General features: G+C 51.8%; 2 protein-coding genes across 2 annotated transcripts; both read left to right on the forward strand.

The window, feature by feature from the left end:
* Positions 1–25,520: 25,520 nt before the first annotated feature.
* On the forward strand, positions 25,521–72,588 carry LOC121836298. The gene is made up of 3 exons (XM_042291160.1): positions 25,521–26,177; positions 26,219–27,358; positions 72,100–72,588. The coding sequence occupies exons 1-3, from the start codon at positions 25,521–25,523 to the stop codon at positions 72,586–72,588; spliced, it is 2,286 nt and encodes a 761-aa protein (XP_042147094.1).
* Positions 72,589–72,639: 51 nt separating this feature from the next.
* LOC120841259 (piggyBac transposable element-derived protein 2-like) lies at positions 72,640–73,882 on the forward strand. The gene is made up of 2 exons (XM_040212112.1): positions 72,640–73,316; positions 73,465–73,882. The coding sequence occupies exons 1-2, from the start codon at positions 72,640–72,642 to the stop codon at positions 73,880–73,882; spliced, it is 1,095 nt and encodes a 364-aa protein (XP_040068046.1).
* Positions 73,883–144,179: the final 70,297 nt, after the last annotated feature.

Below are 144,179 nucleotides of genomic sequence, written 5' to 3' on the forward strand. Positions count from 1 at the left end.
GTTCCTTTTGCATTTTCCGGTGGCCAATTCACCTGGCCAAAAAAGAAAGCGTTCCACTTTCTTCCCGCCGCTAAAGAAAGAAGCCTCTACTCTCTGCGCAGATACATCACCAGCCGTGTTGGGTTCTTTATTGACGGGTGTCCTGCTCGCGTCATGCATAGCATCATCGTCATTGGACCGTTCGTAATCCAGTGCTATCAGGTCTTCTCAAAAAGATCGTCTGAGCTGTTAAACTCATCAGACAAAAACAAACATGTAAGTGACACAAACAAGTTTTAAAAATATGCATGAATACCGTCACCTTCACTGCACTCAACTCAGCGTTAAAAGAGGACGTTTTAAGTGAGAGTGCGTGTCAATTTGCAGGCGGAAGATTCATCTGGTCGAATAAGTATGCGCTCAAGAACCGAAACTGCCGCTGTACCTATTAACACGGCTCCTACTTTGTCGAGTCTATTGGTGGCGTCGGTGGCATCTACCTTGTTTCCTAGCTCATTCACCCTGAGCCAAATTGCGGCAAGCGACTCCTCGTGCGTGCCCTCCGTCTGAGCCCCACCGCCATTTTCATTTTTGTCAACTAATCTGTCATTTACCTACAAGAGATCTGCCCCTTCTACCAGACTGAACGTGGCGAGTCAAGAAAGTGAGTGAATAGACCATTTGCATAAGTACTATTGATGTAGGGAATTCGCTGGCGAAGGCATACAAGATACCTTTACGCTTTTCGAGAGAGTGGAGAAGCACTGGCAAGCGCCAAACGGCTATTTTACCCCTCGTCGCAGCGTAAGAGATGAGAAAATGTCGAGAATCAGTTGTCAAAGAACAACACTTGTCAAAAAATCAATAGCTGTTTGTATCTAACGTAAAGATATGACTTTACTGCAAGTCGCAGAGTATCAGCACAACATTCCTCTGAATAATATCGTTAGAACACCTCTCACTTCTTTTGCGGAAGCGCTCGGGACAGATGGGACTCAAGAGCTGAATAACAACAACAAATACCACCGGGACGCAGTCGAAGCTGGAAAGGTATTCCTCGCATGCTACCACTCTCCACCAAAAGCAGTTGCTCATCCACTGGAGACTGAAAGGCTGCAGGAGATTGCTTAACGTCGTGGACGAACAGACCGTAATATTGAATGAATCGTCATCGTTTGCAGACAAAACATACCAATGCGTGGACACAGAGACTATTTTAGGGTGATTTCAGATAAGATCGACCAAAGGGTGGCTGGTCGACATTTTTAAATCAACTGATGTTTTTATATGACATTGTCTAGTGTCTGGTATAAACGAATCCACACTTAGTTTTGACCAGAAAAGAAATTTGGAGACAAGAAAAATCGTAAGGCAGGGAGAGGTGGACAGTTGCAATAACGCGCACTGATGGACGGGCAAGTTTGAAAGTGAATAATTAAAACAATAAAATTAGGAGAATTTTAAAACTTTTTACAAACAAACTATGGGTACAACTTGCTTGTAATATAAAGTAATAATATTTATTAAAAATTTATTTAGTTTTCTAAAAATTGCCAAACATGCCTGCTCGAACGACAAATGGCAAATTTTGGAAATCTGTATCTCATGAAATAATTTAATAATTATTACATAACTTGCAGACATTATTTTACTAATATATGGCTATTATTGAAAAAATAAATAAGGTATCTGAGTGACACAATAGTTACAATATATTTAGGCAAACATTGGAAAAAAATCAAACAAAGAAAAATTCCAATGCGAAAAAAAAAACACCACTTCGATTTTTTTTTAATTTGGGTACCCTGTTATACTCTATTTCGGCATTCATTTCTATTAAAAACATGTTGCATCATTGCACTGTGAAAGAAGAAACAACTCCATAAAAGTAGGGTCCTTTTTCAAAGCCTACAGTTAGCAGTGTCCTATACAAGAAGTGACTCTGAGTTCCAGTTTCATGAAACTTGCGCAAATATTTTATATACATTTATTCAGATGATGTCATTGATAGAAAGAGCGATCGGTCACACAGTAAAAGGGAGGAGAAACTATATACAGCATTTTACATAAGCGTAGAAAGTGGTATCATATTAGAGACTAATGATTTGAGAAAAGATGATGCAGTGTGAAGATGTACCTTCCGGTATATTTTACATCTAGAGTGAAATAAATAACTTTACTTCCACACACAAAAACAAAGATATAATAGTAAGATATTTAGGTTGGCTGTGTATTTACGATTACAAACAATTTCAGGTGACGGATGCCATAGTGCCTAACTGGAGCAGCTTCGATGCTCTCGGTGTATGAATGAATCGTGGCAAGCCGATATATTTTATCCTGCTCGAGGATAACATTTTGGGATTTTTTTATAGTGATCAGATAAAAATTATTAGTAACCACCAACAAAAACAGTAGGTTAAATACCCCGTGAGGAAAAATGTGATAAATAATATGTCCCTGCATTCAAAATGAGCAGTCCTTGGGAAATCAAATTCGGCACTTTAAGCTAAGGTTTTCCTCGCTGTACCAATTCAATAAAGTTCCTTCCAAGCAGATCCGACTGTCCGTGCTACATATACGTCACAGGTCCCTTCTGTTGATGACATGCTGAGCCGCCACGCGTGCCAAGACTGAATGCCAGGGAAGGCGCGCACCGTCAGCCACTCTTCTTTTTTTTCTTCACGATACCGAACGACCTCATTTTCGTCCAGATATACAAGATGCACGCCTTTCAGTTTCTTTGATAGAACGCTCACCATTGTCCTGGCCGTCTGAATTGCGCTTACTGAACTTTCTCTCAGGTTGTTCAGCGTGGCCTGGTGCTTCACGAGTCCGCCAACTCCGTCACATGCATTTTCCCCATGTCCAGATGCAGAAAATAACCACTGGGCTTGTGGGCAATCGTCCTTTGCAAATTGGTGAAGCTGGTAGCGATTCTTGAAATGACTGGCGGCGCCGTCACTTACGTACGTCACGTACGAGTATACCGCAACGTTGTCTTCAACCCACTCCTTCACTTTTTCTAGAGCCAAGCAAGCGTGAGCGGCGTCGTGACACAGGTCCTCACTGATGATGGCAAAGCTGTTTGTAGATTTTCTTGTCGTCACTACACATGTAAATATCGAAACTTGTTTTTTTTTCCAGTGATATGCTTGCACTTCGTCAGGAAGCACGATGGTCCAGTTTTCAGCAAAGTCAAAATGAAAGACAATGCTCCCGCGTTGCATGCACTGTTTTTCATCGTAGATCGCTTTACCTTGCGTTTGCCGGATATGGTTGTGAAGTACCCAACTTCCAACCGTCACTTAGATGACTTTTAGGAAAGTCTCAGGTTCCAAAGTTTTTTTCACAAGGTCGCCGGACTCCCATGTTGCAAGCACAATCTCTTCATCCTCGGGATATCAAGTTCCTGGAGTGTAAGAAACTGGCCTTTTGGGTAGTGATCACAGTCTCCTTGAAGGCACAGTTCTGTTGCTGGGTCGCACAGAAATGCCGAGTTCATTTCACCAGTGTTGAATGTTGAGCCTGTAACGTTCTCTAGAGCGGCAATACAAAGATAATAATTGGCGCAGCGCACACAAACGCACACTTCCTGGTGTGGAATACATTGGACCCATCTAGGGCGCAACAAATAAAATTTCGTTAGCCCAACGCCGGAATCGGGATGCTTGTCTTTGTATATACGGAAGGCCTCTCGTATTGAGCGTGTCATGAAGCGCTTTGCCACGAACGTTTTCTCTCCGTTGAGCATGACAGAGATGACGTCCTTCTGGTTGGGACTTTGGCGCGATCATTGTAGCTCGTCTTTCGTGAAGTACTCTAGGGCAGCAGACTGGTTCTCAGGGCTCACCTTGCACCTCGTGTAAGGATCCGACTCATACCACACGCCATGCTTTTCCTTGAGTTTTCGGGATTTACTGATGAGGTACATTGAGGCCTGTGGAATCATCTTTTGAACCTCATTCTTCGTCAGTGTTGACGGCAGGAGTGTAAGCAGTTGACAACGTTCCCGGAGAGAGGTGGCGGTTTCAAAGGCCTGCCGAAAGTTGTCCACCCACTCAGTGCAAGTGGAACATGTTGGTTCGGACGACCCCGATGGTGCGTCCCTGTCGTACGCAATACGTAGCCTTAAGCGTATATTCTTGACAGCAACCTGCACCAGTTCTGTCTGCTTTCTCTTGACATAGGCAGGCCTGTCCCGACTTCTTACGACGCTTGGTTGTCTCAGCGGCGACACATCTGTAGGTAGTATGCTGCGATTTAGATCTTCAATTGCTTCTTCAGCTGGCACAAATATGTGAGGGCACTGCTCTGAGCTTCGCATCAAGATCTCCTTAGTGATGTGCATGAAGCAATGGTAGCACATGTAGTCCGTCGCACTCACTTTGGTGGAACAGTCAGGCGGAAGAATTTGCTTCAACAAGTTTAGGTCCAACTCGCCAACATTTCGAAAATTCCGCTGCTTTGGTATAGTCTTTTTGTGTTTGCAAAAGTAATCTGCACAAAACACTCGTTCGGAGCTCCAGGACGTCTTCATAATGTATACATAAATAATAGAAATTCAACCCCAACTGATGGCATATAATTGCCAAGTGAAAGAACTACTGGGTTCACAAGTGACAAGTCCGAGGCTGAGGAGCTCACTCACTGCAAACGTACATTTGAAAAGAGAGGTCACAACTGAGGCTGTCGGCAAAGCTTGATCCACGTCAAAGGAAGAAAGAGGGAAAGTCTCCAGACAAAAAATTGTGGTCAGCGGCCTTCGAAAAAGACTTTCCGGAATCGCACTGTCGTCCCTCCACGCGCTGTTATGAAAGCACCCGAGCTTCTACCACGTGGTTCATGACACAGCCTGAGCCATGTCGGCGACCGGTTCGCGAGGGGTTGGCGGTGGGGTTACGTTGATGGTCACTCGGATTAGCCCTTGCTGTACTGAGCTACCGCCTGCAGTGCCTTATCGCCGGCTGGTGTCAACAACGAGAACACACACACCCTGTCTACACCAAAACTACAAGCGTTCACCGCACACGCGTCGCCGCCGCTTTTAAGCTTTTGTGAAAATGCTTTCTTTTGCCGCGGAGAACCGCCTTATCTCAACTACGCTCCTGAAATCCTTCCAGGCGGGCGTACACAATATCAAGCGTTTCGAGAAATGCCGGTGGAGTAGAACTATGGGAAAATTCAGAGCCCGCGATGTCGATATCGTCGCCGTTTTGTTAGTACGCCGTCGCGTACTGCAGTCCCCCGTTGGGGGACGGGGTGGGGCGGTCTTACTACGATAACATGGCGACAGCGTTTACACTCTATGTATTTACGCGAGGCTCGAGTATTTGGGGATAATGCTGCCGGTTGGTGTGCCCCTTTGTGCCTGATATCGCCCGTGACGCCAGCGAGTGAGATGGCGACAGGCATGACTGCTCAGTAAACACGCGTCGGCGGCCATGTTTTGCTGGTTGAAGCGAACCCCCTTGTCCTTGACAGCGAGCGGGGAAATGCGAAAAAAAGATTGTATCGGCCGTTTTGCCAGAACTAGCGACGAGTGTCGTCTGCGGTTTCCGGCAACTACTTTGCCATAATCGTGAGCTTAGCGAGGAAATGATTTTTGCTAGCCACAGAACACTACCACGCACAAAGGGAATGCTTGAACATATTTTTGTTCTGAATATATATCAGGTATATATATGAGAGAGAGAGAGAGAGATGAAGGTAGAGCGGAAGAGGGAATAGCATATAGTGTCGCAGGAGAATAAAGTAAACAAAGTTCCTAGTGGCCGATGGCTGCATGATCTTTTCTCGGATCACTAGTCCGTAATATGATACCTCTTTGTACACAGTAGTTTCTCCTTAATTTAAGTGTGTGAACGATTTATTTAGTTATCATTGTCCTCATCTGAATAAAAATATATAAAAGATGTGTGTTGGTTTCATGAAACTGGAACTCAGAGTCAGTTCTTGTATAAAACACTGCTAAGTGTAGGCTTTGAAAAAGGACCCTACTTTGGGGAGTTGTATCTTCTTTCTCAATAAAATGATGCAACATGTTTTTAATGGAAATGAATGCCGAGATAGAGTATAACAGGTTACCTAAATTTAAAAAAAAATCGAAGGTGGTGTTTTTTTTTTTATTTGATTCGGAATTTTTCTTTGTTTGATTTTTTTTCCATGTTTGACTAAATATATCCTAACTATTGTATCACACAGATACCTTAGTTATTTTTTTAAATATTAGCTATATATTAGTAGAATAATATCAGCAAATTATATCATAATGATTAAATTATTTCATGAGATACAGACCTCCAAAGTTTGCCATTTGTCGTTCGAGCAGGCATGTTTGTCAATTTTTAGAAAAATAAATAAATTTTAAATAAAATATGATTACTTTATATTACAAGCAAGCTATACCCATAGTTTGCGCCTAAAACGTATTAGAGTTCTCCTAATGTTATCGCTTTAGTTATTCACTCTCAAACGGGCCCCCTCCATCAGTGCGCGTTAATGCAACTGTCCACCACCTCATGCCTTACGATTTTTCCTGTCCCCAAGTATTTTTTTCTAGTCAAAACTAAGTTTGGATTCGTTCATACCAGATACTAGACAATAACATATAAAAACATCAGTTGATTTGAAAATGTCGACTAGCCATCCTTTGGTCGATCTTATCTGAAATCACCCTTTAGTATTTAAGAGCACCCTGTGTCGGGTGTCGGCTGGTCAGGCCTAGTGGTCAGATCGCACGAGTTGCGGCTGGCAAAGAAGTGCTCATGCTTGCACGGCGCCATATATCTATCAAATGCTAGTGAAACTGGAACGATGCCAGGACCGCTATACGTATGTAAATGGGAGCGATGACATAAAACACGATACCAGAAATAGAGGAACCCGCGCGCGCTACCACAAAGAAATATAAGCAATGACTGAAGCCAGTTTTTGACCTTCCGTTTCAATGGCATCATTTACGATTCAGCTGCCGGAACCCTTTTGCTTTATGTCTCCAAATGAGAAACCCAATTAGAAGAAATGCTTCGAGCGTTTACGAACAGCATTGAGACACTGCGCGAAGGCTGAGGAGAGCAAAATCGACGCCCTCCCCTACAAAATGGGGATAAACGGAGGCCGTTTTTAGCACTTTCCTGCTGTCCGCAGCGGATTCCAAGACGTTTAACGTCATACTACGAAGGTCTTATAGCTACTTCATCCCAAAGTGATACTCCATTTTTGAGCGGGCTCATTTCAATATGAGATGTCAGCAGGACGGAAAGTCAGTCGATAAGTTTGCAACAACATTTCATGGTCTGTCAATATATTGTGACTATGGTAACCTGCGAGATCAAGTGTTATGAAACCGCTTCGTCGTCGGCAATCAAGACTCGAAACTCACAGCAAAGCTGCAGCTTAACGCCAGTCGAACGCTTCATACAGCACTGGAAACAGCTTGACAGGTAGACAACGTACGTAAACGGGAGGAATTAAGTTGGTTGGTTGGTTGGTTGGTTGAAGTTTTATGGCGCAAAAGCATCTAAGGCTATGATGCGCCAGGTACATGCACTATTGCAGATAGGCTTTCGAAGAGAATAGAACTTTAGTAGTTGATGATAGGTTAAACGTATGTGCAGGACTTGTATGCAGCTATGGGCATGAAGTTGGGTGGGTAAAATCATAGTCGGTGTAAAAGGCCGATAGCTTTCAAGAAGCTAAAAACGCAGTGATGCGGAACTAATGATTCGTTGCCAAGCAAAAGAGGGAGGTTTAAAGGCGTATGCTCTCAATATAGCTGAGAAACATGTTTCCGTCGGTCTAGGTAATTATAGTAATATGTGTCCGACAGTTAAAGGATTATTGCAGTGCTCGCACTCTGGGGCTTCTTCCTGGCGCAGAAGGTGGCCATGGATGAGGTGCGTATGCCCTATCCTTAGCCGACACAGAAAAACCTCATAAAAGCGTTCAGGGTGTCTTGCACTCTCCCACTCACTAAGCAGTGGCTTTACAGTATGCAGCTTGTTATTTCCTTCTTCCTCCCATTCTTGCTGCCACTTCTCTCTTATACGATGCCTTAAAGGCCTCCAATAGTCTTTATATGGAATGTCATGCAGGTCGACTTCTTTGTCACCAGCAGAACTGGCTGCAAGGTCTGCTTCCTCATTACCGGGCATACCAACATGGCTAAGAACCCAGCAAAATACTATTTTAATGTTCCTTTTGGAAGCATCGAGGATTTTAATCTACAACTCTATGATTATTGGGTGTTTAGAGGTATTTAGTGATGAGAGCGCTCTCAGTGAACTAAGTGAATCAGTATACACAATTGACTTCATGCTCTTCGTTTCTGTAATATGATTAACTGCCAGGCGGATACCACATAGTTCAGCTGTTAAAATAGTGGCTGTATATGCAATTCGTTGAACATAGCGAACAGAGGGACCAACCACAGCACATCCAACGAACGTTTCTGTCTTGGTGCCATCTGTGTAATAGAAGCTGTGTCCAATGTATCTACTTTGGATTTCATAAAATTCCTGTTTGATGCATTTTGGTGGGGTGTCTTTCTTTTTGTACTTAGTGAGTGAGAAGTCACTCAAAATAAGGCTATATTCCCACGGAGCTATTGCATGAGGTACGGGGGTCACGGGCATTGTAGTGCTCAGTCCAACCGAAAGTGCTGCAACTGCATTTCTTATACTAAAAGGCGGGATTACAGGGGGCTTGTTGTCAAAGGTGCGCTTATATCTTGTTTCTTCTACAAACTCGTGTGCAGGATGCGGGGTGAATGAACGTATTCTAAGAAAATACATAATCCCCAAAGCAAACCTTCGCTTCTCCAGAGACCATTCATTTGTCTCTGCATAAAGGCTGGGAATAGGCGACGTGCGAAATGCACCTGTAGACAGTCGCAATCCCTGGTGATGAATGGGGTCAAGCATTCGAAGAGCTGAGGGCCTTGCCGATCTATATACACAGCTAGTCGAGGAATGAGCATAGTCGAGGCATGAGCGAACCACCAAACTGTACATTCGAAGAAGGCCGAGACGATCAGAGCCCCATGAGGTATGAGAAAGGACTTTAAGAATGTTTAGTGCTTTCCGGCATTTTACCTTAAGATACCTTATATGAAAAAGAAAGGACAGTTTACAATCAAAAATAAGCCCTAGGAACCTCTGTTCCGGTTTTGTTGGAATTGGAGTGGAGTGCATGGACACCGATGGATCTACGGTAGCTCCCCGTAAGCGATAAAAGCAAACAGAAACTGTTTTTTCTGGTGAAAACCTAAAGCCGTTTTGATCAGCCCACTTGAGCAGATCGTTTACTGCTAATTGGATCCTACGTTCACAGAAAGCAACGTTACAGAATGAGACGGATATGCGGATATCTGAAGATCATCAAGATAAAGTGAATACTGTATGGATGATGGGATGGCCCGGGCTATCGAGTTTATTTTTATTATAAAAAAGGTGACACTCAATACGCCTCCCTGGGGAGCACCGTTTTCCTGGCAGAACTCTCAAGAGTAGGTAGTGCCTAATTGGACACGAAAGGTACGTATCGCCAAATTGCTCTTTACGAATTCTAGCATCCTGCCTTGAATGCCATAGCTATACATATCTTGTAGTATGCCATGCCGCCAGGCAGTGTCGTAAGCCATTTCTAAATGGAAAAAAAAACAACAGAGAGGCAGTACTGTTTATTTACGAAGGCCTCACGTATGGTAGACTCCAAGCGGACAAGATGGTCTAATGTAGATCGTGACGAACGGAAGCCACACTGATAGTTATCAAGAATATTTTCTTTTTCTAAAAAGTACATAAGTCGCTTGTTAAGCATTCTCTCCAGAGTTTCGCTAAGACAGCTTGTTAGCGCTATTGGGCGGTAACTGGATGCACACGACGCATCCTTTCCAGGCCTTAGGAAAGTAATGACGGTTGCCACTCTCCAAGATGATGGAAATGTACTCTCCTGCCAAATGCGATTAAAAAAATACAAAATTATGTCGAGTGTGGAAGGGTGAAGGTGAGTAAGCATATGGTAGTGAATTCTATATGGTCCAGCAGACGTAGATTTAGTTTCATGAAGTACCCGTTCCAGTTCATTCAGTGTGAGAGGTAAGTTGTATGCTTCTCGAGCACCGCCGGATGTCCGCACGGATTGGAGTTCTGCTTGTCTCTTGTGTTTCAGAATATCAGATGAACAATCCTGAGAGCTACAAACACGTTCAAAGTGTTTTCCTAGAAGATCTGCCAGTTCTTCTAGGCTCTCAGGGCACAGTCCGTTTTCGGAAAGAAGCGGTACTGAGTAAGGCCGGTAATGCCCATTGACTTTATGTACCCTATCCCATACTTCCTTGGTGGTGGCGGTGGTGTTAATGGAGGAAGCATAACTTTAGAAACTTTGACGCTGTGAGACGCGGCGGATGTATCTCGCATGAGCCTTCATCCGCTTGAAACTGATGAGATTAGTCACTGTTGGGTCACGTCTAAATATGCCCCAAGCTCTGTTCTGCTTTTTTCTTGATTTTTCACAGTCGGCATTCCACCATGGTTTAGGGCGGCGGGGTAAGCGAGATGAAGTCACAGGGATAGCTAAAATTAAACCATTGAGGATGTGGGAGCTAAGCAAATTGGTGACTTCATCGATAGACAGTTTGTTAAGCGATGTACAAGCGAGCTGGGTTGCCTGTATGAAGACAGACCAGTTTGCTTTTTCACACTTCCAGTGGGGAGTTTGTGTAGGCACTGTAACAGGTGGATTTAGTCGGTTCAGAATGATAGGAAAGTGATCGCTCCCATAGGGGTTAGGATCGACAGCCCAGGAAAACAAAGGAAATAATGTTGAATCGCAAAGACAGATCAATAGATGTAAAAGAATGAGTTGGGGCACTGAAATACGTAGACTCTGCTTTGTTCAGCAAGCATATAGCTGTCGAGGAAAGAAAACGCTCCATCATCGAGCCACGTGTACCGTCTTCTACTACCCCAAAGAAGAGTATGAGCGTTGAAGTCACCGAGAATCAGGGCAGGTTGGGGTAACGGGTCGTAAAGTGATTCAAGCTCTTCGCGGAATACAGGATAGCTTGGGGGAATGTAAAGCGAACAGACGGTTACTAAACGGTTCAACAGAACACGAACTGCCACGGCTTCCAGGGTGGTATTCAGAGGAACCTCAACAGATGGGGTAGACGGCTGGACAACTATAGCTACTCCAGCAGAACTATGCGACAGAAGAGGTCTGTCCCTGCGAAAAACCTGAAAGCGCCTTAGTATATTAGAGTGACTATTGTTTAAGTGCGTTTCCTGAAGACAAAATGCTATAGGGTAATGCTGGTCTAACAGAGAGTGCACGTCGACGTAGTTTCACAGCAACCCTCGACAGTTCCACTGCAGAAATGCTGCATTATGCATGAATTAGAAGAAAGACCATTCATCTAGACCTAAAAATGAATTTTGATGCGGGGCTGCATTTTTCTTTTTAAATGTGTTCTTCGGCCTATTTGTGTTATTACAGGAGGTCGAAGGTAAGGATTCCGAGCTCGAGTAGGGCCTGTCGTCCTTGGACTTGGGCCCGATCTCGTTTATCGGCTCACCGGGGCCCACCTCTGGCTGACCCCTAAGGGCCTGTGACCCCGGCGGCTCACCAGCTTTACGGGCGCCTTCAGAGGGACGAGAAGGAAGTCCCCGACCTCGAGGCACCCGGGTTTTGGTTGGCGCAGGGCTTGAAAAACCCTGCGCTTGAATGGACCCCGAAGCGATAGGATCTACATTTAGTTTTGGGGTTGAAGTGGTTTGTGCCACTCCAGATGAGGTCGAGGGGGCTGAGGGAGGGGGGGGGGGACGCAGGTCTTCCGTTGACGTCTGCGTTCCCGTTGACGCCGACGACCGCGCCGGTCCCCTGCGCGTGGCCTCGGCATAAGAGCCTTGAGAAATAAAAGAATATCTTTTCCGTGCCTCTGGGTAAGAAATATTTTCTATGGCCTTTTGTGAGAGAATTTCCTTCTCTCTCTTCCACAGGGGACGGCTGCAAGAATATGCTTCGTGTGTTCCTCGGCAGTTGGCGCAAAAATGGGTATTGTTGCCACAGTTGTCGGAAGGGTGGTCAATGCTCGCACATTTTGCACACCTGGCTTTTCCTCTGCAGGTTAGTGGCCCATGTCCAAAGCGCTGGCAGCGGAAGCAACGCCTTGGATTGGGGACGTAGTGGCGTACTTTGCAGTTGAAATACCCGGCTTTAACTGTGGAGGGGAGCGTTGTCGAGTTGAACGTTAGCGCAATGTGTTTTCTGTCCCGTTCTTCACCGTCACGACAGATAGTGATACGTCGCACAGCGACCACCTCTTGATCTTGAAGTCCCTCGAGTGTCTCGTCGGTAGATATTCCAAGGAGATCATCTTCAGAGGTGACACCCTGCGTGCTGTTCAGTGAGTCATGTGAAGTCACTGACACTATGTAATCTCTTACTTGGTTGAGTGCAGGACGTACTTTGCTTTGCTCAGCATTTGTGACCTCCACAAGCAGGTCACCAGGTGGAAGTTTTTTGGCTTTTAAAGATTTTCCTATCAGAGTTTCTAGGGTATTTGCGACCAAGAACGGGGAAAGCTTTGCAAGTGGTTGATCTTCGTTTTCCGAGTGCATTACTATAAATTTAGGAAAATAATGACTGGCAAGGTAGGGTTTGTTGATGCTGTCTCTTCGGTCCGGACCCTTTTCGGGGCCCGATGAAGGATCGATTTAGTCCTGGTATCCATATGAATGGGAAAAGGATTTCGGCACCTGCGGTGTGCCGCCCACCATCGAGCCCAACTTAGGGAGTAGTGAGCAGCCCCTAACGAAATGGGGTTTGCTGGAACCGCTGATCTACTAGCACGTGCCCAGGTGCTATACCCAAGTGTGGTTAGGATAAGGGTATGTGCCACCACACAAGGTTGGCCCTTGTCACCAAATAAGGTGAAAGTAAGGGAGCGGGAAGGGAAGAGCAGAGAAAGAGGGGATAGTAGAAGAAATGGCGACTAGGCTGAATCATACTGGCCGGGCCTTACCAGGACTCCCGTCTACGAGAAGCGGGGGCCGAAATGTTGTATTGTCTCACCCGGGGGGCCACGAAGGGTCCAAACCTACCCTGGGCTCGGCTTAACCACCAGGATGACCTTTTTCCCGGACACGGGCTCGCGACGAACAGTCAGACGTGGGTGGGTCATCGCCACTTTTTACTCAGGGTCTGTGGCGTCGCCAATGTGGCTGGGGTCCGTGGTGACGTTACTCCCCAAGCACCTAGCACCTAAGGTGCAGGCGCCCCCTGCAGAACTCGGGGTCCGTGAAGACGCCACTCTCCAAACACCTGCGTTCACAGGTGCCCCCTGCTGGGAGGAGGAATTAAGCCAGGATCAAAATTCCAACGTCCACAAGATTTCGTCATTGGTCAAAGCAAGATATTCAACTCTAAGCCTCCGTACAGGAAGACACGATGGTCCAGAAAATGGAAGATACAAGGTGAGACAGCGGCGGGAGTGCGAAGCTCGGCGCAGTGCCGGGAGCGTGAAGCTCGAAGGGCCGCTTGCTGAAATCACGTGCGCTCATCATCATCATCGCCCAAGCTGCGGGTACCGTTGACGACGCTCAACCTCAAAGTGTAACGTTAGGCTTGACGTTAGGCCAAACCTCATTGAGCGAGTACACCCGTCCCCCCTCACGTCAAGCAGCTGCGCTTATAGGTTGGCGACATAAGACCTTAAAGCGTACCGATAGGCCTAACTAGGGTGCCTTCATGTGCGCTTCGCATAGGGTGATGCCAACTGCCTGTTTCCCTTTCATGCACCCTCGTCCACCGCCATTTTGTTTCTCTCATTGTTTCCCCGTGCGCCGGTAAGTGGCCTTTGTGTCCATCGGTAATCCCATCCGAGGGGGAAAATGCTAATCCTCCCTCCGTGGGTTCCACAACGCTGCTCCAAACTTCTGAGATAAGGCGCTTGTTTCCGGGAGGGTTATAAGCTCCACGGATTATCGCCGAGGAACAAAACGGCTGCTGGTTTGTCGGCGAGTGGTATTACAAAGGATGGCATCACCCTAGCAAGGCGCACATGAAGGTTCCCTCTGCCTAACGTAAAGCCAGCGCATATCGGCGTGCCCCCTCCCGCTGCACCATCAGCAGTTCGGCTGGCTCCTTACCAACGATGACACCGCTACTATGGAGCCGCATGACGCGTCACAGCCAATGGGAATTTGGGTGCCGTTTTTCGCAGCTACAGACAACGATGCAGCGCCGGGAGTGCGAAGCTCGGCGCAGCGTTGCGACTGCGAAGTACTCCCGGCGCTAGCGTATCCATGGGCTTTGCTCCGTTGGACAGTAAATGCTCTCGCATTGAATGAAAAGGAATATTACATGCCTTGGGAGGGGGGGCGGGGGGGGGAGCGGCGATGCCTTGAACAAATCCCAACAAAATTTTATCTATTTCACATTCTCACTACAAGCGCGCAGCACAGCGAAAGCTCCACGTGGGCGAGCAAGTGCCAACATGTTCAAGAGGGACAAAAGGACGAAAGCGAGAGAATGGCTCAGACTCCTCCTTTCCTCCTTTCCCCCTCTTGAAGAGCTGGGGATACAATCTCGCCCCTGCAGCTTTGGCTGTACGGCATGATTTTAGTAAGAAGGAATATGCACGTCTCCGCAGCCGATAACGAGGCACCGCTTAGTGCGGCTGGATCATCAACTGTCCGTGCGGCACCAGTGACGATGACCTCCTAAATATTTAATAATAATAATAACAATAACTTTACTCACCATATCACATATGGTGGGAGCTGGAGAAAAAAATGGTGTCCTCAGTGACGTCGTATGCGTGTATCTCCTTGTTAACGCGCAATTTTTATATTTAACTAAAAACGCCGCATTTTTAAGTTTTCCGATATCGATTACTTTAGGCATAGCCTGGCGTGTTTCCAGTGAAAAGAGTCATTAACTGACAAACCCGCCATTTTGATCCGTCAGCGTTTAGAAGATTGTGCGGCAGAAAAACCGATGTCGGTAGCGTTGGGACGGGAAAACCCTAATTGCTCAATAGGGGCATGACGTCACAGCCACCTCTCTTGACGCGAAAATCTCAAGTGATTTGACTTTTAAAAAAAAAGTTATTATCTTAAAATAAAAACATTAAACACTTTACAAATATCCGTAATGCGAAATGAGAGCGCAGCTATTGAGGAGGTGGAGGGGAGGGTACCGAGGGGATGGTATACCGCTCCACTCTTTTCATTATCCCCTCCTTTCTCCTCCTCCCCCACTTCTTCATTATCCCCTCCTTTCCTCCTCCCCCACTTCTTCAGCCTCTCATCTCATCCTCTTCCATTTCCGTACCCTCCCCTCCTCCTCCTGCGTACCCTTCCGTCAATCTCCTCCGTACCCTGCCCTCCTCCTCCTCCTCCATAATCTCCCCTCCTCCTACAGTTTCCCCGCTGAAATTCGCCGGAAAATTGACGCCACGTGAACTCAACTGCAATTCAGTTTTCCCGCCAAATTTAGCGGGAAAAATGACGTCACATGACTTCGTGTCATGCCACCCGTGGACACATTCAGTTTTCCCGCTAGATTCAGCAGAAAAATTGGCGTCGCGTGATCTAAACACCAATTAAATTTCCCGATGAATCTAGTGGGGTGGTTACACCGACGGCGACGGCCACGCCGCGAAACGCGGAAACGAGAGCCTAAAGCGCGAAACACATGTACGACGAAACCGTCCGATCCGACGTGCGAACTGCCGGCATGACCTTAGGGGACGACGGTTTTCGTGGCACCGGAGAGCGTTGAAAACCCTCGCCTCCAACAGTCGCATTGCCTGATCGGACGTCAGATCGGACTGTTTCGTTGTACATGTGTTTCGCGTTTAAGAGCTGCGCTCGAAAAACTAAAAGAATTTTACGCAGAGGCGGCATTCAAAACTATGAACCTTCTGTTGCGCCCAGACACGATGGCGACTAGGCCACGCATACAAGTGTGCACACCTTGGGAACGAGCGGGGATTACATGTTGAGCTACCGCGTTGCAGTTTTAATGGCGAAACATAAGCGTCCTCCTATAACTTTTTATACCAGCTCTTGACTGAAAAACGCTAGTTTTTTTAATGAAATGAATTTGAAGATAATAGGTCGACATTTATCTTTACAAAACGAAACTAATCTATGGGCATGGGAAATGCGTTCACAAAGAATTCCTAGACCGGAAAGAATATCTACAATTTTAATTTCAATCTGCCACCAAGTTTCCGGGAGAATCTTTTCAATGCTCTGAAATATTAAATTCACATAGCGTGATCGGTCTCCAATTTCATCAAGGCGAGAGAGTGAAACAACTGCCTCATCCTGGAGGTGGTTGCTGTTCTAGCGCGTGGCGCTTAGCTTCGTTGAACTTATGGGCAACCTGGGGGTTCCAAGCGGTTGGCCGAGGTTGCCCCTCCAACAATCATGAGTGGTCATTCTTGACAACGAGGGGGCCATTGGCGACTGGCCACGCGAGCGGCGCTCCGCCACTGATAAAGGGCCGTCGCAGCGTATGCGCGGGGGCCTGTTGGAATCGCACCGCAGGCGATAGCGGTCATTAAATGTTTACATGTTTTTGCACCGGTGTGCTGTGTCGTTCCTCGAGACGGGTAGCAGCAAGAGAAATCCCACACTGCACCCAAACGTGGTGTGCTGCTCGTCTGGAGGATGGCCGCAAACTGCGTTCGTTCTTACGTTTTATATAGTCAATTTTGCGTTCCTGAGTTTGCCCACATTTGAGGGGGCGTTTTTTCGCAAGCCTAAGTTCATTGAACTTAGGCTGCGGAAGCCTCCACTACAACACGATGCAGTCTACAGAGGACGCCGACAGAAACGTGAGTGAGGACGAGCTTTTGACGCTCGATGCTCTCGCGAAAAACGCCGTCTCAGTCCCGGCAGGCGCAGCATCAGAGGGTGGTCTAGCAGAACTAAGAGTGGCCATGACCATGCCTCTTCAGATACAACGAGAGCAGATGAAGCGCTCAAGCCCCACTTCTCCTGGAAGCACGCCCCCAAGGGAATACCAAGGCTCTCGTTTAGCGTTCCGGTTTTTTCGGGGTACGCAGACAGAAAGTCAGTCGCGATGTTCGCCTCAGAACTGCGGGACTACCAACTGCGTCGGGAATTGACGACGAAACCATCTTCACCCGCCTTTTGCCGGTTGCACTGACAGACTGTGCAGCACTCTGGAGTCGAAGACAAACTAAATTCACAAGTATGTCATATTTCGGGGCGCGATTTAGGACGGAGTTCCTGCCTCCGGATTACAGTATGCTGATTAGGGACAAGCTGCGCGCGCGCACACAGCACCCCGAAGAGTCACTCATCGAGTTTGTAAGGGCTCTCCAGGGCTTGTACGATATCGCCGACGCCGCGGCACCAGGCGGGGAGAAAGTACAACGCGCCATCCGCCGAAGCCACCCCCATTTCCATCCCCATCTCAGGCGACGCACCTTTAAGAATTTAGACGAGATTGCACGGGAGGCGATCCCGATCCAGGCCGGCATCCTCGCGGTACTAAGATACCGCCCCCATCCATCGCAGAACATGACTATGGAACCATCATTTGCGTGGTCTGAAAACGCACGTTTGCGAGTCGAGAGAGAACAAGAAAATTCCAGTCAGGCGTCTGCCCCTGAGCCCTAGATCCTTGTGCATACGAATCACGGAGGTGCAGCGATTATGAAAGCATACATTCACAACGCTACAGCCCCTCCATTGGTCAAGATGAGTTCTTGGCCCCGGGACCGGTAACGCGGAGCTTGGCAGAGGCCAGAAAGAACGGGACACCGCACGAAGCCGACGGGCGGGCCACGCCCCGTTGTTTTCGAAGCGGCCAGCCAGGACGCATACACCGGGGCTGGAGCGAACGGTAGCGGCCGCTCAGACACAGGGAAACGGCTACGGCCGGCGGTGGTAGGAAATCTCTACTCTCCGCCAGTCGCGCAGAAAACACAATCCGCAAGGTCGAGCCGCCGCAACCGCCTCCGGGCCTCCCGGAGGCTCGCACAGGCTCCGGGGACTGATGCTTTTCTATCGACCCTCAGTGGCCCTCCATCACCTTTTCTTCCTCATAACACTCTCCGTTGTGAGACTCCCGGCGTGTCCGATTTTGCATGGACACCCGGGCGCCCAGCTCACACCATCCGCGGTGTTGAGACTCCCGGCGTGTCTGCTCGTGCATCGAAAACCGGGCGGCCAGCTCACACTTTCCGTCATGAGACTCCCGGCGTGTCGGCTTTCTCGTCGACACCCGGGAGCCCAGCTCACACCGTTCGCGGTCTTTAGACTCCTGGCGTGTCTGCTGTCGCATCGACAACCGGGCGGCCAGCTCATAACACTTTCACTCTTTGTTGTGAGACTCCCGGCGTGTCGATTTTGCATAGACAACCGGGCGCCCAGCTCACACCGTTCGCTGTCTTGAGACTCCCGGCGTGTCTGCTCTCGCATCGACAAGTGGGCGGCCAGCTCATAACACTTTCACTCTTCGTTGTGAGACTCCCGGCGTGTCGGCTTTCACACCGCCACCCGGGCGCCCAGCTCACACCGTTCGCGGTCTTCAGACTACCGGCGTGTCTGCTCTCGCATCGACAACTGGGCGGCCAGCTCATAACACTTTCACTCTTTGTTGTGAGATTCCCGGCGTATCGATTTTGCATAGACACCCGGGAGCCCAGCTCACACCGTTCGCTGTCTTGAGACTCCCGGCGTGTCTGCTCTCGCATCGACTAGTGGGCGGCCAGCTCATAACACTTTCACTCTTCGTTGTGAGACTCCCAGCGTGTCGGCTTTCGCACCGACACCCGGGCGCCCAGCTCACACCGTTCGCGGTCTTCAGACTACCGGCGTGTCTGCTCTCGCATCGACAACTGGGCGGCCAGCTCCATAACACTTCCACTCTTCGTTGTGAGACTCCCGGCGTGTCGGCTTTCACACCGCCACCCGGGCGCCCAGCTCACACCGTTCACGTTCTGGAGACTTCCGGCGTGTCTGCTTTTGCCCAGACACCCGGGCGACTAGATGATAGCACTCGTCGTGGTGAGACTCCCGGCGTGTCGGCTTTCACACCGAGACCCCGGGCGCGCAACTCACACCGTCCGCGGTCTTGAGACTCCCGGCGTGCCTGCTGTTGCTGTGACACCCGACGGCCAGCTCAAAACATTCTCGGTCATGATACTCTCGGCGCGTCTGCCTTTGCACTGATCCTCTGGCGAACAGCTTCCACTGTTCCCGGTCGTAAGCTACCCGAAGCAACTGCCTTTGAGTTGGACCCTAATGCTATTCCCTTTAAGCCAAAGGTCAGCCCGATCCCCAGCGTCAGAGCCCCTGTGAAGTTCTCAGCACTAAGGATGGTCGCTCTGGATGGCCGGTCGCTAATGGACTCGCACCAGCCGACGGGGGTAGGAACAACCTAACTAAACGAGAAACCGACAGAGCTCATCCCAGCTGCGAGTAGAATCAAAGCTACACCTAAGTCTCTTGAACATTGTATGACTGTGAATGTACTAGGTACACCAGTGGCCGCTCTTTTAGATACTGGTGCAAACATGTCGCATATTGGGGATGCTGTATTTGCGGAATGTAACAAGAAAAAGATGCATCTCCGGTCAGCAAACGTGAAATTTCAAGTAGCATCGGGGTTATACTACCTGCTGCCGGTGCAGTCAGTTTAAGAATTTCCTTTCATGGCAGTAAACGAAGACAACGGTTCGTATACCTCCCGGAACTGCCAGTGCCCATGGTCCTTGTAAGACATTTTATTGCAGCGGAGCGGGTTTTGCTAGACTTTGACCAAGCTGGATATTGGTTGGGAGGTTAAACGAAATTAACGCCGTTTACCAGACGCAGGACTGTATTCGTGGCCAGGCGTTCCCGGTAAACTTTGCCGGAAGATGTCTTTACTTTCAGACAGCGTGCTCAAAGCCGTGCAAAAGTGTTCCGGTGAAGACAACCAGAAGCAGCTCCATCAACTGCTGGAACCCTTCTCGCCGATGTTCACGGAAAGACATCGGAAACCGATCTGCTACGGCACCGCATCGAAACCATGGATGCACACCGGCGGAGGTGTTATCCGAGAGCCATAAGTGCTCACAAGCGCGAGCTTCTTGATGGGGCGCTATCGGAAATGATCGACACAGGCGCAGTACGTCAGTGAAAACACCCATGGGCTTCCCCGGTGGTCCTTGCTCCAAAGAAGGACGGCACAGCAAAGTTTTGTGTTGATTACAGGCGCCTAAATGAAGTGTCACTCAGAGACAGTTACCCGTTTCCTAGTATTTCCTCAGAAATGTATGCCATTGGAAACGCAACTGTTTTCAAAACCCTCGATTGCTGACGCGGATTTCTTCAAATCGAAATTCATCCGGCTTATGTAAAGAAGACCGCATTCATTTCACACAGGTGGTTGTTCGAATTCACTCGCCTTCCCTTTGGTTTGTCCAACTCTCCCGCCAGCTTTCAACGCCTAATGGATGTTGTCCTCGGTGACGCGAAGTACGAGTTTGCGATAGCGTACATGAATGACGTATGTTGTTTTCACGAACATTAGAGGAGCATCTCGTTCACCTTCGCATCGTACTCAAACGAATGCGTCAGGCCGGCCTTACGATTCATCCAGATAAAGTCCAGTTTGCAGCGTCTGTAATAAACCTTCTCGAATTTGTTGTAGATAACGGAACGCTGCGCCCGAATGAAGATAAGCTGCGCGCAATAACTGAGTACCAACCCCCTCATGACGTCAAAAGCCTACAGAGACATCGCGGGATGATTGCGTTTTATATAGATTTTATTCCGCAATGAGGGCTAGGATAACTGAAGCTCTAAACCGATTGCTCCGCAAAAAAAAAAAAAAAAAAATAGTGCTGGGGGCACGAGCAGCAAACCGCATTCGCGTGTCTTTCAAAGGCTGTGACTGAAAACGCGTGTTTAAATCTGCACGACTTGAATCGTCCGTTCATCTTGCAAACCGACCCAAGCGATTACGGACTTGGAGTAGTTCTTCTGCAGGAACATGATAGCGGTCTTCGTCCCGTAGCTTTCGTCAGTCATATATATACGTTAACCGGAGCGCAGCGAAACTACTCCACAACTGGAAAAGAGTGCCTGGCAATTATTTTTGCGCTTAAGAAGTTTGACATGTATCTTGACGGCGCTTCGTTTAGCATTCAAACTGACCGAGTGGCTCTCTCGTTTCTCAAAGGGCTTCAAAACACTGCACGACGACTCGCTCGATGGGCCCTTTCACTCCAGCGCTACGAATACAGAATCGAGTACAAGCGTGGAGTGGCTAACCATGTTGCAGATGCGTTATCCCGTGCTCCACTTTTCGGGCGGGAAATGCAGGTGGATCCCGACTTGGTGGCACTGACCAATGCGGCGCCCATCACACCAGATTCGAGTTGGGGAACCCTGGTGAGCAGAGAGGAGCTCCGAGTGGCCCAGCTGTCTGATGGACTTTGTCAGAAGGTGACGCACCAGCTGGCAGAAGAAAACTCAGCCGACGCTGGGAATACCAGAGACTTGGACTCATACCTGCTCAGCAGCGACGGCATCCTGCTGCAATACATCCTCTAGGCGTGCGATGCATCCAGCGGCTCGCCATTTCGGACTGTAATACAACGCATACTGCGTAAGTCATTTATAAGATATATGCATGATTCCGCCTTGGCAGGCCACGGCAGTGGGAGCAAAACTTACGAAAAATTGTCCCAAATTGCAACGTGGCCAGGTAGGAGGCAGGATGGGATGAGATACACACGTAGCTGCCCGGTTTGTCAGAACGCGAAACCCCGAGGTGGCCAACCACCACGTTTAATGTAGTCGGCCGAAAGCAAGTACCCCTCGGGGTGTGTTGCCTGCGACGTTGTCGGTCCTTTTCCCCGTACTCAACGGAGCAATCAGTATTTGCTAGTAGTGACCGACCATTTCACTAAGTGGATCGAAATGTTTCCTTTACGCAAACTAGACTCTACGAAAATCTGGGACTGTCTTCTCGAGACGTTCGCGCGCCTTGGCTTTGCCGCAATGCTTATTACAGACAACGCTTCTTATTTTGTTAGCAAAGTGTTTGTGGATGCGTGTAAAGCGCAGGCCGCATGGCGCGTTTTTGCTCGCGATTCAGACGCGTCGGTGTCAAACTGACGTATTTCCCGCGCGGGCGCGCCTTTTCGCGGGAGCGTTGGTTTCTAGCTGATCCAGAACAAGACGCGCGCCGAGGCGTCGAAGCGGCTCTCGCCCAATGAGGGTCGGTCGAACTATCACATGGTCCTGCACAGTGCGCTATTTCGTATTCAGCACATTTCAAAGTGTTCAAAAGCATTTTTATTTCCCATATAAAAATTGAAAAGATGTTTCTTTGGACACACAAACCCGATTTATTTACATATTTGTTCATTTAATTCTCATTTTGTAGTATTTGCGTCAAAATTTAAATCGCGTGATGAGAATTCTGTAATTTGGCAACATTGATAACGCGCGGCCGGCGGTGCTTGGCTTTGTCTGCATGCGGGTGCCCACGCGTCAGCTTCTGCGCGAGTGTTCATAGCGCGTCGCGTTTTCGCGTGTAGAAAAACGCGCCATGCGTTCTCCGCTTAAGGCGCTAGGCATACGACACAAACGGACTTCGCCATACCATCCACAGGCGAATATCTCAAACAGAGTGAACCGTAACCTGAAGCAGATGCTTGTAGCGCATACAGATCGACACAAAGACAGGGACACGAAATTGGCGGAAATGGCATTCGCTGCCCGCACAACAATCAACTGGTCCGCGGGTTTCACTCCGGCTCAACTTAACTTTGGGAAAGAGCTCATGTTTCCCCTGGGAAACGGCCTTGTTTGAACAAACCCTGCAAGCATGCAGCGCACTATTAGGCAGTTCGCAGAAAATCTCCGGAAGCGTTTCACGGAGAACCTGCGTGAAGCTCGAGAGAGCCTCGACGTCTCAAGACCTGCAGCAGGCAAACCAGTACAACAAGGGGAGGTAAAATCTGCAGTTCAAGGTAAGAGATCTGGTACTGAGACGAACTCATCCGCTGAGTGATGCTGCTAGAGGATTCATGGCCTCTTTAGCAAAGAGGTGGGATGGCCCCTATCGTGTTATTAGGAAGCTCTCCAACCTGTCTTATGAGCTAGTGCATTTCGAATCTGGTGAAGTGTGCGGGTCTATTTATGTCGCCGACCTAAAAGCGTTCTATGAACCCGAGGAGGTAGATGTGTCGCAGGTTCCAGATGGCGACCATCCGGACAACCTCTCGAAAAATTCCACACCGTCTCTGCCGCGGTACAACTTGTGACGGCGGTGAAAACGACCGGGAGTAGCACGAGCTCTGAGTGCATTCTGTTCATGCCCTTTTCGGTGTTTTGGGGGGAGAAGAGAAAGCACCCGCGCTCCCGTATGCACAGTGGGGCAGACATCTTTCGTGTGCGCGGCCACTTCTTCCTACCGCGCCATGGCCTCATGTTGTTTGTAATTTCTAGTTCCTCGTTCCTGACATGCTAGAAACAGTAATGCTTGTGGGCATGTGAACAAAATAAGGAAAACGTCGTCTCACTTATTTGAATGCAAGGAAAGAAGTGAAGCAACCTGCTCGACCAAGAACAGAGGGGTGTTACTCAATCCGCACGGTGCAGCTGTTCCCATGCCCCCTAAAAAGGACAGCGCTCTTCCAAGAGCTTTTTTCATAGATCGGAGCCGCTTTAGATGTGGATGCCTTGACGATGCGATGCAAACTGAAGCAGCCAAAAGTGCTGCCAGATATTTTGTTGAAATTCTTGAGCGTTATCACGAGCAACGTGGAAATCATGGTTGCTGTCGCCCAAGTAGCACAACTCGCTGGTTTGGAAATGGGGCGGTACTGGCCTGCTGGCAAGATCATACTGGGCCGACGCTGGAAACGCCCCGTGGGGCGACAACGGGCCAGTGAGATTGCCAGTCACTGGCTAGCGATCGGGACTGACTAGGACGCCCGGCACTGGGCGTTTCAGCTAGTTCCCAGGATGCTGCCAACACAAAGCCTTAGCCTAGTACCAGTAATACGGTAAGATACCAGCAAGATCCCAGGCTAACGGCCTCAAGCCACACAGTTCCCGGTCTTTTGTCCCAGCGAGTTCACAGGCTGCCGCCAGCGCAAATCCCAGGCATAGTACAAGCAGTACCGCAAGATAATAATAATAATAATAATAATAATAATAATAATAATAATAATAATAATAATAATAATAATAATGTTTATTTTTCCGTCAAAACACAAATGACGGAGGGAGACCGAGGAAAAAAAGCTGCATCATGCAGCTCGACGGGCCCTCGGCCCCCTCCTTACACATGGCAGCAGTGGCACAAATAATCCAAAAAGAAAACCAAGAGAAAAGATAACAATTTTAGGGATAAGAACAGGACAATATCACAAAAAAGGTGCGACTATATAAGAGGCAAACAAAATCAAAGCACATGCAAGCAAAGCATTATACAATTCAGCAAACATTTAGGTTATCAAACATGACAAGTAAGCAATCACATTTGGAAAAGAAAAAAATGCTCGGAGATTTTTTACAGATCTTGTCGGAAGGTCAATGTTGTGAGTAGCAAGAAAATTAAGCAGTCGAGGAAGTGCATACTTAACATTTGTTCACCGTAGTTAGTTTTGCAAATGGGAAGCGTCCAAATTTGCGTGTTTCGAGTAGGATATGTTGCTACGCTCAGCGAGAGAAACGCCAATTCACTAAGGGCATGAATATTTGTTTGTACTTCTGATTTATAGGTAATGCATAAACGATATTTATATAATCTATTTACAGGCATCAAATTTAAACGTTTAAAGAGAGGTTCGCTAGGGTGATCGTATGACACGTTACAAATACTTCGCAATATTTTCTTTTGTATCACAAGTATTTTGTTTAAATTTGTATTAGTAGTAGTACCCCAGACTAAGAAGGAGTAATGGATTTGGGAGAGAAATAATGCATTATGAAGAAACTCAATTTTCGTTTTCTTGTATAGCCATCGCACATGACGCAATCCCAATAAACATCGTCATCTTCTGTTTTAATTTTGTCAAAACATGGCGTACGGCTCGTTCCTCGCGGCGGAGTTCTAACATTTTGGTGCCGAAGCCCGGGATGACAACGATATAGTCACGACGGAATGACGACGGGGCATCCACCCGCAACGAAACGAGCCAAGGGACGCCACAAGAGAGCGAGCTCCAACGACGCTACCGACGTTATAAATCAACGAGGCCTAGTGACGTCGCAACGAAACGCGCCAAAAAAACGCGCCAAGGGACGCCGCAAGAGAAGAGCTCCAACGACGCTACCGACGTTATCACTCAACGAGTCAAGGGACGCCGCAAGAGAGCCAGCTCCAGCGACGCTGCTGACATTACTCAACGAGGCCTAGTGACGCCGCAACGAAACGAGCCAAGGGACGCCGCAAGAGAGTGAACCCCAACGACGCTACCGAAGTACTCGCCCAACGAGGCCTAGTGACGCCGCAACGCCAGCAACGCCGCGAGACCCAGAGACGCCATGGAACGACTAAAGCAGAAGCGGACGGCTCTGAGGTCTCAAGTAACGAGGCTGATCTCCGACATCGACGCAGCTTTCGCAAGCCACTCTGACGAGCGAAGCCTCAACGTATTATCGGTGGGGCTCAGTGAGTTGCGAATACAGCTGAGCAACGTGAACGCATCCATCGAACCACTGGTACCTGACGGAGACGTTGAGCAAAACTACGCCCGCACGATTGAATATGACGACAAGATCGTCGCGTACATCGCCACCATCGCACAGGAGGTAGAGGAACTCCGACGAGCGAGGCCCCAAACCGGTACAACGCGGATTCACAACGACGGCGACGGACACGTTGCAACCTCTAAGGTGAAGCTGCCGAAACTGGAGCTTCAACGGTTTGGCGGTGCAGCTACCGATTGGCAACCCTTCTGGGAACAGTACAAGCAAGCCATACATGACAACGACAGCCTCTTTAACGCTGAGAAGTTCTTGTACCTGCGGTTGGCGCTTACGGGAAAGGCAGCATCGGCGATAGCCGGCATTCAAGCAACGGGAGAAAACTACGATACCGTCGTTGAGCTTCTCAGGGAGCGCTTCGGTCGGACTGACGTTCTCATTCAAGAACACCTCTCCCAACTACTTGATTTGCCAGCAGTACGACACTCGAGCGAGGTGAGCGGATTGCGACGTCTCTATGACCACTTGCAACGCTCGGGGTGAAGAGCGACACTTACGGAGCTAAGCTCTGCTCTGCACTACTAAGAATGCTGCCGGGAGAGTTAGTCATTGATTACCACAAGTGTCGACGTCCTACAGACAAGGAAAACGACTGTATCAAAATAGAGAGCCTACAACGCTTCCTTAAGCTCGAAGTGGAGAGCCGTGAAGAGGCTCAACAAGTTCGTCAGCGAGAAGCCAAGGGTATGAGCCATACCAAAATAACAGAAGGTGGAAAGGCTTCTCTGAAGGAATCAGCCGCTGCTCTTTCCTCAACTAGTCGCTCCAAGCAGACTGAACCGTGCGCATTCTGTGCCACGAAGAACCACGCTATACGAAATTGTCAGACATCAATTTCTCTGGAGGAGAAGAAGCAAAGATTTCGAGAAGCAGGACGATGTTTCCGGTGTTCGATCAAGGGACACACCTCCAAAGAATGTCGCAAGAAAAGAATCATGTGTGAAACATGCGGGCGAAGGCACATAACTCAAATGTGTGACCCATCCTGGAAGAAAAGTAAGAACACCGCAGCAGAGTTACACTCTTCAACTGGCAGGAAGAGCGATAAAACATCTGCTGTACTACTTCAAACAGCTCAGGTCTGGGCGGAAGGGAAACAGCAAAGAGCTCTCACACGCATCCTTTTTGATGGAGGAAGCCAACGAACCTTTGTGATGGAAGAACTTTCACGTAAGCTGCAGCTCGAGGTTGTTGGTGAAGAAGACATTACTATCTACCCTTTTGGAGGAGCAGGAAACATCATCAAGGAAAAACGCAGAAGGGTACGAATCTGGCTAAGGAGCCAGTACAGCCAAAAGAAGCACTGCCTAGAAGCTCTGGAGATACCAGAGATTTGCTCCGATCATCTTCTTCTACCTGAGAGTGTAGTGCAAGGAGTCCAAGTACAGATAGCTGAGCTGGCAGACGTCACCTTGCCACCAGCCCAGTTAACAAGACATGGTATTGACATTCTTATTGGTGCTGACTACTATTGGGCTCTTGTCTCTGGTGAGGTCCAAAAAGTGCAAGGCGCTCTAGTCGCTGTCAAAACAGACTTTGGATGGACACTTCAAGGACCGATTCCCCACAGCGGTTTGACTGCCTCCTGTTCTACTGCGGCAGTTCTGAAGGCCAATGTGGGTGGAAGCACATGCTCATTGTCTACCGAGCTCCGGTCATTTTGGGAGCTGGAAAGCATGGGCATCACCGATCCTAACCTCCCACAAAAAGGAGAGGAGATACAAGCCTACTTCGCTGATCGGCAGATACAGTGGAAGTTTATAATCGAGAGAGCTGCCTGGTGGGGTGGGTTCTGGGAAAGGATGGTCCGGTCGGTGAAATCCTCGCTCAAGAAAGTTTTGGGTAACAGCTACTGCAACTTCGAAGAGCTGACGACCATCTTAACTGAAATTGAGGCTGTTATTAACTCAAGACCTCTGACATACGTCTACACCGAAGCCACCAAAAAGGAACCACTCACGCCTTCCCATTTTCTGGTGGGAAAGCGTTTAACTGCACTTTCGACCAGCTCCAGCGTGGAGCCTGTGGCTCCCCTTAAAGGACAATACAACAGGCGGTGGCGTTACCGTCAAAGGATGGCAGATCAATTTTGGCGTAGATGGAAGAGGGAATACTTGACCAGTCTGCGATCTGCTCATTTCACGGTGCCGACTTCCTCCAGTGCCCTGAAGAAAGGAACTCTAGTGTTGGTTCACCAACATCTCCAACCTCGACAACTCTGGAAGACGGGAGAAGTCGTAGAAGCATTGACTGGACGAGACGGGCACATACGAGCTGCTATGGTGCGTCTTCCCTAATGGTACCATTGTTAGGAGACCCGTACAACTTTTATACCCCATGGAATCTATTTATTAATGACTTGACGTCATTGTGGGGGAGTGTGAAGAAACTCAATTTTCGTTTTCTTGTATAGCCATCGCACATGACGCAATCCCGATAAACATCGTAATCTTCTGTTTTCGTTTTGTCAAAACATGGCGTACGGCTCGTTCCTCGCGGCGGAGTTCTAACACATTATAAATAATTAATTTTACATTTGTGGGCAGAATATGGCGATGACGATACATTAAGCCTGCGACTCGTGTCAATTTTACCGAAATATAATTTACGTGTTCATCCCAACTCATTCGATCCGTGAATATAACGCCAAATGTTTTAAAACTAGATAGAATCTCTATTTTGGTTCCATTTAAACCAGCAAGAACCCAGGCTATCGGGCTAAAACCGTACAGCTCACGGCCTTGTTTTACAGGCTAACATTTGGTTTTGTGTGCAATTTACACCTGAATAGGAATGATGTAGTTCATAACAAGGCTAATTTTAACAAGTAATGTGTGTAAACAATTATTTCGGACTGTGCCTGAAAGTAACTTTCTGGCACAGGTATACACCTTTTTAGTAAAGCAGCTGTGACATCTATCTGACAGTTTTTGCGGACTCTAACCAAAGTTTTATTTAAAAAACACATAAACCCGACGTTTCGGGACCCGCTCGGTCCCTTGGTCACGGGTGACTGTAGGTGGGGGCGCGGTGGGGAAGGTTGCCCAGGTGGTTGGCCTTGCTGAGGCTTAACCCAGAGGGCGCGGGGGAGGGGGCGCGGTGTGAAAGGTTGCCCGGGCGTTTGACCTTGCTAAGGTTTACCCCAGAGGGCGCGAAGTCCAGACACGTACGCGCTCGGGAGAGTGCCCTTGGACCGGTTCACGTTCTTACTCGTTGTTTGGATAAACCAGGACTCTAGATGAAGGCGTTTCCTCCAATGTCCCTCGGTGGCCACGATCTGAGTCTCGTCGAGGGAGAAAGAGTGCCCGGTTTTTTGCTCGTGCTCTGCCAGGGCGCTGGCCTCAATATCTTTCTTCCTCACGTCGTATTTGTGTCGTCGAATACGATCCGGGAAGTTTTTCGTTTCCCCCACATAAGCGACCGGGCAATCCGCGCACGGCACGCGGTACACGAGGCCTTGAGCCCTTTCCCTTCCTGGTCTGTCTTTGGGGAGAGGAAGCCGCCGACGGATGGTAGACACGGGCTTGTGGGAGACGGCGATGCCGTGTTTCCGAAGGACGCGTCCGACGGTCTCACTCACATTTTTCACATAGGGGAGACAGATCCGATTAGACGGTCTCGAGGTCGGAGTCACAGGGGGGCGGCGTAGGCGTTTGTAGATGTCGTTAATGAACCGCTTTGGGTAACCATTGTTAACTAGATCAGCTTTGATCTTCTTAACTTCTTCTCGTAGGGCCTCCTCCGTAGAGCACACGGACAGCGCCCGTCGGAAAAGGGCGCTGACCACTGATGCCTTGTGCGATGTGGGGTGATACGACTCGAAGTCCAGGTATCTACCGGTGTGCGTAGGTTTTCGGTATACCGCGAAGCTGAGCGCGTCAGAAGCTCTCCTGACGCTCACATCCAGAAACGGGAGCACGCCATCCGTCTCTCGCTCCACCGTGAACTGAATCGACGGTTCAACGGAGTTCAAACACTGGCACAGGCGCTCAACCTCACTGGCTTCGACGATGCAGAAACAATCATCCACATACCGGAGGAAGGTCTTGGGCTTTGGATTAAAGCAAGAAAGAGCTTTTTGTTCGATGTACTCCATCGTGAGGTTGGCCATGGTAACGGAGATCGCAGCTCCCATGGCAGTTCCACTCGTTTGCTTGTAGAAGCGTCCATTGAACGAGAAGTATGTGCTCGAGAGACACAGCTCCAGAAGGCGGCAGATTTCGTCCACGGACAGACAGGTTCGTTCTGCTAACCCGGAATCGGCGGAAAGGGCCGTCCTGGCCACAGAAAGTGCCAGGGGCACCGGCACACTCGTGAAGAGTGACACGACGTCAAAGGAAACCAGAGATTCGTCGGCGTTCACCTTTAGTCCTTTGACGAGATCGATGAAGTGACTCGAATCTCGCAGGTATGTGTCCGTGGTGCCAGTAAGGGGGGAGATGAGCTGGTGCAGGTACGCCGAAACTGCACGTAGTGGGGAAGTAGTGAAGTCCACAATGGGGCGGAGGGGGACCTCGGGCTTGTGGATTTTTGGTAGACCGTACAAAGCGGGAGCGGACCCGTTGCGACAAATTAACCTAAGATAAAGGCTGCGTGAATCCGGGTGCTCTTTGAAAATGATAGACAGCCTCACGATGGAGTACATCGAACAAAAAAGCTCTTTCTTGCTTTAATCCAAAGCCCAAGACCTTCCTCCGGTATGTGGATGATTGTTTCTGCATCGTCGAAGCCAGTGAGGTTGAGCGCCTGTGCCAGTGTTTGAACTCCGTTGAACCGTCGATTCAGTTCACGGTGGAGCGAGAGACAGACGGTGTGCTCCCGTTTCTGGATGTGAGCGTCAGGAGAGCTTCTGACGCGCTCAGCTTCGCGGTATACCGAAAACCTACGCACACCGGTAGATACCTGGACTTCGAGTCGTATCACCCCACATCGCACAAGGCATCAGTGGTCAGCGCCCTTTTCCGACGGGCGCTGTCCGTGTGTTCTACGGAGGAGGCCCTACGAGAAGAAGTTAAGAAGATCAAAGCTGATCTAGTTAACAATGGTTACCCAAAGCGGTTCATTAACGACATCTACAAACGCCTACGCCGCCCCCCTGTGACTCCGACCTCGAGACCGTCTAATCGGATCTGTCTCCCCTATGTGAAAAATGTGAGTGAGACCGTCGGACGCGTCCTTCGGAAACACGGCATCGCCGTCTCCCACAAGCCCGTGTCTACCATCCGTCGGCGGCTTCCTCTCCCCAAAGACAGACCAGGAAGGGAAAGGGCTCAAGGCCTCGTGTACCGCGTGCCGTGCGCGGATTGCCCGGTCGCTTATGTGGGGGAAACGAAAAACTTCCCGGATCGTATTCGACGACACAAATACGACGTGAGGAAGAAAGATATTGAGGCCAGCGCCCTGGCAGAGCACGAGCAAAAAACGGGGCACTCTTTCTCCCTCGACGAGACTCAGATCGTGGCCACCGAGGGACATTGGAGGAAACGCCTTCATCTAGAGTCCTGGTTTATCCAAACAACGAGTAAGAACGTGAACCGGTCCAAGGGCACTCTCCCGAGCGCGTACGTGTCTGGACTTCGCGCCCTCTGGGGTAAACCTTAGCAAGGTCAAACGCCCGGGCAACCTTTCACACCGCGCCCCCTCCCCCGCGCCCTCTGGGTTAAGCCTCAGCAAGGCCAACCACCTGGGCAACCTTCCCCACCGCGCCCCCACCTACAGTCACCCGTGACCAAGGGACCGAGCGGGTCCCGAAACGTCGGGTTTATGTGTTTTTTAAATAAAACTTTGGTTAGAGTCCGCAAAAACTGTCAATTTCTTCCTAACCAGACAGACCTCTGTCAAAAATGTTTACTTTTAAATGACATCTATCTGTCACTCATACATGGGTAGTAAATGAAACATACAAAATTGTTACCGTAATTGTTTATTGTCAGTTGCAGTGAAGCTACAGTTCGACTGGTAATCATGGGCTTGTCGCCAGAGGAGTGCGCTGGATGAAAGGGGTTGCATGTCACGGGCCCTAGCAAATTTCCTTCACACTTCTCATGCAGCTTGTGATGCAAGTCGACCATGTACCCAGGAAGGCAAGTCCTTCATTACAGCACCTCTAAAGAGAATCGACACCACAGTAGAATGACAGGGTAAATCAATACCAGCTGCATGTGATAATCCAGAAATTTTAAACTGAGGTGAGGGGAATGGGACAAGCAGTTCATGTAAAAGGAAATTTTTTGTAGCTAATGCACTAATTGTCTTTATTTTATTTTCAGTCTGGAAACTATATCAAAACAAAAATACTTCGACTTCCCTAACGGACACACCTGTAACAACACACTGGATGACCAAAGGGCAAAAATGGTCCAGTTATCTTATAATCAAGGTCAGCTATTTGTATGAAACGGCCCACTTCAGAGAAAGGCTTGTGGAAATCCCATATTTTAATTCAAAAGGGCATGTCGAGAGACGGGCGAGCTTGGTGGAGTAGTTGGCCTGCAGCTTAACATTGACGTTACGATAGGTGCGCAGTCCCTAATATCCACATTCAGCATTTTTAGGTAAACGTAGCGATTCATTAGCCTTGCTGAGACAATGAAAAATCATATCCCTGACATATACTACCCACTGCTGTACACATACTAATGATATTGGGTAGACACACGTAGACATGTAATGCGTTGCAGAGTATGACCCCCCGTGTTCCCACAAAATGGAAACTTGACGACTAAAAGTCATCTGCAGACTTCCTAAAAAAAATAGCGACTTACACCCAAACCATTATATATTATCAGCGTCCACCATCAAATTTACATTAGGTGTTTACCATCGGCATGCCCCATAGGCCTAGAAAATACCCGCAAGCCTCACTTACTTTAAGCATATGACATCACATGACAGGAAACATTCCCTCGTGATCATCATTAAGATGTCTAAAAGTGCGAACAGTTCAGGCAAATCAATTGAAAATACCAAATCAGTAGTGAGGCGGTGTACAGTGGTCGGTACATGCAGGTTAATATGTATCGGTGTCACGTGTGAGAACCGGAGAAGAGAAAGAAGAGGATATCTGCAATTTTTGTGACAAGGAAGAGGAAGGAACAAGAAAGGGGAGGACAACTACCCGACGGAGAACGAGGGCGGACGTGTTTGGAAGAGCTCCGCAAGACCCGGGAAACGATTTCGGCTGAGCTCCGAAAACCGACCCTACCCGTAACCGGCTACGCTCCGAGATTCGGTCGTCGCTACGGACCAGACATCGTCCAGGACAGGACCCATCGTGGCACCGTCCGATCAAAAGGTCGTGAGTGACTTGACAACGGAGACTCGCGATTTTGGAAGAGACCGAAGGTGACACTCGTCCTTGTGTTCCTTTTTCTTTTCTTTTTGAGCTATACCTCGACTATTACCAATTTCTTTTTTTTCTTTCTTTCTCATAAGTTCTGTAAAATACGTATATATATTTTTTTTCTTCTCGTTATCGTCGTCTGGACTCATTATTTCGCGTGCTGTGCCGGGCGTGGACATCTATTTTCTAAGTAATATTGTTTATCTGGTCAATTTTCTTCACAGGCCCATTACATACTGAGACAAAGTTCTCAATACAGTGGAAAACAGGTAGGAGGAGTGAGTTCCAAATTTGGTTTCGCAGAAGCTATGTGGCAACTGACTCCATCCTCTGAGAATTTATTAGAGTGGATATAGGTATAATTATGTCTAGCAAGACAATACTGCCCGGAGCACATGTCTCAAAACCTTCAGAGAGGGGTAGAGGAAGTTTGAATCATAATTTTTGTATTGCGATGAGAGCTGCTCGTACTAAGAATCAATGTGAGCAATATCGGCCATCCCTCAGCCTCAAATATTTATGCGTCAGCCACCCCTATCAGAAAAAGTTTTAGCTAAGCGCTTTTTTACGGCCGGCTCCGCTCACCGACTGAGCGGGAAAGTAACCAGGCATGCACATAACGATAAGTCGGCAGTGGCCATGGGGGTGAAGGAATTGTCTGCTCCATCGGCATCTGCGCTCCGATTGGTCGTTGCTGACTGAGCGTTGTGCGCATGCAGGTGCTTTCCTGTGTAGTGGAGCGGGTCGTAACAATGCTCAGATAAAACTATCTAATGTCTATACCGCAGCCTCAACAGCCAAACGTACAGTCTCCTTTTCCTCGCTTGCACAATAGACCAAAATTACACTGCATGCTCCTTTGGAGGCTTGCTGGAGTGTTTCACATTCACGCTCTGCAATCAGCTAGGATTGTCGGTAAGCGAGGAAAAAAAAGTCTGAACACATATCATGCACGCAAAAATAATTCATCAATGGCACTCCACAAGCGAGCATTAAAGTTGCCGATTGGGCGCGTTTTATACCGCACAGCCACTGTGTGTACACAAGTCAGCTAGCTATACACATACCTCAAAGCACACCACAGCTAGGCTGAACCACATAAGTGTCACACTTGCTGAGCTTGAAGTACGGTCGTGATCTCTACGAGTGTGAACAAGCGATTGTCGACTGCTCAGTACTGGGAGCATTATGAAGCAGCTGTCCTGCATTGCTTTTAAAATGCCTTGCAAACCAAGTGCGGTAAGTCGTCTCACAAGGAGAGAACGTCACCACGGACAGCACTGAGCAGTGGATAATCACCTGCTTACCTTCATATGGATCAAGTCTCTACCTGGCCGAAGTAGGCATTGCGTGTGCAGCAGAATCGGCTGCACTGAAATCTCAAGAGGATGAAAGATCAGAACAGGCTTGGTAAGGTTTCACGTTGCAAGTATGCCCATGAAAATTTCACTTTCTAGAACATAAAAACGCATGTCCAATTGTCATCCAACACAAGCTGCTATAACACAGCTGTATATATAAAGCAGCTTACCATCAACAACCTTTGCAGACTGCCATGAACTTGATCCTCGGCTCGGCTGGTGATGCAGGAACGAATCGGCCTAGTCGATGCTAGCTTCCGTTCTGTGAGGGCTGCACTGACTATAAAGATGAAAGGAGTGTTGTAGATTATGTGAAACAAGGAAAGAAACAAAAGCAATCCTAGCATCCACAATACGTTAGAGGCGCTGAAAACAAAAATCAGAGGTTGGGTCAATTATGTTAATGCAATATACTTCGGACACATATCATGACTGCAGGTAATATATTTGCTGCCTTCAATCTAGATATGCTTGAAAATTTACAAGCCAAATAACAAATATTTTATAAACTGAAAGACATTTTAATGGAACTGCAAAGTCTGAAGAATATCTCTGCAAATATGGTGCTATGTAGTACACCAGAGATGAGTAGAATCGGATTACAGAGTCCCCCTTACAAAGATCGAAGCTAAACATGTATAGAGTCTGCCGTGCCACTACAACAGAAACGATGCTACTGTTATCTCGCGGAGATCAGAACAGGTGTGAAGGGTTTGGCACGAGAAAAATGCCAATGTTATTATTCATTTGTGTTATATTTAAATGACTCTGAAAGTGCGACCAGCTACAGGTTGTATTCACTCAAATGTTGAGAGTGTTGAATTGACCTTTTTGAGAGATCGCTGGGCGCATGTGCCAACTCCGAAAGAGGGGAGGAAAGGGAAAGGCGCCATTCTTGGTGGCTCTCCCGTCCGCTCAGTCGTTCAGGCAGTGCTGGTTTGGCTTCACTCTCTCGTTATTCTCGCTGTTTGGCTTCATAGTCGTCTTGCGTCACCACTGCGCAGCTGTTTAGTTGCACAAAAGGCAGCAAAAATGGTTGAAATGCAACATTTTATATAGTTCCAGCAGCCTTTTGCGGGTGGTGCACGAAAGCACCTGATGTACAACACGCTGCCCTTTCTACCTCACTTTCAAAAGACCCCCCCCAACCCCCCTTTTTAAGAAACCTATGACGCATATCCACCATGTCAGGTGGCGAGGGTCTCAAAGTGACGGCGGGAGATTCTGCTTTTAACTAAGATACAGTGAGTGTTCACGATAGGTTGTACAACGTAGCCATAACGCACCCTACACTCGAGTGAAGGAAAAGTGGATAAAGCTTTCCGTTCGTCGGGTGTGCGCTATACCAATTCCCGACATGCCGCGTTAAAATTGAAAAATGAAAAAAAAAAAATCGTTCACTGGCGAAACGTTAATAAAGCGTGCGAAATGGATTCAAGACCTAAGGAGACGGAACCTTGACCGAACGCCTTGGCAACCAACCGCGAACTCCCGTGTTTGCATGGCCCACTTCGTTGGAGCTTCGTAAACGTGCTGAATTCAAAGCGAGATTGTTTTTACCCTACCGTTCCTTACTTTTTGACGGTGGAAGCGAGCCTTCGCAATATCAAGATCGCCCGGATTTCATCCCGTCAGGATTCGTTTACCCGTTCCCGGGTACGGCGATGCCCCGTGCGTTCGCGCGGTACAAAGTACAGCGAAGTGACGGAACGCAATAAGCTTGAATAAGTTAGGCGCTCAATGAGTGCAAAATCAGCTGTCTGTAGTGGCTGCCCTACTGAAAAAAACCATTTGGCGCCCATATGAAAATAAACAGGTCCATACCGGTAACCGTTTAACCATACTGGTCTCCAGTTTGTCAAAGGGGTCGCCCGTATGGCTCAAAGGGGTCCCCCGTATGAGCCATAACGGTCACCTATTTGGCAAACGGGTCGCTCGTCTGGGCAAATGGGCGACTCGTTTGGGCAAAGTTGTCGCACGTTTGCTCAAACCGGCGACCATGTTGCAAACTGCACCGGTTTAATCAAACGGCTCTCCGGAGCCCGTTTGATCTTGAACGTACAGATCGGCGGCGTGGGCACGCCTAGCGTTTCAGCCGTGGCAGCCAATGTTTTCCGGAAGGCTGGGAGCGCCGGTTCATCGATTTCAGATCGTCCGCGTAATGCAAGTAATTATATTTATATTTCAATTGTGCTGATTTTCGATTATACTGCAACTAAAACTAACACCTTTTTTTTTTTTTTTACGTAAACGCGCGACGTTGGTGAGCCGATATTTTTGACAGACCTTTAATACTTTGTCCATCTTTGTTGCCTCAATTTACTTATTCAGCTCGAATCTCTCTCGCAGAAGACGCGACCGCGTGAAAGAATGTACGTCTAGACTCCGTTTCACTTTAATTCAAGACGCAGCGAAGGTAGCACGCGTACACGCGGCTGCAAGAACATCGAGCATTGCGAGAGCACGCCCGCCGTTGCAGCACTCAAACTACGAGCTTGCGCTGAGTTCTTTCTTCGCTCGGGCGCAAGCCGAGCTTCTGGCAGCCCCGCCGCCATTTCCAAAGTTCGAGCGCGCGCGCGCGCGCGTTTGTTCTTCGGGACTACAAAAACGCATCTCCCTGGAATGCCTGGGGAGAGGAAGAGGGGCTGTCCCGGTGGTCCCAGCGCCTTCACTTCGCCCCCTCCCTCCTCTCTTGTCACCCCTGTCACGTGACCCACAGCAGCGCGCGAGCTACACGCTGATAAGCATCGAGATCCGGAAGGGCGCGCCTTGCAGCCGCTTTTTTCGTTGTCTGCTTGTTGTCAGTTGCTGCTCGAAGTTCGCTCGTCCTACCTGCTTCAATCTGTCGCGTAACCCTGCAGTCTTATTGGGATGTCTCTCGACAACGTATTGGATGTGCACCAAAGCTATGAGTGTTCGAAAAGACCCACGTGTATATCGGCAACGAGCGATTCTTCAAAGAAGTCGCAAATTCTCGCGGTTTGGTTGGGTTCGGCAAATGACAGCTTGTGCGCCGCATCGTGTTGAAACTTCCAAGGAGCCGTTCCCTCTCGTTTGTGTTTGTGTGGTTGTCCTGCTTTGACCGTGTCGACAAATATCACGGATTACCTCTTTCAAGTCCCCTATTGTTATGGTAAGTGCACTGCAACCTACGTGTTGGCAACGATTGACCGTTCTTCTACGCGTACTCTTCTAAATTATCTGAAGAATTATGCAGCGCCTATTCGCGCGGCAGCCAGGAGAATAATTTCCCCGAAAGTCTACCTGTATAGTGTTCACAGATCGCTTGCACGTTTGTACTTGTCTACAGAAGAGGTAATAAACTTCGAGGAGAATTGAAAACAATCTTTTGTGTCGGTTTTCCTGTCCACTTACAAGCACCTACGCGAGTGCATTTGTTCTACGTGTTTTCTCCATGTTATAAATACGTTTATGAGATTCGGGACGTCTTAAATATGTTTAAGATAACCAACCTCCCAGACGATACCCATTTAGGGCTAGCGCATAATTTGCCATTTCGAAGGGCACGTTCAAACGTGTGGTCACGTGCCATGTCGAACGGGTACTCGTACCATACGGCACCCGTATCAAACGGGCACCTGTATCAAGCGGGTACCGTTTCGAACGGGTACCGTTTCCAAACGGGTACCCGTATCCCATAATCACGTTTGATCCAAACGGATCGACAGGTTTGATTCAAACGGGCGACCAGTTTGCCACCCGTTTGAATTTCAAATGGTTTTTTTTCAGTAGGGTGGGCATCATAAATGGAGCTCCCAAGCTCCGCACATGGTGGATAATTGAGTCGGGAACGAAACTCCTCATCATCACTTTCCTTACGAAACACACTGCTTTGGAAGCCGACCCCTTTTTCAGTTGCTCGCACGACTCCACCCCGAAGTGATGACTAAGTGACTCCGAGTCCACTGTAGGAACCGAAGCGGCATCGGCGGTCTATCTATTTTTAAAGGTATAAAAACGAACGAGGTCCTCTGTATGGTACACAGCAGCTTTCATTAATCCTCGAGGGTCTTCCTCAGCCATACCGAAGTAAAGATGCACGTGAAGCGACGACTGGCCTGGCGCTAGCGCGGACCACGGAGCGACGGTACCGGAGCCTTCAATAATGTTTCGAGCAATTCCCGCGAGGGCGCGCCACGATCGTGGCCAAACTCTGAAAAAGGTCAATTGTAGGCACAGTGCCCTGGTTGTGTTCATGTGCGATATATAACCAAATACAATCGTGACCAATACTACAAACTTCTCCGAAAACCAATGGGCGCGGTGATGAACGGCGTGATTGGCGCTGTTCACCACTCTTGCCGTTCATTCATGTTTGTGTGTTGCCACTAACAAGTGCACCAATGGGAAGGCTTCAGACATTAGTGGGGACACTAAATAAGCAGATAAAAATACAAACACATCACACACAGCAATACTGGCAGCAAGTCGAGACGCACTTCTGTTGTAAACTCAGCATTTCGCTTCGAATGGAATGCGCAATTTCCCTAACGGATTTCATTCCACCTGAGTGGCGTCGGAATTGCTAAAGGCCAGTCCATAAACACAGTCTGCGTTAAAAATAATCCTATCAGCAATAAGTTGCTATTATATTGCTCAATATATAGAGCACCTTACCATGAACAGCCTCGGCAGTCTTCCATGGAGCCTGGCCTTCAGCAGAGGAAGCTGTCATTCGGTGTCGTCTCAGGACACTCACATCAGGATGGCGAAGGTGAATGCCAACTTCTACTTGGTAAGGGCTGCACTATGTATAAAGACAAAAACACAGATTAGAATATACGACAAGAAATAACATGGACCAACTTGAAAAAAAGTTCACAAAAAGACAAGGACAAAAGAACAGGAACACTAGGACGCAGACTGGTGCACCCTCACAACTTGATCTATTGAACATAAAAGAAAAAAGGAACAGAGAAATCAGAAAGGCTTTGTTCGGAGAACGCGAGCTTCAGAAACCGGGGAGTGAGCCAAAGATGTCAGGTAGATTGTTTTACAGACACTTTGGAAGTAACAACAGCCTTTCCAAGTAATAAGGTGGTGAGTTAATTCTGATTGAACATCTTGAAAAATAACAGGCAAAAGCAAGAAATAAAGGAGAGGAATACATACACTACATACGAGTGCAGACTGCCAACCCACATAAATTGGAGAAGTAAAAAAAATGCGGAAGGAGCTTTACCAAAAGTTCGAACAGGTCCATGTGGAACGTGCTAGTTCACCCATATGCATAAGACTCTAAACACGATTTTCTCGGCAGCTGAGGTAACAGACGGATGTGCGGACACATTGGTGGCCCATACTACGAATAATAAAGGCATTAAATAATCCTTTTGTATGTCTTTCTTACTATCTGCTAATCATTCACGTTTTCTATAAAAGCCTCGTCCCACTAGAGCGACAAATACCGATTTTTGTCCGACGACATCACAAAGTTCCGTGTCGCCGATGCTGTCCGACTGCAACGACCAACGCCCACGACAATCGCCGAAAAACCATCAATGACGGACGAGTTCTTGTCCGAGGTTGGACTTCAAGTGCAGCAAGCAGCCCCACTGAGAAACATCTCTCGGATACAAACTTATCCTCCTCGCCCGCTTGTGCCCTCTGTTGCCTCCCTTTCCACCCTTCTACCCTTTCTCCCGTGGCTTGCTCCGCCGCTCGACATTCAGATAAGCCCTTGGGACCTCTCCTCGTTCCCGCAGTTCCAGTCCCTCGATTGTTCATAGTGGTCGCGGGCGCGGCTTGCTTGCTGGCGCCGGGCAGTCGCGTAGAGAAAGGGTTGTCTGTTGCTGGTTTTGCTCGCAAAAACTTGGTGTGTGATTTGGTGCTTCAAGACGCCGAGGCCTACGCCCCCGCATCAGGATGGGTACACCCATGTTCGAGGACTCACCAAAGTAAGACCGCTCCTTTAATGGAAAAACGTACAAGAAACAAACCTGCTGCTTGTACAGTTCTGGTATGACACCAAAACAATCTCTTGTTATTATGCATGCAGCTAGTTTGGTTTGACGTTCTGCATAACTGGACATACCGGCACTGCTATGGCTCCGGGTCTGTCTATACTGGCAGCCAGTTTGCTTGCCGATATGATTCTGTGTGGCTGGAATGATTTTGCGTCCGATGACGTAGGCCACCGCCATCTTTCCAACAAAACGCTTATACATCAGGACCACCGGTATAACCAAATCATACGTGCAGAAAGACGACCGATCTTCCAACAAAAACGTCCATCATTCACCACCGGTATCGTTACATACACCATACATGTGGAAAAAGAACATAAGCCACGTTTACACGAATGCGACTTAGTCGCCTGGAATCCAGTTGCCGCACTCAATATGCAGTCATGTAAACGGCATAATCCGCAAAGCGCATCGCATTTTGGAACGGGGAGGATTATCGCAAGGCGCTCGCTGCGGGAGCGAGTGAACAACTGAGAACACGGCGGCGGCCAACCTCGTCGGCGGCGCGGAGAGCGGTTCTGCAATTTTTTTTTTTCCCGAGAACAAACGCAAGCTTTTATTGCGATCATAAGTAAGCGGAATACAGCGGAGCTGCTCGGTGAGGGCGGCCCCGTCCAAACCTTTTGCGAAATACGACTTGAGCATCCGAAGGGGTCACAATGGCTTCAGTGCAAGCACGAATGACACCGAGAGCTCCTAGCACTGTAGAGCACTGCAAGGTACGCAGAACGAGCAGTTCCTACCTCGGTGGCGTTCCTGGCTGCGCAAGAGCCTCTCGGACTCGGGGTCCGGTTGGTCCGGTCGCGATCGGCGAGGTCTGGCGCGGCGAAACGCGGAGGCTTCCTGAAAGCGTGCACACACACGTCGCCTCTCGTTTAGAGTGAACCGGCGGCCCGGCCTGCAGTCCTAAACGCCTTGGTTTTGATACTTCTTCCGTCTCCCAACTTCTTCCACAGCGCCGAAGAGAGCGGGCACGATCTTTACGTTCACCGAATGCGTCGAAAGGCCTCCACGTGAGATGCACCGGAAAACGTGGTGCGGCTGGTGCCGGAACGGAACTGCACAAATTCGAGCTTTGAGTAACGTGCACGGCAACAAACCGATCGTGACACCAAGCCCCGGATACCGCATTGCCGGTCGACAGCGGCAAACGGCCCGTTGCTCGTATCGTGGGCCGTGACTCGTACTCGGCCAACTCGGCGTCCTTTCGTGGCCCCTCGCGTTGTTGCAACCAGCCGCAAACCCACCAGCCCGCAGCCGTAGCCGGCGTCGGAGAAAAGCGAAACCAAAACGTAAAGCTCCCGCCTAGTGGCTTCCGCTGCCGCGCCCTTTTCAAACTTCCCCGCTTCACGCTTTCGGTCGTCACGGAGATGGCGACGTAGCGGCTTTGGCTTCGTTGGCTCGTTCTGCGTTTTACGGGACAAGTTTTACGGTCCGTTTCTACTGCGTCTTTGGTTCTCACCTCGACGGCGCCTCTCATAGTTCAACCAAGCATGGTCAAACTGCGTCAGGCCGGCTCGACTCGTCCGATCGCCGGACCGATGGCTACTTCCAAGTTCAGCCGTTACGCCTAGGATCTGAAGGCGTCTGACTACGTGAAGCTGTAAGCGAATCTCGTCCCGTTTTCGTTCTACTTTTAAATTACGTTAGGTTCGCTACAGTGAAAGCATGCGTGCCAAGTGTTCGTGACAATTTTGAACTAGAATAATCGTGCTTCCTTGCGGTTCGTCATTTACCGAAAATGTAAATCGAGCAATGAACGAGGAGCCATAATTGAAAACGATGTATGTACTCAATGTTAACTTCTACCTGCGCAGCTTTAAAAAAAAGTCAAGAATGGTTACGGTTGGTTGCGAGGCAGGTCCCAATGCAATGGTAAGCACTTAGACCGCCTTTGTGAACGGCGTGTAAGCAATATAGCGATCGACCAGACGAGCGACGGCGAGAAGCTACGAGTGCCGGCGCCGAGCGACAAAGATTTCTCACTCTCGCTGCTTGCGCCGCTCGGTTCTCGGGCTTTTAGAAAACGTCGGTCATCGCCTTGGTCGCCCGCACCAATCGCTTTCATAATATGTGTCTCGTCGCGCGGCTGACTATTGTGTTTATTCAAATATAAGTCGACCTTTTTTTTCTTTTTTATTGGAAGTTGTGATTAAAGCACCGAGCCGGCGTTGCCGTAGAGCCGCGCCGCTTCTTGTTTCAAAAAGCTTTTGGTAAATAACCAAAATGGCCCGCCCGTGGTGGCCGGTGCCGCTGTCGCGCGCACCCATCGGGCGTCTGGTTTGGCCATCGCGCCTCTAGCCACTAGCGTTCCCCTTGCTGGGCACAGGGGACGCAGAGGAACGCGATGCGCCATGCACTTTTCCCTCCATCCTCGCAAACGCGCGCAAAAAAAAAAAAAAAAAGAAACGGAGGTTACTTTTGTTTGTTGCTTGAGACGGCTCGGCCAACGCTCGGCACGCGTGTTGCTCATGGCGACCCGGCGGCTTTGCTTGCGTCTTTGTAGTTCGTCTTTCGTCGCTTCGCACCTTTTTTCGTTTCTTCTTGTCGTCATTTTACAACGGTGTCAGTGAAGTATTGTTGCGAATTTGCGAGGATGTCTAATAAGCTGACGAAGCTTCGGACGACGATGTCATGTCCAGAAGTTCTGACCGTGATTAAGTTTTTGGCATCGTTCCCTGATTTAGCTGAGAGTGATGGAAATAAAGGTTTGTTTCTTTTGCCCAAAATTTCTCGTCCTTAAAAATAAAAATAAAAAAGGTCGACCTATATTCGAATTACTTTTTTTTATTTTCGGTGGGTCCAACAAATAGGGTTCGACCTATTTTCGAGTAAATAGGGTAACTTTAATTTTTATTTTGGGTTACGTCGGACGTAACTCGAATGCTTGAGAGTTACGTTGGGCGTAACTAATTTTTATTTCGGGTTCCGTCGGACGTAACGTTAGACACTGCGTTACACATAAGCAAAATAGGGGCTGCTGGTTCATCCTATAAACCAACCATTTGCGTTTAACTAAAACGCAACACTGACCCTAAAAAATACTGCTATCCTATTGGAATGTAGCGCTTCAGATAAATTTGTTCATTTTTACTTTTAGTCCCTGCCCCACCAGATACAACATCTCGCCTTAAGCAGTGTTCCCGATATCCTTCCAAGACCTCAGGCGGGTCGTCATTCAATCCAGGATACAAAACAATACAATACAAAAACCATCTTTATTTACTTTGTTTGAAAATAATACAATATAAAGCCCACATAAGCCAATGATGGCTTGTGTGTGGGACGCGACAGGAGCCTCTGCATTGTTATTGCACACATGACTAAAAATAACAAAACATACCAATATTAGCACCTGTTACTGCAGTTCCACCTCCTTCTACAGCTTATATTAGTTCGCCTACTTTGATGAGCACATGTGTAAACCCATCGAATCATATTGAATTAGAATTTACATACCGTAAAGAAAAATTGAATTCACGACTTACGAGACAATTCTAATAATAGAACACAATAACAACCTTTCATATCCTGCGTTTCGGGGATACTCATCGGTTATACCTATTACCTCTTAAGAATCTTTTTTTCCCTGTTCAATTATCCACTTTTTTGCTATTTCTTATTTTATGGGATTTTATTTCCAGTAGCTCATCGGGTAATGTATTATGAAGCTTAGGTATGTAATATTTCCTTGTGGCCTCCCCATATCTTGTTCTTACAAATGGCTCAACACATTTTTTATTAGGTCTTAATGTCCTTTCTTTTTTATTTCCGCGCCTATATTTATTGGTGAAAAAATGTTTTATAATAATATCATACTTGATTTGATCTCTGAAACGTAATATTCCTAATTCTTTATGCATATATTCTGAGAAATTAGTTTCTTTGCTTCGATACCCAATATTCCTAACTATCCTTTTTTGAATCGATTCTATCTTTACTTGTAAATATTTGGCACAGTGCCCGTAAACTGTTATTCCATACTGAAGTACGGATTTACACAGTGAATTGTATATCATTTTAAGTATGGATCGCGGTACTAGTTCTTGGATGTGGTACATATGGGCCATTAATACCCTTAATTTTTTGCGAACCTGGTCTATGTGAATATCCCATTTAACATATTTGTCTATGTGCATACCGAGGTATTTTACATTATCAGCGTATTTTAGCGGGATGCACGAGCAGTTGTCGCAGTTCTCATCATGCATTTTTATTGGAAATTCATTTACGATTTTTTTTCTTGGATCTCTAAAGCATATTACTTGCGTTTTAGGAACATTTACAATTATTTGGTTTTTACGGTACCATTGAATAATTTTATGTATATCATCTTGTATAGTCATTGCCGCTACTTCGTAATTTCTATGTGCATATACAATTACCGTGTCATCTGAAAATTGAAGGAGCTTACTTTTTAAGCTAACCTGTGCTATCTCGTTAACATATATATTAAAGAGTAGTGGACCGAGGACTGTTCCTTGTGGTACTCCTTGTTTTACCTTAATTTCTTGCTATATTTTGTGCCTAAACGTACTACCTGAAATCGATCAGCGAGATAATTCCGAAATAAATCATATGTTTTCCCTCGAATTCCAAAACTATATAGTTTATCCATTAAGATATCATGATTGATCGTTTCGAAAACCCTCGTAAAATCTATGAATAAGGCTAGAACATAATTACCGGCGTCGATGTTTTCATTTACATAGTCAAAAAAGTCTTCTGGAAGGTCACTGGTTCCTATATGTTCCCTGAATCCATATTGTGTGTTAGTTAGTAGGTTATATTTAGCGACATAGCACCTAAGAACTTTATTAATATATTTTTCCATTGGGCGGCGTCTCATGGTCGTGTTGCTGGTGCTTCTTAGTGGATGGTGCTACCGAGGGAAAAGTGGTCGTCTTTCGGAAAGGCAAGTATGGCCGTCGTAAGTATACATATTGTTTTCACCTTTGCTTGAATTCACTTTTAAGAAATGCACATTTCGCATGTGCGCATCTCTCAATGCTTCTACAGTCGGCTGCTATTATTTAGAGTGCTCCAACTCTGTCAGCGCTAGCTTCTCTAGATCATGCAAATGGGATGCAACAATAAACCACATATACTCTCGCAACAAACAGTACTGTGCTGAAGCAGTGTGGAATCTACTCTAGCTTTATAATGCAGCACAAAATAGTTGACGCCAAGTATAGCTACTTCTGTGACTCCGTTTTACCAAAAGCTCTGCCGAAACAAACTTACCACCTTATAGGTAGTGCAAAAGAACCTCGCGTGCCTAACCTGAAGAAGGGCATTTTTTTCATAGGTCAATTTTTTCTTAAACCAATACCTTCAGCCTCCTTGAAATGTTAACATCATGTGACACACGGAAGAACAGTAAACCCCTTAATGTTGGCGAACCTTTTATTTTCGCAGCCTTTAATTTTGCGGAATTCAGTGGCTGCGATTATGTCCTCTCTGACCGATTCGAGAAGAAATAGGGGCCACGAAGATAATAGGGTTTTACTGTAGATCGGAGAAAACCGGAAATCACGTGTGTTTGTATGCAAGAGTAAAACCAACAACAGCAGTCATGGTGTCGACACTCTATGAGCTTATCTGTGTCTATTGAATGTTATCAATTTTATTTTAGTTCGTTAAACATTGTTGCCTGTACACTGTGGGATGTCGTGTTCAACACGAGCAGTGGTTTTCCTCTGAAGCAGGCTGCATGGACACGTGCCGCAGCACAACATAGTTTATTTGCAGGTGGTAGCGCAGTTTGAAGGATGGTTCGCACAATATGGGGGAATCACAATTCATTGTTCTACCTCGGGCGTAGACAAGATTCGCTCATCCTAAATCATTTTGTCTATAAATCGGGGATTTGTAACGAATTTACCCGCATGGTTCGAAGGGCCAGACAAGCCTTGTGAGCGCTTCGTTTTCTAGCTTCTCAGTCCCGTACCCACTCACGCACCACATGTGTAGATGTTCCGATAGGTGGGAGCGCTTATTTGGAAAATGGTGAATGGAAACTGCTGTTATCTTTAAGGTTGACTGTATATTTGCAATACTTTTTCTCCCTTAAAAATATGTCTTACTGAAAATATGTAGTATGGCCGATGACAAAAAGAGAATGGCTGGGCGTCCTCCAGCACGTGCTTGTGCTTTTCACCCCGCTTTGGACAGATGTGCTCGCTCCAGGCTCATCTGGCGCTGAAACGTCATCGAAGGTAGCAGACGGGCTGGAGGTGAAACAAAGGAGACTTCTTCCTGCCTTTCTCATGGTGTCAGTGAGCGTGTACTTCTATACTCTAACTTAGCTTAACCTGCACAGAGCTGAGTATAATAGGCTTGGCAAGCGCCCTTATTGCATATGCATTTGTACAGCGGAGGCACTTTCTGAATCAAGAACATTGTGTACCTTACCTTCAAAAACACATCATATTGGGGGTGCAAAAGGAAGTCTAAGGCATATTTTTGTTTGCATTGTCCTATTACGCATCGACTCCTTCAACTTAATGCGGGGTCGACCTAGCCTCTTGAAAAATGTAATGCCTGCCAGGTTAATTGTTTTGCATTTATATGATATATCAGTATTCAGTTAGGTATTCCAAGTCATTAGTCGTTGAGGTGGAGTCTCTCTGTAAGTCAGTCATGTTTATCATTCATAAAAATGCTTGTGAAATAATGGCACTGTCGAGGACATGTACTCAGCTCAAACAATCGCTGGGCACAAGCTGGTCGTGTGGTTACAGGCAGCGAACATCCCAGTTGGAACGTCCTATCTCGCAATTTAGCTGCAGACTAGGTGAGGGCCCCACTCACAAACGTCTATACTTTGCGTCTCTTTAAGCTGGACCACTTTTGACACTACAAGCCATTGCAGCAAAAACAGCATTACACAAGATTATAAGCTGGACGTACCATGGCGTCCAACTAGAAGGTCACATGGCTTGCTTTGCACACTGAATTTGCAAGGATGGCTTGAAGCTTCTGTCGTGGTTAACTTTAAGCTGAGATAGTTTGGAATAATGCTCTCGGTTTTTAGTGTTGCCCGGCATGGTTAACAAGTTGGCGATATAGTGCTGCATTGAAAAGTCTGTGGATTCATGACTGTATCATCTTATGAATGCATACAAGCTATTAAACTCTTCGTTCTGCAGAGAAATAAAATGCAGAATAAAATGGAGGCACCCGCAGTCATGACAGTGACACGACAGATCATGACTCCGGGTGCAAACCATTATTTGCTTCGTCTACTGTTCTTGCTAGGCACAAAGATAGGACTGTTAGAGAGATTATGGAGGCTGACGCTATAAATAGTTCCGGCACGTGTTGTGTCAGTGTGGCATCAATTGACTTGGCGGATAAGGAGTTGGCGTGCTTGCGGTCCGTGGCAGGGCCACGGATTGGTTGAGATGTGATGCGATGACGCAGTGTGTTTCTACGCTGAGGTTCTTGAATTAAATCAGTTGAAAGTTAGCACTATGTGGTGTCTGTCCTTCCTATATCCCCGGCTTCAAAAAGCAATTATGTTTTCTAACGTACCATAACAACTTGCCCAACAGTCAGCACATGTTAAAAAGTGCTATTGTGTTTTAAGCAGCTCGCACCAAATATTTTCTTGAAATACAAAGGTTCATGGAAATTATTATGTACATGTTGGGAGACAGTCATGGTGAGGCCAATCTTTAATGGCAAGTTGTTCACTTATTCAGAGTTTGTTGAGTCTGTAAATATGTAGGTCGCAAATTAAATTTTTATGGTACGCAATGGGCACAATCATCCGTGATGACTAGCTCTATCTAGGGGAACTCCATACGTTTACTACGGCAAGATGGTTTCGCAAAACGAAATATTTAGTCTATTCAGCTCCTGCACTAACCTTGGCTTTAGAAACGTTTTAAATTCCTTACGATGGTGAGATAAGATTCTGCAACTAGTTTTTCTAGAACTACTCTAAATATTTCCAGTTCATCATTTTTTTCGCAAAGCATTCGAGAGAGCCAAACGCTGTAATGTACGAAGGGAACTCACAGAATGATTCGACTGACAGTTTGAAACATTCGGCACTGTAACAGTAATAATTTCATGTCACTTATGTAATGCTCCTTGTCGCAGATCAAACTGCTTTTTCCGTCCACAATCATTTTCGGTACACTCATTCAGCGAACTCCCACTTGAGACTGCAGCGCTTGGTTCCGCGAAGTTATTTGAATGAATATAGATGCTACAGGTTCCTTTGAGCGTGCGCCTAACAGATATTCTTCATATTGAATCTGCCAACTGTATTCATGACCATATCCATAATTGTATCCACGTATTACCTAATTTTTATTTTGACATTTGAGTTTTCGACAGAACTTTTTTTCACACCTATGTGCTTGTTCAGCCGTATTTGAGCTCATACATCTTGTCTTTCGCTGTTACATCTATATATAAAACTGTTGATGCCGAGTGAGAATTCAAGGTACCAAACCTGTCGTGCGAGTTAAGTAAGAACCAATAAAAAGCTCTACAAAGGAATTTTTTTTTAAAGGGGGCTGTATGAGCATTAGAATAGCACGTGCCATGCTTTAAAAAAATGCAAATTCTTGTTAGGTATGCAAGGATGAGAATGCTGTACCATTTCTGATGTGTCGCAAAAAAACATCTGCCATACAGTGTTCCTTATGGAAGCTCAAACTGTTGAATTCGAAGGCTAGAAGTTTTATTCAAGAATGTTCCTCACTACAAATGTATTTAGAGATCTGAGCCACCGATTCATACATGACTATGTGGCAAACATTCATTTTCATGTGCATTATAGTTAGGGTTGTTCGCTTTCGGGTAAAACCTGATTTTACCCAATTTTTACACCCCGAACATGTTTCAGGAGAATCGGGTTAAACCCCATTTCTCCCCGAATTCCAAAACCACATAGCCAACCTATTTATTTTTACGCCGCACGGAGTTTGCGGTGCACACACGCTAGCTACCCTACCTCAGGACAATGGTGACCTATAGTTCATTTCGCAAGCTGCGTGCAGCACTGTGGACGCTACACGGCTCTTAACCAACCCCCCCAACGAGCGCGCCTAACCCACCGTGACATTCTATGGAGGCCGGCTGAGGGAAGGAGACAATAGGCGTTGGGGCTTCGGAGGGACATTTCCGTCCCCCCGCTGTGCAGGTGGAACCGCCTCGGCACGCCACGTAGCTTAGGCCCTGCTGCACGCAGCTTGTGAAATGCACTATCAATCCCCCTTCGACCGATGAGGTGTCGACGCCCCACAGAGTCTCTCGGGTAGCATGGCCATCTCGCTGGCGTCCAAACTTTCTCACGAATAACGTCCGAGCCAGTCAGTCACGTAAACAGATCGGGAAAACTTAACAAGTTTATTTCATAGCGAAATATCTGGTCGAAGACAACCGTCCCTAGAACGGTCGGGATTTTTGTTAAAACCTGAGAAAGAGGAGGATTTTGTGGGCGGTACTTCCCTTGAAGCGACCGACAGCAATCGAAGCTGGAAAACCCTGATATTCTTCCCGATTACCAGCTTTAAACACATCCCTAAATTTACCGCGTTAGCATTAAACAGCTCGTAATACCCTACAATAAAAAAAAATGCATTATTGAGTACATTTGTATATTTAACCCGAAAAAACCCGAATTTCGGATTGTTTCCTCAAAAATCCCGATTTCTCCCCGATTATCAGCTTGAAGAATAGCACCCGATTTTTACCCCCCGAATTTAGAAAAATATAAAACCCGAAAACGAACAACCCTAATTATAGTTCACAAGGTCTAGTCTGCATTGATTTATTGCATTCATGCTGAAACTGGGAGGGGTTCCCTGGGTAAGAATAAAGAGATAAACATTTCTTGAAATCAAAACATTTGGGAACGGACAAAAGGAAGTATCTGAGAACGGCATCTTAGATTCTCTTTTCTTTGTCTTATCTCTAATGTTCACTTTATTTCACCTGAGGCATTTAGTTTTTTGAGTGCAGCTCTTAGGCACCTGTTTCCGCATTTCGCGGCGTCGTTGTCGGCGTAACCGCCCCACTAAACTTGGCAGGAATTTGAATTAATGTTGAGGTCATGTGACGTTAATGTTTCCGCTAAGTCTAGCTGAGAAACTGAATTTTTTTATGGATGACGTGACACGGTCATGCGACGTCATTTTCCCCGCTACTTTAGCGGAAAAACTGCATTGGTGTTGAGGTTACTTGATATCAATTTCCGCGCTAAATTTAGTGGGAAACTTAACCCGCTAAATTTATTGGGGAAATTTTCCCGCTAAATGGGAGGGAGCAGAAGAGGAGGTGGAGGGGGCGAGGAGAGGCCATACCCTCCAATCCTCGTTTTCAAGATCTGTGCTCTAATTTCACATTACAGAGAATTGTACACGTCTCATTTTTCATCTCATGTTTATTGAACTTTTATATTGCAGGTGCGCTCGCAGCACAAATCTGGGTTGTGCTGATCCTCTACGCACAAGTTAGGAACTCCTGAGTGGCAAGAGTGGGACTTCGGTCTGACAGCTCAAGGAACACCATTGTTCAGTATTGAATTTATAATTGTCTTCTTTTGAGCAAAGTCTTTGCTGCATGCGATTCTTCTAAAAATAAATACCTGCAACCAAATTTACCAGGTCACTACATTTCGCCTCTGCTTTTAGTGCTCCTGGAGGGCCTCGGATAAGAGCTTAATGGTGTTCAAACATCATGCTTGTTTGAAACCACTCACTGATGTAGAGACTCGCTGACATCCAGCATTCCAATGAAACGCTGGTTGTCCGCAAGTCTTTCTTGGACGATAGAAGCGGGGAAGGAACCATACAATCGTATCGTATTGGGGGACTTTCTACAAGGTGTTTTTTTTGTATGTTTCGCTGATCTTTTTTTAAAAAAGCCGTAAAAGCTACATTTACGCGGTCTGTGCACGTGAGTTATATGGCCAGGGCGGCATAGTATAAAAGACTAATTCGTAATGATCAGTCGACTTATTACAGAGAAGTGCCAGACTTCTTTCAGAAAACTAGATGAAGGTTCATTCTAGCGTTGTTTTATCCCGCGAATTTGAATATCCCGTTCGTTTTCCACAAGGATATAACTAAACATGAGGAAACACAAAAAAACATCCTAGCAATAGTGACATCGTAAGAAGACCTTTCGGCCGCCGAGCGTGTGTCGCTTAAGGGCCGCGCGTCCAATCGGAAGTTTTCTCGATATATTCTCCGGCACTGGCACCAGTCGTGACATATTTTTCTGCCCTTTCAAGGAATAGCATGTGCGTGCATATCTTTGGTAGGCGCTGAAGATGCGTGAGCAAAGATTTCGAGAGCTGGTTTTGTGACGTCGCTCTCCAGGGAAGTGCCTCCAGCAGTACTTTAAAAATGATTCTATGAAGCCTCGATTAACCAAATTGAGAAATAATTTTGATTTTTGATATCCTGGAGGTCAAAAGGAATATTTTAATGTGTATCCTCAAATGAAAAACCGCTTCAGCTTCCCTTTAATTATATGTTTCTTAAAATTTCAATTTGTGAAAATAGATCCATGGTTTCAATTAGAAACTTGCTAAGTATCATCAAAACACACAAAATCAACTTTCTTTGTGAAGATATCAAACAAGACCAGCATTTTACGGCGTTCTAAAAAAATAGTAAATTTGGACGCGTTTCCATACCTCGGTTTCTTACCAGAGCGCATCTTTGCGCCTGCGATCCTGCTGCCCGGTGGCCGCAGTGCAAAGCCACCCCCTCGCCTCCCTCGTGGAATGGAGGGAAGCAAGGTGCACGCGTGTTGCGCAACTAAACTCCTGGCGAACAGGGCCGTCGGCGCACAGATACGCTCCGATAAGAAACCGAAACCTAGAAACGGATCCAAATAAAGACTTTTTACAGAACGCGTGAAATGCTACCCCTGCGTTATATCCTTCTAAAAAGAGTTGATTTAGTGGTTTTCGATGACTCTCGGCAAGTTTCTAATTGAAACCATTTGTTTTTTACAGTAATTAAAAAGTTAATTAACAAATTGAATTTAATTATCCGACTGATCGTTACGGTTAGGTCCCTATACTACGTACCCCTGGCCGTACAACTAGCCTGCACAAACTGCATTAATTTAACTTTCACGACCTTTCTAAACATATATGTAAAGCTTAAAACTAAATCGCCCTGTACAACAGTGAAAAGACGATACCACCATGGTTGAGCCATATGGCTCCACCATGCGGTATCGCCTTTTCGCTCGTGTAGGATGTCCCATATTACGTTATGCATCTATGGCTCCGTCCGTCTACATGGTTCCGACATAATCCACTACGCTGGTATAGGATGTCCCATAATTAGACACGCTTGTATGGTTCCGCCCACCTGTATCGTTCCGCCTTAATCCACCATATTGGAGCCGTCTTTTCGCTTGTATAGGATGTCCCATATTACGGTTACGCTTGTATGAGCCTTTTCCAAAATCTTTCCATCATCGAGATTTTCCAACAGGGTCACCACGATATAGGACACGACGTTCCACGGCAAGCCATTCCGGAAGACGAGAGACTTGTCAGCACGTTCTGTGATAATCGGGATGCGGTACTGTCCACCAAGAAATACCTGCCCTCGATCATTCGGATATGAAGTTTTAAACATCCTTAAATTCGGGGAGAAATTCCGTAGTGCTTACCTAGAATTCCTCGAACGACCCAAAACAAGGAACGATTCGGGTATTCTGGTTCAGAAAAAGTTTGGTGTCGACTGTCACGACTGATCGCGGAAAGTCGCCAACGGCAAATGAAGAGAAGCGCAAGGTTTAATCAAGAAATAAAGTAATCGTCTCCACTTTCACCGTGTTTCCGGCGCGTTTAATGCCCAAAGAGCAAAAAACGAAAACCGCTTCGCCAGACTCCGTTTGTCTGTGTATTTTGAAGTGTTTTGTTGACAACTCCAGCCCCACTACGAAACAAGTTTTCTTGTCCCCGTGTCCTGCGACGTGTCCGCCAGGTGGGACGGCGGACTCCAACAACAGGCTGTCTGTCGGCGTCGTCTGTCGCTCGTCGTGTGTCGCTGTCGTTTGTTGCTGTCTGTCGCTCTAGTGGGACGCGGCTATAAGGCTGACATACACGAGCAGTGTAAACAGTGCATAAGTAGGTGACAATTCATTGTAGATTTTAGAGAGTGGTTAAGCTGTCTTTATGCATTAGCCATCAACCTGTTGCCTTAACTGACAAGGAAATTATGTTTTTAAAATCTGCTCTTCCTAATGGGTGAATCAGCGGATTTCACTTGGGCCTGTGCTTAAGCTCCTTCTTATTCTTTATTTCTTCCTTCTTCTCTGTTTATGCGAGTTGAGAGTCTGCGCTTCCGTGTGGTTTACGCGTTACTCTGCTTGTCTCCTTGACTTTTTGTGGTGAACTCTTTTTTAAGGTGTTCAATTAGCACCAGCTCACCACCTTACTACAATCATGCAACAACTAAAAACAATTACAACCTACACCATTCGCCAAAGGCAGTACCAAACGAAAGAAAACAGGGATTGGGTGAGGTATGTCTCACACTATATACTTACACTGAACGAAATATACCTTGTACACTTCCCCAGAAGCACAGAAGCGGCATCAAAAATTATTTCGCGGGCACAATTTGTTTGCGATCAGGAGCGGTATGCTCTTGAAATCACCATGGGATGAATTCATTGCGACACCAATTTTCGACAACTCTTTTCTGATAACGAATCACGAAAATGAAGTCGTTTGCAGACGACTGGGCGGCGGAAGCTATGGAGTTGCTCGATCAATCAATCTCTGCCTTTTGCCTGGCCCAGCTCTCCGGACGCAAATACGCACACAGAATCCAACCGTAGTTTCTAACCTAGAGCTTAGGCGATGGAGGGGCACCGCGCTCTTCCAGATATTCTAGTTTACCAGCGAACAATACGGTGGAACGAGGCAATCAAACTCCCCTCCCCCTTCCGCCTCCACCCCCGGCCGGCCGGCCGCCCGCCGCCGCAGCCGCTGCCGCCACCACCCCCCTCCTCCCCTCTCCAAAAAGTTCCGCCGCCACTGATGAACCTGCAGCGAGTACGCAGCCTATTTGTGAGCGAAGAAAAACAGTCTCGCATAACACCATTCGCACACATTTAGTAGTACTGGTAAAAGCAAGCGATCTGCATAGACAATAAGCATTTCGAACGGAGGAAAAGAATAATCTAGCCCTAACAAACGAAGATAGCAACTTACTTTAGAACGACCGTGCCATCATCTTGGCTGTTGAGCAGATCTGACGTAGTTCCACGGCTCACAGTCGCTTCTTTCTTCTTTGGACACATTTGAAACTAATGGAAACTCCACGCATCGCGACTAATCATTAAATTGACCTGAAGAGAGAGATATGAAAACCCGCACGGCCATAGAGTTATATTGTAAACGTAAAGAGAGGACACAGAAGCCGATTTGCGGCCAAGATAATTCGTTTAACGCCCTCCGCTACGTGGCGCTTTTCTGTAATTTGGTTAAAATTAGTTAGAACTCTTTTCGTGGGAAGTATTCATTTTTGAAATTGTTATGCATTAGAACTATTGAAAATACTTAAAACGACTAAATAGTTTTAATTTAATACGTCAAAAAATCACGTGAAGAATGGCGCCTGCGCCTGCTACGGCCTGCCGTGTGCCTGCTTGCTTGCACGCCGTCGCCTCAGCATCATTCTGCATGTCCTCTGCTCGACCGTGCGTCGTTCGTCCGTGCCGTGCGTGCCGTCCGTATGTGCTTTCTGCTGAAGCGTGTTCGCAATCGAGGTGCGTGCGAAGGCAACACCAAACGAGGGGAGATAGGCAAGTACTAGGAAGTCTGGGGTTGAGGGAAACATTCTGTCGTCGGTAACATTTCTAGAGCTTTCCCTCCATTGTCCTCCTCTCTCGTCCCACCTTCCTAGCGGGCTTTTTTTCTCTCTTTGCCTAGCGTTGCCTTTGCGTGCACTGCACAGAACCATATTCCGTTCACCGCTATGCTGAGACAGCGGTGGAAGCTATGTGCTCGCTGGACTAGTCCTACGCCTCTCTTTCAACATGTCATCACGCCCTCGCCCAATACCCACGAGCAAAGACCTGGGTCAGGTGATGTGAGGGAGGCGGCTGATTGGTCCGGTTAAGGACCAATCAGCCGCCTCCCTCATATCACCTCACATCAGAGGCCGGTTTAGGAAAATTATTGAAGTCCGGTATACTACAGTAGTTAATTATTTTTGCGTAATTAACTTTTTAATATTGTGTTAAAGGGAAAGGTTTAAATTAGAAAATGGCTCAGCATCACCGAAAGACACTAAATCAACAAATTGCAGAGCGATAGAAGGCACGCGAAGTATTTGACGGCTTTCTAAAAAAACGCACAAATTTGTTCGGTTTTTAAGTTTCGGTTTGCTATCGGAGCACATCTGGGCCCCGGTGGCACCGCGCCCCCATAGAGTAATATAGTAAACGTTAAGAGAGGACGCCGGAGCCGAATCGCGGCCCAGATAGTGCATTTAATACCCTCCGCTACGTGGCGCTTTTCTACAATTTGGTTGAAATGAATTAAAACTCTTTCTGTGAAAAGTATTCATTTTTTAAATGGCAATGTTTAAAATTGTTTAAAGTATTTAAAACGACTAAATATTTTAAGTCAAATACGTCACAAAAACCACGTGATGAATGGCGCCTGCCATGGCCTGCCTGCCTGCACGCCGTCGCCTCTGCATCATTCTGCATGGCCTCTGCTCGTCCCTGCGTCGTTCGTCTGTGGCGTGCGTGCCGTCCATCTGTACTTTCTGCTGCATCATGTTCGGTCGACTTTGCATCAATCAAGGTGCCGCATGACCGCCCGCGTGCTCGCATGCTCGGCGTGAATTCGTGGAGCGGATCGGTTCGAGCTTTTTGCGCTCTTGTTTCTGCCGGGCTGTCTGGCTGCACTTGAACGTGTGTGCATGTTGATTTTCGATGAGATTGTTTAAAAAAAAGAATTTAACTTACGACCCTGCACACGACATTGTCCATGGGTTTACAGATGACGGTGTAGAACGAACCTCTAACATTGCAGATAGAGCCTTGGTTGTTATGCTGTCTGAAATTTCCAGGAGGTGCGTTTAGCCCCTTGCATACAGTGTTGTGCACACTCTAACAACGTCTTCTGTTTAACGCAGTCTCCTCATTTCTCTCATTTGGGAGCTTAGGACTGTTGGCTTCACAGTAAAGGCTGTGCTCTATGGTTAGGGTGGTTAGGGGGCTTCAAATGTAGCTTGGCGTATGTGTTGATAAGCCATTTTTTGAAGTTGACAACGAACACGTTTACTTTGTCTTTGATGTTCCGCACCTTCCCAAAAAAACCAAGAGCAATCTCCAAGCCCACAAACTTTGCATTGGAAATGAGGTCATTGTGTGGTTTTATATTGATGAACTTTATTGTTCTATCCATGAGATGAGCTTGCCATTGGCTCCGAAACTTACGGAGAGACACATTTTTTCAAGAACCTTTCTGTTAGATGGAAGAAAATTGTGCCCCACGGGTACTGAGTGTCTTACTCTTTTTTTGCAATCCTATCCCTTGTTTATGCCACGGAACTTCCTTAGGCAGCCATGGCTAAGCCCATTTCTGTGATAGGATGTGCATACTTTTTGATTGTCTAAATAGCTAAAAAATTCAAGAAGACAGGGCAGAGGTTGCGTCATGCCATTCTGAAGGGAGATTATGAAATACTCGATTTCCTTCATCAGTAACTCGGATGGATTTCAGCATGGCGGTGCCAAAGTAGGAGGCAGCCATAAGCCACCATTGGGTGGCAAGTTACCATAAAAAGTGTCCTCATGCTCTGGGATGAGATTTCAAGTAGCCATGACTTTAACTTCTTACTTACACGACGCCTGCAGCAAGACACACTTGAGAACGTTTTTGGAGCTATATACGACAAACGCTGGGCTGCAACACAAACCCAAATGTGCATCAGTTCACCTCAGGACTAAAACAGCTCTCGATAAAGAAACTGTTCAAACTGACGGACAATGAAAACGTAGAGGATGACAAGGCTGACCACCTAAAGGAGTTGCAAATATCTTCGCACCATGAAAGTTTAATTTCAGACATTGTGGAATGTCTTCCAATTGATAACTTCCCGCCACTAGAGGATATTTCCGAGCTGGCATCAGACTTCCGGTCTAACATAATTGATGACTCGTCCACTTTTTTATTACGTTTAAAGCTATTTGATCAAGCTTTTGTTTGAACAGACAACTTACAGCTGTGGCTGTTTTCAGCTGCTATCGGATGAGTCTAATAACTTTACCAGGCCTCACGAGTACCGTCTTGTTCCTAAAGCACACCACTTGGCTGGAAAATTCTTCGGGAAGTTAGTAGTGCCATCCCAGGCTGCCTTTCATTTCATTCAGCAACTAGAGAATCACTTTCTTCCCATAATAGAGAGTGTGACACATGTTCGAGGAGTGTGTGCCACCTTGTATAGCACACTTTGAGGTCTGAGTGGTTTTAGCCTTTGCCCAGAGGAGTACCACAAAGGATTTTTAAAATTGTTTTGCAGAATACGCTTGTGTTGACACGTTTGATTTCTTAACCGGAATTTAGACAAAGTTTGGTTGCACTCTTCAGGGGCTAGTAAGCAACGAGGCAGGCTTAACTCTTTATAGTGTATTAACAGAGGCGGTTGCCAAACCAAAAACAAAAAGTGCCTATTAAGTGTGTGGTGCTGCTCGCTCTCCAAATATTTTTTTCCTCTTTTTCCAGCGAATGTGTATCACGGCTCCCTAACAAAAAGATTTGTCCACTTTCTACAAAATTTCGATAGAAACTTCTGTATAGAGGCTAAACATATTTTTAAAAAAATGTATCCACTTTTGTATCCACTGTCCATAGTTTTTTAGCCGCTTTTTTCTGAAGCCATATTTTTTTCTGAACAATTTCGGGGAATGTTTAGGGAAGTTGAATCTGGTCAGATTTCTAATAGAGTTCTCATTGTTTGGTGATGGCTCGCCCGCAGTGAGTTTGAGGCTATGCAAATTGGTGTTTTTTTTATATTTGCCGAAAATCGGGAATTTGTACTATCCGGCGTGTGCCTTGCACTCTTATTATTCTCTTATAACTGGTAATGATAGCGATGTCTTATTTATTTTTGCTCTTACTTCCCGTACCCGAGTCGGCGTGAAAGTGAATGTATCACACAGCATGTTCTCCGTGGAAAGGTTTTGTTAACTTGGTTCCGCTAAGAATCTATTACGAAGTGTACGATATGCTGAAGTCCTTCATATTCATTTATTTTTGTGAGTATCGAACTCTTTCGTATGAAACATACAGAGCTTCTGAAGTAAATCATGTATATATGAATGTGGTCCAATAAAATGTGTTTGAACCACTTACTGTTGTTGACCCCAAAATACTCCACCAGTCAGGAGTCGATGCGGCAATTGTGTAACTTCAAAGCTTTACAATAGGAAAAGAACAAGAAATATATATACTTCTGCTTTGTGAAGTAAGTTTAACTGTTGTTTGACACATTTTGCACGGACTCTATCGTAACAAATGAAGTAAAAGTGCGTCAATGTTTAAAAAACAAAACAAAAAAAAAAAACAAAAAAACACAGCGGTTTCTGGAGTCTCGAGAGCCGAGCGAGGCGGGGACGAAAGAGAGAGAGGGGTACCGGACAACCGGAGCAGAAACGCCCAAACCGAAACCGAAACTAACTTGACCGGAAACGGAATCAGATTATGCTTAATACCGCCCGCTAGGACCGCTACCTGTCACTGGTCTATCGGGGCCGCTGGGGCCTATGGTAGTGTCCGCTCTTTACCTTGTGTATATTACTCTATGGCGCTCCTTGGAGAGATAGTGCAACCAGCCTCTGCTGCGCTGTCATCGCGCGACGCAGCACAGTCTGGTTGCGCTATTTCTCCACGGGAAGCAGTGCGGCCGGGGCCCAGATGCGCTCCGATAACAAATTGAAACTTAAAAACCGGTCGAATTTGCGCGGTTTTTCAGAAAGCCGTAAAATGCCTCGCTTGCCTTCTATCGTTCTGCAATATGTTGATTTAGTGTTTTTCGATGATGCTGAGCAATTTTCTAATTTAAACGATGCCCTTCAGCACAATATTAAAAAAATTGATTAAGCAAAAATAATTAACAGCTTAATTATCCTGGACTTTAATAATTTTCCTAAATGGGCCTCTGGCCTAGGACCGAAACTCCACAAACCTTTTTTCGTTGCGAAGAGTAGTTTTCGCAGGAGCGATTTGGCCTGCGTTTTCTGAAACACCCTGTACATATATATATATATATATATATATATATATATATTAGGACACTTTAATGTTGGGGGCTGGGCGAGAAAGAAGGAGGGTACGCGGGTCTTTGATTGGGGTCGGAAGGACGCGTCAAGCATCATTTAGTGAAGCCGAGGCCTGCGACGTCCCATAAGGCAACACCCGCAGAGTTGCAATGCGGAGCGTCATAGATCTGCACAAATTTAGTTTGTCCTGCAAAATTAACGGAAATGCTAACTTGATGTGTAGGTCTGTAACGTACTATCGTGGACTTTGTTAGTAGTAACACTCCGTGCCCGCCGCCCCGTATTCCCAGCGCCGCATAGAAAGCACCGTCCGAAACACCACGAATGAGCGAGTGGCGGCACCGCTCTTCCCGTCCGCGACCCCAACCTTGTTTTGTCGTCTGCTAGGTGCAGAGCGGGCGACGCCAAAGCGCTCGGCTAATGTTCACTGATTACAGCTTCGTGTTCAGCGAACCACCGCGTAAGACGCGCCCGCTGTTTCATGGGCGCCTCTCAACCTGTTGTTGATTCCCGACTCACGAACAAACTTGAGTTAACAATCTTTTTCTTTATCACACCAGCTGTGCTCATACCGATTCGCAAGCGCGTATTGTCGACGAATACACTGTGCGTGCCTGTTTCTAAAAAAAGAAAAATACATCTTAGACAGCGTTTATGCCACAATGACTTGCATTCTGCCCAAATAAAAGCATTTCGGCTACCGTCATAAGGAGCGTAAATCATTCATAGCCCGATAGATTACGCAGTGGGTGATTTCCTGGCTCACGATAGATCGTGAGCCAGGAAATCACCCACTGCGGCAGAGGTGCCCAGGAAAACTGTGTTCAGCGAACATTGGGAAGTGTTGTGGCGCCTCGTGCTTGTCGCCTAGCTGACACAGAAAAGATGAGCTCACAGACGGAAAGAGTGAGTCCGCCACTTGGCATATTCACGGATTTTCGGACGGCGCATGCTATGCAGGAGAGGGCGTGCGGGACGGACCCCGCTTGCGTGTTACCGCTAACACAGTTTGCTATAGCACCATAATGCAACACTGTGCGTGTAGAACACAGACTTGTGCCCGTTACCACAAAAAAGTAATCAATTACAGTTACAATTACTTTGCCTAAAAAGTAATGGATTACCGCTACAAATTACTCCCCGTAAAAAGTTATCGATTAATTACTTCGTTACTTTACTCGATTACTTGTGCGTTACTCCAAAGCAGCACAAAAAAGACACGCTATCTACCGTGTGTTTGAAGGGTAAAAGTTTGGGCCCCATCAAAATTATAACGAAAATAAACATATTCCTTATTTTCCACCGAATATTTAGGTTAATAATTTTAGGAGAACAAATTTATAAAGTTTTAAAGAACTTGAAGAGGTGCTCAAGATAAACGAGCCTTGCGCTGTCCAACCGGTACAGAACTCCCACGAACATGCGACGAATGCGCTTGGGCGGTGGAGGCACACACACCATTCGAATTAATTCGAGTTTGGCGTCGGCGAGCTTCAAAACACAATTTTCCTGAAGGTACGTTGTTTCTATGTTTGCTGCAGGTTGCCTGAATAGAGGCTGGTTTACCTACTAAAACGGACTGGCTGTGAGACCAAGATGCGGTACTTGCGTCTGGGTACATTTCAAGGCCTTCTCCTTGATGAAGATTGTTATCCGACCCAATGGGCAGCACTTGATCTTCTTGTTTGCTCACCAAACTTATCAGAACCAAGATGTCGCATGAAATATTAATGCACAATCTTTCAGCTGAACTGACTTTCCCGTCAAGAAATGATTAAAAAAAACACTATTTTCAGTGAACAGCACGTTTCCATGTCTTTCACGCGTTTACAGGCGGCTTCACAACCCTGCAGTGTCCAAGTGAGTCACCGTTTATTCTCAGAAAACTCGGGCTGTGTTTCCTATCCCTAAAATTTCGGTCTAAGTTCTCGTTTTTAAGAATAAGGGCCCAGCTTGGATGGCCCAAGCTGTTTTGTTGTGCTCCCCGACCGGCAATCCCTGCTGTCGAAAGTTACTGTTTAAACTGACAGCACGGTTGATGCTAGATTTTTCTTTGTTCCAATGAACTGCCGCCATCGCATCCCTCATGTTTTTGCCCTACACATCCGTGTGAAGTAAAGCGACAGTAGCCACATTGCTGGTTGGCCCAGCCAGTATTCAGCTTTCACAGCGCTGTCAAGAATGAGCAGGGTTGAGGTTTCATTAGAGCCGTCTTTCTGTTTGCGGGGTGAGCATGTGTATAGGCGGAAACGTCAACAAGCAAAGCATGGTTTGGTTACAATAACAATTGTTTTTTTGGGAACAAGGCGGGGAGGAGTGGGGAGGGAAGAAAGAAGGTAGAGGGGGGGGGGGCGGAGGAAAGGAGCCGACGTATGCATAACGGTCACTCTGTCCACGGTCCCACTCGAAACGAACCCCTTGCCACGGTTTTATGGCCCCTTCGTTTTCTGCTCTTTTGTACGCTCGAAGCAGTCCGTTCGTTTTCCAAGAAGTTGAAGCCTGTTGCCTCTCTGTAGAGCGTCGAATCTTCCCAGCCTGGCTGACCGTACGAACGAGTCGAGAAACGGGCTCTGGCTGAGTTGTCGTGCTTTCCGTGAATTCCTTTCCCTCGCCAGCACCTCACCAGAGTCTTGTGTTACCATGCTAATAGAGCTAAGGCCGTTGCATCGCCATCCTTCCCCTCAATTTTCCCCTTTGACGGGACGGAAGAATTGTAACGAGTGATTTCAGTAATTCGTTCCTGAAAAAGTAACCTTACATTACAAATTACATTTTCAAAAAAATAACGGATTAATTACTCAATACAAGAAAAGTAATTAATTACAAGTAATCTTGTCACTTTTAACGGATTACTTCCAAGTCTGGTAGAACGTCACAGACCTGCACACCAATTACATTTCTCCACTAAATTTATCGGTGAAATGAACCTTTTGTATAGGTCTGGTAGATCCCTTAATGCAGCGCAAGCTGTATCCCATTATCAGCCCGTTAGGCGGCCGTACCCGTTTATAGTGGTTACGCCTACACCGCTTAATGCGGGAACGGGCACCTGTGAACTGCGTTGTTAAAAAGAAGGGCATGCATCGGGTACGTTATGGATGGGAGGGGACATGTGGTTTTCTTTTTTCGTCTGTTTTTTTGCTTTAACGTTAAAATACTGCGTCTTAGCTGATTTCGCCCTAGATTTCAAGGTAAGTCAAACTTATTCGTCGGCATCCTGAAGGCAAGCATTTCGCTCAGAAATCCTGATTATGAACTATATGTTAAGAGGTTAGTGCATATATCGAGCGGTTTTCATTTGGTTTTAAAAGACGTATTATTGTTTGTTCGCAGCTATAATAAACAAAGTTTCAAGACATTGAGGACAATTGCTTTCAACAAAGCCTCAATCCATTACACAAAAAAGTAGCTGTCTTATTTGCAATCGCCAATGCAGCATACTAAGCAGATAAATAGCGTTGATGATTATGAAATTAATAAACAAATTTGCCTCACTTTAGGCACTAAAGATAAAATTTAAAATAAGAAAATCTCACTTGGTGGTAATAAATACTCCTAATCATGTTCGTCGCTAAACAACCTTACGGCTCGCTGAGATTTTTAACGCGTCACAAAGATGCAACCCTTTCAAAGGAAATATTGAATGGCTGGCAAGCTGCCTAATGATGGATAACCAAGTGTCTGAGATTTAATCTGAACTAAAAGAGGAAAACACTTGCTCGTATTCATGTTAATTAATAAAATCACTCTCGGTTATTCCTCACGAATTCAAATTTAAAGCGTTGCCCTGGTTTCGGTGTCATACTGGCTGCAGAAACAGTTAATAGTAAACAGAGAACTTGAAGGTTTGGTGAAAAGGTGGTACACTTACTTGTAAGTGCATACAGCACCACGAAAATTGCAATTAGCAACGCCGTTACGATCGCCAAGATCAGCAACATCTCCTTTGGTACTATCCTGTAAACGTCATAACAGATTGTCAGGAAGTCATTACGTTGCGTGTACAGTTCTATGATATGTATAACCCTAATGGTGAACTTCGGTGGTAGATCTGGAGCGCGTCCCAAACTCCGAAGGAAGGCAAAATACTTTCTGTGGGACGCGCTCCAAACAGACGAGCGGAAGATGGAATACAACTTTTGAAGCGACACGCCCGAGACAGTCGGCTGTTCAAAACGTCCGCTGCTTCAACTTGACAACCCGGCTGATCTTTCCAAGGACTAGTCACTACTCTCTTTGTCTATCTGAGAAAGTATCTGACGAAGGTTTGGCGCATTCGCAACTTTTACGATGTACAGGGTGATTCAAGGAGAGGCCAAGGTCTTTAAATCGACCTCAAAATTCGGTTTCTTAACCTATCGCGCTACGATTTTCTGCAGCATTGCCCACAGATAGTGCATTCTTTTTGTAAAATTTCCAAAGAGTGAACTTACCTGAGGAAAAAGTAAAGAAAGAGAAAGGCTTAGCTCTTATGGAAACGCAGCGAAGCCACCGGTTTTCAAACGATACGTCGCCTTTTCGCACGGGAGACAAGAGACGGAGCAAGCGGTCGCAACGCCAATAACCACCAACGAAGGAGCATACGGCGCCGAGAACCGGCGTCTTGAGCAGACGATCGTTTCGACTCAAAAGCGGCTCGCGTTCCTCAGGCGGCAAAAGTCACAAAAACAAAAACAACAACTGATATAAAAAAAAAAAAAACTCGCGCGGCTTTTAATTCGAAAAGTTCGTCTGCTAAAGACGCCGGCTCTCGGCGCCGTGTGCTCGTTCGCTGGCGGCGTTCGTTGCGCCATCTCTTGTCTCCCGTGCGACACGGCGCCGTGTTGTTTGAATACCGGTGGCTTCGCTGCGATTCCATAAAAGCAAAGCCTTTTTCTTTCTTTACTTTTTACACAGGTAAGTTCGCTCTTTGCAAATTTTACAAAACAAATGCACCATCTGTGGGCAACGCTTGACAAAGTCGTAGCGCGATAGGTTAAGAAACCAAATTCTACGGTTGATATAAAGAGCCTGGCCTCTCCTTGAATCACCCAGTATAGGAGGCGCACTTGCGCCAATCAAAATGGCTGTTATCTAGATGATCGTCATAAAGCAGCAGTGTGAGGCCAGGCCCGTAACGCCTAAGTAATTATTGTTTTGCTGTACAAGAGCAGTATTGGAACCTCACTTAATTCTTTTTTTACATTAGGAAGGCGTAGACAAGCACCTTTATTGTGGAGTCGATCATTCAAGAGCTAGGGAGCCCGATTCTTCGACTGCCGTACCACCATCGCTGAACGTTGCGCATTGTCCGTACTACGGAGTACATGTTACAAATACCGAGGAAGCTGTCCGCGTTTGTCCCCGTCCCATACCTTTCCGGCACATCGGTTCGGCGAAACGCGTGCCGCGATCGCCATCGGCGCAGCTCAGATATCTGGTAAGATTTCAATAAAGACGAAAAGGTAGCACCCATTCCTTGCGCAGTCGTTGCGTAGTCTGTGCTGGCTTAATTGCACGAAATAACGGCTGCGGTATGCAGTTTTTTTTTTTTAAAGGTAAACAATCAGTTGCGGTGAAATAAGCACGCCTAAGCTAGCCTCTGGTTCCTCGGCTTTTTTTCGATCCCTTTTTTGTTCTTCCTCTCGGGATCATAAAAACCATGGCTTTCCGCTTGACAAGCTTCCATTCCGCCTCTGCACCAATAATTCCCTCAAGATAGGAGAGTTCGAGCAGTCATAATCCCGCGTAAACAACCGACGCGCCCGAACAGGTCCGACTCACGATCCTGTCGGTCTTGGGAACTCGCCGCGGGTGCTCACGACTGACTCAAGAGAACTAACGTTGCGCAATTTTGTCGAATTACGGCAGGCTCCGTAGAATTCTATGGATCTACTTCGCCGGAGTCGGCGTCGTTTCATGGTGTAAGCGCTGAAACAAATCTACGAAAGGAAGGTGACCAACTTGAGCCTAATCTGCCAGCGTAAGATGATCGCTCCAAAAGGGTTAATTCTAGAGCGCTCTGTTATGCTATCTTAGATTTCACTGCGCCTATCGCTTATCGCAGCCTCGTAAGCTGCATAACAGCCTTGTCACTGGGGCATAGCGTCCGATTGGTGCCTATTTAAGCGCTGCGATGACAAGCAAACGGCTCTTTTTTAATCCGGTTGCCAGAGAGTAAACACTGCCAGAGCCAGGCCAGCATGTCAGAGTCTTCGGTTCCTCGCCGGACCGTATCAACTCATGATCTGCAAGCAGAGTTCACTAGAAGTCAGAGCGCAGCCAACGCCCCAACCTGATAGAGCAAATCAAGCAACGTCGAAATTGCATCGTCTCAGCGCTGGTCGGCTTTGCGCGTTTCTCATCGCCGCCTGGATTAATCAGGTGCAGTGAATGCGCCGTCGTGCTGTGTGTTCTTCTTTACACTTTACGAACCCTAGAGTGTGTGCGCTTCCGTAAAGCACTTGAAAAGACCGTCCGCTGCAATCTATGCATGCCACTCGGCGAATGACGGGCTGATAACGGGAAGTACTAATAGAGCGCCTGCTAAAAACTTTGCGTACGCACAGAAGAGCGTATCCGCCGAACACCAAACACGTGTTACCCTTATGAAAGCTCTATAATTGCTTACACAATTTTTCGAGAATTGCTTGATCCGCAAATATTATGAGATATACTGCGCTGCCAAGTTACACAGGACACGTAAACTATTAGACGGTAGGTTACACAGCTTTATACATACGGTACAGAATGTCATATGGCATACATGGTAGAGAATGTCAAAGCAACTAACCCAGGATTCTTAGCATTCTATCAAAACTAGTACTCATTTCTCCAAGAAAGAAATGTTCCCTGGACCCACCCAATGTCACCATCTCTATGGAGGGCCACATCATCGTTCCATCTCGGCATATCAAGATCCTCAGTATGACCTTTCGGGCCGACCGCGCGAGCACCATCCCGATAAATAAGCTCAAACACACGAAAGAACAAGTCACCCACATGATCAGACGTATAGCCACCAACACGAGGGATATGCGAAAGGTCGATACGGTTCGCCTAGTCCAGGCATTCCTAATCTCCCGCATTACGTATGCCATACCTTATGCAGTCCTAACCAAGACAGAACTCTCGAAAGTGGATGTAATGATCAGGAAAGCCTACAAACAGGCCCTCAGACTTCCCGTCAGCTCGGCCACCGACAAATGTTTAAAACTCGGCCTACACAATACAGTTGACGGGCTCATAGAAGCCGATCTTTCCAGCCAAAGAATGAGACTGGGAGCCACGGCCGCAGGAAGACTTCTTCTCTCTCGACTGCGACTCACAACCCCTCTACAGCATCCTCCTTCTGAAACTACGATTCTCTCTCTCTCTCTCACGAGGTCCGGAGACACCTCTCCACCTCGCCGCTCCCCCGCAACATCCACACCGTGCATCATGCGGGACGAAGGGAGACCAGAGCCAAAGCCATTTACAAACGCTATGCCCACGAACCAACCACCGCATACACGAACCCGGCCTCATATCTCGGCATAAGAGCCACGGCAGCCGTCGTCGTCCAACAAAATCACCATGTCAGCAGCATCACATTACCAAGATACGAATCCTTACAAACGAAAGAGGCGGCCATTGCTCTTGCCATCGCGCAAACTACAGCCCAAGTCATCATTCCCGACTCGCAGCACGCGTGTCGTACTTTTCTAGAGAGGAAGAATCCACCGTACAACAGAACAGATAATCTCCCAACAATCGCCGGATGGACTCATCAAAATCATATGGACACCCGCCCACTTCCCTGTACCAGGCAATGCAACCGCCCACGCCTTGGCTCGAGAGTTATCCCGCCGGGCCCCGGGAGACGAGCAGGACCGGCCGGTCCCATTGGTAACATATCAAGTGGTCACGCAGCACTATAGGTTGGAGCGAAGTACCTACCCACCCCCACATAAACAACTTTTAAAAGAGCAGAAACGACCTCACCACTAAAGCAGGAACGACATCCCACTAAATGCCATACAGACTAACACCTTCCCCCATCCCACTAAATGCCATACCTTTTCCCCAACTTCTATTCCCCATTATTCCGCCTTTGCGGAGCTCCTGCGACGCTCTTTCGTATGGTAGGAGGATGCGATCAAAACCCCACCCAATCGTCTAACCTCTTTTTGTCTTTATACGAGCTTTGGGAGAGAGCACTGATCAGCACCAACCTGGATGACCGGCTCAAGCTTATGCTCGCGTCGAGGGCAGTGGAAGCAGGGAAAGCTCAAGGCGTCTTGAACTAAGGACTCCTCCCCATCGCTTTTTCATAATAAATATGTTTATTCTCTCTTTTTCTCCAAAGAACATTCGTGATGCGCGAAAGTTGGCAAAAGCCAAGACGACACACCGTTAGAAAATGGCGGCTCCCAGGATACCGGCCGGCATTACCGCGGCTTTCGCGGCATCCTCATGGCTGTGATCTTCAATGCGGACCTACACTGCACTCCCTTAGTACAAATAAATACGCTTAAAGTATACTTAGAATGGCCAAAAGTGTACTGTTAGTCAAGGAGCCTAAAGGAAGCATATTAACTGCACGAAAGGTGTACTTGTAGACAGTACTACAAGTATAATAGCGAATACAAAACTAGCACACTTACGGGGGCATACCTGACATGTGTTGAGACTGTACTATAAGTGTACTAAAATTATCTTGAACTATTGAAGTGTTCTTATTCTATACATTGGCAAGGTTTTTTTTTATTAACGTTAACCGTGTTATAATTTAATCTAATTTTTTTTTAACTGTGGGAAATATGTTCTAATAAACTCCGGTATGTTACTTGGCAATCATTAAAGGTAAGTGTCGCGACGATACAACACTATGATTCCTGTGTGTTGTTTTGTTTTGTTGTTCGGCAGGAAAAGGGATAGCCCGGTGAGGTGTGAAGCTTCACTAAATATATAGAAACCAATTAACTAATAAGGTGTTTGAACGCTAATTTGCCACATACAATTTCTGATCCAACGTAGATTGACAAGACAGTTTTAATATTTGCTTAAGGCATTTATTAATAGTGATGAAGTACTTGTAGAAGCAGGCCTCGAATTCGAGTTAATTAAACATATTGATTTTAAGTGCTGCCGCATGGGACATGTCTTCCCAGGGAGCAAACAGTGTAACGACAATATTGCCGCGCGCAGGGACGAGAAAGCACGACTCGGTCATGGACTTCTGGAAGCTTCTAATTTTTTCTTGCTCCAGGCGTAACTTCAATCATTTATTCCTGCTTCCTTGTTTTATAAATGGCGCTTTATTCTCGCATCGAGCGCATGACGCTCGAGCCTTCTTTGCCGAATCTTCAGCATAGTGACGAACTCTAGATAAGAGGCCGCCCTCGACCTTGCCGAGTAACTCTCGCTCCGGCGCTCGATCCTGCTGTTTCGACGACATCGACGCCTGCGACGCTAACTAACTTTTGTTTTGTTTTGGGCACAAGTTCGCCCCATTAAACGTTTAATTTATTCAGTTCTTCTTATTCTCATCGTTCGTCACTCGTGGCATTTTGGTGGAGGTGCCGGGTATCGCATTCTATGCCCGCGAAGCGTACCCCTTCGAAGACATCCCGGCCAAGTGAGGTGCTAAGCTCCGCGAGGTTTCCCTTCGCAGATGACACCGACACCCTAGCAAGCCGCCGTACCATGGGGTAACGCCCAAAATTCGAACCCCTGCCGCAGAAGCAGAAGATTCCTACGATGACCACCCCGCCCGTCGTCGTCCTGCCCGTCGCTCCACGCAAACCTACTCCCTTCCTCGACGAGATCTTCGAGGACGTCGAATACTGGATGAATGAGTACGAACCCGCGGCTCGCCACAACAGGTGGAGTGACGAACAGCGCCTGCAGAACCCCTAATTTTCATTTAAAGGAACTGCAAGGCGCTGGTTCGGAAACCACGAAGCTTTATTGATTTTAAGACAGCTTTGCAAGAGCAAGCTGACGGGTACTTTCGCCAGTCAACAACACGGAGAGACGGCCAAAGATATGCTGCAATCGTGGACCCACGGCCACAATGAGAGGGTCACAAGCTTTGAACAAGACTTCCTGCGCCTGAGCTCCCGGGCCGACCCTCAGGCCACCAGGGAAAAGAAGCTGCGTATTCTGATGCGTGGCACGAATGACGACATTTTCGGTGGAGTCGTACGCAACCCACCGACGACCGTTCGAGAATTCGTCGCAGAAGCTACGAACATCGAGCTCCCTTCTTTCCACAGCCAGCCGCTATGAGAAGCTATCCGGCGTTCGTGCGTTTCCGAAGTCCCCTTGCGACCTAGCCTATGGCATTCCGGGCATTCGTGCGCTTATTCGCGACGTCGTCCGGGAGAAGCTTCTGCCGACTGCTGACCGCCCGGCCTCATTCTCCATAGCCAAGGTTGTTTGAGACGAGGTTCAGCAAGCGTTCCTGCCAGATGCCCTCGTCACCATGGCCTCACACAAAGAGCCGACACTGACCTACGCCGCATGGCTCGACGACCACCGCCAGCTGCCCAACATTACCCGGTGGCGCTACAACGGAACTCAACGACGCAGGCGAACCGCCGACGTCTCGACGATCGACTCCATACGTCCGGCGAGAACAACAGGCGCCCAGGAAGATTGACGCGTGGCGAACGCCCGATCAACGCCTGTTGTGCTACCACTGCGGTGAAGCGGACCACATCTACCGACGATGCCCCTACCGCCAGCTGGGACTGCAAGGGTTTGCTCCCAACGACCTCGACCACGTCTTATGGTTAATTCGGGTGTTCACCTCTCTCCTCTTTCCTTGATTCAGCAGAGCGTCCCCTCATCGCCGCCAGAGCGACTCTGGATCCTTTTCAGCTGATCACAACTGCTCGCTTCAGAGCGCTCCGAGATTCTCAGACCAGTAATGGAACTAAAACTTTTTAATTTCAATAGTGCATGAGAAAAAAAAAAGATTTTACAGCGTACGGTGGACGGTTGAGGATTATTTACGCTCGCAAGGTGATGAAATAACGGTTGAGACGTAAATTGTTTTACGCATCGCCATGTAAAAAAAAAGAAAAAAAGTATGCGAATTGATTTTTTCCGTACAGAGCGAAAGCCAATGCTTGGGAAGAGCTGTCAACTCGTCGCGTTTTCGACAGTGAATGCGGTGCGATAGCGGTCATGCACACGGCAGAGCAAGCAAGTACAAGATGGTTAATAAACCGCATTTTTTTCACGGCGAATTATCGTGCAAGCAGTATATAGCACATATCGCCATGTGACATAAATGACTGTGCATTATATTCGGTTTTCCCTTTACTTCACAACACAAACCTTTGAAAGCACTTTTACCAGACCTGAAAACTTCTTGAAGCGACCAGAAAACCCGGTAAAACAGCGGCGATCTCTGCGAGTTGTTTCTTCGTCGGTTAGGCTCAGCGAAATCACCGCCGCGAGAATTAGGATATTGTAAAAGCACTGGGAATACTTCACACCGTTCATGTTTCGGTCACAAACAAATGCCGTCCAGTCCGTTGTAATCATCACACCGTCGAATGCACACGCACATTCTAGATGTTTTGATTTTTTTTTTTACATTTTGATTTGTGTATTGTTTGTGTTTGTATAAAAGTTACTCCCCTACAATAATGCCCCCAAGGTGAAATGTAGGTAAAAAATAAATAAATAAATAAATAAACTCTATTGTGTCAACAGTAACACAAAGTAATCAAGAGTGATCGTAAAATTCGCCTGGAAATAAATCATTTGGGTGTACAAAAAACGTCAAAGTAATAAAAAGAAGCGCTTATGTTAATTAAACTTATATTATATAAAATGGGTCGCTAGTAACCCAAAGTAGTCAAAGTGTCAGTGCTGGTGATATAACCTCAGTTGTGTAACTAATAAATCAGTTAACCCTTTAAGGACGTATGTCGCGAATTCGCGACATACCACTTAGTCCGCTGTATAGAATATTTCCGTCAACTATGAGCCCCGCGCCGACTGTCGCGAAATCGCGACGTACGTACCGAAGCGCCACGGTATGCTTGCGCCATCTGTTGGCGGCCCGGTGTACTTTGCGCCGTAAACAACTTTTGCCCGTGGACAAGATTTCAGAGCACGTGGTTTTCGAATTCCCAGCTGTCCTTCTAGCGTAATCGAGAGGTAAGTTTTCGTTTTAAAATTGTTTCTAGCTTAAATGTGGTCCCAACTAACTGTACAAAGCACACATCCTTTTAATACTGAGGTCTTTCAGAAAATAAGATGTTCTGTTCGCTTTGTCGCGAATTCGCGACACTCTGCATTGAGTGATTTGCAAGTCGCAGTTTGGCTAATCTAAAACAAAAAAATATTTCTGGCTTACCACTTAGTTTCAATGAGCCATACTTTATATATTGTAGGTCATGGAAGCTCGCTTCTTCTATGGGAAGAAGAAAATTCCGTGTAGGACGCGTTTACCACCCGAAGACGGAAGCGACGACAGCTGCCTAAGTGACACTGACAATGAGGATGCGGACTACAACCCTCTCCAACAGTTCAACGCACCCCCCGATAATGACACAAGCGAAGAAAGTGAAGAAGAAGAAGAAGAATCGGTGCCAGCTTCCTCGAAAGGAGTGAATCGGCCAGTGCACTGGTCAAAAACATCTTCATCTCTGAGTAATGACGTTCCTCAGTGGAAAGGCGCAGCGCATGAGAGCGAGGCCGTCAGGTCCCCAATCGAGAACTTCCAGGGATTCTTCGACGACAACGTGTTCAATCTAATTGTGCAGCAGAGCAATATTTATGCAGTACAGCAAAACCCGAATAAGCCTCTAGCCTTGTCCCGGGTGGAACTTGAGCAGTTTCTAGGCTGCACTGTCTACATGTCAATCTTCCAGCTACCATAATCTCGTTTGTACTGGTCAGCTGAGTGCAGACTACCAGTTGTGGCCGATATTATGACGCGCGACAGGTGGGAGGAGATGAAATCCTCGCTACACTTCAACGACAACCTCAGCATGCCACCAGCCGACAGCTCCCCGAAGGATAGACTGTTCAAGATTCGCCCCCTTCTCGAGATGCTCCTCCCGAAATTCGAGGAGATTCCTCAGGAACAATGCCTCTGTGTGGACGAACAGATGGTTCCCTTCAAAGGGCACTGCAGCATCAAGCAATACCTCCCCAAGAAGCCTCGCAAGTGGGGTTACAAAATATTCATGCTTTGTGACTCCAGGGGTGTTGTACATTCTTTTGACGTGTACACTGGCCACATCGATCAAGTGCCGGGTTTTCCTGAGATCGGGGCAAGTGGTAACATCGTCATAAAACTGGCTCAGTGCGTGCAGCCTCAACTGGGCCACCTTCTGTACTTTGACAATTGGTTCACGTCTCTGAAGCTTCTCGTGACTTTGGCACAAAGAGGCACATATGCCCTTGGTACTGTGCGTGCAAATCGACTGCAGGGTTGCAAAATGGCCTCGGACACAGAACTCCGCAAGAGAGGACGAGGAAGTGCAGAAGAGTACGAGGCAGTGGTGGATAACCAGAAGGTGATCGTTGTCAAGTGGTACGACAACCGATCGGTGACCACCGCAAGTACCTTTGCCGGTGCACAACCCGTCTCCACTGTCATGAGGTGGGATAGCCGTGAAAAGAAGTCTGTCCAGGTTGAGTGTCCTAGCGCAGTTGTTACGTACAACAAGTGCATGGGAGGTGTTGATCTCCTTGATGCACTGATAGAATACTATCGGATCCAGTTGAGGTCAAAAAAATTTTACCTCAAGCTTTTTTTTTCACTTTTTGGACATGGTGATCGTTGTGATCTGGCTCCTCTACCGACGAGACTGTCAGTCACTCGGCGTTCCAAAGAATAAGCAGAGAGACCTGCTGAAATTCCGGCTTGGAATTGCGGAAGCCCTCTGCAAACAAGAAAAGGACCTCTCCTCAAAGAAGCAGGGACGACCGTCCGGCTCTCTTCAAGCTCAACTCGAAATGAAGAAGCGACGAGGACCCACGAGCCACATCCCCAACGAGGACGTCCGCACGGACAGCACAGGACATTGGCCGGTTGTCAAAGACACGAGACAGCGGTGCAAGAAACCTGGTTGCAAGGGACATACCAACGAAATGTGCAGCAAATGCAACGCGCATCTTTGCCTCAACAAGAACACCAACTGCTTCTTTGATATCCATCAGCCATAAAGTAGAAGCCAGGTGCTTTCTGCGCTGCTTGTTTGTTATGGGAACGCAATAAGCAAAATATTGTTCCACTCCTTTCGAGACTTTTTGTTTACTACGCTAATATTATTGGTGAAAAAAATAAATTTTATTCAGATGGCGTTGTGAAATTATTGACTTCGTGGCCTGTTGTCGCGAATTCGCGACATACCTCTTTTAGCCAAATAGGGTACCCATCACAACTCACAATGTTTGTATCTTTTTAAAAGCACCTTAAGCACCACATTCCCGCAAAAACATCTTTTTTAGTCGACTGAAAAATAAATTGTGTGTTGTTTATAGGTTAAAATAATTTAAACCTCAAGGCCATAATGAAACAAAACTCAATATCAGCGGTGACAATTTCAGCGTCAAATATCTGAAAAGTAATAATAAATTCCTATTGTGCTTATGTCTCCTTAGCTCTATCAAAAATAAGTCAAAGAAATAATAGAATGCAAAAGCGTTCATTTCGATTTAATGATGTCGAGTGTGCAAGAATAACTCAAGCTTACAACGACATAATCATGTTGAATAAACCTGAGACTGGAGCAGAAATGAACACATGAGTGGAAGGAACATAAAAGGACTGGACGACGTCTACAATTGAGACGTCGTTTTGTCCTTTTTTGTTCCTTCAACTTATGTGTTCGTTTCTGCCCCAGTCCCAGGTTTATTCAACGTGGTTAACATTCACCAGCTTGCCCACACTCTTATACTTTATCTCTTAAAAAGTGCAATAAGCATATCAGTTGAGTCTCGTTAGCCATGCGGCTACTAACTTCAAGTACTCGACATATTGCTCAGAGTATCACTTGTCCCTAACAAAATTTAATTCGATAGAGTTAAACAAAAACCCCAAGTTATCAGAGGTGTAAGCGAAACATGATCACTGAAAACAAATAAGTGCATGTGTATGTTGCGGATTGAAGGGATGCTGAACAGAAATTTCGAGCTCACAAACCAGGGGTGGGGCGATAGGCGGGGCTTCGCAGAACGGAAAAACACCACACATACAGCGATGTCTCTAGCGAATGGCCGTGTCTTTTATTGGAGAAATGTGCCATTGAACACGGCCGAAGAGGCCGACGAGAGATGTTACGTCACGATTTACATTCCTTATACACCTCGCTTCGTCCCGTCGAGCTGGTGAACCGAAGCGAGGAAAAGAGAATTGACGCCGCTTTCCCTTGTTCTCAACAGTTCCAGGAGGATATTGATGTCACAGTCCTCGCTTGGTCGTGCCTTCTTGTCCAAAAATACGGCCACCCGGAAAAAAAAAGTAGGACTAGTTGTTCCTAACTTCTCGCGACTGCAAAATGCATAGTTATACACAATACCGAGAGTTTCAGACGAATTTACTTTTGCAGAGCAAAACGTAAAAATGGTTTGTGAAAGGGCGACGTCTAATAAACACTACGCTCATTCCAAGAAAGCAAAACGTTTCGGCCAAGAGGCGCCGGGATGCTAGAAAGCAGAAAGGCACTAAATAGGGGCCTATACACGAATGTAGATGTTTAAATAATGAACGAAAACTCACCTTGTCTGGTCGTCCATCTCCGTGCTCGGTCTATCCTCATCCTTGTCAGGGTTTCTCATTGTCTGCGAAAATTCCGACGTCGACAGTTTTATTTCTTTTCTAACTAGAGGACCCGCGAACGTATTTTCAACATGAGGTCTCAAAGGCTGGTACGTGCTTTGAAATGTCAAGCATATTACATACAAAAAATTGCGACTTCCGAACTTTTAATTTTGACCGAACGTTCGACAACTTTCACTTTCATCAATATAAAGTTACAAATCCGACTCGTGTGGGAATTTCGAACGTACTAAGTTCAAAATTCCAAACCAATTTGAAGTTCTGAAGAAAAAAAAAAAAAGATGTACCATATTGGAACCAGGTTTACTTCCAAAGGTTTAAAGCAACATATACAAAATATCAATGCAATTTGTGGAGTGGAGTGAAAACGGCACTAAAGTTTTACTTAGCCGATCGTGCCATTAAAGAATCGTTTCCCGAATTTAACCTGTGAAATCATCATGTATTTTTTTGTGTGCAATTTTTTTTCCCGTTTTTAACCTTTTAACTCATCGTGAACCAACTAGCTCAAACCTGTTTATTAATTTTGTTCCAAAAATTGAAGCGATCCCTTTGAGATGTCCTTGGCCTCGTGCCTCATACCTGTTTCATCCGACTTACTCGCGGAGCATCTCCCTACAGAACTCCGTAGATTTCCTCTAGAAAACCGACAGTCCGGAGGGTCCCCGGTCTGCATACTTGACATTCAACCGATGCGCTTTCTTGGGACGTTCGTCATAACCCGTTCTGGGTAAAGTACCGCTTGAATGTACTTGAAGTAAATTACACAGTAAATTATAGGTTATTTTCCTCCAGTAAGGTAGTGAGGACAGCGGCCGCAATGTACCTTTAGAAAAGTCTTATAAATACAGTGTACTTTCAAAGTAAAGTACCGGAACTTAAAAAAGAAAAAAACATTCCGTAACACCTTTTCGTTCCAATGTACAGATTTTTTTTCCTTTCTAAACTAGGATGCAATGCCCCTGGGTGTAATTGGGGGTGCATGAGTTATTTTCTAAAATGACGGCGCATATTGGATATTGTCAAGTGGTCAGAGTGTAGTTACTTTACTGCTGCTGGCAAAATATTAAACAATCAACTTATAAATCGCTTCTCTTGCATCGGTCTTATAGCCGCCGTCAGTTCACTCACTTATCTTTAGATTCGATGCTGCATCGTGCTGAAAGCTTTGCCACCATTTGCCAGGTGGATAGAGCTTGCATATAAAATAGAACTTCTTACTATCATAACGTGCAATTTCAACCATTTCTTCATCAACATTGCCCGGCAATTTCGTTGCTCGTAAAAAAGACATTGCGCGCACTGCACTCCACAGCGCAAGTTTCGTGAACACTGTGAGTCTTCCCCATCATCCCCTTTTCCCTCTGACTGCTGAATTTGGTGCTGCTTGCACTGGCTTGCACACAAGGGCGATAATTGCACGAGGACGGAGCATGACGATAGTCCTGTATCTTCCGCAAGTAACCCTCTTGTGAATTAGTGCCCTCTGTTAATGTTGTTAAGGTCCTTTCCCGCGCTCACCAAGCAGCAAGTAGCCAGAGTTCAAAATGCTGCGGGTAAGCCCCCCACCCCCTTACAAACTGCAATTAGCGTCGTCTACTTGCATTTCTCATGAGTGTGAAGTCTCAGTAATACTTCAGACTGGGCAAAGCCCCCCCCCCCCTTTGTTATAAAAATTTAACAAGATCAGGATAGTGGAATGAACCTTTAAGTCGGAAATTGTACTTTTCGTGGAACGTATCAGAAAAAAATACTTGATGTAAAGTACAAGTATACAGTAAGATGACGTAGTTCAAGTAAAGTACACATTTTTAGGCCAACTTGAGGTGGCACTTTAATTACAATGTATCTAAAGTGCTTCCATACACTAGTCACAACGTAGCTTAGTTGTCTGCGAACGTAAGTCCCTTGATTCCCTCGAGTAAGCCACAAATTGAAGAAAGGCGCGCGCGGAGCGCGACGCCGACGCGCTAGGCCGAGCGCTGAATTGGAACTTATTTCATTATCACTAAGACCGGCTGCATTTTAGTGCGACAAATATCTTCATTAAATGAAGAATAAAAGTTCTATACACCGGCGATACAGAAAGCCCGATGTCTTCCGGCCGTAACCTCATTCGCCGTACTTTCGGGGGTCGGTGAGCCTCATCATTCAGTTTGGTTAAGTACTCCTCAACCTTTGGCTGTGTCGGGTGCTGTGCCTGCGTCCAGTGTTTCCTCTATCCAACGAGTCATTTTATTAAAAATGAACGCCCATATAAACTAAGAACATTCGGGAGCGTCGACGCTTTTATATGCATCCCTTGACTTGTACATTTTGTTATCTCCTGCCAGCATCGCATTTCAGGGACGTAAGATCGGACTGCTACGAATTTGCAAAGATATAGAAAGTACGTTTAGGGCTATTCGATGAACTGTTCAACCAGTTCCAAGCGTGTTTTATAAGTTACGATAAACAACGTGTATCACAGGTAGCGTCATAAGTCCCGGAGTACTTAGAAGAAATAATTAATTCTGGCAAAAATAAATGCGCACTCTCTTCAGTAAAGTGCCTAGCACATTTTCCGACTTTTTATAGTTGAATCCTTGCCAGTGATATTCATACTTACAACATCAATTAGGAACTTTTTGTACGTTTTGAACTTGTACCTCGAAAAAAATTTAAATCTTCTATTTTTCGAACACGTACATGCTTCAATGAAATAATAATAATAAAAAAAAATCGTTGAAATATTGCGAACTTGGGTTGTCGAGACATTTCAAGCCTTCTAAATCTGCGATATTATTTAACTTTGAGAAACGTCGCCATTTCGTCACTTTTTTTTATAATTCGAACCTCAGCGGGGTTCGAAATATGCGAACTTTTCAAATTCGCACCTTCAAGAGATTTGAAAAGTTTGAAACGTTAAACGTCAAACTTCGGAAGGTTCGCGGAGTTTAAATTTCTAGACGTAAAACAGAAATACTCGAAACTTCTACTTTAGCTTTAAGAAAACCATGAAATACATTTTGGGCTCAGAGAACTTGGGATTTTAATATTCGCGTAGCATGTAGCCCGCCAAAATAAATATATAGTACACGAGGGTAGAAAGCCAATTGCATGATTTTGGTATGAAAGATTGACAATAAAGCGGCGTATTTTTTACCTCCTTTTTTGGCGCTCTCCACCTTTTCACAGTGATGCATCTGCTGTGCCCAAGCTCATCAGCTGAGCCGAGCTCCCTCACTGCACACGAGCACTACGTCACTTGGACGTACACGATCTTCAGATGTCAGTCCTTCCACAAATATTTAAATTCGCGTTGTTGGCCAATAAATGCCGTGGGGCAATATTTGTCATTACTTGACATTGACAAGTTATGGTGTGCGTTTACAAGGCACATTTTAAGATAGGAGTCATACCAATCGGTGCCCAAGCAAGCCCCGAAGAAGTGATTAATTTTTCTTTCGCTCTTCAGTGGGGGATTAAAGCTAAGAAGGGAAACGTTGAAAGATCATTTCATGGTTCATTTAGGTAATTTTTTTAGAGACGTATGCACCAGTCACTGTGCCAAGAGTGACATTTATCTTTATACGGCTGGGAATATGTAAAGAGTTAGGCTTCGTTGGCGTTAGAGGGAGAGGGAGAGACTAAATAATGACTCCATACTTCGTTTCCCCTTAAGATAGACCGCAGCAAACGCTAGGTACCATCACAGCGTTTCACGGCGCCACGCCCCTCGACCGTGGCTCCGCCCCTCCCCAAGGTCACGTGACACTCACATGGCCTTGGATTGGTCTCGGTGTCTCGCAGCGTCCACGGCGGTTCATAGCAAGGTGAAGCGAAATGTAGAGACGGCTTAACTATATCTTGCTGTTTTTCTAAATCCACTGAAAGAGCGTTCTACATGTCACTAAACGCGCGTTCTTCACAATTTACGTTCTATACCTGTTCATCATATCTCTTTTTTTTAATTTTGTATCCGCGAACCTCTGGGGATGATGCTGGAATATTTTACATAATTTTTGTGCAATATTGCCGACATTTTACATTATACACGACACATTACATACATATCATAACACTGCTCTTCAGGCCACGCCTGAGAACATTAAAATGCAGTCCATTGCATGAGGGCTATGAGGGGCAAAATTGCTGAATGTGTGCGAAACAATAAGAATTTGCGACGTATACAATTATTGCTGTCCTCACGCACACTGAAACGTACAGAAGGTTTCAGAGGCCTGGATAAGGAGGCTAGCATTCAGCGATGCGTCGGCCTTCCTCAACTCGGAATGTAACTTCAGCAACAGCGCCCTAGATGTTTTGAATTCATTACCGATCTACACACCAACATACATTCACGCATTCAGATTGACACAATTTTTATTGTTTTTTAGGGCGTTTGACCGCGTTTCCACATAAACGTCTACTTAAAATCTTGAGTGTTTCAATATTGATATTTTTTTAATTAGCTGAATTCGGGAATTTTTGATCAACATGACACAGGCAGCTTCTTTTATTGTGATCTTTCTTCTAGTATTGATGTGAAGTCTGGTTTTCCTAATAGGTCTGTTTTGGGCCCCTTGTTGTTCCTTATCTATAATAATAACAATGCCGCTAACCTTTCATTCACAGTCAGTCACTTCGCAGACGACTTCGTTATTTATAGAATTGTCAAAAATTAGACCGACTGTCTCTCACTACATCATGACTAAGACGCCCTCTGTTGGGAGTGCGATCGCTGGCAGATTAAGATGAATGCCTCAAAGTCTATATTGATGAGCTCCTCCACAACAATCCCCTGATAGTTTCAACTACTCAGAAGGTATATTAATCAAGGAAATATATAACTACAAGTATCTAGGCGATATTTTGAGCGAAAACATCCGTATTGAGATATCTCATTTGTAGGAGACATTTTGGGTCCATAAAAACACATATAAATCATACAAGAAATGTAAGAGCATGCAAGAACCATTTAAGAACACTATAACAACTATATATGAACTTTATAAGGTATATAAGAACATATAAGAAACTCGTGAGAAGTTTATCAGAAGTTCCATATATGGTTTTTATGTGTCCCCAGTCCCCAGCGTTCGGCAGCATAATCATCTCGGATTCACTCTGGACAGAGGTCTTACGTGGACGCCTCATGTTTCACGACTCAAGATGAAATTGACGTCCATAATACATCTTATGCGATTCTTCAGTGGTACAACATGGGGCGCCACCGTAGGCTGCCTACAGAGACTGCTCGAGGCCTTCGTTCTTGGGCTTCTGAGATACCACTTGAATATTCTGAACAACACCTGTGCGAGCAGTATACGAGCTATTAGTGCATTGAAGCCCAAGCTCTACGCACCTGCTTAGGGCTGCCACGGTGTGCTTCAACGTCCGGGGCAATTACGGAGGCTCGAAGGCATCTCAATTGAAGCATATATGATACAAGAAACTATCCTACTACATTTAAGACACCTTACAAGACATCCGAACCACCATCTGGCCACGTTACCTTAAGAGAGACCAGAGTCTGCCTTCTCCAAAGCGATAACAAAACACAATATTCTTCCAAGTGACCTATTTCCTGTACAGATGGAAGGAATACCACCATGGACCTTTCTGAAGCCGAGAATAACGTTATACGTAAAAGGTATACATAAGAAGACGTCAATTCCACCTCCGGTTCTCAAACAACTGACATTAGGAGTCATCAGTGAAGCGTACGGCTTGCCGACACATATATACACCGATGGGTCGTCCTCTGAAACACTCTCTGGAATTGGAGTTGTCATACCTGCCCACAATCATACCGTCAAGATGAAGATAAGACTTCGAACGACATCAACGGCTTCCGAATTAGCTGCCATACGAGAAGCAATACTGTACATTATGTCTCGATCACCACAACTATGGACACTCTTCAGTGACTCAAAGTCAGTATTACAAATAATAAAGACTTTCATGAAACGCAATGCGTACGACCAACTGGCATATCAGGTATCCGCTCTCTGCCATCCAGCCCTCGTAAAAGGCCACCAGATTTCTATTCAGTGGATTCCAGGCCACTGTGGCATCCCCGGAAATAATGCAGCAGACAGAGCCGCGAAGTCAACGATCAGTGTCGATTCAATTATGATACGTTACTCCAAAAGTGACAGCAACTCTGAAGTTCAAGCCATGGCAAAGACAATTTTATTAGGAGACTGGATGAACGTAAAAACACACGACCGGAGATTATGCTGTCTAGACCCCCAACGAACCTTTCGCGTTCCATCCGGAGTTTCAAGACAACTGGAAACAACTCTGCACCGACTGCGACTAGGTGTAGCATATACACCGCAGTTCCCTTGTCGAATAGGACAGAACATCTGCGGCGATTGCACCAGCTGTGAGGTGGAAAAGTCAATTGAGCATATCTTATGCCAGTGTGTTGAGTTTGATGAAGAACGCCAAACGCTTCAAGAAACATTACAAAAAATAAATTCACGTCCGTTTAGCGCTTTCAAAGTGCTTGGCAGCTGGCACACTACCCAACAGTTTATGAAGGTCACCGAGGCTCTGATACGATTTCTGAGAAACACAGGACTTTCGGACAGACTCTAAATGACTGAAAACTCTATATTGCCGCGCGCAGGGTCACGGACTTCTAGAACAACATAAGCAGGGATAAACGACGGAAGTTATGTACGGAGCAAGAATAAACAAGAAAGTTCTAGAAGTCCGTGATCCTGCGCGCGGCATTATCCAGCTGGACTAAACAAGAAAGTTCTGGAAGTCCGTGACCCTGCGGGCGGTGACGACTATGCTGGACTCTATGTTGCCGCACGAGTCAGTCGACGACGGGAGCGATGACGCCCAGGTGGTTGCTCAACGGGCAGAAGAGGTCCGCCAGCTAGCCAGACTACGAATTCAAGACCAGCAACGTGTCGACGCCGGCCGCTACAATCTTCGCCGGCGTGACGTCCACTTTCAACCCGGAGACCGGGTGTGGGTCTGGACACCAATACGGCGCCGCGGTCTCAGCGAGAAGCTTCTGAAACGCTATTTCGGACCCTACAAGATCATCCGACGGCTCGGCGATCTGAACCACGAAGTCCTTCCCGACGGAACGCGCCCATCTGCAAGACGTCAGCCGCGACCCGAGGTGGTACACGTCGTCCGGCTGAAGCGGTATTACGAACGATAGAACTTTTTACTCTTGTCGACGAGCGAACTGTGAACTCTGAACTGTGAACTGTGGCTCGCAATTCCGCTGTCGTTTTGTTTTGGATTTTTTTTTTGTTTTTTTTTTGTTTTGTGCTGCATCGGGACGATGCGCTTTTAAAGGGGGGGGGGGGATAATGCCGCGCGCAGGGTCACGGACTTCTAGAACTTTCTTGTTTATTCTTGCTCCGTACATAACTTCCGTCGTTTATCCCTGCTTATGTTGTTCTAGAAAGTGCGTCTTCATTCTCGCCCCGAGCGCGCTACGCTCGAACCTTCTCCGCCGAATCTTCGAGAAAGTGATTCACTCTAGATAAGACGCCGCTCGCGACATTGTCGAGTCAGTTTTCGCCTCAGCGTTCAATCGTGCTGCTTCGCCGCCTTCGACGCTCGCGACGCTCTGTTGTTATCTTTCTTTCTGCTTTTACTTCTTGGGCACAAGTTCGCCCGATTAAACGTTCAGTTTACTCCGTTATTCGCCGCCTCATCACTTGTCCTTCGTGACAATATGAGACTGCTTACATAATTCACTAGATCATAATAATCTTCATTGACAATATTCACCTCATATTCCTACCCCACTGCTATGTCTTTCCTTCCCCCTCTCCCTATCCTCGGTGCAGAGTAGCAAGCTAGAACTGACGTTCGGGTTAAAATCCCTGCCTCTCCTTCATAAAGCACTATTACTACTACTACTTATACAGAGTGTTTGTTTTTAGCTGCACAAAATTAAAAAAAATGGATCGTGAGATAGAGTATTTTAAGCCCTGGGAAAGTGTTAATGACCATGGCGGCCTCTAGAAAAATTGTGAAATTAGGTATTAGTTAGCTAATTAACTAAATTGTTTTAACTAACTTTTTAACATTTAACTTGAGGGCACATAATGTTTTTAGAGAATGGAAGGTCGATCTCAATATGGCCTAACCCTGCCATCAAAGTTTGATTAAAAGATTTGTAGAAGGTGCTACAGGGTCCAGAAATGTCACTTTGTTACACGGCGTAAAATCGAAACTAAGCGACATAGACCGCCGGTAAATTTATCGCTCCGCCCTTCCAGCCCCCGCGGATCGTCGTTATCGCAGCCAGCTTCCCCTAAGCAAGTGGAGCCGGCCACGATAATAACGAATCGCATGCCCGGAAGGGCGGAACGATAACTTTACCGGCGCTCTTTAATGTTTAGTTTCGGTTTGACGTCATTTTCCAAAGTGACATACCTCTGCCCCATAGTGCCTACTAGGAATTCTTTTATCAAAAATTGACGACACGGGTTTACCATATTGTGCTCGGTCTTCAATTCTCTAAATATATTATGTGCCTTCAAGTGAAAAATTAAAAAAAAGTTAGTTAAAACTTTTTAGTTAATTAGCTAACTATTTACCTAATTTCACCTTTTTTCTTGAAGCCGCCATGACCATTAACACTTTCCCATGGCTTAAATTACTCTAACGTTCGCTTTTTTTGAAAATTTGGTGCAGCTAAAAAACACCCTGTATATTTTATGCAGTTCTTATATACTTGTGATATGGTTCTTACATGTTATTAGATATCTTCTACGATTCGTATGTGTTCATTAGACACAAAGAATTTCTCATGCAAATGGCTTTTACCGAGAGTTACATTGCCGAGATCACGTAAATTATGTGGACAGTAACTCAAGTAAATCATTTGGTACATCCGGACGTCCGTTTAGTTGCTTACAAATCACATGTTCCATCTCAATTCAAGTATGCTTCTAACATACGGACTCCTTCTCAAGACTTTCTCATTAAAAAAAACCAGGTCATTTCAAATCAGGACAAGTAGGTTCATTTATAAATATTATTCACGACACAGAAGCGTATCTCAGTAAAAAAAAGCTGACTTGCCACTCCTATCTAACAGAAGAAAACTTCCTAGGCTAATCTTCATCCATAACATGTATTATAATAACCCACTAATCAAGCTTGAAAGTTTAACGCCACCAAACCGTATTTTTTCTAGATTTAATGATCAGCATAAGGTACTATTACAAACATCACATACAAAACTTTTCCAGACATCACCCTTACTGTTGGCAATCGTCGACTGGAACACACTGCGAGCAAACATTGTTTCCTAAGTAAACGTCGACGAATATAAAAGTACATGTGCTATATACTGCGTAGATCGATAGGTATGCTTTCCAGGTGTTTTTATTATATTTCATTTTTGGATGATGTTTGTTCACAGTTTCACTCATCTCTTTTCTTTGCAGACTGTGAAAATTTCCTTATCATTTATGCCCCCTGCGGTGCTCCTAACGTACAAATAAAATAAAATAAAATAAAAGGGTTTAAAATTTTGCGTGTATGAAAAGAAATTTATTGTTTTTAAATCATGGTTATATAGCTTGTGGAACAAACAAAATATGTTCGTATTATCCGGGCTCACGAGTGCTCATGAGAGGCGTTCAAGTGAGAAACTCGTGCAAGCACCTTCAGCGTGCAGGTTTTTTCCGCCTAGGCCCCTCAAACCGCTGTTTTTTTGTAAATAGTTGTGTGTTTATTCGGACAACATTATGCAAGCAGGCCCCAATGGACGTCTCCTGTGTCCTGTCTGCGATGCGGACGAGACAGTTTGAAAGCGTAAGGGTCGTGTAACAAGAGTGAGCAGGAATGTGGCACCTCCGTACTTTACTTCAGCACATGAAACTTCGACAAATGGCGAGATTAAAGCATGATTTTTATGTAAGGCTCGTCGAAATACCAGACACTAGAGAAAATCCTTCATTTGAGTTAAGTTCATAATTCGAGACCTTTGTTCACGTTTCGTCCTTTTAAAAACGCTTCGAGAGATCCTAATTACACACCTGAACTAGCCCCCCCCCCCCCCCCCGCCCTTGCCGCAAAGGGGAAAACTTCAGGATTTTATTTTAGATCATATAAATTAAATTCAATTGGCTTAAACCGGAATTATTTGCATTAAATAAAATTTCAATTGAGACATGATTTATAATAATCATCAGTTTAATTAGTAAACTGTTTGTCGGAAATTAATTATTTCCTGAAAGAATATTGCTTTAAGCGCACCCTGTCACTAAAACACTCTGTAACATCTTTACTGTAAAACTAATCGTGTCGTACACTACAACATAACTGAGAACATGTTAGCCTAACGTAATCTACGGAATCTGCCTTTCTAGAGCAGACCGCTTGACTTTTTCGTTGAATGACCAAACATAGTAGTTCACTAAGATATCAATAAATAAAAAAAACTGTGCCGTTTTTTTTTCTATACTACAGTAAACCCTATGAAAGTAAGTGTTTGAATGTCTTTTGCGTACAGAGAAGAGAACGAACATTAAAAATGAGTGAAGGGCGGATGACATTCTGAACCCAACAAGCAGCTCAAGCCTATCTTATGTCATGGTGCGGCTTTCATTCAAAAACTTGTAATTGAAAACTCGTTTTTCTGCCTTCTTAGTACCCAAGTTGTTTTCGAGTTTGGAATGCCCTAAACAAAACGACGAGAGCATTGTCTTACTAGCATATGTCTATCGCAACGCCTGTAAGAATTTCAGTAACAACTAGGCAAACCGCTGTGGCGGACTCTTCAAGAGGACTGCGGTGAGGCCTCCACCAGTCGATCGGCTTCACTCAGTTAGGGCCTTCTCGCCAAACTGAGTTGAGGTAAATGAAGAGGAGTTGGCTTGGAAGCTAAGTTGTTCGGGCAAAAAAAACCCCGTTTCGTAGCTGGCCTTCTCTACGAACGTCAGCACCTGGCTCTTTTACTTTTTAGTGAGTTGAAAGCGCTCAGCATGAATCGGATCTGCTAAGCAACTCAAAACGTGCACGTTAGCCCTCGCCTGCTTCATCGTTGCTGTAGGAATTCTAAATTTCTTTTACTGAATGACACAAATTGAAATGTATCTCTGAGTTCTCTTTAATCTTCCATAACCTCTAAAATGGGGCTAAATAATGCTGCTCTATGCCTAAGGCAACTGCGATGTTCTTCCGTACACTCCGCATTTCTCCTACATTCAACCTTGTTCAAATGATCACTACTTCTTGCCGAAATTCTGAGTCAATATTATATTTATTTCCTTCACAAACGTTCATTAAGAGTTCCTAGTTGGGCAAATAATGTTCCAAACAATCCACCAACGTGTTCCAGCTGATGTCGCAAGGCAAAGTCAAGGGCTTTTTCGCCCGCCTCCTTGTACTTACTTCCGGCAATCTGTTTGTTCCTCAAGATTTTACTATGTGCACAACCTTTTTTCTTCCAGTTTTAAACTGGTAGCCTTTTGAACAGCAATTAAAAAATGTGCGCGAGGCAGCCTTGCGTGAGCAATCCTGTACAAGTCTGTCCCCGTAAATTTATCGTAATTTATCTTTGTTGGTCGCGTTGTCCGCCCCAAAAGCAATCTCGATGTATTATATCTCATTTTCTCATTTTGCAATTGCATTTTTTGCAACCTCAGCAATGTATTCGAAAGTATGCCAGTAACCGGCGGTGTAAAAAAAACAACAAAAGAAACGTTTCTCAATTTGCACCTCTCACAGTGAACCAGATTTTTTTTTGTAATTTATTGTTCACGTTAGGCCACCCGTTCATGTTAATTGTCTAAGTCTTGCGCTCCAGAACAGAAGCGTTCGATTTTTCTTCGGTGTAAGCTTCCTCTAGCAATGCGCTTCCTACCAAGTGCCGGGAGGAAGGCTTGTACGCGGGACGCAGCATGTTTGTGAGCTTAGAAAACTTCATGCTCTCAACCGCGCAGAAGTATATGTTTGGGCGCGCACAAGTCTAGCAAATTGCTTCTCTAAACTACGTATGAAGCTGGTAGACTTCCGAACAATGAACGAGTCTAAGACTTTCTACCAAGTTCTCTTGGCCGTGTGTGCAGACAGGCGTGAGTCCAGCTTGCTTCCTGTTGCCCTTTCTGACGTACATGGCTGCGAGTACGTCGTTGACAAATACGAAAATGAAAATAAAATAAATATCAAAAGCGGCCTTTTCGGCTCTACAAGTCGATTTTATATCAATTAGATACGATACATAAGAGGTCACCGGCGGCTCTAAAGTCGACTTCAAGTGCAATAAATAAACATCTGCCTAAAAAAAATAAAGAAAAACTGATGCGTTTTATTTATACATGGGTTTTTTCAACCGGTCTACTAGTCGCCTGGTCGAGTTGACCAGGCGACTTTGTAGACTACTAGCAACATTGCGTAAGACATAAGGACAAAATGAGAGGACTTATGCAAAGACAAACAGCGATGACTAAGAACTCGCGTTTCTGCTTCCGCATTTTTTGTATAAAGAATGATAATGAGATAAAAAAATAGCGTGAAAAGTTTTGTTCATTACACTGATTACTTCGACAAGTACATGGTGATTTGGCCGACAGCAAAACGGAAGGGGCGCTGACGAAGTTCTCGTCTATCTTCTCGGCCTAAATGTTATTACTTATTTTTTTGCTTTTTTGCTTTTTATATTAAAGTTTTGCCATATTGCGAAAAACAAAGTGTTGCCTGCGAACTGGAGATAACGAGCACACTATCTTCAGTGAACCTCCAGATGGCCAGAAATAGTCTTTGTTTTGTTATTTTGATATCCTCGAAGCCGATCGCTATGACATCTTCCCATTTGTATGGCTTACTGCTACCCGCATGAGAGTGGTATAGAATATACTCTCCTCTACATTGAACAAAGAGCAATTTGAGTTTTTGTGCATTTTTATGAAGACTTGTCTTAGATCATCTGCGTGGATTATTTTATTATATAAACTACTTAGCTTGTCTGGCGCCGAAAAAAAAAAACCTACGTTAAACCGTTTTGCGACGTATTTTAGAATTATGCGATAGCTGGCGTATATTGTTAGAAAAAAGTGGGCCTTGGGCAACAGTGCAGTGGCAGAACTCGCTCAGTTTTGCATCGAAACGTCACCGTGGAGGCACCATCGTAGTCGAACTGCATTGTATTAAACCCATTCATTTATCCAGAACCTTACTGGTTGGTGGAAGCCAGCGGTTGCTCACTCCTCCCTACCTCTGCCCCCCCCCCCCCCAAAAAAAAAAAATAACCTGGAGCAATGCAGTGGACAGACTACCCAGCGCCCGCCCATGACTGACCAGGAAGGTAACGCAACCCGAAACAGGTCTGCACCCAATGTGACTATGAAACACCGAGAGGAAACCCCTCAGATATCTATGTACTCTTCTAACTCAGACGTGGATGACTTGCATAAACTTTAAAGCCGTTTACAACTACCTGTAACCCCGAATTAAAGCGCACCTCTTGAGGAGTAGGGAAGGGTACTGAGGGGAGGGTATACCACTCCTCCCTCCTCCTCATCCTGCCTGCTACTCCTCCCTCCGAGCGGCGTCGGCGTCCCCGTCGCTGTCGGCGTAACAGGGAGGTCACATGACCCTCGTGAACTCACGGGTGTCACGTGAAGTCACCGGGGGCACGTGACCTTACGGGGGTCATGTGACCTCTCGGGGGTCACGTGAAGTCACGGGGTCACATGACCTCAGCCGGTCGAGTGATCTCAAGGGGGTCCCATGACGTCACCGGGTTCACGTGACCTCAAGGGGGTCACGTGACGTCACCGGGGTAACGTGACCTCACGTGGGCCATATGACCTCATGGTACACCGATGGCGACGCCGACGCCACTGAAGCCGGAAACGGGCGCCTAAGAGCTGCGCTCCAAAACTACATGCGTGCCAGTCAGCACAACGTATGGGACGACTTCTGCAGGCTTGTCAATACTGTCTTTTTTCTTAAGGACAGATTGCTCAGGCGGCTTGACAACCACGAAATAGTGATCGCTTCTTGAGAGGGCTTCAAAATGGCGTTTGCGGACGCGTTTGGTCTACGCGAGCACCGCAAAGAGAAGCATCGAGATCAAATACAACGTCAATACTAGACCACGGCATAATCTTAAACCGCCTGCACTCAAGATGTCCTCCAACAGTGTCGCCAAATCGAACCCCAGATGAGCGAAGACGACAGCGACCGCCACGTATTCAAAGGGCTTTCACAATAACTATTTCCCATCGTAGCCCCAAAGTCTCCACCGACCGTGGCTCAACTAGTCTCTGAATGTCGGAGGTACAAAGAGGTCGACAACGCGCGAATATTCAAGAGGCCAATGAAACAGCTTCCTGAGATGACTCAAGTGGTTCCCACACCGACACAAATCCGCTGAATCTGATACGTGGCCTCATCTGCGAAGAACAAAGATATTGTCTTGGGCACCGGCGTATACCATTGACTGTTCTCCAGCCTTCCGATGAGCTCTACGACATCAAATCTGCTATACGAAATGAACTTTATTCTACTTTGAAGGTGCTGCCACGCGAGACTCCTCCCTATGCCCATGCCGTGCCTCTGCTAGCACCCTTCTACGCATTCAAAAAACTTTCAGCTTTATATGCAATCCGACCACGACGATGTTCTCAAACATGCCGCCAAGCGGATGTCTTGAAAACCCATGACGACCGAGTAGCATGAATTTATTGTCACGCTTCCGGTCATGTCCTCGGCTATTGTCGACGCCGGTTAAATAACACAAGTGCCAACACACATACACACTCATATCGTCCATCCTTCAGACCAAATGAACCACACATTCCAAGACCGCCGCCCTTCATATGATTACCGGCTCACGGATAACTCGTCTTCTGCCGTTTTTCATTAACCTACGCCGACAAAATGAACACCGAACACGTTGCTAACGACTGTACAACGACTCCTGTCGCACAACCTTCACCCCTACGTGAACACCACCCGTCGCACTATATTCCTTGGCACCACTTTATTTTCCCCTTGAAGGATGCCATTCTTTCGACGTATCAGCAGTCAAATGAAAAACCTCACCCTCCGTCGACAATGAAGGTCAGGTTGTACCTGAACAATATTTATAAAAACGTTAGTTTTTGTGACCAACAAATTTGACAGTGAAACAAGACATTAAAACGTTCTTGCATTAATCCACAGAGCCGGAGAAAAGTTGTGTATTCACGACGACGTACGTCGACGTTCTCAAAAAGTCGTCACGCCCCCCTTTTATGGTAGACTGCTCTGTATGGGCCACGGGCGCCGTACCCGGAATCGAGGCTAGGAGGCAGCCGATATCAGGGTGATTCCACGTCAGTTCATGCAATGATGGTCCGGGTCATAATTTAGATATTTTTGTTAAAAATATATATGAAAGCCATGTTCTTGGGAGGAACATTCAGCTAGATATGAACGCCGTAACAATTTTTTTCGCTGAGAAATAAAATGGAGAAGCTTGAGGCGTGGAAATTGAGAAGATTTCACAATGCTACTTTGCACAGTCGTCATTTCCTTATCAAACCTTTCACGGCACCATAACTTTTTTAATAGGTTTCACAAAGGTTATACAACACATACATAAAAAAATTAAAAATATCCATAAAATATTTCAATGCAAACAAAAATATCAAACATGGCACAAAAACGCGTTTTAGAGACATATTCACAATTTTTTTGCAAATAAACAATCTTTCATAATACTTCACAAAACATATCAAAATGCGCGTATTTAAATATTCTTTACGAATTTATAAAGATAATATGCCCACCCTTAAACATATTTTTGTTATCAACGCGGAAATTCGGCTGATTTCTCGAAATGTGGCAAGATTGGGTGTCGATATTTAAAAAAACTCCGTCTTTTATTTTCTTTAAACTCCCCTTGGCACTTTGCAGTGACTTGAACTAACCTGTGATGGCAAAAGATTGAGTAACATATGACCTCCAAGCGGGAAAAGCTACGACAAACCTTCACTCGGAGCGAGCCGACGTCTTCGTCATAGCGGCTTTGCCGCACAGCACCAAACGTTTGGGCGTTAGTTATGGCATGTATTTTATATTATTAAAATTCTTTTTTTATACGCGGTGAGTATTAGTGACGTGAAAAGGAGCTTTGAGCTGGAATGCCATTAATTAGCTTACAATTCACAGGAATAAAACGGCCCCACTCAGCAAATTCGCTACCTATGCATCATACATAAGCTTAAAACTCTCAGTTGCGCGAATGGCCATGTATACATCTTGCCTCTCGGCATATGCTGACTTTCACAGATGAGTTTCCTGGAGAGTTTCCTGGATTCCTTTGACAGGTTTTACGGTGGCCCACTTTGCTTGCTTCACCGCACGAAACTCTCGAACTCGAAGACAGTTGTGAGCACTGCGCAGAGTGGTTTGACGCGTTTTGCGAAGTGCTGAAGGCATGTAGTTCTCACCAGGAACGCAAGCGACTGTACGTGCTTCTGCCATCAATCATCCTGAAGAAAACAATATTGCGTCTGGTGTCGGGTGCGACTGCCTACATGATTGATCAAACATGAAAACTGAAGCGCAAAGGTGGTGTTTGGGCAACCCCTGATCCCTACATGGGGAAAAAGGCGAATGCCGAAGACGGGGGGGTTGCAATTGAGTACTACACACGCGACGACCTTGCATGCTCTGTTCAAAGCCCCGACAAAAAGGACGTCGTCAAAGCCATGATCAAGGACATGTTCAAAGTCGTAAAAAGGTTTATGACCCGCTCTATTAAGGAAGCTTACCAGCTGTTTAGGAAGGATCATCCCCAACCCGAACTAGGCATCTCCAAATTTTATTCCCTACGACCAAAATGGGTAAAAAAAAAAGTCCCGAGCACGAGGTGTGCGCATGCATATATTGCGTCAATTTTCAGTTGCTTTTAACGGCAATAACAAATGCCCCAAAGAAGACATTTACTGAAGACGACCTCAAGCGCATCTACCTCTTCTGCGCTCCTCAGAACGATTGCTTTCTGTGCCGTTGCGAAAAATGCCCAAAAACGCAGAGCATCCCGCTGCAGTCGCTTCATCTCGACGAAGACCAAGAGATCTGTTTCGCGTTATGGGACGCTGGCGAACTCGTCAAAAAGGTTATGGACACTTCTGCCTTCCTGCGGCAATAGGAGAGCGAAAAGTATATGAGGCATTCTTACATCCTTGACCTTGACAAAGCCTGATACATGACACAAGAACCGCCTTACCACCCAAGGCAGTGATGTTCCACTTCGATTTTGCGGAAAAATGGACAGTACTCTTTCCAACGGAAGTGCAGAGTTTTCATTGAAAAAAAAACTCAAGTGTCTCTCTCCACAAGTGTGGTTACGTCCACGCAAGGCATGCAAAGCTTTGCCGTTGTCACCGATGGTACGCGAAACATGACACAGCTCACGCTCTTCTAGCCACATAGGCCATAAAAGAGTATGTTAATGTTCATTTCCCAGTCTTTTTTGAAATAATTTTTGTATCAGACGGAGCGGCGGCGCATTTCAAGAATCGCTTCCAATTCCACGAACTGTCTCGGAAGCCGCACTCTTCGGCAAGATGGATCTTTTCTGCCACTGGACACGGAGAAAGCGCTTGTGATGAAGTAGGTGGAAGAACCAACGCTCACCAAGTTCCTCGCTTGCGTTGAGTTGAGCGAGATCTTCGCTCAACTCAACGATTGCCACCGCTAAAGACTTTGTGGAAGTGCTACGTAAAAAAGTAACGAATGTCTGCATGTTCCACTTGTTTGTGGAACGGGTTCGAGAGTTTCGTGCGGTAAAGAAAGCAGAGTGGACCACCATAAAACCTGTGAGAGGAATCTAGGCTTCTCATCTGTGGAAGTCATCATATGCCGAGAGGCCGGATGTATACATGGCTACTCGCATAACTGAGAGTTTTAAGCTTATCTATGCATAGTTAGCGAATTCGCACAGTGGGGCCGTTTTGTTCCTGTGAATTGAAAGCTAATTAATGGTATTCCAGCTCAAAGTCCATTTTCGCGTCACTAATACTCAGACCTTATGAAAAAAAATTTTTAATTATATAAAATACATGCCATAACTAACGCTCAAAACGTTTGGTGCTGTGCGGCAAAGCCGCTATGACGAAGACGTCGGCTCGCTCCGAGTGAAGGTTTGTCGTAGCTTTTCCCGCTTGGAGGTCATATGTTACTCAATTTTTTGCCATCACAGGTTAGTTCAAGTCACTGCAAAGTGCCAAGGGGAGTTTAAAGAAAATAAAAGATGGAGTTTTTTAAATATCGACGCCCAATCTTGCCACATTTTGAGAAATCAGCCGAATTTCCGCGTTGATAACAAAAATATGTTTAAGGATGGGCATATTATATTTCTATATTCGTAAAGAATATTTAAATACGCGTGTTGATATGTTTTGTGAAGTATTATGAAAGATGTTTTTTTTGCAAAAAAATTGTGAATATGTCTCTAAAACGCGTTTTTGTGCCATGTTTGATATTTTTGTTTGCATTGAAATATTTTATGGATATTTTTAATTTTTTATGTATGTGTTGTATAACCTTTGTAAAACCTATTAAAAAAGTTATGGTGCCGTGAAAGGTTCGATAAGGAAATGACGACTGTGCAAAGTAGCATTGTGAAATCTTCTCAATTTCCACGCCTTAAGCTTCTCTATTTTATATCTCAGCGAAACAAATTGTTACGGCATTCATATCTAGCTGAATGTTCCTCCCAAAAACATGGCTTTCACATATATTTTTAACAAAAATATCTAAAATATGACCCGGACCACCATTGCATGAATTGACGTGGAATCACATTACATTATCATGGTCACTGTGTTCACTACCTGCATCGTTGACTCCGTTGTTGGTTGGCACCTTCATTCGTTAACCACCACCCCATCCACTATGCAAACAGTGAAATAGATCTACATGTTTCAGACGACAACGGCGAACGTATCTGCACGCCTCTTACCATCTTTTTTCGAATAGACCATGACATGACCGGAGGTCCCGCGATGTACACACCAATTAAACGTCCCCGCTAAAATTATCGGGGAAATTGAGGTCACGTAACCTATACGCCAATTCGGCTACCCAAAATTTAGCGAGGAAATCAGCATCAAGTGATCTACACACCGACTCAGTTGCCCCGCTAAATTTAGAGGAGAAATTGACATCGCGTAATCGAATTTAACGTGACATCAGGTCACGTAACATCACATGATATTACACGACGTCATATGACGTCACATTAAATTACATAACGTAAGCTATACACCAAACGAATTTTCCCGAGATTTAGCCAGAAAATGAACGTCACGTTATTTATGTCACGTGGCCTTTATGCCATCCAGAAGTCGCTTATCAGCTCGTCTAACCCGCGGAGCTTGGCGCCCACGTTTAGTTTCACGTATGCATCACAATTGCCTAGTAATTTGCTTTAGAAATATTCTTCCCAACTAAGAGTCGCCAAAATTGCCGTGAAGCAAACTATAGTTACATCAATCAGAGTAGTCATAGTGTGATTCTAAAAACTATTTTTGCAATTATTTGAAAAATGTGTTCTGGCATACTAGACGGAATCGCAAATGGCTGAGTTTTTTTCATTGCGCATATTTTTTTTTTAAACTCTTGAGTCCTGGCCGGTTCCAATGTTTGCGTTCGTGCGTATGGCGCGTAATTTGTTCGCTTCTATAGACGAACGTGCGCGTGCTGCTCTGAGAAGATTGCACGCTGAGCTGAGGACCTGTAATTATTTGAATGATGTATAATCTTTTTTCAAATTTGAAGGGATCCCTATTGAACATTCCGGCAAAAACTTCCAGTGACATTCGGTGGAAACGGGCTAATTTCCACTCATTTTCACCAGAATCCAGCGTAGTTTGCCAGTTTTTTGGTGGAAACGTTACCGCCCGCCACTTCCAGTGACCAGATTTCGCTGGACCTTTTACCGGAGCCACTTACGGTTAAAATCCGGCAAAAACTTCCAGCAACATTTGGCGGGAACGGTTTAATTTCCACTCATTTTCATCAGAAACCAGCGTAGCCACTTTCGCTGGAAACTTACCAGAACCACTTTCGATTACCCGCCGCTGGAATCCTACCGGAAGCCACTCTCGTTTGCCGGACACCGAAATTCACTGGAAGCCGACGCAAGGGGAACCGCTAAAGTGAAGGAGGCCAAGACGAACAAGGGGACAGAGTTTGTAATGGCGGCCGCCAATGCAGCCGCATTCTCGTGAGTGCGTGTTTTAGCTCAAAACGACGTTGCATTTCTGCAAGAAGTGCGTGCAACGAACTGATTTGACGACCCGAAACGGTAGGCAGCGATCACCGGCAACTTGATATTTGCGACAGGCAAAAGTCTGGGCCGGAGCAGGTACGAGACCACTCGAGCGGCATTCTCGTGAGTGCGATTTTTAGCTCGGGACGACGTTGCAATCCTCAAGAAGTACGTGCAGTGAACTGTTTTGACGATCCGAAAAAATGGGCACCTTCACGCGTTTTCATCCGAAACCAATTTACCATGTCTTTGGTAGATTATTTGCCGGCAAACAGCTTTCGCTGGGACGTCCCCGGCAGCCACTTTCATATACCAGACGACCCGGATTTCCTAGAAACTTCCCGTACACACGAAGCTGCGTCGCCTCCGAAATGGAGAGAACGGCGACAGAAGGACCGGCGCGTAGGTGGCCAGAAGGCAGCGGCGGCTGCCTCCTCTCCGTGCTACGTGCACGTGACGTCCGAGACTCCTTGCCTGCGCCGACACGCCGATCAAAAAAAAAAATCTCCGGTGCGCCCACACAATTGGCCCTCTCCTCCCCTCATCCTCCACCCTCCCCTCTTTTAGAACACCTACACACACACACACACACGCACGTCTGTCTCGGCCGTCGCGATTTTTTGTGGTGTTGTTAAGCCTCGGCTAATCTTTTTTTCGCCGGACATTGGTGGTGTGGCGCTGGACCTTAGCTGCGACTTGAAGATGGCGCCTGCCCGCGCCAAATACCGTGCCAAAACACTGCAAGAGTGGCATCCAGCGGGAAGTGGACGCCGGACTCTTGTCTAAGCAAGAAATTGCGAAGAAGCGTGCAATACCGAAAAGCACGCTATGGCGGCAGAAGTTGCCAACGAAAGGAAGAGGATGCGGCCCGCAAGGTATCCCGACCTCGAGAAAGCGCTTCTGCTTTGGATTAGGACATGCGTGCACACGATATTCCACTGAGCGGCCCTGTCATGCTGGCGAGGCAGCGGACTTCGCCCAGCAGCTGGTTTACGACGACTTTGCTGCTTCAGATGGGTGGCGGCACCGATTGCACGAGCGTTACGACTTGGTTTTCCGTGCTGTGTCGGGAGAAGGTGAGGCCGTTACTGCACTTTCGTTTGTTCGAACTCTCGTTAGCTCGAACTGAGGCGCCTTCGCCTTGCGGTTCGCATTAACGAGCTTTTACTGCATGTGGGGGGCCTATATCTTTTAAAGCAGCTGGGTGTGCAGATGGAAAGAATATATTTTTCAGTGACCTGTTTCTTACGCCTCTGTCCGTTCGCCTTCAGAAGCATCCAGCGAGCGAAAAAGACTGCACGAGATTTCTCAACGTCCGCGGAGGTTCGTTTCGCGCATTCGTGATTTTCGCGAAGCGCGCTACTGACGCCTGGTGCACCCGCGGCGACGGCATCAGGGACGACATCGGGAATGTGCCCGGGAGTTCTCTACGGCAACGGATGTTCGTTCCCCGGGGTCGTGGTTTTCGCTAAGCGTGCTACTGGTGCCTGGTGCACCCGCGGCGACGGCATTAGGGACGACATCGTGAGTGTGCCCGGGATTTCTCTACGGCAGCGGATGTTCGCTCCGCGCGGTCGTGGTTTTCGCTAAGCGTGCTACTGGCGCCTGGTGCACCCGCGGCGACGGCATCAGGGACGACATCGTGAATGTGCCCGGGATTTCTCTACGGCAACGGATGTTCGTTCCCCGCGGTCGTGGTTTTCGCTAAGCGTGCTACTGACGCCTGGTGCACCCGCGGCGACGGCATTAGGGACGACATCGTGAGTGTGCCCGGGATTTCTCTAGGGCGGCGGATGTTCGTTCTCCGCGGTCGTGGTTTTCGCTAAGCGTGCTAACGGCGCCTGGTGCACCCGCGGCGACGGCATTAGGGACGACATCGTGAGTGTGCCAGGGATTTCTCTACGGCGGCGGATGTTCGTTCCCCGCGGTCGTGGTTTTCGCTAAGCGTGCTAACGGTGCCTGGTGCACCCGCGGCGACGGCATTAGGGACGACATCGTGAGTGTGCCCGGGATTTCTCTACGGCGGCGGATGTTCGTTCCCCGCGGTCGTGGTTTTCGCTAAGCGTGCTACTGGCGCCTGGTGCACCCGCGGCGACGGCATTAGGGACGACATCGTGAGTGTGCCCGGGATTTCTCTACGGCGGCGGATGTTCGTTCCCCGCGGTCGTGGTTTTCGCTAAGCGTGCTACTGGCGCCTGGTGCACCCGCGGCGACGGCATTAGGGACGACATCGTGAGTGTGCCCGGGATTTCTCTACGGCAGCGGATGTTCGCTCCGCGCGGTCGTGGTTTTCGCTAAGCGTGCTACTGGCGCCTGGTGCACCCGCGGCGACGGCATCAGGGACGACATCGTGAATGTGCCCGGGATTTCTCTACGGCAACGGATGTTCGTTCCCCGCGGTCGTGGTTTTCGCTAAGCGTGCTATTGACGCCTGGTGCACCCGCGGCGACGGCATTAGGGACGACATCGTGAGTGTGCCCGGGATTTCTCTAGGGCGGCGGATGTTCGTTCTCCGCGGTCGTGGTTTTCGCTAAGCGTGCTAACGGCGCCTGGTGCACCCGCGGCGACGGCATTAGGGACGACATCGTGAGTGTGCCCGGGATTTCTCTACGGCGGCGGATGTTCGTTCCCCGCGGTCGTGGTTTTCGCTAAGCGTGCTAACGGTGCCTGGTGCACCCGCGGCGACGGCATTAGGGACGACATCGTGAGTGTGCCCGGGATTTCTCTACGGCGGCGGATGTTCGTTCCCCGCGGTCGTGGTTTTCGCTAAGCGTGCTACTGGCGCCTGGTGCACCCGCGGCGACGGCATTAGGGACGACATCGTGAGTGTGCCCGGGATTTCTCTACGGCGGCGGATGTTCGTTCCCCGCGGTCGTGGTTTTCGCTAAGCGTGCTACTGGCGCCTGGTGCACCCGCGGCGACGGCATCAGGGACGACATCGTGAATGTGCCCGGGATTTCTCTACGGCAGCGGATGTTCGCTCCGCGCGGTCGTGGTTTTCGCTAAGCGTGCGACTGGCGCCTGGTGCACCCGCGGCGACGGCATCAGGGACGACATCGTGAATGTGCCCGGGATTTCTCTACGGCAACGGATGTTCGTTCCCCACGGTCGTGGTTTTCGCTAAGCGTGCTACTGACGCCTGGTGCACCCGCGGCGACGGCATTAGGGACGACATCGTGAGTGTGCCCGGGATTTCTCTACGGCAGCGGATGTTCGCTCCGCGCGGTCGTGGTTTTCGCTAAGCGTGCTACTGGCGCCTGGTGCACCCGCGGCGACGGCATCAGGGACGACATCGTGAATGTGCCCGGGATTTCTCTACGGCAACGGATGTTCGTTCCCCGCGGTCGTGGTTTTCGCTAAGCGTGCTACTGACGCCTGGTGCACCCGCGGCGACGGCATTAGGGACGACATCGTGAGTGTGCCCGGGATTTCTCTAGGGCGGCGGATGTTCGTTCTCCGCGGTCGTGGTTTTCGCTAAGCGTGCTAACGGCGCCTGGTGCACCCGCGGCGACGGCATTAGAAACGACATCGTGAGTGTGCCCGGGATTTCTCTACGGCGGCGGATGTTCGTTCCCCGCGGTCGTGGTTTTCGCTAAGCGTGCTAACGGTGCCTGGTGCACCCGCGGCGACGGCATTAGGGACGACATCGTGAGTGTGCCCGGGATTTCTCTACGGCGGCGGATGTTCGTTCCCCGCGGTCGTGGTTTTCGCTAAGCGTGCTACTGGCGCCTGGTGCACCCGCGGCGACGGCATTAGGGACGACATCGTGAGTGTGCCCGGGATTTCTCTACGGCGGCGGATGTTCGTTCCCCGGGGTCGTGGTTTTCGCTAAGCGTGCTACTGGTGCCTGGTGCACCCGCGGCGACGGCATTAGGGACGACATCGTGAGTGTGCCCGGGATTTCTCTACGGCAGCGGATGTTCGCTCCGCGCGGTCGTGGTTTTCGCTAAGCGTGCTACTGGCGCCTGGTGCACCCGCGGCGACGGCATCAGGGACGACATCGTGAATGTGCCCGGGATTTCTCTACGGCAACGGATGTTCGTTCCCCGCGGTCGTGGTTTTCGCTAAGCGTGCTACTGACGCCTGGTGCACCCGCGGCGACGGCATTAGGGACGACATCGTGAGTGTGCCCGGGATTTCTCTACGGCGGCGGATGTTCGTTCTCCGCGGTCGTGGTTTTCGCTAAGCGTGCTAACGGCGCCTGGTGCACCCGCGGCGACGGCATTAGGGACGACATCGTGAGTGTGCCCGGGATTTCTCTACGACGGCGGATGTTCGTTCCCCGCGGTCGTGGTTTTCGCTAAGCGTGCTAACGGTGCCTGGTGCACCCGCGGCGACGGCATTAGGGACGACATCGTGAGTGTGCCCGGGATTTCTCTACGGCGGCGGATGTTCGTTCCCCGCGGTCGTGGTTTTCGCTAAGCGTGCTAACGGTGCCTGGTGCACCCGCGGCGACGGCATTAGGGACGACATCGTGAATGTGCCCGGGATTTCTCTACGGCAACGGATGTTCGTTCCCCGCGGTCGTGGTTTTCGCTAAGCGTGCTACTGACGCCTGGTGCACCCGCGGCGACGGCATTAGGGACGACATCGTGAGTGTGCCCGGGATTTCTCTACGGCAGCGGATGTTCGCTCCGCGCGGTCGTGGTTTTCGCTAAGCGTACTACTGGCGCCTGGTGCACCCGCGGCGACGGCATCAGGGACGACATCGTGAATGTGCCCGGGATTTCTCTACGGCAACGGATGTTCGTTCCCCGCGGTCGTGGTTTTCGCTAAGCGTGCTACTGACGCCTGGTGCACCCGCGGCGACGGCATTAGGGACGACATCGTGAGTGTGCCCGGGATTTCTCTACGGCGGCGGATGTTCGTTCTCCGCGGTCGTGGTTTTCGCTAAGCGTGCTAACGGCGCCTGGTGCACCCGCGGCGACGGCATTAGGGACGACATCGTGAGTGTGCCCGGGATTTCTCTACGGCGGCGGATGTTCGTTCCCCGCGGTCGTGGTTTTCGCTAAGCGTGCTACTGGCGCCTGGTGCACCCGCGGCGACGCCATAAGGGACGACATCGTGAGTGTGCCCGGGATTTCTCTAGGGCGGCGGATGTTCGTTCTCCGCGGTCGTGGTTTTCGCTAAGCGTGCTAACGGCGCCTGGTGCACCCGCGGCGACGGCATTAGAAACGACATCGTGAGTGTGCCCGGGATTTCTCTACGGCGGCGGATGTTCGTTCCCCGCGGTCGTGGTTTTCGCTAAGCGTGCTAACGGTGCCTGGTGCACCCGCGGCGACGGCATTAGGGACGACATCGTGAGTGTGCCCGGGATTTCTCTACGGCGGCGGATGTTCGTTCCCCGCGGTCGTGGTTTTCGCTAAGCGTGCTACTGGCGCCTGGTGCACCCGCGGCGACGGCATTAGGGACGACATCGTGAGTGTGCCCGGGATTTCTCTACGGCGGCGGATGTTCGTTCCCCGCGGTCGTGGTTTTCGCTAAGCGTGCTACTGGCGCCTGGTGCACCCGCGGCGACGGCATCAGGGACGACATCGTGAATGTGCCCGGGATTTCTCTACGGCAGCGGATGTTCGCTCCGCGCGGTCGTGGTTTTCGCTAAGCGTGCTACTGGCGCCAGGTGCACCCGCGGCGACGGCATCAGGGACGACATCGTGAATGTGCCCGGGATTTCTCTACGGCAACGGATGTTCGTTCCCCGCGGTCGTGGTTTTCGCTAAGCGTGCTACTGACGCCTGGTGCACCCGCGGCGACGGCATTAGGGACGACATCGTGAGTGTGCCCGGGATTTCTCTACGGCAGCGGATGTTCGCTCCGCGCGGTCGTGGTTTTCGCTAAGCGTACTACTGGCGCCTGGTGCACCCGCGGCGACGGCATCAGGGACGACATCGTGAATGTGCCCGGGATTTCTCTACGGCAACGGATGTTCGTTCCCCGCGGTCGTGGTTTTCGCTAAGCGTGCTACTGACGCCTGGTGCACCCGCGGCGACGGCATTAGGGACGACATCGTGAGTGTGCCCGGGATTTCTCTAGGGCGGCGGATGTTCGTTCTCCGCGGTCGTGGTTTTCGCTAAGCGTGCTAACGGCGCCTGGTGCACCCGCGGCGACGGCATTAGAAACGACATCGTGAGTGTGCCCGGGATTTCTCTACGGCGGCGGATGTTCGTTCCCCGCGGTCGTGGTTTTTGCTAAGCGTGCTAACGGTGCCTGGTGCACCCGCGGCGACGGCATTAGGGACGACATCGTGAGTGTGCCCGGGATTTCTCTACGGCGGCGGATGTTCGTTCCCCGCGGTCGTGGTTTTCGCTAAGCGTGCTACTGGCGCCTGGTGCACCCGCGGCGACGGCATTAGGGACGACATCGTGAGTGTGCCCGGGATTTCTCTACGGCGGCGGATGTTCGTTCCCCGGGGTCGTGGTTTTCGCTAAGCGTGCTACTGGTGCCTGGTGCACCCGCGGCGACGGCATTAGGGACGACATCGTGAGTGTGCCCGGGATTTCTCTACGGCAGCGGATGTTCGCTCCGCGCGGTCGTGGTTTTCGCTAAGCGTGCTACTGGCGCCTGGTGCACCCGCGGCGACGGCATCAGGGTCGACATCGTGAATGTGCCCGGGATTTCTCTACGGCAACGGATGTTCGTTCCCCGCGGTCGTGGTTTTCGCTAAGCGTGCTACTGACGCCTGGTGCACCCGCGGCGACGGCATTAGGGACGACATCGTGAGTGTGCCCGGGATTTCTCTAGGGCGGCGGATGTTCGTTCTCCGCGGTCGTGGTTTTCGCTAAGCGTGCTAACGGCGCCTGGTGCACCCGCGGCGACGGCATTAGGGACGACATCGTGAGTGTGCCCGGGATTTCTCTACGACGGCGGATGTTCGTTCCCCGCGGTCGTGGTTTTCGCTAAGCGTGCTAACGGTGCCTGGTGCACCCGCGGCGACGGCATTAGGGACGACATCGTGAGTGTGCCCGGGATTTCTCTACGGCGGCGGATGTTCGTTCCCCGCGGTCGTGGTTTTCGCTAAGCGTGCTAACGGTGCCTGGTGCACCCGCGGCGACGGCATTAGGGACGACATCGTGAGTGTGCCCGGGATTTCTCTACGGCGGCGGATGTTCGTTCCGCGCGGTCGTGGTTTTCGCTAAGCGTGCTACTGGCGCCTGGTGCACCCGCGGCGACGGCATCAGGGACGACATCGTGAATGTGCCCGGGATTTCTCTACGGCAACGGATGTTCGTTCCCCGCGGTCGTGGTTTTCGCTAACCGTGCTACTGACGCCTGGTGCACCCGCGGCGACGGCATTAGGGACGACATCGTGAGTGTGCCCGGGATTTCTCTACGGCAGCGGATGTTCGCTCCGCGCGGTCGTGGTTTTCGCTAAGCGTACTACTGGCGCCTGGTGCACCCGCGGCGACGGCATCAGGGACGACATCGTGAATGTGCCCGGGATTTCTCTACGGCAACGGATGTTCGTTCCCCGCGGTCGTGGTTTTCGCTAAGCGTGCTACTGACGCCTGGTGCACCCGCGGCGACGGCATTAGGGACGACATCGTGAGTGTGCCCGGGATTTCTCTAGGGCGGCGGATGTTCGTTCTCCGCGGTCGTGGTTTTCGCTAAGCGTGCTAACGGCGCCTGGTGCACCCGCGGCGACGGCATTAGAAACGACATCGTGAGTGTGCCCGGGATTTCTCTACGGCGGCGGATGTTCGTTCCCCGCGGTCGTGGTTTTCGCTAAGCGTGCTAACGGTGCCTGGTGCACCCGCGGCGACGGCATTAGGGACGACATCGTGAGTGTGCCCGGGATTTCTCTACGGCGGCGGATGTTCGTTCCCCGCGGTCGTGGTTTTCGCTAAGCGTGCTACTGGCGCCTGGTGCACCCGCGGCGACGGCATTAGGGACGACATCGTGAGTGTGCCCGGGATTTCTCTACGGCGGCGGATGTTCGTTCCCCGGGGTCGTGGTTTTCGCTAAGCGTGCTACTGGTGCCTGGTGCACCCGCGGCGACGGCATTAGGGACGACATCGTGAGTGTGCCCGGGATTTCTCTACGGCAGCGGATGTTCGCTCCGCGCGGTCGTGGTTTTCGCTAAGCGTGCTACTGGCGCCTGGTGCACCCGCGGCGACGGCATCAGGGACGACATCGTGAATGTGCCCGGGATTTCTCTACGGCAGCGGATGTTCGTTCCCCGCGGTCGTGGTTTTCGCTAAGCGTGCTACTGACGCCTGGTGCACCCGCGGCGACGGCATTAGGGACGACATCGTGAGTGTGCCCGGGATTTCTCTAGGGCGGCGGATGTTCGTTCTCCGCGGTCGTGGTTTTCGCTAAGCGTGCTACTGGCGCCTGGTGCACCCGCGGCGACGGCATTAGGGACGACATCGTGAGTGTGCCCGGGATTTCTCTACGGCAGCGGATGTTCGCTCCGCGCGGTCGTGGTTTTCACTAAGCGTGCTACTGACGCCTGGTGCACCCGCGGCGACGGCATCAGGGACGACATCGTGAGTGTGCCCGGGATTTCTCTACGGCGGCGGATGTTCGTTCCCCGCGGTCGTGGTTTTCGCTAAGCGTGCTACTGACGCCTGGTGCACCCGCGGCGACGGCATTAGGGACGACATCGTGAGTGTGCCCGGGATTTCTCTAGGGCGGCGGATGTTCGTTCTCCGCGGTCGTGGTTTTCGCTAAGCGTGCTAACGGCGCCTGGTGCACCCGCGGCGACGGCATTAGGGACGACATCGTGAGTGTGCCCGGGATTTCTCTACGACGGCGGATGTTCGTTCCCCGCGGTCGTGGTTTTCGCTAAGCGTGCTAACGGTGCCTGGTGCACCCGCGGCGACGGCATTAGGGACGACATCGTGAGTGTGCCCGGGATTTCTCTACGGCGGCGGATGTTCGTTCCCCGCGGTCGTGGTTTTCGCTAAGCGTGCTACTGGCGCCTGGTGCACCCGCGGCGACGGCATTAGGGACGACATCGTGAGTGTGCCCGGGATTTCTCTACGGCGGCGGATGTTCGTTCCCCGCGGTCGTGGTTTTCGCTAAGCGTGCTACTGGCGCCTGGTGCACCCGCGGCGACGGCATCAGGGACGACATCGTGAATGTGCCCGGGATTTCTCTACGGCAGCGGATGTTCGTTCCCCGCGGTCGTGGTTTTCGCTAAGCGTGCTACTGGCGCCTGGTGCACCCGCGGCGACGGCATTAGGGACGACATGGTGAGTGTGCCCGGGATTTCTCTACGGCGGCGGTTGTTCGATCCCCGGGGTCGTGGTTTTCGCTAAGCGTGCTACCGGCGCCTGGTGCACCCGCGGCGACGGCATTAGGGACGACATCGTGAGTGTGCCCGGGATTTCTCTACGGCGGCGGATGTTCACTCCGCGCGGTCGTGGTTTTCGCTAAGCGTGCTACTGGCGCCTGGTGCACCCGCGGCGACGGCATCAGGGACGACATCGTGAGTGTGCCCGGGATTTCTCTACGGCAGCGGATGTTCGTTCCCCGCGGTCGTGGTTTTCGCTAAGCGTGTTACTGGCGCCTGGTGCACCCGCGGCGACGGCATTAGGGACGTCATCGTGAGTGTGCCCTGGATTTCTCTACGGCGGCGGATGTTCGCTCCGCGCGGTCGTGGTTTTCGCTAAGCGTGCTACTGACGCCTGGAGCACCCGCGGCGACGGCATTAGGGACGACATCGTGAGTGTGCCCGGGATTTCTCTACGGCAGCGGATGTTCGTTCCCCGCGGTCGTGGTTTTCGCTAAGCGTGCTACTGGCGCCTGGTGCACCTGCGGCGACGGCATCAGGGACGACATCGTGAGTGTGCCCGGGATTTCTCTACGGCAGCGGATGTTCGTTCCCCGCGGTCGTGCTTTTCGCTAAGCGTGCTACTGGCGCCTGGTGCACCCGCGGCGACGGCATTAGGGACGACATCGTGAGTGTGCCCGGGATTTCTCTACGGCAGCCGATGTTCGTTCCCCGCGGTCGTGGTTTTCGCTAAGCGTGCTACTGGCGCCTGGTGCACCCGCGGCGACGGCATTAGGGACGACATCGTGAGTGTGCCCGGGATTTCTCTACGGCAGCGGATGTTCGTTCCCCGCGGTCGTGGTTTTCGCTAAGCGTGCTACTGGCGCCTGGTGCACCCGCGGCGACGGCATCAGGGACGACATCGTGAATGTGCCCGGGATTTCTCTGCGGCAGCGGATGTTCGTTCCCTGCGGTCGTGGTTTTCGCTAAGCGTGCTACTGGCGCCTGGTGCACCCGCGGTGATGGCATTAGGGACGACATCGTGAGTGTGCCCGGGATTTCTCTACGGCGGCGGATGTTCGTTCCCCGCGGTCGTGGTTTTCGCTAAGCGTGCTACTGGCTCCTGGTGCACCCGCGGCGACGGCATTAGGGACGACATCGTGAGTGTGCCCGGGATTTCTCTACGCGGCGGATGTTCGCTCCCCGCGGTCGTGGTTTTCGCTAAGCGTGCTACTGGCACCTGGTGCACCCGCGGCGACGGCATTAGGGACGACATCGTGAGTGTGCCCGGGATTTCTCTACGGCGGCGGATGTTCGTTCCCCGCGGTCGTGGTTTTCGCTAAGCGTGCTACTGGCGCCTGATGCACCCGAGGCGACGGCATTAGGGACGACATCGTGAGTGTGCCCGGGATTTCTCTACGGCGGCGGATGTTCGTTCCCCGGGGTCCTGGTTTTCGCTAAGCGTGCTACTGGCGCCTGGTGCACCCGCGGCGACGGCATTAGGGACGACATCGTGAGTGTTCCCGGGATTTCTCTACGGCGGCGGATGTTCGTTCCCCGCGGTCGTGGTTTTCGCTAAGCGTGCTAACGGCGCCTGGTGCACCCGCGGCGACGGCATTAGGGACGACATCGTGAGTGTGCCCGGGATTTCCCTACGGCGGCGGATGTTCGTTCCCCGCGGTCGTGGTTTTCGCTAAGCGTGCTACTGGCGCCTGGTGCACCCGCGGCGACGGCATTAGGGACGACATCGTGAGTGTGCCCGGGATTTCTCTACGGCGGCGGATGTTCGTTCCCCGCGGTCGTGGTTTTCGCTAAGCGTGCTACTGGCGCCTGGTGCACCCGCGGCGACGGCATTAGGGACGACATCGTGAGTGTGCCCGGGATTTCTCTACGGCGGCGGATGTTCGTTCCCCGCGGTCGTGGTTTTCGCTAAGCGTGCTACTGGCGCCTGGTGCACCCGCTGCGACGGCATTAGGGACGACATCGTGAGTGTGCCCGGGATTTCTCTACGGCGGCGGACGTTCGCTCCCCGCGGTCGTGGTTTTCGCTAAGCGTGCTACTGGCGCCTGTTGCACCCGCGGCGACGGCATTAGGGACGACATCGTGAGTGTGCCCGAGATTTCTCTACGGCGGCGGATGTTCGTTCCCCGCGGTCGCGGTTTTCGCTAAGCGTGCTACTGGCGCCTGGTGCACCCGCGGCGACGGCATTAGGGACGACATCGTGAGTGTGCCCGGGATTTCTCTACGGCGGCGGATGTTCGATCCCCGGGGTCGTGGTTTTCGCTAAGCGTGCTACAGGCGCCTGGTGCACCCGCGGCGACGGCATTAGGGACGACATCGTGAGTGTGCCCGGGATTTCTCTACGGCGGCGGATGTTCGCTCCGCGCGGTCGTGGTTTTCGCTAAGCGTGCTACTGGCGCCTGGTGCACCCGCGGCGACGGCATCAGGGACGACATCGTGAGTGTGCCCGGGATTTCTCTACGGCAGCGGATGTTCGTTCCCCGCGGTCATGGTTTTCGCTAAGCGTGCTACTGGCGCCTGGTGCACCCGCGGCGACGGCATTAGGGACGACATTGTGAGTGTGCCCGGGATTTCTCTAAGGCGGCGGATGTTCGTTCCCCGCGGTCGTGGTTTTCGCTAAGCGTGCTACTGGCGCCTGGTGCACCCGCGGCGAAGGCATTAGGGACGACATTCTGAGTGTGCCCGGGATTTCTCTACGGCGGCGGATGTTCGTTCCCCGCGGTCGTGGTTTTCGCTAAGCGTGCTACTGGCGCCTGGTGCACCCGCGGCGAAGGCATTAGGGACGACATCCTGAGTGTGCCCGGGATTTCTCTAAGGCGGCGGATGTTCGTTCCCCGCGGTCGTGGTTTTCGCTAAGCGTGCTACTGGCGCCTGGTGCACCCGCGGCGAAGGCATTAGGGACGACATCCTGAGTGTGCCCGGGATTTCTCTAAGGCGGCGGATGTTCGTTCCCCGCGGTCGTGGTTTTCGCTAAGCGTGCTACTGAGGCCTGGTGCACCCGCGGCGAAGGCATTAGGGACGACATCCTGAGTGTGCCCGGGATTTCTCTAAGGCGGCGGATGTTCGTTCCCCGCGGTCGTGGTTTTCGCTAAGCGTGCTACTGGCGCCTGGTGCACCCGCGGCGAAGGCATTAGGGACGACATCCTGAGTGTGCCCGGGATTTCTCTAAGGCGGCGGATGTTCGTTCCCCGCGGTCGTGGTTTTCGCTAAGCGTGCTACTGGCGCCTGGTGCACCCGCGGCGAAGGCATTAGGGACGACATCCTGAGTGTGCCCGGGATTTCTCTAAGGCGGCGGATGTTCGTTCCCCGCGGTCGTGGTTTTCGCTAAGCGTGCTACTGAGGCCTGGTGCACCCGCGGCGAAGGCATTAGGGACGACATCCTCAGTGTGCCCGGGATTTCTCTAAGGCGGCGGATGTTCGTTCCCCGCGGTCGTGGTTTTCGCTAAGCGTGCTACTGGCGCCTGGTGCACCCGCGGCGAAGGCATTAGGGACGACATCCAGAGTGTGCCCGGGATTTCTCTAAGGCGGCGGATGTTCGTTCCCCGCGGTCGTGGTTTTCGCTAAGCGTGCTACTGAGGCCTGGTGCACCCGCGGCGAAGGCATTAGGGACGACATCCTGAGTGTGCCCGGGATTTCTCTAAGGCGGCGGATGTTCGTTACCCGCGGTCGTGGTTTTCGCTAAGCGTGCTACTGAGGCCTGGTGCACCCGCGGCGAAGGCATTAGGGACGACATCCTGAGTGTGCCCGGGATTTCTCTAAGGCGGCGGATGTTCGTTCCCCGCGGTCGTGGTTTTCGCTAAGCGTGCAACTGGCGCCTGGTGCACCCGCGGCGAAGGCATTAGGGACGACATCCTGAGTGTGCCCGGGATTTCTCTAAGGCGGCGGATGTTCGTTCCCCGCGGTCGTGGTTTTCGCTAAGCGTGCTACTGGCGCCTGGTGCACCCGCGGCGAAGGCATTAGGGACGACATCCTGAGTGTGCCCGGGATTTCTCTAAGGCGGCGGATGTTCGTTCCCCGCGGTCGTGGTTTTCGCTAAGCGTGCTACTGGCGCCTGGTGCACCCGCGGCGAAGGCATTAGGGACGACATCCTGAGTGTGCCCGGGATTTCTCTAAGGCGGCGGATGTTCGTTCCCCGCGGTCGTGGTTTTCGCTAAGCGTGCTACTGAGGCCTGGTGCACCCGCGGCGAAGGCATTAGGGACGACATCCTGAGTGTGCCCGGGATTTCTCTAAGGCGGCGGATGTTGGTTCCCCGCGGTCGTGGTTTTCGCTAAGCGTGCTACTGGCGCCTGGTGCACCCGCGGCGAAGGCATTAGGGACGACATCCTGAGTGTGCCCGGGATTTCTCTACGGCGGCGGATGTTCGTTCCCCGCGGTCGTGGTTTTCGCTAAGCGTTCTACTGGCGCCTGGTGCACCCGCGGCGAAGGCATTAGGGACGACATCCTGAGTGTGCCCGGGATTTCTCTAAGGCGGCGGATGTTCGTTCCCCGCGGTCGTGGTTTTCGCTAAGCGTGCTACTGGCGCCTGGTGCACCCGCGGCGAAGGCATTAGGGACGACATCCTGAGTGTGCCCGGGATTTCTCTACGGCGGCGGACGTTCGTTCCCCGCGGTCGTGGTTTTCGCTAAGCGTGCTACTGGCGCCTGGTGCACCCGGGGCGAAGGCATTAGGGACGACATCCTGAGTGTGCCCGGGATTTCTCTAAGGCGGCGGATGTTCGTTCCCCGCGGTCGTGGTTTTCGCTAAGCGTGCTACTGGCGCCTGGTGCACCCGCGGCGAAGGCATTAGGAACGACATCCTGAGTGTGCCCGGGATTTCTCTACGGCGGCGGATGTTCGTTCCCCGCGGTCGTGGTTTTCGCTAAGCGTGCTACTGGAGCCTGGTGCACCCGCGGCGAAGGCATTAGGGACGACATCGTGAATGTGCCCGGGATTTCTCTACGGCAACGGATGTTCGTTCCCCGCGGTCGTGGTTTTCGCTAAGCGTGCTACTGACGCCTGGTGCACCCGCGGCGACGGCATTAGGGACGACATCGTGAGTGTGCCCGGGATTTCTCTAGGGCGGCGGATGTTCGTTCTCCGCGGTCGTGGTTTTCGCTAAGCGTGCTAACGGCGCCTGGTGCACCCGCGGCGACGGCATTAGAAACGACATCGTGAGTGTGCCCGGGATTTCTCTACGGCGGCGGATGTTCGTTCCCCGCGGTCGTGGTTTTCGCTAAGCGTGCTAACGGTGCCTGGTGCACCCGCGGCGACGGCATTAGGGACGACATCGTGAGTGTGCCCGGGATTTCTCTACGGCGGCGGATGTTCGTTCCCCGCGGTCGTGGTTTTCGCTAACCGTGCTACTGGCGCCTGGTGCACCCGCGGCGACGGCATTAGGGACGACATCGTGAGTGTGCCCGGGATTTCTCTACGGCGGCGGATGTTCGTTCCCCGGGGTCGTGGTTTTCGCTAAGCGTGCTACTGGTGCCTGGTGCACCCGCGGCGACGGCATTAGGGACGACATCGTGAGTGTGCCCGGGATTTCTCTACGGCAGCGGATGTTCGCTCCGCGCGGTCGTGGTTTTCGCTAAGCGTGCTACTGGCGCCTGGTGCACCCGCGGCGACGGCATCAGGGACGACATCGTGAATGTGCCCGGGATTTCTCTACGGCAGCGGATGTTCGTTCCCCGCGGTCGTGGTTTTCGCTAAGCGTGCTACTGACGCCTGGTGCACCCGCGGCGACGGCATTAGGGACGACATCGTGAGTGTGCCCGGGATTTCTCTAGGGCGGCGGATGTTCGTTCTCCGCGGTCGTGGTTTTCGCTAAGCGTGCTACTGGCGCCTGGTGCACCCGCGGCGACGGCATTAGGGACGACATCGTGAGTGTGCCCGGGATTTCTCTACGGCAGCGGATGTTCGCTCCGCGCGGTCGTGGTTTTCGCTAAGCGTGCTACTGACGCCTGGTGCACCCGCGGCGACGGCATCAGGGACGACATCGTGAGTGTGCCCGGGATTTCTCTACGGCGGCGGATGTTCGTTCCCCGCGGTCGTGGTTTTCGCTAAGCGTGCTACTGACGCCTGGTGCACCCGCGGCGACGGCATTAGGGACGACATCGTGAGTGTGCCCGGGATTTCTCTAGGGCGGCGGATGTTCGTTCTCCGCGGTCGTGGTTTTCGCTAAGCGTGCTAACGGCGCCTGGTGCACCCGCGGCGACGGCATTAGGGACGACATCGTGAGTGTGCCCGGGATTTCTCTACGACGGCGGATGTTCGTTCCCCGCGGTCGTGGTTTTCGCTAAGCGTGCTAACGGTGCCTGGTGCACCCGCGGCGACGGCATTAGGGACGACATCGTGAGTGTGCCCGGGATTTCTCTACGGCGGCGGATGTTCGTTCCCCGCGGTCGTGGTTTTCGCTAAGCGTGCTACTGGCGCCTGGTGCACCCGCGGCGACGGCATTAGGGACGACATCGTGAGTGTGCCCGGGATTTCTCTACGGCGGCGGATGTTCGTTCCCCGCGGTCGTGGTTTTCGCTAAGCGTGCTACTGGCGCCTGGTGCACCCGCGGCGACGGCATCAGGGACGACATCGTGAATGTGCCCGGGATTTCTCTACGGCAGCGGATGTTCGTTCCCCGCGGTCGTGGTTTTCGCTAAGCGTGCTACTGGCGCCTGGTGCACCCGCGGCGACGGCATTAGGGACGACATGGTGAGTGTGCCCGGGATTTCTCTACGGCGGCGGTTGTTCGATCCCCGGGGTCGTGGTTTTCGCTAAGCGTGCTACCGGCGCCTGGTGCACCCGCGGCGACGGCATTAGGGACGACATCGTGAGTGTGCCCGGGATTTCTCTACGGCGGCGGATGTTCACTCCGCGCGGTCGTGGTTTTCGCTAAGCGTGCTACTGGCGCCTGGTGCACCCGCGGCGACGGCATCAGGGACGACATCGTGAGTGTGCCCGGGATTTCTCTACGGCAGCGGATGTTCGTTCCCCGCGGTCGTGGTTTTCGCTAAGCGTGTTACTGGCGCCTGGTGCACCCGCGGCGACGGCATTAGGGACGTCATCGTGAGTGTGCCCTGGATTTCTCTACGGCGGCGGATGTTCGCTCCGCGCGGTCGTGGTTTTCGCTAAGCGTGCTACTGGCGCCTGGAGCACCCGCGGCGACGGCATTAGGGACGACATCGTGAGTGTGCCCGGGATTTCTCTACGGCAGCGGATGTTCGTTCCCCGCGGTCGTGGTTTTCGCTAAGCGTGCTACTGGCGCCTGGTGCACCTGCGGCGACGGCATCAGGGACGACATCGTGAGTGTGCCCGGGATTTCTCTACGGCAGCGGATGTTCGTTCCCCGCGGTCGTGCTTTTCGCTAAGCGTGCTACTGGCGCCTGGTGCACCCGCGGCGACGGCATTAGGGACGACATCGTGAGTGTGCCCGGGATTTCTCTACGGCAGCCGATGTTCGTTCCCCGCGGTCGTGGTTTTCGCTAAGCGTGCTACTGGCGCCTGGTGCACCCGCGGCGACGGCATTAGGGACGACATCGTGAGTGTGCCCGGGATTTCTCTACGGCAGCGGATGTTCGTTCCCCGCGGTCGTGGTTTTCGCTAAGCGTGCTACTGGCGCCTGGTGCACCCGCGGCGACGGCATCAGGGACGACATCGTGAATGTGCCCGGGATTTCTCTGCGGCAGCGGATGTTCGTTCCCTGCGGTCGTGGTTTTCGCTAAGCGTGCTACTGGCGCCTGGTGCACCCGCGGCGATGGCATTAGGGACGACATCGTGAGTGTGCCCGGGATTTCTCTACGGCGGCGGATGTTCGTTCCCCGCGGTCGTGGTTTTCGCTAAGCGTGCTACTGGCTCCTGGTGCACCCGCGGCGACGGCATTAGGGACGACATCGTGAGTGTGCCCGGGATTTCTCTACGGCGGCGGATGTTCGCTCCCCGCGGTCGTGGTTTTCGCTAAGCGTGCTACTGGCACCTGGTGCACCCGCGGCGACGGCATTAGGGACGACATCGTGAGTGTGCCCGGGATTTCTCTACGGCGGCGGATGTTCGTTCCCCGCGGTCGTGGTTTTCGCTAAGCGTGCTACTGGCGCCTGATGCACCCGAGGCGACGGCATTAGGGACGACATCGTGAGTGTGCCCGGGATTTCTCTACGGCGGCGGATGTTCGTTCCCCGGGGTCCTGGTTTTCGCTAAGCGTGCTACTGGCGCCTGGTGCACCCGCGGCGACGGCATTAGGGACGACATCGTGAGTGTTCCCGGGATTTCTCTACGGCGGCGGATGTTCGTTCCCCGCGGTCGTGGTTTTCGCTAAGCGTGCTAACGGCGCCTGGTGCACCCGCGGCGACGGCATTAGGGACGACATCGTGAGTGTGCCCGGGATTTCCCTACGGCGGCGGATGTTCGTTCCCCGCGGTCGTGGTTTTCGCTAAGCGTGCTACTGGCGCCTGGTGCACCCGCTGCGACGGCATTAGGGACGACATCGTGAGTGTGCCCGGGATTTCTCTACGGCGGCGGATGTTCGCTCCCCGCGGTCGTGGTTTTCGCTAAGCGTGCTACTGGCGCCTGTTGCACCCGCGGCGACGGCATTAGGGACGACATCGTGAGTGTGCCCGAGATTTCTCTACGGCGGCGGATGTTCGTTCCCCGCGGTCGCGGTTTTCGCTAAGCGTGCTACTGGCGCCTGGTGCACCCGCGGCGACGGCATTAGGGACGACATCGTGAGTGTGCCCGGGATTTCTCTACGGCGGCGGATGTTCGATCCCCGGGGTCGTGGTTTTCGCTAAGCGTGCTACAGGCGCCTGGTGCACCCGCGGCGACGGCATTAGGGACGACATCGTGAGTGTGCCCGGGATTTCTCTACGGCGGCGGATGTTCGCTCCGCGCGGTCGTGGTTTTCGCTAAGCGTGCTACTGGCGCCTGGTGCACCCGCGGCGACGGCATCAGGGACGACATCGTGAGTGTGCCCGGGATTTCTCTACGGCAGCGGATGTTCGTTCCCCGCGGTCATGGTTTTCGCTAAGCGTGCTACTGGCGCCTGGTGCACCCGCGGCGACGGCATTAGGGACGACATTGTGAGTGTGCCCGGGATTTCTCTAAGGCGGCGGATGTTCGTTCCCCGCGGTCGTGGTTTTCGCTAAGCGTGCTACTGGCGCCTGGTGCACCCGCGGCGAAGGCATTAGGGACGACATTCTGAGTGTGCCCGGGATTTCTCTACGGCGGCGGATGTTCGTTCCCCGCGGTCGTGGTTTTCGCTAAGCGTGCTACTGGCGCCTGGTGCACCCGCGGCGAAGGCATTAGGGACGACATCCTGAGTGTGCCCGGGATTTCTCTAAGGCGGCGGATGTTCGTTCCCCGCGGTCGTGGTTTTCGCTAAGCGTGCTACTGGCGCCTGGTGCACCCGCGGCGAAGGCATTAGGGACGACATCCTGAGTGTGCCCGGGATTTCTCTAAGGCGGCGGATGTTCGTTCCCCGCGGTCGTGGTTTTCGCTAAGCGTGCTACTGAGGCCTGGTGCACCCGCGGCGAAGGCATTAGGGACGACATCCTGAGTGTGCCCGGGATTTCTCTAAGGCGGCGGATGTTCGTTCCCCGCGGTCGTGGTTTTCGCTAAGCGTGCTACTGGCGCCTGGTGCACCCGCGGCGAAGGCATTAGGGACGACATCCTGAGTGTGCCCGGGATTTCTCTAAGGCGGCGGATGTTCGTTCCCCGCGGTCGTGGTTTTCGCTAAGCGTGCTACTGGCGCCTGGTGCACCCGCGGCGAAGGCATTAGGGACGACATCCTGAGTGTGCCCGGGATTTCTCTAAGGCGGCGGATGTTCGTTCCCCGCGGTCGTGGTTTTCGCTAAGCGTGCTACTGAGGCCTGGTGCACCCGCGGCGAAGGCATTAGGGACGACATCCTGAGTGTGCCCGGGATTTCTCTAAGGCGGCGGATGTTCGTTCCCCGCGGTCGTGGTTTTCGCTAAGCGTGCTACTGGCGCCTGGTGCACCCGCGGCGAAGGCATTAGGGACGACATCCAGAGTGTGCCCGGGATTTCTCTAAGGCGGCGGATGTTCGTTCCCCGCGGTCGTGGTTTTCGCTAAGCGTGCTACTGGCGCCTGGTGCACCCGCGGCGAAGGCATTAGGGACGACATCCTGAGTGTGCCCGGGATTTCTCTAAGGCGGCGGATGTTCGTTCCCCGCGGTCGTGGTTTTCGCTAAGCGTGCTACTGAGGACTGGTGCACCCGCGGCGAAGGCATTAGGGACGACATCCTGAGTGTGCCCGGGATTTCTCTAAGGCGGCGGATGTTCGTTACCCGCGGTCGTGGTTTTCGCTAAGCGTGCTACTGAGGCCTGGTGCACCCGCGGCGAAGGCATTAGGGACGACATCCTGAGTGTGCCCGGGATTTCTCTAAGGCGGCGGATGTTCGTTCCCCGCGGTCGTGGTTTTCGCTAAGCGTGCTACTGGCGCCTGGTGCACCCGCGGCGAAGGCATTAGGGACGACATCCTGAGTGTGCCCGGGATTTCTCTAAGGCGGCGGATGTTCGTTCCCCGCGGTCGTGGTTTTCGCTAAGCGTGCTACTGGCGCCTGGTGCACCCGCGGCGAAGGCATTAGGGACGACATCCTGAGTGTGCCCGGGATTTCTCTAAGGCGGCGGATGTTCGTTTCCCGCGGTCGTGGTTTTCGCTAAGCGTGCTACTGGCGCCTGGTGCACCCGCGGCGAAGGCATTAGGGACGACATCCTGAGTGTGCCCGGGATTTCTCTAAGGCGGCGGATGTTCGTTCCCCGCGGTCGTGGTTTTCGCTAAGCGTGCTACTGAGGCCTGGTGCACCCGCGGCGAAGGCATTAGGGACGACATCCTGAGTGTGCCCGGGATTTCTCTAAGGCGGCGGATGTTGGTTCCCCGCGGTCGTGGTTTTCGCTAAGCGTGCTACTGGCGCCTGGTGCACCCGCGGCGAAGGCATTAGGGACGACATCCTGAGTGTGCCCGGGATTTCTCTAAGGCGGCGGATGTTCGTTCCCCGCGGTCGTGGTTTTCGCTAAGCGTGCTACTGGCGCCTGGTGCACCCGCGGCGAAGGCATTAGGGACGACATCCTGAGTGTGCCCGGGATTTCTCTACGGCGGCGGATGTTCGTTCCCCGCGGTCGTGGTTTTCGCTAAGCGTTCTACTGGCGCCTGGTGCACCCGCGAAGAAGGCATTAGGGACGACATCCTGAGTGTGCCCGGGATTTCTCTAAGGCGGCGGATGTTCGTTCCCCGCGGTCGTGGTTTTCGCTAAGCGTGCTACTGGCGCCTGGTGCACCCGCGGCGAAGGCATTAGGGACGACATCCTGAGTGTGCCCGGGATTTCTCTACGGCGGCGGACGTTCGTTCCCCGCGGTCGTGGTTTTCGCTAAGCGTGCTACTGGCGCCTGGTGCACCCGGGGCGAAGGCATTAGGGACGACATCCTGAGTGTGCCCGGGATTTCTCTAAGGCGGCGGATGTTCGTTCCCCGCGGTCGTGGTTTTCGCTAAGCGTGCTACTGGCGCCTGGTGCACCCGCGGCGAAGGCATTAGGAACGACATCCTGAGTGTGCCCGGGATTTCTCTACGGCGGCGGATGTTCGTTCCCCGCGGTCGTGGTTTTCGCTAAGCGTGCTACTGGAGCCTGGTGCACCCGCGGCGAAGGCATTAGGGACGACATCCTGAGTGTGCCCGGGATTTCTCTAAGGCGGCGGATGTTCGTTCCCCGCGGTCGTGGTTTTCGCTAAGCGTGCTACTGGCGCCTGGTGCACCCGCGGCGAAGGCATTAGGGACGACATCCTGAGTGTGCCCGGGATTTCTCTTAGGCGGCGGATGTTCGTTCCCCGCGGTCGTGGTTTTCGCTAAGCGTGCTACTGAGGCCTGGTGCACCCGCGGCGAAGGCATTAGGGACGACATCCTGAGTGTGCCCGGGATTTCTCTAAGGCGGCGGATGTTCGTTCCCCGCGGTCGTGGTTTTCGCTAAGCGTGCTACTGGCGCCTGGTGCACCCGCGGCGAAGGCATTAGGGACGACATCCTGAGTGTGCCCGGGATTTCTCTAAGGCGGCGGATGTTCGTTCCCCGCGGTCGTGGTTTTCGCTAAGCGTGCTACTGGCGCCTGGTGCACCCGCGGCGAAGGCATTAGGGACGACATCCTGAGTGTGCCCGGGATTTCTCTAAGGCGGCGGATGTTCGTTCCCCGCGGTCGTGGTTTTCGCTAAGCGTGCTACTGAGGCCTGGTGCACCCGCGGCGAAGGCATTAGGGACGACATCCTGAGTGTGCCCGGGATTTCTCTAAGGCGGCGGATGTTCGTTCCCCGCGGTCGTGGTTTTCGCTAAGCGTGCTACTGGCGCCTGGTGCACCCGCGGCGAAGGCATTAGGGACGACATCCTGAGTGTGCCCGTGATTTCTCTAAGGCGGCGGATGTTCGTTCCCCGCGGTCGTGGTTTTCGCTAAGCGTGCTACTGGCACCTGGTGCACCCGCGGCGAAGGCATTAGGGACGACATCCTGAGTGTGCCCGGGATTTCTCTACGGCGGCGGATGTTCGTTCCCCGCGGTCGTGGTTTTCGCTAAGCGTGCTACTGGCGCCTGGTGCACCCGCGGCGAAGGCATTAGGGACGACATCGTGAGTGTGCCCGGGATTTCTCTACGGCGGCGGATGTTCGTTCCCCGCGGTCGTGGTTTTCGCTAAGCGTGCTACTGGCGCCTGGTGCACCCGCGGCGACGGCATTAGGGACGACATCGTGAGTGTGCCCGGGATTTCTCTACGGCGGCGGATGTTCGTTCCCCGCGGTCGTGGTTTTCGCTAAGCGTGCTACTGGCGCCTGGTGCACCCGCGGCGACGGCATCAGGGACGACATCGTGAATGTGCCCGGGATTTCTCTACGGCAGCGGATGTTCGCTCCGCGCGGTCGTGGTTTTCGCTAAGCGTGCTACTGGCGCCTGGTGCACCCGCGGCGACGGCATCAGGGACGACATCGTGAATGTGCCCGGGATTTCTCTACGGCAACGGATGTTCGTTCCCCGCGGTCGTGGTTTTCGCTAAGCGTGCTACTGACGCCTGGTGCACCCGCGGCGACGGCATTAGGGACGACATCGTGAGTGTGCCCGGGATTTCTCTACGGCAGCGGATGTTCGCTCCGCGCGGTCGTGGTTTTCGCTAAGCGTGCTACTGGCGCCTGGTGCACCCGCGGCGACGGCATCAGGGACGACATCGTGAATGTGCCCGGGATTTCTCTACGGCAACGGATGTTCGTTCCCCGCGGTCGTGGTTTTCGCTAAGCGTGCTACTGACGCCTGGTGCACCCGCGGCGACGGCATTAGGGACGACATCGTGAGTGTGCCCGGGATTTCTCTAGGGCGGCGGATGTTCGTTCTCCGCGGTCGTGGTTTTCGCTAAGCGTGCTAACGGCGCCTGGTGCACCCGCGGCGACGGCATTAGAAACGACATCGTGAGTGTGCCCGGGATTTCTCTAAGGCGGCGGATGTTCGTTCCCCGCGGTCGTGGTTTTCGCTAAGCGTGCTAACGGTGCCTGGTGCACCCGCGGCGACGGCATTAGGGACGACATCGTGAGTGTGCCCGGGATTTCTCTACGGCGGCGGATGTTCGTTCCCCGCGGTCGTGGTTTTCGCTAAGCGTGCTACTGGCGCCTGGTGCACCCGCGGCGACGGCATTAGGGACGACATCGTGAGTGTGCCCGGGATTTCTCTACGGCGGCGGATGTTCGTTCCCCGGGGTCGTGGTTTTCGCTAAGCGTGCTACTGGTGCCTGGTGCACCCGCGGCGACGGCATTAGGGACGACATCGTGAGTGTGCCCGGGATTTCTCTACGGCAGCGGATGTTCGCTCCGCGCGGTCGTGGTTTTCGCTAAGCGTGCTACTGGCGCCTGGTGCACCCGCGGCGACGGCATCAGGGACGACATCGTGAATGTGCCCGGGATTTCTCTACGGCAACGGATGTTCGTTCCCCGCGGTCGTGGTTTTCACTAAGCGTGCTACTGACGCCTGGTGCACCCGCGGCGACGGCATTAGGGACGACATCGTGAGTGTGCCCGGGATTTCTCTAGGGCGGCGGATGTTCGTTCTCCGCGGTCGTGGTTTTCGCTAAGCGTGCTAACGGCGCCTGGTGCACCCGCGGCGACGGCATTAGGGACGACATCGTGAGTGTGCCCGGGATTTCTCTACGACGGCGGATGTTCGTTCCCCGCGGTCGTGGTTTTCGCTAAGCGTGCTAACGGTGCCTGGTGCACCCGCGGCGACGGCATTAGGGACGACATCGTGAGTGTGCCCGGGATTTCTCTACGGCGGCGGATGTTCGTTCCCCGCGGTCGTGGTTTTCGCTAAGCGTGCTACTGGCGCCTGGTGCACCCGCGGCGACGGCATTAGGGACGACATCGTGAGTGTGCCCGGGATTTCTCTACGGCGGCGGATGTTCGTTCCCCGCGGTCGTAGTTTTCGCTAAGCGTGCTACTGGCGCCTGGTGCACCCGCGGCGACGGCATCAGGGACGACATCGTGAATGTGCCCGGGATTTCTCTACGGCAGCGGATGTTCGTTCCCCGCGGTCGTGGTTTTCGCTAAGCGTGCTACTGGCGCCTGGTGCACCCGCGGCGACGGCATTAGGGACGACATGGTGAGTGTGCCCGGGATTTCTCTACGGCGGCGGTTGTTCGATCCCCGGGGTCGTGGTTTTCGCTAAGCGTGCTACCGGCGCCTGGTGCACCCGCGGCGACGGCATTAGGGACGACATCGTGAGTGTGCCCGGGATTTCTCTACGGCGGCGGATGTTCACTCCGCGCGGTCGTGGTTTTCGCTAAGCGTGCTACTGGCGCCTGGTGCACCCGCGGCGACGGCATCAGGGACGACATCGTGAGTGTGCCCGGGATTTCTCTACGGCAGCGGATGTTCGTTCCCCGCGGTCGTGGTTTTCGCTAAGCGTGCTACTGGCACCTGGTGCACCCGCGGCGACGGCATTAGGGACGACATCGTGAGTGTGCCCGGGATTTCTCTACGGCGGCGGATGTTCGTTCCCCGCGGTCGTGGTTTTCGCTAAGCGTGCTACTGGCGCCTGGTGCACCCGCGGCGACGGCATCAGGGACGACATCGTGAGTGTGCCCGGGATTTCTCTACGGCAGCCGATGTTCGTTCCCCGCGGTCGTGGTTTTCGCTAAGCGTGCTACTGGCGCCTGGTGCACCCGCGGCGACGGCATTAGGGACGACATCGTGAGTGTGCCCGGGATTTCTCTACGGCGGCGGATGTTCCTTCCCCGCGGTCGTGGTTTTCGCTAAGCGTGCTACTGGCGCCTGGTGCACCCGCGGCGACGGCATTAGGGACGACATCGTGAGTGTGCCCGGGATTTCTCTACGGCAGCCGATGTTCGTTCCCCGCGGTCGTGGTTTTCGCTAAGCGTGCTACTGGCGCCTCGTGCACCCGCGGCGACGGCATTAGGGACGACATCGTGAGTGTGCCCGGGATTTCTCTACGGCAGCGGATGTTCGTTCCCCGCGGTCGTGGTTTTCGCTAAGCGTGCTACTGGCGCCTGGTGCACCCGCGGCGACGGCATTAGGGACGACATCGTGAGTGCGCCCTGGATTTCTCTACGGCGGCGGATGTTCGCTCCGCGCGGTCGTGGTTTTCGCTAAGCGTGCTACTGGCGCCTGGAGCACCCGCGGCGACGGCATTAGGGACGACATCGTGAGTGTGCCCGGGATTTCTCTACGGCAGCGGATGTTCGTTCCCCGCGGTCGTGGTTTTCGCTAAGCGTGCTACTGGCGCCTGGTGCACCTGCGGCGACGGCATCAGGGACGACATCGTGAGTGTGCCCGGGATTTCTCTACGGCAGCGGATGTTCGTTCCCCGCGGTCGTGCTTTTCGCTAAGCGTGCTACTGGCGCCTGGTGCACCCGCGGCGACGGCATTAGGGACGACATCGTGAGTGTGCCCGGGATTTCTCTACGGCAGCCGATGTTCGTTCCCCGCGGTCGTGGTTTTCGCTAAGCGTGCTACTGGCGCCTGGTGCACCCGCGGCGACGGCATTAGGGACGACATCGTGAGTGTGCCCGGGATTTCTCTACGGCAGCGGATGTTCGTTCCCCGCGGTCGTGGTTTTCGCTAAGCGTGCTACTGGCGCCTGGTGCACCCGCGGCGACGGCATCAGGGACGACATCGTGAATGTGCCCGGGATTTCTCTACGGCAGCGGATGTTCGTTCCCTGCGGTCGTGGTTTTCGCTAAGCGTGCTACTGGCGCCTGGTGCACCCGCGGCGATGGCATTAGGGACGACATCGTGAGTGTGCCCGGGATTTCTCTACGGCGGCGGATGTTCGTTCCCCGCGGTCGTGGTTTTCGCTAAGCGTGCTACTGGCTCCTGGTGCACCCGCGGCGACGGCATTAGGGACGACATCGTGAGTGTGCCCGGGATTTCTCTACGGCGGCGGATGTTCGCTCCCCGCGGTCGTGGTTTTCGCTAAGCGTGCTACTGGCAGCTGGTGCACCCGCGGCGACGGCATTAGGGACGACATCGTGAGTGTGCCCGGGATTTCTCTACGGCGGCGGATGTTCGTTCCCCGCGGTCGTGGTTTTCGCTAAGCGTGCTACTGGCGCCTGATGCACCCGAGGCGACGGCATTAGGGACGACATCGTGAGTGTGCCCGGGATTTCTCTACGGCGGCGGATGTTCGTTCCCCGGGGTCCCGGTTTTCGCTAAGCGTGCTACTGGCGCCTGGTGCACCCGCGGCGACGGCATTAGGGACGACATCGTGAGTGTGCCCGGGATTTCTCTACGGCGGCGGATGTTCGTTCCCCGCGGTCGTGGTTTTCGCTAAGCGTGCTAACGGCGCCTGGTGCACCCGCGGCGACGGCATTAGGGACGACATCGTGAGTGTGCCCGGGATTTCCCTACGGCGGCGGATGTTCGTTCCCCGCGGTCGTGGTTTTCGCTAAGCGTGCTACTGGCGCCTGGTGCACCCGCGGCGACGGCATTAGGGACGACATCGTGAGTGTGCCCGGGATTTCTCTACGGCGGCGGATGTTCGTTCCCCGCGGTCGTGGTTTTCGCTAAGCGTGCTACTGGCGCCTGGTGCACCCGCGGCGACGGCATTAGGGACGACATCGTGAGTGTGCCCGGGATTTCTCTACGGCGGCGGATGTTCGTTCCCCGCGGTCGTGGTTTTCGCTAAGCGTGCTACTGGCGGCTGGTGCACCCGCTGCGACGGCATTAGGGACGACATCGTGAGTGTGCCCGGGATTTCTCTACGGCGGCGGATGTTCGCTCCCCGCGGTCGTGGTTTTCGCTAAGCGTGCTACTGGCGCCTGTTGCACCCGCGGCGACGGCATTAGGGACGACATCGTGAGTGTGCCCGAGATTTCTCTACGGCGGCGGATGTTCGTTCCCCGCGGTCGCGGTTTTCGCTAAGCGTGCTACTGGCGCCTGGTGCACCCGCGGCGACGGCATTAGGGACGACATCGTGAGTGTGCCCGGGATTTCTCTACGGCGGCTGATCATCGATCCCCGGGGTCGTGGTTTTCGCTAAGCGTGCTACAGGCGCCTGGTGCACCCGCGGCGACGGCATTAGGGACGACATCGTGAGTGTGCCCGGGATTTCTCTACGGCGGCGGATGTTCGATCCCCGCGGTCGTGGTTTTCGCTAAGCGTGCTACTGGCGCCTGGTGCACCCGCGGCGAAGGCATTAGGGACGACATCCTGAGTGTGCCCGGGATTTCTCTAAGGCGGCGGATGTTCGTTCCCCGCGGTCGTGGTTTTCGCTAAGCGTGCTACTGAGGCCTGGTGCACCCGCGGCGAAGGCATTAGGGACGACATCCTGAGTGTGCCCGGGATTTCTCCAAGGCGGCGGATGTTCGTTCCCCGCGGTCGTGGTTTTCGCTAAGCGTGCTACTGGCGCCTGGTGCACCCGCGGCGAAGGCATTAGGGATGACATCCTGAGTGTGCCCGGGATTTCTCTAAGGCGGCGGATGTTCGTTCCCCGCGGTCGTGGTTTTCGCTATGCGTGCTACTGGCGCCTGGTGCACCCGCGGCGAAGGCATTAGGGACGACATCCTGAGTGTGCCCGGGATTTCTCTAAGGCGGCGGATGTTCGTTCCCCGCGGTCGTGGTTTTCGCTAAGCGTGCTACTGAGGCCTGGTGCACCCGCGGCAAAGGCATTAGGGACGACATCCTGAGTGTGCCCGGGATTTCTCTAAGGCGGCGGATGTTGGTTCCCCGCGGTCGTGGTTTTCGCTAAGCGTGCTACTGGCGCCTGGTGCACCCGCGGCGAAGGCATTAGGGACGACATCCTGAGTGTGCCCGGGATTTCTCTAAGGCGGCGGATGTTCGTTCCCCGCGGTCGTGGTTTTCGCTAAGCGTGCTACTGGCGCCTGGTGCACCCGCGGCGAAGGCATTAGGGACGACATCTTGAGTGTGCCCGGGATTTCTCTACGGCGGCGGATGTTCGTTCCCCGCGGTCGTGGTTTTCGCTAAGCGTGCTACTGGCGCCTGGTGCACCCGCGGCGAAGGCATTAGGGACGACATCCTGAGTGTGCCCGGGATTTCTCTAAGGCGGCGGATGTTCGTTCCCCGCGGTCGTGGTTTTCGCTAAGCGTGCTACTGGCGCCTGGTGCACCCGCGGCGAAGGCATTAGGGACGACATCCTGAGTGTGCCCGGGATTTCTCTACGGCGGCGGACGTTCGTTCCCCGCGGTCGTGGTTTTCGCTAAGCGTGCTACTGGCGCCTGGTGCACCCGCAGCGAAGGCATTAGGGACGACATCCTGAGTGTGCCCGGGATTTCTCTAAGGCGGCGGATGTTCGTTCCCCGCGGTCGTGGTTTTCGCTAAGCGTGCTACTGGCGCCTGGTGCACCCGCGGCGAAGGCATTAGGGACGACATCCTGAGTGTGCCCGGGATTTCTCTACGGCGGCGGATGTTCGTTCCCCGCGGTCGTGGTTTTCGCTAAGCGTGCTACTGGAGCCTGGTGCACCCGCGGCGAAGGCATTAGGGACGACATCCTGAGTGTGCCCGGGATTTCTCTAAGGCGGCGGATGTTCGTTCCCCGCGGTCGTGGTTTTCGCTAAGCGTGCTACTGGCGCCTGGTGCACCCGCGGCGAAGGCATTAGGGACGACATCCTGAGTGTGCCCGGGATTTTTCTAAGGCGGCGGATGTTCGTTCCCCGCGGTCGTGGTTTTCGCTAAGCGTGCTACTGAGGCCTGGTGCACCCGCGGCGAAGGCATTAGGGACGACATCCTGAGTGTGCCCGGGATTTCTCTAAGGCGGCGGATGTTCGTTCCCCGCGGTCGTGGTTTTCGCTAAGCGTGCTACTGGCGCCTGGTGCACCCGCGGCGAAGGCATTAGGGACGACATCCTGAGTGTGCCCGGGATTTCTCTAAGGCGGCAGATGTTCGTTCCCCGCGGTCGTGGTTTTCGCTAAGCGTGCTACTGGCGCCTGGTGCACCCGCGGCGAAGGCATTAGGGACGACATCCTGAGTGTGCCCGGGATTTCTCTAAGGCGGCGGATGTTCGTTCCCCGCGGTCGCGGTTTTCGCTAAGCGTGCTACTGGCGCCTGGTGCACCCGCGGCGAAGGCATTAGGGACGACATCCTGAGTGTGCCCGGGATTTCTCTAAGGCGGCGGATGTTCGTTCCCCGCGGTCGTGGTTTTCGCTAAGCGTGCTACTGAGGCCTGGTGCACCCGCGGCGAAGGCATTAGGGACGACATCCTGAGTGTGCCCGGGATTTCTCTAAGGCGGCGGATGTTCGTTCCCCGCGGTCGTGGTTTTCGCTAAGCGTGCTATTGGCGCCTGGTGCACCCGCGGCGAAGGCATTAGGGACGACATCCTGAGTGTGCCCGGGATTTCTCTAAGGCGGCGGATGTTCGTTCCCCGCGGTCGTGGTTTTCGCTAAGCGTGCTACTGGCGCCTGGTGCACCCGCGGCGAAGGCATTAGGGACGACATCCTGAGTGTGCCCGGGATTTCTCTACGGCGGCGGATGTTCGTTCCCCGCGGTCGTGGTTTTCGCTAAGCGTGCTACTGGCGCCTGGTGCACCCGCGGCGAAGGCATTAGGGACGACATCCTGAGTGTGCCCGGGATTTCTCTAAGGCGGCGGATGTTCGTTCCCCGCGGTCGTGGTTTTCGCTAAGCGTGCTACTGGCGCCTGGTGCACCCGCGGCGAAGGCATTAGGGACGACATCCTGAGTGTGCCCGGGATTTCTCTACGGCGGCGGATGTTCGTTCCCCGCGGTCGTGGTTTTCGCTAAGCGTGCTACTGGCGCCTGGTGCACCCGCGGCGATGGCATTAGGGACGACATCCTGAGTGTGCCCGGGATTTCTCTACGGCGGCGGATGTTCGTTCCCCGCGGTCGTGGTTTTCGCTAAGCGTGCTACTGACGCCTGGTGCACCCGCGGCGACGGCATTAGGGACGACATCGTGAGTGTGCCCGGGATTTCTCTAAGGCGGCGGATGTTCGTTCCCCGCGGTCGTGGTTTTCGCTAAGCGTGCTACTGAGGCCTGGTGCACCCGCGGCGACGGCATTAGGGACGACATCCTGAGTGTGCCCGGGATTTCACTACGGTGGCGGATGTTCGTTCCAGGCGGTCGTGGTTTTCGCTAAGCGTGCTACTGGCCCCTGGTGCACCCGCGGTGACGGCATTAGGGACGACATCCTGAGTGTGCCCGGGATTTCTCTACGGCGGCGGATGTTCGCTCCGCACGGTCGTGGTTTTCGCTAAGCGTGCTACTGGTGCCTGGTGCACCCGCGGCGACGGCATTAGGGACGACATCGTGAGTGTGGCCGGGATTTCTCTACGGCGGCGGATGTTCGTTCCCCGCGGTCGTGGTTTTCGCTAAGCGTGCTACTGACGCCTGGTGCACCCGCGGCGACGGCATTAGGGACGACATCGTGAGTGTGCCCGGGATTTCTCTACGGCGGCGGATGTCCGTTCTCCGCGGTCGTGGTTTTCGCTAAGCGTGCTACTGGCGCCTGGTGCACCCGCGGCGACGGCATTAGGGACGACATCCTGAGTGTGCCCGGGATTTCTCTACGGCGGCGGATGTTCGTCCCCCGCGGTCGTGGTTTGCGCTAAGCGTGCTACTGGCGCCTGGTGCACCCGCGGCGACGGTATTAGGGACGACATCCTGAGTGTGCCCGGGATTTCTCTACGGCGGCGGATGTTCGCTCCGCGCGGTCGTGATTTTCGCTAAGCGTGCTACTGGCGCCTGGTGCACCCGCGGCGACGGCATTAGGGACGACATCCTGAGTGTGCCCGGGATTTCTCTACGGTGGCGGATGTTCGTTCCCCGCGGTCGTGGTTTTCGCTAAGCGTGCTACTGACGCGTAGTGCACCCGCGGCGACGGCATTAGAGACGACATCCTGAGTGTGCCCGGGATTTCTCTACGGCGGCGGATGTTCGCTCCGCACGGTCGTGGTTTTCGCTAAGCGTGCTACTGGCGCCTGGTGCACCCGCGGCGTCGGCATTAGGGACGACATCCTGAGTGTGCCCGGGATTTCTCTACGGCGGCGGATGTTCGCTCCGCACGGTCGTGGTTTTCGCTAAGCGTGCTACTGGCGCCTGGTGCACCCGCGGCGTCGGCATTAGGGACGACATCATGAGTGTGCCCGGGATTTCTCTACGGCGGCGGATGTTCGCTCCGCACGGTCGTGGTTTTCGCTAAGCGTGCTACTGGCGCCTGGTGCACCCGCGGCGTCGGCATTAGGGACGACATCCGTAGTGTGCCCGGGATTTCTCTACGGCGGCGGATGTTCGCTCCGCACGGTCGTGGTTTTCGCTAAGCGTGCTACTGGCGCCTGGTGCACCCGCGGCGACGGCATTAGGGACGACATCCTGAGTGTGCCCGGGATTTCTCTACGGCGGCGGATGTTCGCTCCGCGCGGTCGTGATTTTCGCTAAGCGTGCTACTGGCGCCTGGTGCACCCGCGGCGTCGGCATTAGGGACGACATCCTGAGTGTGCCCGGGATTTCTCTACGGCGGCGGATGTTCGCTCTGCACGGTCGTGGTTTTCGCTAAGCGTGCTACTGACGCGTGGTGCACCCGCGGCGACGGCATTAGGGACGACATCCTGAGTGTGCCTGGGATTTCTCTACGGCGGCGGATGTCCGTTCCCCGCGGTCGTGGTTTGCGCTAAGCGTGCTACTGGCGCCTGGTGCACCCGCGGCGAAGGCATTAGGGACGACATCCTGAGTGTGCCCGGGATTTCTCTACGGCGGCGGATGTTCGTTCCCCGCGGTCGTGGTTTTCGCTAAGCGTGCTACTGACGCCTGGTGCACCCGCGGCGACGGCATTAGGGACGACATCCTGAGTGTGCCCGGGATTTCTCTAAGGCGGCGGATGTTCGTTCCCCGCGGTCGTGGTTTTCGCTAAGCGTGCTACTGACGCCTGGTGCACCCGCGGCGACGGCATTAGGGAGGACATCCTGAGTGTGCCCGGGATTTCTCTACGGTGGCGGATGTTCGTTCCAGGCGGTCGTGGTTTTCGCTAAGCGTGCTACTGGCCCCTGGTGCACCCGCGGCGACGGCATTAGGGACGACATCCTGAGTGTGCCCGGGATTTCTCTACGGCGGCGGATGTTCGCTCCGCACGGTCGTGGTTTTCGCTAAGCGTGCTACTGGTGCCTGGTGCACCCGCGGCGACGGCATTAGGGACGACGTCGTGAGTGTGCCCGGGATTTCTCTACGGCGGCGGATGTCCGTTCCGCGCGGTCGTGGTTTTCGCTAAGCGTGCTACTGACGCCTGGTGCACCCGCGGCGACAGCATCAGGGACGACATGCTGAGTGTGCCCGGGATTTGTCTACGGCGGCGGATGTCCGTTCCGCGCGGTCGTGGTTTTCGCTAAGCGTGTTACTGACGCCTGGTGCACCCGCGGCGACGGCATCAGGGACGACATCCTGAGTGTGCCCGGGATTTCTCTACGGCGGCGGATGTCCGTTCCGCGTGGTCGTGGTTTTCGCTAAGCGTGGTATTGGCGCCTGGTGCACCCGCGGCGACGGCATTAAGGACGACATCCTGAGTGTGCCCGGGATTTCTCTACGGCGGCGGATGTCCGTTCCGCGCTGTCGAGGTTTTCGCTAAGCGTGCTACTGGCGCCTGGTGCACCCGCGGCGACGGTATTAGGGACGACATCCTGAGTGTGCCCGGGATTTCTCTACGGCGGCGGATGTTCGCTCCGCGCGGTCGTGATTTTCGCTAAGCGTGCTACTGGCGCCTGGTGCACCCGCGGCGACGGCATTAGGGACGACATCCTGAGTGTGCCCGGGATTTCTCTACGGTGGCGGATGTTCGTTCCCCGCGGTCGTGGTTTTCGCTAAGCTTGCTACTGACGCGTGGTGCACCCGCGGCGACGGCATTAGAGACGACATCCTGAGTGTGCCCGGGATTTCTCTACGGCGGCGGATGTTCGCTCCGCACGGTCGTGGTTTTCGCTAAGCGTGCTACTGGCGCCTGGTGCACCCGCGGCGTCGGCATTAGGGACGACATCCTGAGTGTGCCCGGGATTTCTCTACGGCGGCGGATGTTCGCTCCGCACGGTCGTGCTTTTCGCTAAGCGTGCTACTGGCGCCTGGTGCACCCGCGGCGTCGGCATTAGGGACGACATCATGAGTGTGCCCGGGATTTCTCTACGGCGGCGGATGTTCGCTCCGCACGGTCGTGGTTTTCGCTAAGCGTGCTACTGGCGCCTGGTGCACCCGCGGCGTCGGCATTAGGGACGACATCCTGAGTGTGCCCGGGATTTCTCTACGGCGGCGGATGTTCGCTCCGCACGGTCGTGGTTTTCGCTAAGCGTGCTACTGGCGCCTGGTGCACCCGCGGCGACGGCATTAGGGACGACATCCTGAGTGTGCCCGGGATTTCTCTACGGCGGCGGATGTTCGCTCCGCGCGGTCGTGATTTTCGCTAAGCGTGCTACTGGCGCCTGGTGCACCCGCGGCGTCGGCATTAGGGACGACATCCTGAGTGTGCCCGGGATTTCTCTACGGCGGCGGATGTTCGCTCTGCACGGTCGTGGTTTTCGCTAAGCGTGCTACTGACGCGTGGTGCACCCGCGGCGACGGCATTAGGGACGACATCCTGAGTGTGCCCGGGATTTCTCTACGGCGGCGGATGTCCGTTCCCCGCGGTCGTGGTTTGCGCTAAGCGTGCTACTGGCGCCTGGTGCACCCGCGGCGAAGGCATTAGGGACGACATCCTGAGTGTGCCCGGGATTTCTCTACGGCGGCGGATGTTCGTTCCCCGCGGTCGTGGTTTTCGCTAAGCGTGCTACTGACGCCTGGTGCACCCGCGGCGACGGCATTAGGGACGACATCCTGAGTGTGCCCGGGATTTCTCTAAGGCGGCGGATGTTCGTTCCCCGCGGTCGTGGTTTTCGCTAAGCGTGCTACTGACGCCTGGTGCACCCGCGGCGACGGCATTAGGGAGGACATCCTGAGTGTGCCCGGGATTTCTCTACGGTGGCGGATGTTCGTTCCAGGCGGTCGTGGTTTTCGCTAAGCGTGCTACTGGCCCCTGGTGCACCCGCGGCGACGGCATTAGGGACGACATCCTGAGTGTGCCCGGGATTTCTCTACGGCGGCGGATGTTCGCTCCGCACGGTCGTGGTTTTCGCTAAGCGTGCTACTGGTGCCTGGTGCACCCGCGGCGACGGCATTAGGGACGACGTCGTGAGTGTGCCCGGGATTTCTCTACGGCGGCGGATGTCCGTTCCGCGCGGTCGTGGTTTTCGCTAAGCGTGCTACTGACGCCTGGTGCACCCGCGGCGACAGCATCAGGGACGACATGCTGAGTGTGCCCGGGATTTGTCTACGGCGGCGGATGTCCGTTCCGCGCGGTCGTGGTTTTCGCTAAGCGTGTTACTGACGCCTGGTGCACCCGCGGCGACGGCATCAGGGACGACATCCTGAGTGTGCCCGGGATTTCTCTACGGCGGCGGATGTCCGTTCCGCGTAGTCGTGGTTTTCGCTAAGCGTGGTATTGGCGCCTGGTGCACCCGCGGCGACGGCATTAAGGACGACATCCTGAGTGTGCCCGGGATTTCTCTACGGCGGCGGATGTCCGTTCCGCGCGGTCGTGTGTTTCGCTAAGCGTGCTACTGACGCCTGGTGCACCCGCGGCGACCGCATTAGGGACGGCATCCTGAGTGTGCCCGGGATTTCTCTACGGCGGCGGATGTCCGTTCCGCGCGGTCGCGGTTTTCGGTAAGCGTGCTACTGGCGCCTGGTGCACCCGCGGCGACGGCATCAGGGACGACATCCTGAGTGTGCCCGGGATTTCTCTACGGCGGCGGATGTCCGTTCCGCGCGGTCGTGGTTTTCGCTAAGCATGCTACTGACGCCTGGTGCACCCGCGGCGACGGCATTAGGGACGACATCCTGAGTGTGCCCGGGATTTCTCTACGGCGGCGGATGTTCGCTCCGCGCGGTCGTGGTTTTCGCTAAGCATGCTACTGGCGCCTGGTGCACCCGCGGCGACGGCATTAGGGGCGACATCCTGAGTGTGCCCGGGATTTCTCTACGGCGGCGGATGTCCGTTCCGCGCGGTCGTGGTTTTCGCTAAGCGTGCTGCTGACGCCTGGTGCACCCGCGGCGACGGCATCAGGGACGACATCCTGAGTGTGCCCGGGATTTCTCTACGGCGGCGGATGTCCGTTCCGCGCGGTCGTAGTTTTCGCTAAGCGTGCTCCTGGCGCCTGGTGCACCCGCGGCGACGGCATCAGGGACGACATCCTGAGTGTGCCCGGGATTTCTCTACGGCGGCGGATGTCCGTTCCGCGCGGTCGTGGTTTTCGCTAAGCGTGCTGCTGACGCCTGGTGCACCCGCGGCGACGGCATCAGGGACGACATCCTGAGTGTGCCCGGGATTTCTCTACGGCGGCGGATGTCCGTTCCGCGCGGTCGTGGTTTTCGCTAAGCATGCTACTTACGCCTTGTGCACCGGCGGCGACGGCATTAGGGACGACATCCTGAGTGTGCCCGGGATTTCTCTACGGCGGTGGATGTTCGCTCCGCGCGGTCGTGGTTTTCGCTAAGCGTGCTACTGGCGCCTGGTGCACCCGCGGAAACGGCATTAGGGGCGACATCCTGAGTGTGCCCGGGATTTCTCTACGGCGGCGGATGTCCGTTCCGCGCGGTCGTGGTTTTCGCTAAGCGTGCTGCTGACGCCTGGTGCACCCGCGGCGACGGCATCAGGGACGACATCCTGAGTGTGCCCGGGATTTCTCTACGGCGGCGGATGTTCGCTCCGCGCGGTCGTGGTTTTCGCTAAGCGTGCTCCTGGCGCCTGGTGCACCCGCGGCGACGGCATTAGGGACGACATCGTGAGTGTGCCCGGGATTTCTCTACGGCGGCGGATGTTCGTTCCCCGGGGTCGTCGTTTTCGCTAAGCGTGCTACTGACGCCTGGTGCACCCGCGGCGACGGCATCAGGGACGACATCCTGAGTGTGCCCGGGATTTCTCTACGGCGGCGGATGTTCGCTCCGCGCGGTCGTGGTTTTCGCTAAGCGTGCTCCTGGCGCCTGGTGCACCCGCGGCGACGGCATTAGGGACGACATCGTGAGTGTGCCCGGGATTTCTCTACGGCGGCGGATGTTCGTTCCCCGGGGTCGTCGTTTTCGCTAAGCGTGCTACTGACGCCTGGTGCACCCGCGGCGACGGCATCAGGGACGACATCCTGAGTGTGCCCGGGATTTCTCTACGGCGGCGGATGTTCGCTCCGCGCGGTCGTGGTTTTCGCTAAGCGTGTTACTGACGCCTGGTGCACCCGCGGCGACGGCATCAGGGACGACATCCTGAGTGTGCCCGGGATTTCTCTATGGCGGCGGATGTCCGTTCCGCGTGGTCGTGGTTTTCGCTAAGCCTGGTATTGGCGCCTGGTGCACCCGCGGCGACGGCATTAGGGACGACATCCTGAGTGTGCCCGGGATTTCTCTACGGCGGCGGATGTCCGTTCCGCGCGGTCGTGGTTTTCGCTAAGCGTGCTACTGACGCCTGGTGCACCAGCGGCGACGGCATCAGGGACGACATCCTGAGTGTGCCCGGGATTTCTCTATGGCGGCGGATGTCCGTTCCGCGTGGTCGTGGTTTTCGCTAAGCCTGGTATTGGCGCCTGGTGCACCCGCGGCGACGGCATTAGGGACGACATCCTGAGTGTGCCCGGGATTACTCTACGGCGGCGGATGTCCGTTCCGCGCGGTCGTGGTTTTCGCTAAGCGTGCTACTGGCGCCTGGTGCACCCGCGGCGACGGCATTAGGGACGACATCCTGAGTGTGCCCGGGATTTCTCTACGGCGGTGGATGTTCGCTCCGCTCGGTCGTGGTTTTCGCTAAGCGTGCTACTGGCGCCTGGTGCACCCGCGGCATTAGGGACGACATCCTGAGTGTGCCCGGGATTTCTCTTCGGCGGCGGATGTTCGCTCCGCGCGGTAGTCGTTTTCGCTAAGCATGCTACTGACGCCTGGTGCACCCGCGGCAACGGCATTAGGGACGACATCCTGAGTGTGCCTGGGATTTCTCTACGGCGGCGGATGTCCGTTCCGCGCGGTCGTGGTTTTCGCTAAGCGTGCTACTGACGCCTGGTGCACCCGCAGCGACGGCATCAGGGACGACATCCTGAGTGTGCCCGGGATTTCTCTACGGCGGCGGATGTCCGTTCCGCGCGGTTGTCGTTTTCGCTAAGCGTGTTACTGACGCCTGGTGCACCCGCGGCGACGGCATCAGGGACGACATCCTGAGTGTGCCCGGGATTTCTCTACGGCGGCGGATGTTCGCTCCGCGCGGTCGTGGTTTTCGCTAAGCGTGTTACTGACGCCTGGTGTACCCGCGGCGACGGCATCAGGGACGACATCCTGAGTGTGCCCGGGATTTCTCTACGGCGGCGGATGTCCGTTCCGAGCGGTCGTGGTTTTCGCTAAGCGTGCTACTGGCACCTGGTACACCCGCAAGGACGGCATCAGAGACGACATCCTGAGTGTGCCCGGGATTTCTCTACGGCGGCGGATGTCCGTTCCGCGCGGTCGTGGTTTTCGCTAAGGGTGCTACTGGCGCCTGGTGTACCCGCTGCGACGGCATCAGGGACGACATCCTGAGTGTGCCCGGGATTTCTCTACGGCGGCGGATGTTCGCTCCGCGCGGTCGTGGTTTTCGCTAAGCGTGCTACTGGCGCCTGGTGCACCCGCGGCGACGGCATCAGAGACGACATCCTGAGTGTGCCCGGGATTTCTCTACGGCGGCGGATGTCCGTTCCGCGCGGTCGTGGTTTTCGCTAAGCGTGCTACTGGCGCCTGGTGCACCCGCGGCGACGGCATCAGGGACGACATCCTGAGTGTGCCCGGGATTTCTCTACGGCGGCGGATGTCCGTTCCGCGCGGTCGTGGTTTTCGCTAAGCGTGCTACTGGCGCCTGGTGCACCCGCGGCGACGGCGTCAGGGACGACATCCTGAGTGTGCCCGGGATTTCTCTACGGCGGCGGATGTCCGTTCCGCGCGGTCGTGGTTTTCGCTAAGCGTGCTACTGGCGCCTGGTGCACCCGCGGCGACGGCATCAGAGACGACATCCTGAGTGTGCCCGGGATTTCTCTACGGCGGCGGATGTCCGTTCCGCGCGGTCGTGGTTTTCGCTAAGCGTGCTACTGGCGCCTGGTGCACCCGCGGCGACGGCATCAGGGACGACATCCTGAGTGTGCCCGGGATTTCTCTACGGCGGCGGATGTTCGCTCCGCGCGGTCGTGGTTTTCGCTAAGCGTGCTACTGGCGCCTGGTGCACCCGCGGCGACGGCATCAGGGACGACATCCTTAGTGTGCCCTGGATTTCTCTTCGGCGGCGGAGGTTCGCTCCGCGCGGTCGTGGTTTTCGCTAAGCGTGCTACTGGCGCCTGGTGCACCCGCGGCAGAGCCGTGTATTGGGAGAGTTTGGCCAATAGGCGGAGCAAAGGTCGCTACCAGCGCCGAATATTCCCCCCACGCTTAGAGCGTAAACTAAATTTGTGACAATGCGTCGACCAATCAGGAGACCTTTACTCCATCTCACAAATGTTTGCAGTGAAGACAAAGGCACAGGCGCGTGAGCCTAGCTCAGCGAAACGCTGTTGTTTGTACGAGACCTCGTGCATAGGAAGCACTTTCCAAAGCCACGCGCTCGTGCCCATGCCTTTGTCTGCAGTGCTAGAGCAGCGACCTGAGACTGGCTGAAAGAAAACAGTGCAAGGGGTGGTGTGCGCGAGCGTCTTGAGACGCGGAGTTCCGCTCGGCACGGCTCAAATTATACTTCATTTCACTTTATCTGCGAGCGAAGCCAAAGCTAGAACCGCGAGACCAGCGCTTTTTGCATTTCTCCCCAGCTCGCGCGCTCGAGCAAAGCCTGAACGCACGGAGCTTCCGTGCTCGCGCTTCCAGTTTTGCCTTCGCTCGCACTTACGGTGAAACGAAGTATAGTCGTGTCACATATTTAGATCACACGACCACCCCTAGGGGCTGTTTCGCGGCCTGTGGTTGGCCCCGAGATGCTCGCCTATTCAAACCAATGTATGGCCAAACTCTCTCAATAAACGGCTCTGACCCGCGGCGACGGCATCAGGGACGACATCCTGAGTGTGCCCGGGATTTCTCTACGGCGGCGGATGTCCGTTCCGCGCGGTCGAGGTTTTCGCTAAGCGTGCTACTGGCGCCTGGTGCACCCGCGGCGACGGCATTAGGGACGGCATCGTGAATGTGCCCGGGATTTCTCTACGGCGGCGGATGTTCGCTCCGCGCGGTCGCGGTTTTCGCTAAGCGTGCTACTGGCGCCTGGTGCACCCGCGGCGACGGCATCAGGGACGACATCGTGAATGTGCCCGGGATTTCTCTATGGCGGCGGATGTCCGTTCCGCGCGGTCGTGGTTTTCGCTAAGCGTGCTACTGGCGCCTGGTGCACCCGCGGCGACGGCATTAGGGACGACATCGTGAATGTGCCCGGGATTTCTCTACGGCGGCGGATGTCCGTTCCGCGCGGTCGTGATTTTCGCTAAGCGTGCTACTGGCGCCTGGTGCACACGCGGCGACGGCATTAGGGACGACATCGTGAATGTGCCCGGGATTTCTCTACGGCGGCGGATGTTCGCTCCGTGCGGTCGTGGTTTTCGCTAAGCGTGCTACTGACGCCTGGTGCACCCGCGGCGACGGCATTAGGGACGACATCGTGAATGTGCCCGGGATTTCTCTACGGCGGCGGATGTTCGCTCCGCGCGGTCGCGGTTTTCGCTAAGCGTGCTACTGGCGCCTGGTGCACCCGCGGCGACGGCATTAGGGACGACATCGTGAATGTGCCCGGGATTTCTCTACGGCGGCGGATGTCCGTTCCGCGCGGTCGTGGTTTTCGCTAAGCGTGCTACTGGCGCCTGGTGCACCCGCGGCGACGGCATTAGGGACGACATCGTGAATGTGCCCGGGATTTCTCTATGGCGGCGGATGTCCGTTCCGCGCGGTCGTGGTTTTCGCTAAGCGTGCTACTGGCGCCTGGTGCACCAGCGGCGACGGCATTAGGGACGACATCGTGAATGTGCCCGGGATTTCTCTACGGCGGCGGATGTCCGTTCCGCGCGGTCGCGGTTTTCGCTAAGCGTGCTACTGGCGCCTGGTGCACCCGCGGCGACGGCATTAGGGACGACATCGTGAATGTGCCCGGGATTTCTCTATGGCGGCGGATGTCCGTTCCGCGCGGTCGTGGTTTTCGCTAAGCGTGCTACTGGCGCCTGGTGCACCCGCGGCGACGGCATTAGGGACGACATCGTGAATGTGCCCGGGATTTCTCTACGGCGGCGGATGTCCGTTCCGCGCGGTCGTGGTTTTCGCTAAGCGTGCTACTGGCGCCTGGTGCACCCGCGGCGACGGCATTAGGGACGACATCGTGAATGTGCCCGGGATTTCTCTATGGCGGCGGATGTCCGTTCCGCGCGGTCGTGGTTTTCGCTAAGCGTGCTACTGGCGCCTGGTGCACCCGCGGCGACGGCATTAGGGACGACATCGTGAATGTGCCCGGGATTTCTCTACGGCGGCGGATGTCCGTTCCGCGCGGTCGCGGTTTTCGCTAAGCGTGCTACTGGCGCCTGGTGCACCCGCGGCGACGGCATTAGGGACGACATCGTGAATGTGCCTGGGATTTCTCTATGGCGGCGGATGTCCGTTCCGCGCGGTCGTGGTTTTCGCTAAGCGTGCTACTGGCGCCTGGTGCACCCGCGGCGACGGCATTAGGGACGACATCGTGAATGTGCCCGGGATTTCTCTACGGCGGCGGATGTCCGTTCCGCGCGGTCGTGGTTTTCGCCAAGCGTGCTACTGGCGCCTGGTGCACCCGCGGCGACGGCATTAGGGACGACATCGTGAATGTGCCCGGGATTTCTCTACGGCGGCGGATGTCCGTTCCGCGCGGTCGTGATTTTCGCTAAGCGTGCTACTGGCGCCTGGTGCACCCGCGGCGACGGCATCAGGGACGACATCCTGAGTGTGCCCTGGATTTCTCTTCGGCGGCGGAGGTTCGCTCCGCGCGGTCGTGGTTTTCGCTAAGCGTGCTACTGGCGCCTGGTGCACCCGCGGCAGAGCCGTGTATTGGGAGAGTTTGGCCAATAGGCGGAGCAAAGGTCGCTACCAGCGCCGAATATTCCCCCCACGCTTAGAGCGTAAACTAAATTTGTGACAATGCGTCGACCAATCAGGAGACCTTTACTCCATCTCACAAATGTTTGCAGTGAAGACAAAGGCACAGGCGCGTGAGCCTAGCTCAGCGAAACGCTGTTGTTTGTACGAGACCTCGTGCATAGGAAGCACTTTCCAAAGCTACGCGCTCGTGCCCATGCCTTTGTCTGCAGTGCTAGAGCAGCGACCTGAGACTGGCTGAAAGAAAACAGTGCAAGGGGTGGTGTGCGCGAGCGTCTTGAGACGCGGAGTTCCGCTCGGCACGGCTCAAATTATACTTCATTTCACTTCATCTGCGAGCGAAGCCAAAGCTAGAAGCGCGAGACCAGCGCTTTTTGCATTTCTCCCCAGCTCGCGCGCTCGAGCAAAGCCTGAACGCACGGAGCTTCCGTGCTCGCGCTTCCAGTTTTGCCTTCGCTCGCACATACGGTGAAACGAAGTATAGTCGTGTCACATATTTAGATCACACGACCACCCCTAGGGGCTGTTTCGCGGCCTGTGGTTGGCCCCGAGATGCTCGCCTATTCAAACCAATGTATGGCCAAACTCTCTCAATAAACGGCTCTGACCCGCGGCGACGGCATCAGGGACGACATCCTGAGTGTGCCCGGGATTTCTCTACGGCGGCGGATGTCCGTTCCGCGCGGTCGAGGTTTTCGCTAAGCGTGCTACTGGCGCCTGGTGCACCCGCGGCGACGGCATCAGGGACGACATCGTGAATGTGCCCGGGATTTCTCTATGGCGGCGGATGTCCGTTCCGCGCGGTCGTGGTTTTCGCTAAGCGTGCTACTGGCGCCTGGTGCACCCGCGGCGACGGCATTAGGGACGACATCGTGAATGTGCCCGGGATTTCTCTATGGCGGCGGATGTCCGTTCCGCGCGGTCGTGGTTTTCGCTAAGCGTGCTACTGGCGCCTGGTGCACCCGCGGCGACGGCATTAGGGACGACATCGTGAATGTGCCCGGGATTTCTCTACGGCGGCGGATGTCCGTTCCGCGCGGTCGTGGTTTTCGCTAAGCGTGCTACTGGCGCCTGGTGCACCCGCGGCGACGGCATTAGGGACGACATCGTGAATGTGCAAGGGATTTCTCTATGGCGGCGGATGTCCGTTCCGCGCGGTCGTGGTTTTCGCTAAGCGTGCTACTGGCGCCTGGTGCACCCGCGGCGACGGCATTAGGGACGGCATCGTGAATGTGCCCGGGATTTCTCTACGGCGGCGGATGTTCGCTCCGCGCGGTCGCGGTTTTCGCTAAGCGTGCTACTGGCGCCTGGTGCACCCGCGGCGACGGCATTAGGGACGACATCGTGAATGTGCCCGGGATTTCTCTACGGCGGCGGATGTCCGTTCCGCGCGGTCGTGGTTTTCGCTAAGCGTGCTACTGGCGCCTGGTGCACCCGCGGCGACGGCATTAGGGACGACATCGTGAATGTGCCCGGGATTTCTCTACGGCGGCGGATGTCCGTTCCGCGCGGTCGTGGTTTTCGCTAAGCGTGCTACTGGCGCCTGGTGCACCCGCGGCGACGGCATTAGGGACGGCATCGTGAATGTGCCCGGGATTTCTCTACGGCGGCGGATGTTCGCTCCGCGCGGTCGCGGTATTCGCTAAGCGTGCTACTGGTGCCTGGTGCACCCGCGGCGACGGCATTAGGGACGACATCGTGAATGTGCCCGGGATTTCTCTACGGCGGCGGATGTCCGTTCCGCGCGGTCGTGGTTTTCGCTAAGCGTGCTACTGGCGCCTGGTGCACCCGCGGCGACGGCATTAGGGACGACATCGTGAATGTGCCCGGGATTTCTCTACGGCGGCGGATGTCCGTCCCGCGCGGTCGTGATTTTCGCTAAGCGTGCTACTGGCGCCTGGTGCACCCGCGGCGACGGCATTAGGGACGACATCGTGAATGTGCCCGGGATTTCTCTACGGCGGCGGATGTTCGCTCCGTGCGGTCGTGGTTTTGGCTAAGCGTGCTACTGACGCCTGGTGCACCCGCGGCGACGGCATTAGGGACGACATCGTGAATGTGCCCGGGATTTCTCTACGGCGGCGGATGTTCGCTCCGCGCGGTCGCGGTTTTCGCTAAGCGTGCTACTGGCGCCTGGTGCACCCGCGGCGACGGCATTAGGGACGACATCGTGAATGTGCCCGGGATTTCTCTACGGCGGCGGATGTCCGTTCCGCGCGGTCGTGGTTTTCGCTAAGCGTGCTACTGGCGCCTGGTGCACCCGCGGCGACGGCATTAGGGACGACATCGTGAATGTGCCCGGGATTTCTCTATGGCGGCGGATGTTCGCTCCGTGCGGTCGTGGTTTTCGCTAAGCGTGCTACTGGCGCCTGGTGCACCCGCGGCGACGGCATTAGGGACGACATCGTGAATGTGCCCGGGATTTCTCTACGGCGGCGGATGTCCGTTCCGCGCGGTCGCGGTTTTCGCTAAGCGTGCTACTGGCGCCTGGTGCACCCGCGGCGACGGCATTAGGGACGACATCGTGAATGTGCCCGGGATTTCTCTACGGCGGCGGATGTCCGTTCCGCGCGGTCGTGGTTTTCGCTAAGCGTGCTACTGGCGCCTGGTGCACCCGCGGCGACGGCATTAGGGGCGACATCGTGAATGTGCCCGGGATTTCTCTACGGTGGCGGATGTCCGTTCCGCGCGGTCGCGGTTTTCGCTAAGCGTGCTACTGGCGCCTGGTGCACCCGCGGCGACGGCATTAGGGACGACATCGTGAATGTGCCCGGGATTTCTCTACGGCGGCGGATGTCCGTTCCGCGCGGTCGTGGTTTTCGCTAAGCGTGCTACTGGCGCCTGGTGCACCCGCGGCGACGGCATTAGGGACGACATCGTGAATGTGCCCGGGATTTCTCTATGGCGGCGGATGTCCGTTCCGCGCGGTCGTGGTTTTCGCTAAGCGTGCTACTGGCGCCTGGTGCACCCGCGGCGACGGCATTAGGGACGACATCGTGAATGTGCCCGGGATTTCTCTACGGCGGCGGATGTCCGTTCCGCGCGGTCGTGGTTTTCGCTAAGCGTGCTACTGGCGCCTGGTGCACCCGCGGCGACGGCATTAGGGACGACATCGTGAATGTGCCCGGGATTTCTCTACGGCGGCGGATGTCCGTTCCGCGCGGTCGCGGTTTTCGCTAAGCGTGCTACTGGCGCCTGGTGCACCCGCGGCGACGGCATTAGGGACGACATCGTGAATGTGCCCGGGATTTCTCTATGGCGGCGGATGTCCGTTCCGCGCGGTCGTGGTTTTCGCTAAGCGTGCTACTGGCGCCTGGTGCACCCGCGGCGACGGCATTAGGGACGACATCGTGAATGTGCCCGGGATTTCTCTACGGCGGCGGATGTCCGTTCCGCGCGGTCGTGATTTTCGCTAAGCGTGCTACTGGCGCCTGGTGCACCCGCGGCGACGGCATTAGGGACGACATCGTGAATGTGCCCGGGATTTCTCTACGGCGGCGGATGTCCGTTCCGCGCGGTCGTGGTTTTCGCTAAGCGTGCTACTGGCGCCTGGTGCACCCGCGGCGACGGCATTAGGGACGACATCGTGAATGTGCCCGGGATTTCTCTACGGCGGCGGATGTCCGTTCCGCGCGGTCGCGGTTTTCGCTAAGCGTGCTACTGGCGCCTGGTGCACCCGCGGCGACGGCATTAGGGACGACATCGTGAATGTGCCCGGGATTTCTCTATGGCGGCGGATGTCCGTTCCGCGCGGTCGTGGTTTTCGCTAAGCGTGCTACTGGCGCCTGGTGCACCCGCGGCGACGGCATTAGGGACGACATCGTGAATGTGCCCGGGATTTCTCTACGGCGGCGGATGTCCGTTCCGCGCGGTCGTGGTTTTCGCTAAGCGTGCTACTGGCGCCTGGTGCACCCGCGGCGACGGCATTAGGGACGACATCGTGAATGTGCCCGGGATTTCTCTATGGCGGCGGATGTCCGTTCCGCGCGGTCGTGGTTTTCGCTAAGCGTGCTACTGGCGCCTGGTGCACCCGCGGCGACGGCATTAGGGACGACATCGTGAATGTGCCCGGGATTTCTCTATGGCGGCGGATGTCCGTTCCGCGCGGTCGTGATTTTCGCTAAGCGTGCTACTGGCGCCTGGTGCACCCGCGGCGACGGCATTAGGGACGACATCGTGAATGTGCCCGGGATTTCTCTATGGCGGCGGATGTCCGTTCCGCGCGGTCGTGGTTTTCGCTAAGCGTGCTACTGGCGCCTGGTGCACCCGCGGCGACGGCATTAGGGACGACATCGTGAATGTGCCCGGGATTTCTCTACGGCGGCGGATGTCCGTTCCGCGCGGTCGCGGTTTTCGCTAAGCGTGCTACTGGCGCCTGGTGCACCCGCGGCGACGGCATTAGGGACGACATCGTGAATGTGCCCGGGATTTCTCTACGGCGGCGGATGTCCGTTCCGCGCGGTCGTGGTTTTCGCTAAGCGTGCTACTGGCGCCTGGTGCACCCGCGGCGACGGCATTAGGGACGACATCGTGAATGTGCCCGGGATTTCTCTATGGCGGCGGATGTCCGTTCCGCGCGGTCGTGGTTTTCGCTAAGCGTGCTACTGGCGCCTGGTGCACCCGCGGCGACGGCATTAGGGACGACATCGTGAATGTGCCCGGGATTTCTCTACGGCGGCGGATGTCCGTTCCGCGCGGTCGTGATTTTCGCTAAGCGTGCTACTGGCGCCTGGTGCACCCGCGGCGACGGCATTAGGGACGACATCGTGAATGTGCCCGGGATTTCTCTACGGCGGCGGATGTCCGTTCCGCGCGGTCGTGGTTTTCGCTAAGCGTGCTACTGGCGCCTGGTGCACCCGCGGCGACGGCATTAGGGACGACATCGTGAATGTGCCCGGGATTTCTCTACGGCGGCGGATGTCCGTTCCGCGCGGTCGTGATTTTCGCTAAGCGTGCTACTGGCGCCTGGTGCACCCGCGGCGACGGCATTAGGGACGACATCGTGAATGTGCCCGGGATTTCTCTACGGCGGCGGATGTCCGTTCCGCGCGGTCGTGGTTTTCGCTAAGCGTGCTACTGGCGCCTGGTGCACCCGCGGCGACGGCATTAGGGACGACATCGTGAATGTGCCCGGGATTTCTCTACGGCGGCGGATGTCCGTTCCGCGCGGTCGCGGTTTTCGCTAAGCGTGCTACTGGCGCCTGGTGCACCCGCGGCGACGGCATTAGGGACGACATCGTGAATGTGCCCGGGATTTCTCTATGGCGGCGGATGTCCGTTCCGCGCGGTCGTGGTTTTCGCTAAGCGTGCTACTGGCGCCTGGTGCACCCGCGGCGACGGCATTAGGGACGACATCGTGAATGTGCCCGGGATTTCTCTACGGCGGCGGATGTCCGTTCCGCGCGGTCGTGATTTTCGCTAAGCGTGCTACTGGCGCCTGGTGCACCCGCGGCGACGGCATTAGGGACGACATCGTGAATGTGCCCGGGATTTCTCTACGGCGGCGGATGTTCGCTCCGTGCGGTCGTGGTTTTCGCTAAGCGCGCTACTGACGCCTGGTGCACCCGCGGCGACGGCACTAGGGACGACATCGTGAATGTGCCCGGGATTTCTCTACGGCGGCGGATGTTCGCTCCGCGCGGTCGCGGTTTTCGCTAAGCGTGCTACTGGCGCCTGGTGCACCCGCGGCGACGGCATTAGGGACGACATCGTGAATGTGCCCGGGATTTCTCTACGGCGGCGGATGTCCGTTCCGCGCGGTCGTGATTTTCGCTAAGCGTGCTACTGGCGCCTGGTGCACCCGCGGCGACGGCATTAGGGACGACATCGTGAATGTGCCCGGGATTTCTCTACGGCGGCGGATGTTCGCTCCGTGCGGTCGTGGTTTTCGCTAAGCGTGCTACTGACGCCTGGTGCACCCGCGGCGACGGCATCAGGGACGACATCGTGAATGTGCCCGGGATTTCTCTACGGCGGCGGATGTCCGTTCCGCGCGGTCGTGGTTTTCGCTAAGCGTGCTACTGGCGCCTGGTGCACCCGCGGCGACGGCATTAGGGACGACATCGTGAATGCGCCCGGGATTTCTCTACGGCGGCGGATGTCCGTTCCGCGCGGTCGTGATTTTCGCTAAGCGTGCTACTGGCGCCTGGTGCACCCGCGGCGACGGCATTAGGGACGACATCGTGAATGTGCCCGGGATTTCTCTACGGCGGCGGATGTCCGTTCCGCGCGGTCGTGATTTTCGCTAAGCGTGCTACTGGCGCCTGGTGCACCCGCGGCGACGGCATTAGGGACGACATCGTGAATGTGCCCGGGATTTCTCTACGGCGGCGGATGTTCGCTCCGTGCGGTCGTGGTTTTCGCTAAGCGTGCTACTGACGCCTGGTGCACCCGCGGCGACGGCATTAGGGACGACATCCTGAATGTGCCCGGGATTTCTCTACGGCGGCGGATGTTCGCTCCGTGCGGTCGTGGTTTTCGCTAAGCGTGCTACTGGCGCCTGGTGCACCCGCGGCGACGGCATTAGGGACGACATCGTGAATGTGCCCGGGATTTCTCTACGGCGGCGGATGTCCGTTCCGCGCGGTCGTGATTTTCGCTAAGCGTGCTACTGGCGCCTGGTGCACCCGCGGCGACGGCATTAGGGACGACATCGTGAATGTGCCCGGGATTTCTCTACGGCGGCGGATGTCCGTTCCGCGCGGTCGTGATTTTCGCTAAGCGTGCTACTGGCGCCTGGTGCACCCGCGGCGACGGCATTAGGGACGACATCGTGAATGTGCCCGGGATTTCTCTACGGCGGCGGATGTTCGCTCCGTGCGGTCGTGGTTTTCGCTAAGCGTGCTACTGGCGCCTGGTGCTCCCGCGGCGACGGCATTAGGGACGACATCCTGAGTGTGCCCGGGATTTCTCTACGGCGGCGGATGTCCGTTCCGCGCTGTCGTGGTTTTCGCTAAGCGTGCTACTGACGCTTGGTGCACCCGCGGCGACGGCATTAGGGACGACATCCTGAGTGTGCCCGGGATTTCTCTACGGCGGCGGATGTCCGTTCCGCGCGGTCGTGGTTTCCGCTAAGCGTGCTAGTGGCGCCTGGTGCACCCGCGGCGACGGCATCAGGGACGACATCCTGAGTGTGCCCGGGATTTCTCTACGGCGGCGGATGTTCGCTCCGTGCGGTCGTGGTTTTCGCTAAGCGTGCTACTGGCGCCTGGTGCACCCGCGGCGACGGCATTAGGGACGACATCCTGAGTGTGCCCGGGATTTCTCTACGGCGGCGGATGTTCGCTCCGCGCGGTCGTGGTTTTCGCTAAGCGTGCTACTGACGCCTGGTGCACCCGCGGCGACGGCATTAGGGACGACATCCTGAGTGTGCCCGGGATTTCTCTACGGCGGCGGATGTCCGTTCCGCGCGGTCGTGGTTTTCGCTAAGCGTGCTACTGACGCCTGGTGCACCCGCGGCGACGGCATTAGGGACGACATCCTGAGTGTGCCCGGGATTACTCTACGGAGGCGGATGTACGCTCCGCGCGGTCGTGGTTTTCGCTAAGCGTGCTACTGACGCCTGGTGCACCCGCGGCGACGGCATTAGGGACGACATCCTGAGTGTGCCCGGGATT

Source organism: Ixodes scapularis, unplaced genomic scaffold, assembly GCF_016920785.2.
Source record: "Ixodes scapularis isolate PalLabHiFi unplaced genomic scaffold, ASM1692078v2 PGA_scaffold24__2_contigs__length_7659602, whole genome shotgun sequence".
NCBI classification, from domain to species: domain Eukaryota; kingdom Metazoa; phylum Arthropoda; class Arachnida; order Ixodida; family Ixodidae; genus Ixodes; species Ixodes scapularis.

Excerpts from the sequence above, each read along its gene's own strand:
- LOC120841259 (XM_040212112.1), top strand. The coding sequence starts at position 72,640 with ATGACGCGCGACAGGTGGGAGGAGATGAAATCCTCGCTACACTTCAAC. Across the intron at positions 73,317-73,464 it reads CCCGTCTCCACTGTCATGAG|CTTTTTTTTTCACTTTTTGG; the intron begins GTGGGATAGCCG and ends TTTTACCTCAAG.
- LOC121836298 (XM_042291160.1), top strand. The coding sequence starts at position 25,521 with ATGGAACGACTAAAGCAGAAGCGGACGGCTCTGAGGTCTCAAGTAACG. Across the intron at positions 26,178-26,218 it reads CAGTACGACACTCGAGCGAG|GGGGTGAAGAGCGACACTTA; the intron begins GTGAGCGGATTG and ends CTTGCAACGCTC. Across the intron at positions 27,359-72,099 it reads CGGCAGTTCTGAAGGCCAAT|GTCATGGAAGCTCGCTTCTT; the intron begins GTGGGTGGAAGC and ends TATATATTGTAG.